Source organism: Crocodylus siamensis, chromosome 13 (genome assembly GCF_052110815.1).
Source record: "Crocodylus siamensis isolate JL-2025a chromosome 13, ASM5211081v1, whole genome shotgun sequence".
Classification (NCBI taxonomy): Eukaryota; Metazoa; Chordata; order Crocodylia; family Crocodylidae; genus Crocodylus; species Crocodylus siamensis.
Window position 1 is genome coordinate 16,369,025 of NC_143407.1, and position 144,179 is coordinate 16,513,203.

Genomic DNA, 144,179 nt, shown 5'->3' on the forward strand with positions numbered 1-144,179 from the left:
TCCAGGAGTGTCCGTTCTCCTTGTCCTCTCTGTTCTGTAGCAGATGTTCATTGTTTCCCCCACCACACCCATTCCTTTTGTCTTTGCTCAGTGTCAGATTAGCTCTCTTGAGTATTGTCTCCTCTTCTGTCTTTCCATGTAGCTGCCTGTTCATGTACACAGACACAAAGGTACACATCCATCTACACAGCTTTGTTTTTCTGTGATTTGTATGGAGCTAGGACAGGAATGATGATGCTAGTTTCAGCTGCTTTAGTGGAACAAGGTCTTTCAGATAAACTAGAAATCATTTTTATCTGGATCTCTTTATCTGGTTCTGCCCTGAGGACCAGTTCATCATGTTAAAGTTACAGAAACTAGTTCACAATAGGTCATGAAAACACCTTACCCAGGGCACCTTTTTATGTACTTTACATAATGAGCAGGGCATCTGAGACCTAACTTGGGTACTGCCACTTATTTTCCTTTCCTACTTCAACCAAAGACACGGACCAAATATACCCTAAAAATTCCCTGCCCTCCCACCTAAAGCAAGTGGAGAGGTCCTGTAAATAGCCATACTAGGAAATGGTTAATAACAACTGCAACATTAGGGTAGTTGAAAGAAACTGTCAAAACAGTAAACATGCCACTTAAGAAACTCCATGCTTTCAGTTATAACTGCAAAGCAACTTCCTCTAAAACTGAGCAGGTGGCACATCCATGTGAGTGATTATAATGCATGGAGGAAAACATGTTTCTGGAAACTTTCTAGGCAACTATAAGGAAATATTCATGAGTAGATCTGATCCTAAAGGTTTAGCTGCAGAAAAGATCCAGCCTAAGAGGAGTATTAACCTCCAGGGTTTGCTTTTTGTGTCCAAGGGGTTGGGGAAATTTACCCATTCATGTGGCCAGTTCCAGCCCATTGATGATGGTTAGCTCAGGCCGACTTGAAATATTTCAAAAATTCTTTCTTCTGAGCACCCTACAATAAAGTAACTTTCTTAAACATTTCACCGCAGCAGCTGAGTGGCTCATGATCATTACTGTAGCTAAAAGAGACACAATTTCCCTAAATATTTCCTTTCAGAGATGAGTTTCCAGACCTGGTCTCTGCCTATAGGTGAATATTTGGAAAGCCTAATCCCTGGAAAGCAGAATCCCAGTAGCCACATTTGACACAATGGGACTAGATTCAACAGGGACTATGGTGATGAATTGCCTCTGTAGGCACCTGAGTCCATCATTAAACATCACTGACATTCACAAAACCCGGCTGAACCCTGAAAACACTCCTGTTTTCATTGTGGTGCAGATGTAAAACCACCTATCAGGCTATAGGAGAGTCTGCTGTGGGTGGGTATGTCTGGGTGTTTATAGACATGCTCCAGAAGTGTGTGTGGGGGGGAGGGGGGGGGGGCTTTAATTAGAGCGGCTCTCAGAGCCCCTCTAATTAAAGGACCCGGAGCATCACGTGTATGAGCATCCCTGCACTGAAAAATAGCAGCAGGGACACTAACTCAAGCTCATGGAATAAGCTTTAGTTAAAGTATACCATTTTTCAGTGTGGGGACACTGATACATGTGACGCTGGAGTCTGCTGGCGCGCAGTAATTACCATGCTCCAGCAGACTCAGTTAATTGAGTCTGTTCTGATGCACTGTAATTACAATGCATCAGAGAAGTCTCATTGCACATCTATAGGCACATCTCAGTCTCTCTTGTGGGAGTCCATTTTGTACACAAAATTTAAATAGCAACAGGCTCAGGTTATTCACTCATGTTAGAGTCTTCCTCACTCTTTCTTTCTTGCCCAGTGAATATTTATTTAGTTTATATCAAGTGGAACAGCTCTAACAGAAGGGTTAGCAAGAGCTGACACCACCCTTACAACAAAATATCCTTGTATATGAAAGTTGGTTTTGGTCTCTTCAAGCAGAAGAGGGCGTTGAACTTAGGTCTCCCATATCTTGAAGAAGTATGGTAAGTGAGGGCTATGGAATAGAAGCCCCTGCTTGCTTTAGCTGTGTCCTTGAAGAAAAGGCTGAGATCTCTTTGGTTGTTTGGCAGGGTCCAGGATTGTGAACCCTGTACCAAAGAAATGCCACCCATTGTGTTATCATTGCTTACTGAATAGCTTGGACACTGATGGGTGGGAATTCCATATCCAGGTGCTTTGCAGATTGAGCTTCAGTAGCTAACTATAGAATCTAGATGGTAACAGTGGCCTGTTAGGTTGGCAATGCTGAGCATCATGACACTTAACTCCCTTGTGTGAATGCAACCTCTCACAAAGCAGACAAAATACATTTTTCCCCGCACACCATGAAATAATTACTCTCACTTTTATGTCTGCGTGGGATAGTGCCAAAACCATGGCAGCTACAACTTGCAGCAGCTCCTACCAAAGTAAGCAAGTGGCAAAACACCTGCTGTGTCCAAGGGTGTAGAATAACCTTGAGACACAAAATAATTGAACATTGAATTTGACAAACTGGGCTAAATTCTGCCCTTGCTGCAGCCCTTTCACCCTCTTCTTGTGGCATACAGGGCCATAAAGTACCCACAGTAATTCCAGGACAATGGCTGTCCCACCCCGATGGAGGCCTAGTGGCATCTTAGCCCCTTACAACACATTTCTAACTTAAGTTTCTCATGTTCCTCGGTGTGGGGGGCTGTCATTCTGTTCTGGGAGTGCTAGTGCTCCATGGCCTCTCATTCTGGATGGTGGGGGGGAAAAGGTAGAATCTTTAAAAATAAGCAATAGTGACTGTGTGACTTTTGTAAGGAAAAGATGTATTTTGTGAAAATAGACTTTATTATAATAAAATTTGATATTAAATAAAAACATACTGTATCACCAACACCCGTGGACATAGCCTTAGCATCATTCAAATACCAAACATAACTGTCTTTCTCAAAACAAATACCCTATTGAGACATGCAAAGAAATAAATATGGCCAAAAAAGGATAGAAACCACATAGTACAAAACTCCTTGGCTTAGAAAGGGATGCATCCTTAATGCGAGGGACAGGTTACCTCATATGAAAACAGCAGCAAACTCCCTGGCAGGGCTCTGCTCCCAGCTCTGCTCTCCAAAAACTCAGTCAGGAACACACAACCATTGGAATATGTCAGTCAAATATTTAAATAAGCAAACAAAAAAGAAAAAGAAAAAAAAATAAGGCGGTGTCCCCAGGCAGCTATGATCAACATGCACCAACCACCTTCTGGAAGCCCTGGCTCTATGCAGAACTACGAATGTACCCCTTAAAGCAAGAATAGCCTTGTGGGTATTGTCTCCTTTCTCCTTGGGGAACCCTTGCAATGAAGCTCAACTGAGACAGAATGAGATGCTCCTAGGCACAGCTGAGTATTTACACCTTTTTCAGTACAAATGTCTCATTCATCCACCCAGAGCCAACAAAGGGGATTCACAGGAAGAAAATCAAGTGCAAACAATCTTTTCAGGAAGTGGAGGGGGTGCCAATAGCCCTATCTGAACAGAAGAGAGCAGTACCTGGGCACATTATACAAAGAAATCTCAGTATTACAACTAAGGAGTAATTCCTAAAGGGCTGGGGATTTACTGGGAGCAGCCATTTAGCTAAATTACAGCCAGTATATCACCTTTAGAATTAAAATATTTACAGGGAATGGCTGGCTATGCAGAGTCAGGACACTACTATGGAGGTAGCCACATCCCTAGTGCCCAGGCTCCTGTCCACACTGCTCTTCTGCAGGAACACTGCTTGCACCCAAGGTGCTGATTTCACTGGACATGCAGCCCAGTGGCAACAGGGCTCTCTGTGAACACCATGTGAAGGAGGCCTAGGTTTATGGAGCCATTAGAAAGTTGTAAATAAGCAAAGTCAACTTTTTCCTTATGAAAATACTCTGTGGCAGGTCAGTTTATTGCAGAGGGCATGTCCTGAATTTACAGTCCATGCCTGGCTTATGGACAAGTCTAAATAGTTCAGTAACATCCATTTTCAGTTCTTCTTGCTGGACCCTAGTTTTCTGAAGAGCTGTTTTCCCTTGAAGAAGAAGCCTCTCTTTTTTTTAGTTTGAACAGGCAAAACACTGGATTCAGGAGTCTCAAACACTACTTGCTCTGGACTTGGGACACCAGTGACAGGGCAGGATGGCGGCACTTCAAAGGTGTTTGCTGACAGGTCACCAGGCCCATCTAAATTGAGCTAAACAGGAAAGAAAGACAACAAAAGAAACAGCTGAGTTCAGAGCTAAGCAGTGGCATCATCCCCACGCATACAGCTTACCCAGCAAGACCATCACCAAAGCACATCCCAGAGATGGTCCCCATTTCCAGCATAGATCAGTTATCCCATACAAATTCAGCTTTAAAATATCCCTCAGACTCTGCATGAGATCAGGTATCCCCAGCCCCCCTGTAAGTGCTGGGCTATGAAATGGAAGTGTGCCCTCTAAAACATAAGTGCTAAGTTTTGTCACTCCGCAAGTATAAAGTGAGTTCATTGATTCATAGATGCTAGGGTCGGAAAGAACCTCAACAGATCATTGGGTCTGACCCCCTGCCTAGGCAGAAAGGGAGTGCTAGGATCAGATGACCCCAGCCAAATGCCTATTGAGCCTTCTCTTAAAGACCCCCAAGATAGGGGAGAGCACCACCTCCCTTGGAAGCCCATTCCAAATTTTGGCCACCCTTACCATGAAGAAGTTTTTCCTGATCTCTAGCCTAACTCTGCTCTCTGTCAGTTTGTGGCCATTGTTTCTTGTTTCCCCAAGAGGCACCCTGGTGAACAGAGCATCTCTGATCCCTTGCTGCAACCCCCTAATGAATTTGTAGGCGGCCACAAGATCACCTCTCACCCTTCTCTTGTGGAGGCTGAAGAGGTCCAGGTCCCTCAGTCTCCCCTCACAGGGCTTGTCCTGTAAGCCCCTAACCATATTAGTGGCCCTCCTCTGGACCCTCTCAAGTCTTTCAACATCCTTCTTGAAGTACGGTGCCCAAAACTGGATGCAGTACTCCAAATGCGGTCTGACCAATACTGCAAAGAGGGGAAGTATCACCTCCTTGGATCTATTTGTCATGCATCCGCTGATACATGATAAAGTATTGTTTCCTTTGCTAATGATTTTGTCATGCTGACAACTCATGTTCATCCTGGAGTTCACTATGACTCTGAGATCCCTTTCCACTTTTGTGCTGCTGAGAGGGTCACTTCCCAGCCAGTAGGTGTGCTGGATATTTTTACACCCTAGGTACAGCACTCTACACTTGTCTTTGTTGTACTGCATCCTATTGTGTACTGCCCACTTTTCTAACCTGCCCAGGTCTGTCTGCAATCGTTCCCTACCCTTCAGAGTGTGCACTTCACCCCACAATTTAGTACTGTCTGCAAACTTGGACAGAGTACGTTTCACACAACCATCCAAGTCACTGTTGCAGATATTGAAGAGTACAGGTCCAAGGACTGAACCCTGAGGGACCCCACTATCCACATTCTTCCAGGTCAACACCGATCCATCTACTACTACTCTCTGGGTGCGACTGCTAAGCTAACTTGCCACCCACAGGGCCATGTAAACACCTATGTCACAGCCTCTTAATTTATTTATGAGAATGGGATGAGATACCGCATCGAAGGCCTTGCTAAAGTCCAAGAAAACGACATCCACCTCTATTCCTGCATCTAAGCATTTTGTGACCCTATCATAAAACAAAACCAGATTGGTCAGGCGTGATCTACCTGCTACAAATCCATCCGGGTTTCCCTACTGCATTATTTTTCCCACTGGACTCCCACAAATATGATCCCTCATAATCTTTTCAAAGATCTTTCCAAGGATGGAGGTGAGACTGACTGGCCTATAATTACTCAAATCCTCCTTCCTCCCCTTCTTGAAAATGGGGACCACATTGGCCCTTTTCCAGTGCTCTGGGACCTGACCCAAGCACCATGAGCACTCAAACAGTTGTGCCAGTGGTTCTGCTATGACACCAGCCAATTCTTTCAGTATCCTTGGATGCAGCTCATCTGGGCCTGCTGACTTGAACACATCCAGTCCAAGTGACTCTGCACCAAGTCAGTGTCGACAGTTGATGGGCTGGTGTCCCTCTGATCCCCACCTAAGAACCCACTGGGAGACTTATCTTGACCCCTGTTCAGACATACTGAGGCAAAAAAGTCATTGAATAGTTCAGCCTTGTCCCCCCTGTCTGTCACTAATGGCTCTTCCTTGTTCAGCAGAGGTCCTATGCTGCCCTGTGCCTTCCTTTTACTCCCTACATACCTGAAGAAAGACTTTTTGTTGTCTTTAATTTGTGTTGCCAGCCTCAGCTCTGTAGTTGCTTTGGCCTTTCTAACTGCCTCCCTGCAAGTAGGTATACTCCTCCTTGGTAGCTTCCCCCTGCTTCTACTGCCTATATGCCTTCTTTTTGCCCTTAGGCTCCCCTGGATTTCCATGTTTAGCCAAGGAAGTTTTTTGGCTCCTTTTCCCTCGTACTGGGATAGTCTCCCTCTGCCCCCGAAAGACCGCTTCCTTTAGAAACAACCACCCTTTCTGGACTCCCATCTTGCCAATACTCTTATCCTGCGGTCATTGACTAGATTCCTAAGCACACCAAAGTTAGCCTTCCTAAAGTCAAGTACTTCCACCCTACTAATCTTACCCACCCTATGCTGTATGGCGAGTTCAAGCGATTGGTGGTCACTGTCCGCAAGGTGACTATGAATCTGCAGCTCCCCTACCAGGTCCTCCCTCGTAGCCAACACTAAGTCCAGTAAGGCATTCCCCCTAGTGGGACCGTATACCTCCTGTGTTAGATAAAGGTCCTGCACGCAGGTTAAGAAGCTCCGCGAATGGTTGGATTTGGCTGACTGCTCCTCCCAGCAGATGTCAGGGTAGTTTAGGTCCCCCACAACAACCACATCTCTAGACTGTGCAGCCTCTGAGAGCTGCCTCAAGACAACAGGAGAAAGGAATGCAGGTGAGGTGGTGGGAAGTGGGCCTACCATGCTGTGCCCTGAAGATACCTGATTAGGAATTTTCTTGAGGTGGGTGTTGCTTGTCTCTATGCTATAGCACAATAGCAGGCCACTAGACCTTTCCCCAGCAGCTACAGTCCATCAGGGTGGGTCAAACTGAAGCTCTGAACCTTTCCAGAGTCCCCCAGCACCAGCTGCCATTTGTCTCAACACTGGCTGAAATTAAGCATGGGAGTCAGGATATAACTTGATGGCTTAGTACTGAAAACAGGGAGGAGTTAATTTTGGAGTCCTTTCCAAGAGGATTCAGCACAATGGACTAGGCCACTAGGCAAGGCAACAGAGCCCATGGTCACAATGAACACAGGAAGCAATCCTGCCTTACCTTTTAAGAAAGATGAAGACTTTCAGAGATAAGAAGAGTATCACACTCTCTCAAACCTCTCTTAAAGAGGGAACACCACAACCCTTCATGGGAGAGTAGATATGAGACAATGTCAGAAGCACTTACTTGACTTAGGAGCCCAAATCTCATGCAAGAGACACTGGCTCCTTAGTGCCTATGGTACTCCTAAAAATGGAGTCTGTCTCACCCAGATGTTCCTGAAAATGCCATCCATGGTATCTTCTGGTCCTACTAGGGCCCTGCTGCCCCTCAGGAGGGGCTCAAATAGCTCACTCTATCCCACTGCCCCTTGGGGTCAGCCACAAACAGACTTTAGGGATGGGAGCATGGATCCTGCAGGGCCTAGCTTCCTCTCAGTAGCAACCTAGCTACTGGTCAATTCCCAGCAGCTGCAGTTTATCTCCTCTTCTTTGTAATTGCTCCAGGCAGGGGTTCCAGCAGACACTTCCTGCTGCCCTACATAACATCTCTTGCCTTCCCTGTCTGGGGTCATGAAGATTTCCAGGTTGGACAGACTCTTTTCCACTCTAGCTGTTAATGCCCAATGGAGCCTTTGACCCTACTCTGTCCTTTCTACATCACCTATACTGATATTACAGATGGACCCACGTATGGCCAGATATGAATGGCATCCTTCCAGCTGCTCCCATCTAAACAAAAACACCTGAACAGCAGCCTGCCAGGCAGGAAGTGAGAGGGAATATGGATGGTGCGTGCACACTGGGAAGGCAGCAACAGAATGCTCTGCACCTTGGCCGGTCTGAAACAGTGTCTTCCATTCAAGACAGTAATAATCTATATGGTAAGGTCCCAGTGAAGTCAGTAAGAGTTAAGCACTTGGTTAAGAGTTTTCTGGAATTGAGACTTAGAAAAAATGGACAGCAAAAATTCTTCCATGGAAAAAGGATGAGTCATTGATAGACGGCGCAATGCTCTGCTTGTGGAGGGCAACATCCAAAGAGCACAGATGTTGCATCAGGAGAGGAGCAAAAGAAATATACTTATAAAGGTCATGATAGTGTCATGCTATATCTCAGTGTCATTCGTGGATATGCCTTGCTACCAGAAGCCTGTTGGAAAGGCAGGGTGAAGCTGCTACATAAAATCAACCCTAGGAGCTGACACTGACTATCTGGTGACAGTACAGCCATTCATCTGGGTTCATTTTCTGACAGTCTTGAGATCAGTGTCCTGTGCCTAACAGCAGATGTTACCACACTGCTGACCCTCTCCGTGTCACTTGCGAGCAAGTAACAGCAGGAAAGGCAGATGCCCAGAATCTCTCCTTTTCCCATTAGAATTCCATTCATCTCTGGCATGGTACAGATGCTTCATTCATTCTACTGATGAATGTATTTTAGGTAGAGGATGAGTTGAAACACTGTCTAGGGAGTCAGATCTCATAAACATCTTGTTGTGATTGTGTGGAATACATAGAAAGAGACCATTATTCTGGAAAGGGGGTAAGAAAGATGAAGTCAGCCTTCAGTATAAAGAGTTACCAAATCCTTCAGAGATTCATCTGGCTACTGATGCCAGATACATGTTAACTCTCAAGTCCACAAGGATAATAGCTAAAGGCATAATACAAAAGTTGCCTGCTATGGATAATACAACAGTTGTTTCACAATATCACAAATCACTCTGGTTTCAAAGTCAGAAGGGGCCATAATGAGCCTCTGGTCTGACCTCCTACATCGCATAGGTCAGAAAATATCACCCTGATATTCCTTCAAGCTGAGCTATCTGACACCAATGTAAAGGTATGTGATGGAGAATCCATCCCTTCCCCAGGTTCTACAGGTTAATTACTTCCACTTGACCTTCCTCCCCCAGAAAAAAAAATGGCACCTTATTTTTACTCTAAATTTGTCTAACTTCATATTCCAACGACTGGATTCTATTCTGCTTTTATCTGCTATTTAAACTTCCAAGGACTATCAGAGATAGTCTTCCATGTAGGCATTTAGAGTGCCTATACACAAGCAGTGAAGCTGCTCTGACACACCGTAATTACTCAAGTCTGCTGGAGTGTGATAATTATGGTGGTGGGGGCACTTTAAATAAAGCTTGCTCAACAAGCCAGAGGGTCTGGTGCCCCCGCAGCCATTTTTCAGCGCACCAAACCCCCACAGGGTTTTCAGCACGGGGATGCTTATATGCGAGATGCTCTGGGTGCCTGAGAGAGGCTCTTAAAACCACTCTAATACAGCCCCCTCCTAGAGCACATGTATAAACTCCCTTAGAGATTATTCATTGTAATGGCAATAGTAATATACCCATTCAAATATTACGTATCCAACAGTTAAAAGGAAATGACTAGCTGTGCCCTATGTGATGACAAGTCCTTCTGAACTCAGCTCTACTTAATGACAGACAAGCATGTACACACACACATTTACACAAACATACACAGAAGTGCATGTACACATATACAACCACACCCATGCACCCGGCCCTCTAAATGATAGGTAAAAGTGTAGAGCCAGTTCACAGACTCAATGGAAATTCAAACTCTGCCCACTTCTCCAAGAAAAGAAATGAAGGCATATTACTGTCAAGATCTTGATAAAAACTGTTAATGTTAATAAAGCATGAGTCTTTGCTTTTCTCTCAGAATTCTTACTATCACATTTTTTCTGAAATTTTAAATCAAATGTTAAAAAATAAAAGTAAAATAATTCTCCTCTTCCTGCACAGAGCACTATTGCAGACAAAAGCCCATTGTTCCCACCAGTGCTATCATGCAGAACAATTATCCACATAAGTTGATTTTAGGGACTGACCACACCAACATTCTTTATTATTTAGTAGGTTTAAGAGGGCACATTTAGACTTGTGTAAAAGGACCACAGTTAGGGAGAATGGGGTAAAATTAAGCAAGGAATATAGGGAGTTATTAACCTAGGGGATAGTGTTACAATGGCAAAGAAAAGAGCCATATTACATAGGACATTTACAGCTCTACTGGATACAGCCTTGTGAACTACTATGCAGGGAAGAGCCTTGTCCCAGCTGGAGAGAGAGGCCAAATGACAAAGAAGGCCTTTGTTCTAACTTCTAACTATCCTGCAATCATTATCACAGTCCCCAAAACCACCAGATAATTATTCCAAACAATTGCACTCTGCACTGCAAGCATATCATAGCTTCTAGGTAGCACACAACCACTTTGGAAGGAAATAGTTTGCCACTGGGCTGTTTCAAGCTGGACTTGCTAACACAACCCAGGGTAGCCAGCTCTCCTACAGCAGGAGAAGGAGCAAACTATGGCTGCAAAGCACTCTAAGGCATTGGGCTGGGTGGGGCGGGGGTGGAAATCAAGAGGATCTTCTCACATACACTTACATGGTTGTTCTCTCTATGTATCATTCATATCTATCACTGGACTCTTCTCTTCCTCATTCTCTGAAGAATATAACCGCCACAGGTGCATAATAAGGGGGCAGAAATAAATACATGAAATCAATTAGAATGGAACACTTTCTAAAGATACTTTACAAAAAAAAGTTGTGCTTTACTGATGCAAAATACACACATTATAGCAGCTGCCTTAGACCAACTATAATTAAGCATATTGTGAGATCTTCACTGGCACACCCTGTTTTCACAGGATAGTTCCCTTTTCAGGCTGAAATGGTCACTATTTACTCCAAGTCCAGAAGTGGCCTATGCTTGACAGTTCACCTCATTCAGTTACTGGAGAGTTAAAAAGATACATGTCGCCAACATTTTAAGAACTATTTATTCACCAGTAAGTCAAATAATCCATCCTTCTTCCTCTTTGTGTGTAAATTATCTTTATATGTGATCAGGTCTTTCTGTTAGTCTGTGGGGAAAAGTGTAAATCCAAAAGTTACAAGCAACTGAAAGTTCAGTAGTGAGCATGCTCAGTGAGCTTCTGCTAAGACTGAGCTAAGATTCCAGCTTTGCTGTGGAATCACAGTACCCACTGACCCTCCTCAGGCTGCAAGAGGTCTCAGGAGCTGCAGCTGGAAAATGAAACAGAAGTAGTATCTTAGCACTCCGTTTTTTGTGATTCAAATGACGCTTCTCCAGCTGTTAGTTACCCCTCTAGCGGGGTCTTCTCAGATGTTTTGTAGCTGATTTGCTAACCCAGCCCCGCAGAAGTGTCCCCTACCAAGCAACTTGGTTCTTCCTGGCACCCTACCAGGCTCATTGGCCATGTCTTGCCTAGGTAAACAGACTGTGCTTGAATGCAGCTTGAACTAATTTTAACTAACAAGCTCCTGAACATCACAGTAGGCCTACAAAAAGGTGTTCACTGATTATGGTCAACCCAAGGCTTCCCTCATGTATAGCAGCATTGATGTCAATGGAGTTTACCAAGGATTGGGCCCACAGACTATGTGCAATGTATGCAGGATATTGCTTTTAAGTCCTCATGTCTGCATTCCCTGACTTTCAATGCTTACAGATTCAAACTTGATAACTAGACAGAAGGAGCTGAGTGGGTGCTTGTATTTGGCAGCATGAGAATGCAGACCCAAGGCACAGAGAAATACATATTATTCTATTTTCTCCTGATAATTTAGGTGAGACTGTAGAGACATTCACTGCCAGGAGCCTCCCAGCAGCATCAGACAGACTATCAGTAAGTGGGAGCACTGGTGTTGCATGTCTGTGTTTAATGAAAGGCACGTACTCCACAGAAACAATGAGAAAGGAACATTAGGGTCATGAGACTAATCCACAGCAGCCCAGCAATTCACAGCCAATGCTTTTTCCCCCCACAGGAGGCAGTGAACTCTGCAGGCATTAATCCTTCAAGGCCTCCAGTCAGATTCCTGCGGAGAGTCCTCTCTCCTCACTGGTAAGCTGGCAAGCAGAGATACCTAAACCTTTGTACTCCACCTTCTCAGACAGTCTCTCCCAGGTAAAGTTACCATAACAAGCCTGAGATCTCCTTGAACAAGCCAGGAGGTTACACCCTCAGCAGCCTCAGAGCTCACATTCTTAAACTACAGAGCTCCAAACTGCTGTTATATGGGAATCAGTGGCAAATCAAAAAGGACTGAGGCACAGTCTGCTGGCTCCCTTTCTGTAATCAATGAACACCTTGTGCTTATCTACAAATCTACAAAATAGGTACCAAAAATCTAGCACTACCAAAGCATGAACTCTTCAAGTAAGAACCAGGGAATAAACAGTGGGGTATGTAGTAGTGGATGGCAACTTGACAGTAGTGACCACAAGATGATTGAGTACAAGATCCTGAAGAAAGGAAGGATGGAAAGCAGCAGAGCATGGACCCTGGGCTTCAGAAAAGCAGACTTCGACTTGCTCAGGGAACTCATGGGCAAGATCCCCTAGGAAGCCAGTCAGAGCGGGAAAAAGGAGTCCAGGAGAGCTGGATGTACTTGACAGAAGCCTTATTGAGAGTGCAGGAACAAACCATCTTGATGTGCAGAAAGACTAACAAGTATGACAGAAGACCAGCTTGGTTTAGCAGGGCACTCTTCAGTAAACTAAGTCATAAAAAAGAAGTTTATAGGAAGTGGAAACTTGGACAAATAAAGAAGGAGGAGTATAAGAGCACTGCTCAGGCACACCGGGATGAAGTTAGGAAGGCCAAAGAGCAGTCGGAGTTGCAGCTAGCAAGGGAGATAATGGGTAACAAGAAGGGTACAAGTATGTTGGTAGCAAGAGAAGGATCAGGGAAAGTGGAGATCCCTTACTGAATGGGGGAGGATCTTTGCCTCAGTCTTCACAGGCAAGGTCAGCTCCCAGTCTACTGCACTAGGCAGCACAGTTTGGGGTGGAGGTGAGCAGTGGGGTGAAAGAACAGTTTAGGGACTATTTAGAAAAGCTGGTCATGTACAAGTCAATGGGGCCGGATGGGACACACCCAAAGATGCTAAGGGACTTGGCTGATGCGACTGCAGAGCCACTGGCCATCATCTTTGAAAACTCACGGTGATCAGGAGAGGTCCTGGATGATTTGAAAAGGGTAAACATAGTGTCCATATATAGGAAATGGAAAAAGAAGGATCCAGGCACCTACAGACCAGTCAGCCTCACCTCAGTCCCTGAAAAAGTCTGAAGATCCCCAAGGAATCCATTTCTAAGCATGTGGAGAAGGAGATGGAGATGATTAGGAAGTCAGCATTGATTTACCACAGGCAAGTCATGTCCGTCCAACCTGAGTAGTAATCAATGACTCAATGTCTAGTTGGCAGCCAGTATCAAGTAGAGCACTCCAGAGGACAGTCCTGAGGCCGGTTGTGTTCAAAGTCTCCATCAACAACCTGGAAGTTGGCACAGTATGCACCCTCAGCAAGTCTACAGATGATACTAAGCTGGGGGGAGTACTAGATATGTTCAGAGACCTTAGAAAAATTGGAATACTGAGCCAATAGAAACCTCACGAGGTTCAACAAGGACAAACGCAAAGTCCTGCACTTAGGACGGAATAATCCCATGCATCAGTACAGGCTGGGTACTGACTGGCTGGGCAGCAGCTCTGCAGAAAAGAACCTGGGGTTACAGCGGACAATAAAATGAATATGAGCCAATGCTGTGCCCTTGCTGCAAAGAAGGCTAATGGCATACTGGGCTGCATAAGTAGGTGGGTTGCTAGCAGGTCAAAGAAAGTGATTATTCCTCTCTAGTTAGCACTGGGGAGGTCACATCTGCAGCACTGTATTCACTTTTGGGGACCCCACTACAGGAAGGATGTGGACAAATTGGATAGAGTCCAGTGGAGGGCAACAAAAATGGGTAGGAGGCTGGGGCACGCGACTTATGAGGAAAAACTGAAGGAACTGGGCTTATTTAGTCTAGAGAAGAGGAGAGGGGAGGATTTAATAGCAGCCTTCAGCTACCTGAAGGGGGGTTTGAAAGAGGATGAAGCTAGACTGTTTAGCGATGGCAGATGACAGAACAAGGAGCAATGGTCTTAAGTTGCATCAAAGGAAGTTTACGTTAGATATTGGGAAAAATTCTCTCACTAGTAAAACACTGGAACAGGTTACCCAGAGAGGTGGTGGAATCTCCATCCTTGGAGATTTTTAAGACACAGCTAGACAAAGCTTTGGCTGGGGTGATCTAGCTGGGGATGGTCCTGCTTTGAGCAGTGGATTGGACAAGATGACCTCTCAAGGTTTATTCCAACCCTAATTTTCTATGATTCTATGTCCTTGTACACAAGGCCTAGCAAAACAGAGCCTGAACAGGACTGCCAGGTCCTACAACATTATGAAAAGCAACATACAGCATAGGGTATTGATGTAGCTGTGCAAGCAAATGTCAAATTTAGATAACAAATGTGGAGTGATGTCACTGGGGAACAGATGCAGGTCTTAAAAGAGTGACATCGCATGCATTTGGAAAATCATACATCTACTCATCTGGATGGCAAAGGCAGCATCACAAGGGAAGTTCATTAGGGCTGTGTGAAGCTTCAGTCCCTGATTTGATTTGGTGGAGATTTGGCCGAATTCGGCAGCCGAATCTCCAAATCCAAGTCAAATCAGAAGATGCTTTAACCTCTCTGAATCGATTCAGAGAGATTTGGACATATACACAGATTTAAATATTTTTTCTACATACCTCTAGGTACCAGGAAGCTCATGAGTGCTGTGACACTGGGGTGCATGGAGTGTCCCACAGGAGTGCAAGAGGCCCCCCAGTGCACTCGGCAGCAGACCCAGGAGTGGACCAGAAGCGGACCAGAAGCAGCTTGCCAACTGGTGCCTCCTGGGTCTGGGGCAGACACCCAGGTCCCCCTGTGGCTGATCGCCAAGCCAGGGGGCCGTGGGGGGCCCCCCCCATACACACTCCCTGGCAGACCCAGAAGTGGACCGGAACTACTTCTGGTCCACTTCTGGATTCGCTGCCAAGCACATGGAGTGCCCCTCCTCCCCCGCACTCTTGTGGCATGCTCCATGAGCCAGAGCATCACAGCATTTACAAGCCACACTGGTACCTCAAGGTAGGTAGAACAAATATTTAAAGTGGTATCTATGTCCGAATTGCCTATTCTCCGAATCAGCATCCAGTCTTCAGATTCGGATTTGCCCAAATTGAATCAGGGACAGTGATCTGAATCAACTAATTGAATCACTGTCCCTGATTCTGGCTGAATCCAAATAGACTATGGCCTGCTCTGCACACCCCTAATGTCCATATATATCAGAGAAATGCTGAGTCAGGAATACATGCTATACTGGCTCAAAGAGAATTAGAGCCATGTCCATGTACTGCAGGAAGTAGAGGTGCAATGATACATTGATCTGATATCAAACCACCACCAATATAAAGCAAATTGATTGCATCACAAATCGGCCTGATGTGGCCAATAATTTGGCACAGCGCAGCACATAGGTGGTGAGAAGCACAGCCTGACAGCTTGGAGAGCTGCGTGCAGCTGGTAAGTCTGTTGTGGTGGAAGTGGGAGGGAGGAAAGGGATGTTGTGGGGGTAGATCAATGCCCCCACGGTAAGGGTGGGAGTGGGGCTGAGGCAGGAACTGCCCAGCTAGGGCAGGGCAAGCTGTGGGACAGCCACAGCCCGTCCAGGAGGCATGGGGTGGGTGGGTGGCTCCCGCTTCTTCGCACACCCCAGGTGGGCATAGGGGGGCAGGGGGCCATGGATCTTTGCAGGGGGGGCAGGAGGGGCTACAGCTGCAGGCTGGGGCCAGAGCTGTGCCAGATTCTTCACAGAGCATGGGGGCTGCACTCCCAGCACGTGAAGGCTGCATTCAGGGTGGGTGGCAGTGGCACGTGGGGTGAGGGACAATGACTATGGGGGGGCTACAGCAAAATTTGGGATGGCTGCCTGCCCCCTGTATCCCCACTCCCAGTGCGACTGCTGCCTTCCCTGAGCACAGCCCCAGCCCAAACCCACCCCCATGTGCTGGGAAGATCCTGGTGCAACCCCAACCCCAGCCCACAGCTGCAGCCCTCATCTGCCCCTCCACGCATATCTGGGGGCACATGCCCCCCCATGCCCTCCAGGAGTGCGTGCAGCAGTAGGAGCCACCCCCACTCACACCCTCTGGACAAGCCATGGCTCCTTTTTAGACTCAAGGCACCTCTTCTTCGATCCAAGGAACCCCTTGGAAAATACTACCTCTTATTTTTTACTAATTTTTTGACTTAAAAAAAAAAATAATAATAAAGCAATTCTTCTGTTGCAAAGAACTCAGAAAGACTGTAACGGGTCAGAATGGATTCCTATTTAAAATCTCTGGTTTTATCCTGTGAATCATGTTTGCACACTTAGCAGTGCTAACATTGTATGGCACTCCCCCACACCCCTGGAAGGATCTCAAGGCACCCCAAGGTGCAGTAGCACCCTGGTTGAGAAACTGATATATGGGAAAGACATACTCAGAGAGACATGAAATTCTGTTAGCCATGAAATCCTGCTACTATAAAAATCGCCCACAACTGAAGCTCTCCAAGAACACTGCGTTCACAGTTGAGGACTCTTTGCTTCACCAAACAGTCTTAGAGGTGTGTCCAGATGAGCGTGTATACATGGTATGCAGCACTGCAGACTTGTCTGCAGCAGCACACACCACACACGCAGGGATTCCCTGTGCTGCTAATTTGCTGGGAGATCCCAGGATAAAAAAACCCACGCCTAGAAAAAAGCAAGACTGTGCACATGGTGACAGCACATGCTGCCCGAAACCAGAGCCGGGCCAGCTAGAGTCGCATTCCAGTTGCTGGCCAGGCTCGTTGCTGCAGGATCACTGTGGCTGCAGCTCCCAGAGGCCCCCAGGAAAGGCTGGCCTCAGCCTCCCCTACCCCACATGGGCCAATGTAACACGCACCAGAGCACACATGCAGCAAAAATGTTATGACCAGCTAGATGGGAAGATTGGACCTGTACAAGCCAAGCGATGAATTCAACCTGCCACAGTCAGGCAGGTATAAACCTCCTTTGAGTACACTCCCATTCCAATAAGAGGGGCTCTTTGGAGTGTAGCTTGAGGGGCATGAGGAACATTTTGGAAGGAACAAAAAAAGGGCTTTTATTCCAGAAAAGGAGCCCACACAGGGAGTTAAACTGATATGACTATTATGCTTTAGCTAATGCAGGCATAACTAGTGCAACTCTTCAGTGTAGGCAAGACTTCAGAATCCAGAACAAAGGGATCCAATACCAGCAACTGTTCAGCTTTGGAGGCTCAGATTTTCGCTGGGACTGGAACACGAGACAGAAGCCAAGGCAACTACGCAACCTTAATTTGAAATGATACATAAATCAGGCTCATCAACATCCCTCTGCTTTTTTTTTTTTTTTTTTTTTTGGAGTCAAGGCAGGAGAGCAGACACTGTACTGTAGAACTTGGAGTCATCAGGAGCAAGGAGTTGTAGAAACAGCTGGAGAAGGAGATGGAGAAAGAGGGTTCTGAGAAAGACAAGGCTGTGTTTGAAGGCAGAAGCAAACGAGTTAGTTGAGAGCAGGTCGCTGAGGGTGAGAGAGAGAAGGATTAAAGGGGGTAGGGAGGCCTGGAGTTGGGAGAGAGGGTGCAGGAAAAATCAGAAGGCAGAAAAGCCAGGAAAGACCAAGTTGAGCCAATACCAGTAGTTCCAGCATCTTTCATGAGGCCTGCCATGACCTCAGCCTCAGTACCAATCCAGGACTGCTGCACAATGCTGTACATGATTCTCTTAGGATCACAGAATCCTCAGGTTGCAAGGGACCTCAAGGGTCAGACAATCCAGCCCCATGCAGAGATGGATTGACTATGCCTAATCATCCTAGACAAATGCTTATCCAGATTCTTCCTGAAAACCTCCAAGCAAGGAACTCCATGCACACTTGAAGCAGCCCATTCTATTGTCCCACTGTTCTTACAATTAGGACATGTTTTCCTGAGATTTGAGCTAAATCTGCTCTGGGGGCCTTTTAACATGTGTTTTCACATCCTGCCCTTCACAGTAAGGGAGAGCAATTTTTCTCCATCCTCTTTATGGCAGACTTTCAAATACTGAAATTTGCTATCATGTCTCCTCTTAACCTCTTTTTCTTCAAGACAAACATACCAAATTCCTTCAGCCTTTCCTCCTATGGTTTGCATTCCAGATGCTTTAGCACCTTTGTTTCTTGCTTCTGAATCCACCCCAGTTTCTCTACATCCCCTCTTATAGTGTTGTGCCCAAAACTGGACATAGTACTCCAGCTGCTGAGCAAAATGCTATCATCTCCTGCATCTTGCATACAATACTTCTGTTAATTCCAAACTGCATTTACAACTTTGCAACTCTGTAACCCTGTCAATAAGAGATATAGTAGCGATGTCCCACAGGAGAATTTAAAGAACAGAGCAGTCAATTGGAGACCTAGAGGCAAACTAGGCACTGACCTCCACTGTCTTTAGTGGTATGGCTCAGAGGACAGTCAGTACAGAATGAGGCCTCCCCAGGTAAGAGCTGGGTGGTTATTCCAGGAAGCAATAGAGGTAGCAAATGTTCTACAATTTCCCTCTAGAGTTTGTTTGACCGTTGGGTACAGGGGAGGGGAAAGGGGTGGCTGATGCTGTGAGTTTCCTTTGTTTATGGGTTGCTTTCATGGCCTTAATGCCCTTTTCATGGTGGTGGTATTTTGGAAATCCTCAGGGTTCAGATGATTGGATGTATTGCACTTATCCCAGTGCACGGCAGGAGTAAGTTGCCAAAGCATTTTCTTGCTTGATGGCCCTTCTCACCCACCAAATAAGCCTGTAAGGAGTGGTCTTCCTATTTTCCTCCAAACATTTTAGCTGGCCTCTGTGTGAAGCCCACGAAATAAGACTGCATGACACAGTGTGAGCTCTGCACCATACTCACCAGTATGGCAGGTTCACAGCTTAGCTCTTGGCCCTGGCCAAATGCCCTGTCACCTTACCTGACTCTCGACACTCACTGCACAGGCATCTTTATCCTTTGAATGAAGTCCCTCAGAAACTCCTCCATCCAGAGACACAGCTTCCAGGAAATTAGAAGGGACAAGGCCTCTCTGTCTGTTTAACTCTCCCTGAAAGGTCAACACAGCAGTTCTCAGATACATCAGTAAGAACAACTGGCTTGATAAATAAGCAAACACCTCTGGCATGGGGCTAGGCGAGTGATGGACATTGACAACCAGGGCCATACAAAAGTGGCCTGACCCACATTTGTGTTGGAAACAGTGGGCGCATCCCCACAAGCAGGAACATGTGCTTCCCCAGCGACAAGTAGCAGTGGCACACCTTGTATGCTGGTACTTATCCCTGGGGAATGCCCGTGCCACACATGGTCTGGCATCCTGGGGAGTTCCAGGAGCTGTACCCATAGTGCTCCTGCAGCAAGGAGCCTGGCTGGCAGCTAGAGCTTGGCTCCAGCTGGCTAGGCTCCAGTTTTGGGAGACACACACTGACACCACATGCTCCACCCTATTTTTTTTAGGCATAGGTTTTTTTGACCCCGGGATCTCTCAGGGTCAAAAAAATGCCCCGTATTGCAAAGCAGCAGTGCAGGGAATGCCCATATGTGCAGCATGTGCGCCACAGATGGGTCCACACTTGTCTGGACATGCCCAGTGGGAGAAAATTTGCTGATATTCATCCTGATTTGTGCCTCATAGGCCATAACTGAAAAAACCCCAGGGAGGAGGGGCTGGAATCTTCAGTTCTCTCACTTTCTAGAATAGGACTCTAACCACAAGATCCCAGTCCAGACTTTTGCTAGCCATCTTCTAGACTCTTAACTCCACAAGTCACAGGCTTTTACTAGAAACAGTTTCATCACTCACACTTGTCTGGGGCCACCACACAAAGAGATATGACCGCTGGGCGAGAGCACAACCCATTAAGCATGCTTAGGAGTAGGGGTGCACCAATTAAGATTTTCTTGGCCAATATCAATAGCCAATTATTAACAAGCTATATTGGCTGATACGGATCCAATAACCTATTTACAGGAATGCAGCTGGGCAGTGTAGAGAACAGCTTTCTGCAGGGCAAGGGGCATGAGGGAGGGAAGAGGTGTGAAGGAGGGCAGATCAAGGCCCACATGATGAGGGGGAGAGTGGGGCAGGGGCTGGGGGTGCTGCCCAGCCAAGGCAGTGAATGAGATATGGGGCCAAGGTGGAGAGGAGGCCAGAGCCATGGGCAGCTCATCCAGTGGATCAGCATTCTGGCACTTAAAAATGGTGGCAGGGGCACTTGAACTAAAGTTTGTCAAATGAGCTTTAGTTCAGAGTGGCCACCACCATTTTTACATGCAGGGACACTTTTATAACCAGAGCAGAGCCAAGTGGGGTGAGGGTGGCTGCAGGCTGCCTGCTGTAGGCTCAGGACTCTCCACTCTGCTGCCTTTCCCCTGGGGACCCTGCATCAGCCATGTGTCTCTTGCCTGCCCGGCAGCAGGAGGCACAACTCGCCACACCTACTGCTGTCAGGTGGGCAGGGGGCCCACAGCCGGTGCAGGGCCCCTGGGGCAAAGGCAACAGAGCGGAGAGCCCCAAGCCCACAACAAGCAGCCTGCATCCACCCCATGCAAAAATCTGGCGGGGAGGAGGAGTACATGCCCACTCCATACCTCCACCAGGGGCTGCACACAGGAGCAAGGAGCTGCCCCCTCCCCACCCTGATGAGCTGCCCACAGCTCCATCCTGCGTCCTGCCTCCTTAGCAAGTACTTACATAATAGAAACCGTCATCATCCATGGACCCAAACACCGTGATAATATCCCCGGCACTAAATGTCAGCTCAGCCTGGAAGGAAGCACAACATGCTGGTTAGTAGAGGAGCCCAGCATTGGGAAGGGAGTGGCTAATCATACTCTCACACTGTACCTATTGTGAACTTCTGTGTCCTCGTGCAGAATGGATAGAAAAATTCTTCAGGCTCCAGAATTTGAGTCCTGGAAAGTGAGGTTATTTTGAAAGATTTGGGCAATTCAGACTCAGAATAATGAAGTCAGCTGGGCCTTCCAGGAAAAAAGAAAACCGAGAAACAAGGCACACTCTGCTCTGAGAAGTAAGAAAGCCAAAAGTTGTACTATTAAGGAAGCACTCACATTTTTCTCATGTACGTAAGTGAAAATCCCATTTTAACAAAACATCACCTAAATCCATTGATGAAAGACACACTGCAAAGCAAGTACTTGAGCAAGTACCTAAAATGCATCATGATCATTTGCTTAAATGCAGACACTAATTTGCCCTCCCTCCATTCTGACCACAATGCCCAGGCTTCTTTTTTTTTTTTTTTTTTTTTTTTTACCAGCAGGGATGCGCAGAAGCAAGGAAGGTGCTATGTGAGGTATATGACCCCACACTCCACCTACCGCCACAGTTACCAGACACTCACCATACTGAACCTCCCTCCCCCCACAAAATTGTAGTATGTGGAGTTTGTCCTCTGGGCTGAACTGCTGGTAGAAGTAGGGCTTTTTGCTTTCAGGACCACAGTAGTCTTTCCTAACTAATAAAGAGTGGGGGATGTAGTCAGAACTGCACAGCTGTTCTAGGAGAGAAGAGCAGGAAGCACTGAACCAGGCTGTGTAAGGGGGAAAAAGAAGGAAGAGAGCAAGTTCCTACCTAGAAGTAGCTGCAATGCATGCATTTGCCCACGTTTTCCTCACATCATTTCAACACTTGCCTACCCATTCCTCTGTACTACCAAGCCTTCTTCCCAAAAGGAATGTACAAACTTTTCAATATAATTATTGCTAAAAAACAAATGTTATTAGCTTGTCAGGAACACATTAGGATATTTCAGGTCTCTTAATTGTCGATGCCCTATTTTCTCTAATGCATCTCTTGATATACCTTTAGGTTGCTTTACAAATGTTGGAGGTGTGTAAGTGTTGGAGGTGTATAAGGACATTGGGCCTGGAGCAGGTAAGGAAATATGAGAGAATATGGAGAGACAAAAGGTGGGGGCAATGAGATCTGAAGAGAAGTTAAGGCGAGATTGGAGACGGGACTAGCTGGGCAAAGCAACTGCGGGATGGGGTAAAGGAACTAGCAGGGGAGGGATAACAGATTTGGATGAGCAGCCAGAAGGCAGAAGGAGAACTGCAACCAGCTGTGCAATGAGCCTGGGTCAAAGAGCTGAAGGAGTGGACAACACACCAGCCCGGACATAGTGGGGATTACGGAAACGTGGTGGGACACAACGCATGATTGGGCGGTGAATGCCAAGGGCTGTAGGCTGTACAGGAGGGACAGGATAGGAAAGAGAGGTGGGGGCATGGCACTCTATATTAAGGAGGAATACACATCCTCGTTAATTAGCAAGGAGTCAGGGGAGGGGCACTCTGAAGTGCTTTGGGTTAGAGTACAAGACAGTCGAGGGGAAAGGGACTTAACGGTGGGAGTCTACTACAGACCTCCCAACCAGGGAGAAGAGCTTGACCAGGAATTCTTGGGTCAGCTCACAGAGGTAGCGAAGGCTAAGGATGTGGTAGTCATGGGGGACCTGAACTTCCCGGACATCTGCTGGGAAGAGCAGTCAGCCAGGTCTGAACGCTCACATAGGTTCTTGGCCAGACTGCAGGACCTCCATCTAACCCAGGAGGTGCACAGCCCCACCAGGGGGGACGCCTTGTTGGACCTAGTGCTGGACCTGGTGAGGGGGCTGCGGGTGCTCGACCACCTGGGCGACAGCGATCATCGCCTGCTGGAATTCACCATCCAGCACAAGGTGGCAAAGGCATGCAGTAAGGCAGCGGCCCTAGGTTTTAGGAAGGCAGACTTCAACGAGCTAAGGAGGATAGTTGGAGAAGTGCTGAGGTCCCGGAGGGGAGGGGAGCCAGGTGTCCAAGGAGAGTGGTCGCTCCTTAAGGAGACGATCCTCTAAGCCCAAAGGAAGGTAATCCCAACGAGGATCAAAGGGAGCAGGAGAGCACACGAGCCTCCGTGGCTCACCAAAAGCATCCGGGAATGTCTCCTTGCTAAAAAGGAGGCTTACACCCAATGGAAAGAAGGGGTCATCACCAGGGAGGACTATTCTGTAGTTGCTCGGGGATGTAGGGGGGTAGTTAGGAAGGCCAAGGCAGAGATGGAACTGGGACGAGCTTCCCAGATTAAGGACAATAAGAAGTCCTTTTTTAAATACATAGGGGGTAAAAAGAAGGTCCCAGGTAATGTGGGGCCCTTGCAGGACGCCATGGGAAACTTGGTCGTCACACCAGACAGCAAAGCTGACATGTTTAACGATTTCTTTGCCTCTGTCTTCCTAAGTAGGGACCAGAACAGCCACCTCCCTTCTGGGCCCCCCTCAGGCCCCGGGGGAGGCACACCTGGGCCACAGGTTAGCGAGGATTTAGTTAGGGAGCTTCTGGAGGAGTTGGACGTATTCACGTCAGCCGGCCCGGATGATCTCCACCCTAGAGTTCTAAAGGAACTGGCCGAGGTCATTGCAAGTCCCCTGGCACGGCTTACGAGCATTCGTGGTGCTCTGGTGAGGTACCGGAGGACTGGAAGAGGGCCAACGTGGTCCCCATCTTCAAAAAATGCAGGAAGGAGGACCCGGGAAACTATAGGCTGGTTCGTCTTACCTCGATCCTAGGCAAGCTGTTCGAAAAAATTATGCTGGCACACATCCAGGAGGGGCCAGCAGGGGACTGCATGCTTAGGGGCAACCAACATGGGCTCATCAGTGGCAGGTCCTGTCAGACCAACCTGGTGGCCTTTTACGATCAGATCACCAGATCATTAGATGCAGGGGTAGCAGTGGATATAGTCTTCCTGGACTTCTGGAAGGCTTTTGACACTGTCTCTCACCCTGTTCTCATTAACAAACTGGGGGGCTGTGGTGTAGACACCCACACAGTCAAATGGGTCGCCAACTGGCTGGAGAGCCGCACCCAGAGGGTGGTAGTGGATGGGTCCTTCTCAACCTGGAAGGATGTGGGCAGTGGGGCTCCGCAGGGCTCGGTCCTCGGGCCCGCACTGTTCAACATCTTCATCAGTGATTTGGACGAAGAGGTAAAAAGCACCCTGTTCAAATTTGCTGATGACACTAAGATGTGGGGGGATGTGGGCACACTAGAAGGAAGGAATAGGCTACAATCGGACCTAGACAGGTTACAGGGGTGGGCAGATGAGAATAGGTTGGGATTCAACACTGACAAGTGCAAGGTGATGCACCTGGGTTGGGGGAAGAACCAGCAGCATACCTACAGGCTGGGGAACTCCCTTCTCGGCAGTGCAGAGGCAGAAAAGGATCTTGGAGTCATCACTGATGCCAAGATGAACATGGGCCGGCAGTGTGGGGAGGCAGTCAGGAAGGCCAACTGCACCTTGGCATGCATCCACTGATGCATCTCGAGCAGGTCCAAGGAGGTGATCCTCCCCCTCTATGCGGCACTGGTCAGGCCGCAGCTGCAGTATTGCATCCAATTCTGGGTGCCGCACTTCAAGAGGGACGTGGACAGCATGGAGAGGGTCCAGAGGAGGCCACTCGTATGATCAGGGGACAGCAGGGCAGGCCCTATGAGGACAGGCTGCGGGACCTGAACCTGTTCAGCCTCCAAAAGAGAAGGCTGAGGGGGGATCTTGTGGCCTGTTATAAACTAGTCAGGGGGGATCAGCAGGCACTGGGGGAGTCCCTGTTCCCCCGAGCACCGCCAGGAGTGACCAGGAATAATGGTCACAAGCTGGCAGAGGGTAGGTTTAGGTTAGATATCAGGAGGCGCTACTTCACGGTCAGGGCGGCTAGGGTCTGGAACTAGCTTCCAAGAGAAGTGGTGCAGGCTCCTACCCTGGGAGTGTTTAAGAGGAGGCTAGATGAACATCTTGCTGGGGTCGTTTGACCCCAGTACTCTTTCCTGCCATGGCAGGGGGTCGGACTAGATGATCTGCTCAGGTCCCTTCCGACCCTAGAAACTATGAAACTATGAAATTGGACAATTGTTTAGAAACTGAGGCTGAGACTGGGAGACAACAGAAACAGAGAAGAGGGTGCTGTGGAAGGAACTGAAGGCCAGAGACTGGAGACAGACAGACTGGATGAGGACTAACAAGGCAGAAGCAAGACTTGCTGGACAAAACACTCAGAGAGACAGGGAATTTCTGGGCAAGAACAATAGGAGAAAGAAGACTGGGAATGAAAGCAGTTTAACAACTATGGTAGTAAGATCAGAAGTTTGAAGGGGAGAGTACAGCTGGTTGGCGAGGAGACTGGGATGATAAGCTGGAGGAGCAGACTGACAGCCTGAGTGGTAAGAATGGGACTGGGTAGAATTTTTGCCATGCTGGAACTTTTACATAATTGTTCTGGATATAAAGATAACTGTGAGCTTAGCCCAAAATGATTGTGATCCCTGCAAGGAAGCATTCTCTGGACTACATGATAGGGAGGTAAGAATGGATGACTACAGTGGACCTTTCTGACCCAAAAATACTGAGACTGTGAAATCTCCTTCACACATTTGCAACATCAATTCTCTTCTTTGTTCTCCTTTTTCATTTTGCTCCCCTTATTTCCTTCCCACAGACCTAACTGACTTTGAATGTTCTCTATTTCCAGCACAAGTTCTAGCCTTCAGATCATTGATAAAACTGTTTTGGCTTAACAACTGACAGTGCGTCTTTTACCGAGTTTTTTACCTCTTTCCTCACTTAGCAACCTGCATCTGAAACGTTCTGAGCACCTTCACTCCCCCAACTTCAGCTTTATTTAAAATTCATGGGATCCAGTTCTGTAAGATCCTGGATACTAGCACAGGACTGGATCCCTAACATGCCTTCCTGATACCAAATACACTTGTACTGAAACAAACTAACACTTCCTAATCTGACCTAGGTACTTACTACCATTATGGCAAAATTAGATCAATGCAGAGCTTGAAACCACATGTGCAAAGTAAACATAGGAGTGTCATAAAATTGAAGGGAAGTAGGGCAGGAAGGGACGTCTTCAGCAGGGTTACAGATCCAAGAGATTTATGTATTTTTTTTGTTTATTTTACTGACAACCAAACTTCTTTCTACTAACACACGCTTTTGCTGACTTACACTTTCTATAATTTAAATAAAACCATTCTGCCAGGGCTGGGATAACAGTAACAAGGACTGCATTCAAATTTAGGGGTTTAACAACAACTTTCTATGTCTGGCTTGTCAAACACCCACCAAGACCTTGGGAAAATAAATTTTAACTTGGTATTCTACTGTGAAGAAAATTTCCTTGCTTGCAAGCAACATTCAACTAAAATAGGGCTTATTACATTGGGGAAAAGGAACAAACACACAACTTTAGAGAAAAACTTAACTATTAAATATGAAATAAAACACAACCATAAAGACTCTCAGACTTACCCGACTGCAGCAATGGATTTACACCCAAGGGGTCCCCTACTCACCCACCACACCGTGCCACATCCAACCACGTCCTGTATCATGCTGTCCTCACACCAGCCCATACACTAACCTTATCTCTGCTAGGCCAACTCTCCCCATCCTGGCACAGGCTCCCACCACCACTTCTTCCCACTCCTGACCCTATCACTCCCCTCCCTGCCTCCCCTGGAGCCTCAGACTGCCTGGGGCCATGTGGCCCTGCCCACCTTTGAGCCAAGTAGCTACTATATAGGCAGGTGATGGGATGCAGCAGCAGCAGCAGCAGCACATAGCTGTAAAGGGAAGAAAACTACGGAAGCTCCCATAGGCCACAGAGCTCTGAGGGAGAGCTCCCTGCAGGGTGCTCAGCTGCACTCCTGCTCAGATACAAGGTAGCACTGCTCTATTCTGTCTGTCCATCAATACTTGTGACCAGTGTCTTTTTGATAACACATCTTCACACTGTTCACGGCTTCAATCTGCTCACAGCTTCTTAGTTTTTTACCCAGCTCCATTTTTAAAAGACTTTATGGACATTGATCTTTTTGGTTTTTGTTTGTTTTTTTCTTTACAGACAGTGGCAAAGTCCCATAGTTCAACCCTTTATTCATGCATCCCTGGCTAAACCATCCCAGCCAAGTGTCTGTTCAACCTGCTCTTGAAAATTTCCTGGCATGGAGATGCTACATCTCTAGGTAGCCTATTCCAATGCTTGGCTACTTTCGTGGCCAGCAAATTCCTCCAAATCTCTACTCTAAATCTGCTCTGCTGCAGCATGAGTCTATTGCTCCTAATCCTGTCCCCTATTGCCACAGAGAAAAGTGAGACCCATAGAAGTACACAGTCACCAAGAAGTGAGGTAATAGTAGCTCACTGGGCACAAATCCACTTAAAAGATTATGTCTAGTTTTGGACACTACATTTACCAGAAAACTGCAAAACTACTGACAAATCAGAGGCATTTAAGAATCATAAAATCAAAGGACTGGAAGGGACCTACAAGATCATCAAGTCTGGTGCCCTGCCATGGTCAGGAGGTTATTGGGCTCAAACGAGTTCAGAGAGGTGCTTATCCAGCCTCCTCTTGAACACCTCCAAGGATGGCAACTGCACCACCTCTGCTGAGAGTGTGTCCCAGACTCTAGCTACCTTATGGAAAAGAAGTTTTTCCTTATGTCCAGCCTAAATTGTCCCTCAATTAGCTTGTGCACATTGGTACTCGTCCTCCCAAGGCATGCCTTCCTGAAGAGTTGCTCCCTTAGATCTTGGTGTTCACCCCTGATGTACTTAGTTTCATACTAGCTAGGGGCAGGAGGGACCTGAACAGATCATCTAGCCTGACCCCCTGCCACAGGCAGGAATGAATGCTGGGTTCACAGGACCCCAGGCAGGTGATCATCCAACCTCCTCTTGAATTTGCCCAAGGTAGGGGCAAGGACCACTTCCCTGGGAACTTGGTTCCAGATTTTGGCCACCCTAACTGTAAAATATTGCCTTCTGATCTCTAACCTAAAGCAACTGGGAATGCCTTAGCTAGGTGCACACCCAATGGAAGGGAGGGGCCATCACCAGGGAGGACTATATTGCGGTTGCTCGGGGCCGCAGGGGGGCAGTCAGGAAGGCCAAGGCGGAGATGGGACTGGGACTAGCGACCCGGATCAAGGACAACAAGAAGTCCTTTTTTAAATACATAGGGGCAAAAAAGAAGGTACCGGGTAATGTGGGGCCTCTGCAAGACACGCTGGGAAATCTGGTCATACACACCAGATGACAAAGCTAACTTATGTAACAACTTCTTTGCCTCCATTTTCCCTCTCAGGCCCCAGGGGAGGTGCCCAGGGTCAGTGAGGATCTAGTCAGGGAACTTCTGGAGAGACTGGATGTATTTAAATCAGCTGGTCCGGATGATCTCCACCCCAGAGTGCTGAGGAAATTAGCAGAGGTCATGACAGGACCCCTGGCACAGCTTTATGAGCACTTGTGGTGCTCTGGTGTGCTGCCAGAGGACTGGAAGAGAACCAGTGTGGTTCCCATCTTCAAAAAAGGGAGGAAGGAAGACCTGGGGAACTATAGGCCAGTTAGTCTTACCTCAATCCTGGGTAAGCTTTCTGAGAAAATTATCCTGGCACATGTCCACAAAGGGCCAGCAGGGGAGGTTATGTTTAGGGGCAACCAACATGGGTACATTAGCGGCAGGTCCTGTTAGACCAACCTGGTGGCCTTCTATGACCAGATCACCAAATCATTAGACGCAGGGGTAGCAGTGGACATAGTCTTCCTGGACTTTCGGAAGGCCTTCGACACTGTCTCTCACCCCGTTCTCATTATAAAACTGGGAGACTGTGGTGTTGACACCTACACAGTTAATTGGGTTGCCAACTGGCTGGAGGGCCGCACCCAGAGAGTGGTAGTGGATGGGTCATTTTCAACCTGGAGGGATGTGGGCAGTGGGGTCCCCCAGGGCTCGGTCCTCCGGCCCGCACTGTTCAACATCTTCATTAGTGACTTGGACGAGGGGGTAAAAAGCACCCTGTTCAAATCTGCAGATGACACTAAGATGTGGGGGGATGTGGGCACGCCAGAAGGGAGGAATAGGCTGCAATCGGACCTAGACAGGTTACAGGGGTGGGTGGATGAGAATAGGATGGGATTCAACACTGACAAGTGCAAAGTGGACTTTGGATTCACCTGGGGAGGAACAACTGGCACCATACCTACAAGCTGGGGAACTCCCTTTTCGTCAGTGCAGAGGCAGAAAAGGATCTTGGAGTCACTACTGATGCCAAGATGAACATGGGCCGGCAGTGTAGGGATGCAGTCAGGAAAGCCAACCACACCCTTGTCAAGCATCCGCAGATGCATCTCAAGCAGATCCAAGGAGGTGATACTCCCCCTCTATGCAACACTGGTCAGGCCGCAGCTGGAGTACTGCGTCCAGTTCTGGGCACCGCACTTCAAGAGGGATGTGGACAACATGGAGAGGGTTCAGAGGAGGCCACTCACATGATCGGGGGCAGCAGGGCAGGCCCTATGAGGAGAGGCTACGGGACCTGAACCTGTTCAGCCTCCAAAAGAGAAGGCTGAGGGGGGATCTTGCGGCCTGTTACAAACCAGTCAAAGGGGACCAGCAGGCATTGAGGGAGTCCCTGTTACCCCGAGCACTACCAGGAGTGACTATAAATAATAGTCACAAGCTGGCAGAGGCTAGATTCAGATTAGACATCAGGAGGTGCTACTTCACTGTCAGGGTGGGTAGGATCTGGAACCAACTTCCAAGTGAAGTGGTGCTGGCTCCTACCCTGGGGGTCTTTAAGACAAAACTAGATGAACATCTTCCTGGGGTCGTTTGACCCCAATACTTTTTCCTACCAAGGCAGGGGGTCAGACTCAATGGTCTGCTCAGGTCTCTTCCGACCCTACAAACTATGAAACTATTCTCCATCAGCTTATTACCATTGTTCCTCATCACCCCAGGTGGCGCTGGGGAGAAGAGGGCTCTACCTATTTGGTGTTGATGTCCCGTGATGAGTTTGTAGGCAGCCACCAGGTCTCCCCTCAGCTTCCTCTTGCTGAGGCTGAACAGGTTCAGGTCCCTCAGTCTCTCCTCATAGAGCCTGTCCTGCTGCCCTCTCACCAAGTGGGTGGCCCTCTCCAGGCTGGCCACATCCCTCTTGAAGTGCGGTGTCCAGTACTGGACAAAGTATTCCAACTGCGGCCTGACCAAAGTCGCATAGCGGGGGAGTATCTTTGGATGCATGACAAGGTATGGCTGGCCTTGCTGGCTGCAGTCTGGCATTGGCAGCTCATGTTCATCTCGGAGTCAATAATGACTCCAAGATCCCCATCTGCCTCTGTGCTTTCAAGAGGGGAACTCCCCAGCCTGTAAGTATGCTGTGGATTCCTTCTCCCACGGTGCAGCACCCTGCATTTATCTATGTTGAACCCCATCCTATTCTCATCTGCCCACTTTTGTAGTCTGTCTAAATCTATTTGCATCCTCTCTCTCCCTTTAAGTGTGTCCACTCTGCCCCACATCTTAGTGTCATGATCAAACTTGGACAGCATGCTTTCCACCCCCTCGTCCAAGTCGCTGATGAAGATGTTAAACAGTGCAGGCCCGAGGACCGAGCCCTGGGGTACCCCACTGCTCACATCTCGCCAGGTTGAGTACAACCTGTCCACCACTACTCTCTGGGTGTGCCCCATCAGCCAATTTTTTACCCATCCAACTGTGTAGGCATCAGTGCCACAGACACTTAATTTATTGATGAGGATGCAGTGAAAGACAGTGTCAAAGGCCTTCTTAAAGTCTAGAAAGACTACATCCATGGCGACACCATCATCTAAGGATTTAGTTACTTGGTCATAAAAGGCAAATCATGTTGGACAAGCAGGACCTGCCTTTGATGAACCCGTGCTGATTGCCCCTGAGCATGATCTCCCCTGCTTGCCCCCCACAGATGTGCTCCTTGATGATTCCCTCCAAGATCTTCCTAAGCACCAAGGTGAGGCTTACAGGCCTATAGTTACCTGGGTCCTCCTTCCTCCCTTTCTTAAAAATTGGGACCATATTAGCCAGTTTCCAATCCCCCGGCACCTGGCCAGATGACCACAAATGCTCATACAGCTGGGTCAAGGGCTCCGCGATGACCCTTGCCAGCCCCCTCAACACCCTTGTGTGGAGAGCATCTGAACCTGCAGATTTAAAAATGTCTAGCCCTTCCAGAAGATCCCTAATTACATCTGCACTGACTGAAGGCCTGACAGAGCTGTCCCCAAGATTATCCCTACCTCTGGTAGGTGGGATGTCCCGGTCCCTGTTCAAGAAAACTGAGGCAAAGAAACTGTTAAAAATATCAGCTTTCTTGTCTGCGTAGCCACAAGATTACTGTTTGCGTCTTGCAGGGGCCCTACATTGCCTGGTGCCCTCTTCTTGCTCCCCATGTACTCGAAAAAGGACTTTTTGTTGTCCTTAATCCTGGACACTAGCCTGAGTTTCATCTCTGCCTTGGCCTTCCTAATAGCCCTCCTACTTGTAGGCAGCTATCAAGTCACCTCTCAGTCTTCTCTTACTCAGACTGAACAGGCCCAGTTCCTGGAGTCTCTCCTCACAGGGCATATCCTCCAGGATCCTAATCATACAGGTGATCCTTCTCTTTACCCTCTCAAGCCTATCTACAATCCTTCCTGAAGTGTGGTGCCCAGAACTGGACACAGTACTCCAGCTGTGGCAGAAGAATTCAAAGTGGGATTACGAACTGAAAGGGCTGAAACTGAAAAATCTGAAGAACAGAACAGGAACATAACTGCACTATTGTTATCTGGTGAATGCTAACACTAATAAGGGAAATGAATTACAGCAGAACCTGGATCCTACCCAGGTGGCTCACAACCTCTTTAATTTGCAGCAGGGTGCTAAATTAAGGCTGGCCAGCTCAGTTGATTCTTGTGACTTTACTCCAAAGGGTGTCACTTCTCCACTTAGCTAGAGTTTATTAATGATACTTCACAGCTGACTGGAGAAGTACCACCCTTCCACATAAAAGCCACTGTGAACAGCTTTAACTCCTCAGGAATCCTGCACTCTTCACTCAGTCTAGCTCCCACCCTTTCCCTCCCCCACAGACTAACCTGCTGGACCAGGGTATGCGCACGCATGCATGCAGGCACTCAGCCCCCCACCCCAGCCTCAGATTGACTCCAAGATCTACCGCAAGAGACTCTGAGATCTACCGGTAGATTGAGATTTTTAAAATTTTTAAAAATATCAAGTTGTTTTTGTTAGAAGGGGTGAAATCAAATGATGTTGGAAATCTGGTTGTAAGAGTAACGTAATTAGAACTTTGTACTCACACTGTATCATCCAGTAAAAAGCATAAAGATTGGTAGATGACTAGATTCCATTCCTGTGCACTTGTTCTCTGAAAAAATTCTCCTAATTATTTCTACCTTGACCTTCTCCCATTACTCCTGATGATTTTCATATATTTCAGTAAATACAATATAACCTAGATATTTTTCAGAGTTATAGTCATTATCTTCTTGTGGAGACAAGGGCTTATAAATAATTCAGGGGTAGATGATTCCTGAAATACAACACTAGGAATTGTACATGGCTTTATCAATTTGACCAAAGCCTTCAACTCTGTTAACTGTGAGACTCTATGGAAAATCTTATCAAACTCTGGCTGTCCAGGAAAATTTATCACCATCCTAAGACTCTTTCATGACCAGATGACTGCCTGCATCATATGCAGTGGCTCTGCTAAAGAGCCCTTTGCCATTTGAACTGGCTTCAAGCAGCACTGCGTGATTACACCAATTTTGTTTTCCAGCTTTCTTGTGGTTATCAAGATGCTCATCCATGACCATCTGCCACCTGGCACTGGTATCAAGTCCAGGATAGACAGGAATCTTTTTAAACTGTCCCGCCTCTGTGTCAAAAACCAAAGTTACTCCATCTCAGACTGTGGGATTTCATTACGCTGAGGATTGTGCTGTCATTGCACATACTGAGGAACACCCTTAACTGCTTCTCTCAAGCATACCAGTGCTTGGAACTGACCCTTAACATTGGAAAAACAAAACCAGCTTGCTCCAGGCCATTCAACTCCGCCAGCAACAATCCTCACTGACAGACGGGAGCTGGAGAATATTGAACACTATCTGTACCTTGGCAGCCATCTCTCAAAGAAGGCCAACATTGATGAGGAGATCCAGTATAGGATCTGATGCACCAGTTCTGCCTTGACTGAATAATTGTGTGTTCAAAGATTACAACATCAGAACTTGAACAAAACTCCTACTATACAAGGCTGTGGTAATCCCAACTCTTCTCTACAGTTGTGAAGCTTGGATGACCTACAGGGACCACCTGAATAGCCTGGAATGCCTTCACCAGTGCTACCGAAAGATTCTTGGCATAGTGGGAGAATCATCACACAAATGCCAGTGTCCTCACTAACACTAACACCACCACTATGGAAGTGCTGATTTTTCAACGCTTCCATAGTGTTGAAAAACAACAGGCATGGAAGGAAGGGAAACAAAACCGAGAAATCCATGGTCTGACCCTCCCTTTAACCATCACCTGTAGCATCAACCAGAGCGTCTGTGGCTCTAGGATAAGCCTCCTTAACCATCAATGGATTCATTAACAACCCTTTACTTGACCTGTGGGAGTGATCATCCTCAGCCATGAGGGACTGCTGACAACAACTGTGGTGACACAGGATGTCTCAATTCTTCTCCTCTCTCCTTCATCTCTCAGCAGTCATGCTCTTTCCAAGGCCCAAGGCTAAAGGGCAATCCCCTGGATGCAAGCATCTTTCAGAGGAACCTGGGTTTTGTGCAAGACAGCTCTGTTTCATCAGGCTTAATAGACAATCCTAGCTAGTTTTGTTGTCAGAGGTGTAGAAGTAATTGGCTTACTTGACGAGAAAAACAGACAAAGACCAGACATGCTGATACTGCTTAATTCAGATGTTCTGAGATAAGGAATCCGCATTCCTGCATTCCTTGGGTTATCCTGATATCTTGCCCTGTGTATTCCTGCATGCCTTTGGATAGCCCTATGCATAGATAATTGTTTCAGTAAACGTTCTAAGTTTCTGTGTAATTTACTATTGTTTTGTTTCTCCAAGGTGTATTTTTTATCTTTCTCTGTCTTTAGTATAAATACGCTTGTGAACTTAGAGAGTCTGAGAAATCCTTTGAAACAGACAAGTGGGCAATTCCCCTTGCTGTATGGAATTCTCCCTGTGATCACAGGATAGCCTTAAATAAAGAAAAGCTGGCTCTGTCAGTTCTAATTCAACCACAACGCGAAGTTTGATTTCTTCCACAGAGGCAACTCCTGGGCCATGTACAAGATAACTGTTCCGGGGCTGGGGATGCAGTAAATAGGTTGCTCAATGCTTACTCAGGCCTGGTCATTCTCTCTTCCATTTAACAGAAGAATTGCTGTTTTTTTCCCCAGGAAGCCAACCCAACCTTCAACTCAAATTGACAAAGTAACAGAGTTTAAACTCAGAAGGAGCTGTTAGATGATCTTGTCCAGTGGCTTTCAACCTGAGGTTTGTGGACCCCTGGGGGTCCACAGACTGTGTAAGGGGTCTGCAAAAGATGACCATGAGCAATCAAAAGTATGTGAATATCCACACTTACAAATTCAAAGGAATCCATTCAAAATTTCCAAAAGGGTCTGCATCTCCATTCAATTTTTTTTAAGGGTCCGCAAAAAAGGGTTGACAAAAAAAGGAAAAAAAGGTTGAAAACCACCGATTCAGTTAATCCTTCTGTACTGAGGATGTACTGTTATTTGTGCTTGGCATCTTCCAGAAAGGTGTCATTCTAGATCTGAAGACAAAGGAATGCACAACTGCCCTCACTGCTGCATAGTACCGCCAGACCATTAATCTGCCCCAGCCAATCCTGTATGACCTTACATAGCTTCAGGATGAGGTGTACGTTGAATGTAACAACTCACAAACCCTTCTGAGCCAAAATACAAAAAACATGTGAAAAGGCAGAGAAAAAAAAGCCTAAAAAATGGCCAACAACAAACTACTGAAGTTAAATATTGTTACACTAGCTGGACTGGATAATTTGCATGCAAAAGAATCCTAATAATTAACCACAGCATTCTCCAAGACCAACAAGTTGATTTTTAACAGATCCTGGAAAACAGGGGTGTAACAGAAGGTGTAACCCTACCTCTGTTAAAGAGGAGAGGGGGCGAGGGAAGTAAAGGCAGCAGGACCACTTTAAGGCCTGAACCTTTGCAGCCCAGAGGAGGGAACAATTACCTGCTGTAAAGATGGACCTAGCCAGCATGGACAAGGTGGAGAGGACCTCCGCTGTCAAGGGAAGACCCAGCTGGACAGGACAGAGCAAGCAGCTTGCACTAGAGTGTGTGGAGGGACCTCAGAGGGAAGATGCCAGGCCCTGGGCTGAATTAGCCAGCTGCCGGACCCAGCAAGGGGAGGAGAGCAAGACACTGATCACAACTGTACCCAGGGAGCAGGAAACCCAGTGAGATAACCAGGTGGGCATGGCTGTCTAAAATACAAACTCTCCCCAGGCCAGAGGAAGGAAAGTGGGTACAGTGGCAGAGCGAGACAGAGACCTGTGGGGAGGCGAGGGTGGAATCGCCTCCAGCCAGGAAGGTGCTACCTGAAAGGAGGGACTTCTGTCAACCCAAAATGAAGGAGCAAGTGCCTGGGAAGTACTGAGGATTTCCATTTTTTGTGCCTTGGAAGTCCCTGGGAAGGGAATACAAAGAACTGAGATCAGATTTATGTTCACCCTGGAGGAGCCCTGTGGTGGGAGCTGACTAAATCTATACAGATTAGGAACTGTTCACAGTGACACCAGAAGTGTCTGGGGAAGTGGAGTACCCTGAGGACTACAGACTGTTTTGAGAGCCCAGTACAGGCCTGCTCGCTGTTTTTTTCTTTTTCTGCATATGACAGTAGTAACACTCAGTGGACTGAAATGGCTGTGGGGGAGGCAAGGAGGCCAAAGAACAGAGTTAGTGGTGTACTGTGATTTTTTTCTGTGGTTTTGGTTTTTGGACCTACCTTGCAGTTTTGGGGCAAGAGACCTAGGAAGGGAACCCAGACTGGTCAGAGCCTAGACAAAAAGGAAGAACTAAGACAGACTGGAGACTGGCAGGGCTGGGCATCCATGCACTGACAGAAAGGGGGAGCAGGGGAATGAGAGAAGGAGCAAAGCCATGCACAGCCCAGTTAAACTTAGAGCTGGGGACAAGATAGGGAGACAGGGTGCCTATGGCCTAGGCTTTAGGTTCCCTAAGGCAGCCTCTCAAGAAAACATCTCAATTAACGCCATGACATGGCAGGCGAGAGAGAGAGAGAATTAGGGCAGACTAGGTAGCCAGGTACCACCACACCACAAGGGGGTGCCCCATTATTCACAAAGAATCACCCCATTACAGGGGAAAACCATGGTTGACCAGAGAAAAGTCTAATGTTATACTGAAGATGATCTAGTTTGACTGATGCCCTCTTTGGAAAAATCATGGAATGGTTAGTACAGAATGATAACCAGTATAGGAATAAAAAGGACAGCATAATTAAAATGCAAATTAGCATGGTTTAGACCAGGGGTGAGGAATTATTTGGGCTGGAGAGCCACTTAATGAGTTTTGGTGAGTTTGAGGGCCAGGGGCAAAGTAGGGAGATGCCAATTGATCCTCAAATGTCCAAAAGCCTGAGGAAGGAAGGCTGTACCCTCCACCAGGAGCCAAGCCAGGCAGCACGTAGATTCCTCTGGCCCCCACATCCATGCCCCCAACCCCTGCCCAGCTTCCAGTTAGTGGTGTAAAGTTCGGTCACCACAGCTGCCAACAATTGGGCCTGAGCAAGATGGGGCACAATGCAACACTGAGTAGCTGTCCTGCCTGCCCACCTGCCTGCTGCAACGAGCCACTGCCACCACACTGCATCAGGAAAGTTGGGAGTGGCTACCCAGGCCAAGCCCCAACCACAGCCGGCATGGACTCACCTCCTAACAGCACCACGGTAGCAGCAGCTCACTGTGGTGGGCTGGCATGTGGGATGGCTACTCAGCATACTGCACTGCAACCCATCCCATGTGGGCCCAGCAGTCAGTGGCCACAGTGCCAGGACTGCACTGCTGCAGCACTAACAAGAAGCTGGGCAGGGGGAAAGGATGCATAGGGGAATAAAGTCTGTGCGCTGCATGGCCCAGTCCAGCCCCAACCCTGGCTGCAGCAGAGCAGAGCAGCATGGGGCATAGCCCTCCCTCCTCAGGCTTTCAGTGGCACCTAACAGGCTGGACAGGATCAACTGGTGGGCCAGATACAGCTCATGGGCCATATTTTGCCCATCCCTACTTTAGACTGTTTAACAAATCTGATATAACATTTTGATTAGAGCACAAACTGACAAAGATGTTTCCTCTGCATGGAATGCAATTCAGTCTATTCATATTCTTGACATCTAAGGGTAATTCAGTTTCCTCAATGAAGATTAGTGGCATAGTGCAGTTTACAATGGATCACTGTCTAAATAAAAGCAGAGACCTGGCTGGACATATGAAAGGCAAAACAACCACTCCAGAATCCTAGAACAGCTGAGGTACTACCCCAGAGAGGATATACAGGACAGTCCTCTAGTCTATAGTGCATGCTGGGGTAGAGGATAGGCTGCTTTCGGTCTCTCCCAGGGCATTGTTGGCACTGTGTATAAAATGACTCAGAGAGAGCATGACAGTGACTCTCTAGTCCGCTGGTTAAGGCACTCACCTTGGAGGTCAGCCAACTGAGTTCCAGTCCCTGCAAACAATGATAACTTTAGTATTATAAGTAAGTGGAACGGCAACAACAGGAGAAATTGAGAGTAACCCACCCTAGAATGCCTGATAGGCTGCTGGTTATGGTGTAAGATGAAGTGCAAGATATAGGCTGAACATCCTTGGAGAGAACAGAAATATGAACTGGAGTGAGTGAGTGAGTGCTCCTGCCATTGGGCTACGGGACAAAAAGACAGCTCTTCCTTAGTTTTGTGCACAATTTCTTCATTTCCATTGCTTTGCTTCTGTTAAAGAGGGTCAATATTGAAATCAAAACAAAGGTGTTTGTTTTGGTGAGAAAAGCTTTAATTTCAGTTCAGACAACTGATTTTTGGTTCAGCTGCCAAATAAAACCTTAATTATTTGCACAGCTATAGTAAAGTATCTAGGAACAGGGTGGAGGCAGCTTGCACAGTCAATAAAAAGCATCTGCCTCCAGGGTTTTTTCCTCTGGAACCTCTCACAGAACTCAGTCACTTGGGAAAAAGATGGTGCAAGTCAGATCAAAGGTAACCAGTATCAGAAGGTAAAATGGATAGAGATGGTGAGAGAAGCAAGTCAAGAGTAGCAAGTACCTATTGCTGCTCACCTCCACATCCACATTTGGAGAGCTCTCCTTAGGATTGTAGTCAAAAACAGCCACCATACTCCTAGGCACAAGCAGTTCAGCTTCAAGGTCCTGACATTTGTGCACTGAGGGATAGAAATGAAACACATTCATGGTCTTGAAAAGCCAAGTGAAACCACAAATCAGAACTGAACAGAATCCATTCAGGCCAGCACCATCTTCTTGCTGTTCCTCAGGCCTCCACTTCCAGGCTTCATGTAGTGGGAGCCAAGCAGCCAAGCTCTGCCTAGCTCAGGGGAGGGGAATTATTTTGGGTGGAGGACCACTTACTGAATTTTGGCAAGCCATCAAGGGCTGCATGACAGGCAGTTAAGGGCAGATAAATATTAATTTTCTAAAACGTTTAGGGGCCCCGCAGGCCACATCTGGCCCACGGGTCGCATTTTGCCCACCCCTGGCCTACCTACTAGTGTGCAACTCTTGTTCCTCTACTTTGCCCCTTTTTTGGTGGGAAAACTGGGGTAGGAATGCAACATTGATATAGGGGAGGAGAAATGAGGGACTTGGAAAAAGCCAGCAGGGGACTACACAGGTGCACATCCAGCTTTCCTTTCTAAAGGCTACTGAGGCCTCCCTGTTGAAGGGCCTTTACCAATTGTTTATAACTTACGTCTCTCTCATTTTCATCTATGGTCTGATATTTTCCAGGTCTGGGCTATGTGGGGCAAACTGTTGATGTTGAAAACTGGAATGAAAGCAGTTCACTTCCTTTTGTGACTGAAGGAAGTGAGAAGGTACACCTCCTCACCACACAGTACTTTTAGAACTGCTGACTTGACAGAGGGAATTGACATGGAGCACAGCTGGTAAGGTGGAAATATCCACATCCCACTAGGTTAGCCCTTTAAGTCAGGCCACAGCAATTGAAAAACCACAACTATGGCCTACACAGAACATCTGTGATACCCAAGGACCCAGCCCCATGTCCCCACGCTGCACAAGTGCACAGGCCTAGTCTTTAAGGGGTAAGAAGAGGAGAGGGAGCCATAGAGTGGAAAGCCTACTCTAGGGTGCGCCTTCTAGGCAAAGCTCCAGGCTCTACTTACAGAGCAGATGCTAAGGCTATGTCTGCCCTGCAGATGCTACTGCAACTGCAGTGTAGCATAAGCATACACAAGCTACCCATACACCAGCTGGCAGTTCCAACTAGGATCTAACTCAACTTCTTGGGCAGGTGTTGGAGCCCATGATGAGCTCCATGTTATCCTAGCTATGCCTCCAATAGTAGCCAAGTTGGCTTGTTTAAAGTTAGCATGGACATGTGACTACAGTGTAGATATACCTGAAGTGGAGAAAAGCAAAGCTAAGGACTCTGATAGCTGCAAACTGTCCAGTCCCTAATGAACTCACCTATCTCATGCCCATCTTCTCATTGATCCAAGAGCCCTTCCCTTATTCAGTCTAGTCCCAATGCACATCCAAAGCAAGACTGGGTGCTCTGCTGGCATCCTCCTGCAAATTCCTACTGAAAGGGCAAACACAGCCTCTGTTCTTAATGCCCAAGCACACAAAAAGAACACTTCCTTTTCTCAGTTTCTGCTGCCATTCAAAGAAGAGCCATGATCCTCCTGCTGCCAGGACTGGACAGCTTGTCCCCCCACATTCTAAATTCCCAGCATCTCTCCAAACAGCAGCGAGACCTTCACTTACTGCCCATCCTGTTGGGGTTACAATGTCATGTACACCTGACTCAGCTGCATGAGATTTCTCAGGTATTAGCCTGCCTTTCTGCATTCTTGTTGCTACTTCTTGCTTTTGACAGCACCTCCCCCTTGCTCTGCCTACACAGCAGGCAACCTGAATCTCGACTCTCTTCTAGCAACCATTCTGGCAGGCTCCTGCCATTCCTTCCTCCCCACCCACAACATTTGCTCACCTTGCATGTTCTGCCTTTCTAGCATTTTCACATTGAAATTCAAGTCCCTTGAAACAATACTGCATAGGCAACTAGTTCCTTCTTTCCAGAATGCAGCTTGGCTAGGCTCTAGGTAAAACAATATATTCAGAAACCATTAGCTTGTGCCAGGACTCCTCCAGAAGCTCAAATTAAAAGGATTCTCAGTAGGGAATAAACCGTTCTCTAACAGGCAGTTATGTGGTTATTGCTTGGCTGTTAATTCCAAACTTTCTTTTACAACCTCAACAATACAGTATTTGAAGACTTGAAGGAGCAATTCTTACCTGAGAGAGGTCTGTAGTTCTCAGGTGGATGAGGCTTGTAATTTTCTTGTTTATCCAGTTCAGCTGTGGAAGAAAATACATCATAAGTTCAAACCTAACTTTTAACACTAATCAAACTAAACACTTCAAACAAGAACAAGGAAAACAAAGACCAAGACAGGGTCCAACAAACAACAGAAGCAAACAGTCCTTTCCAGTCATTGCAACTCATGCAAACATTTATGACTTTGGGACATCATGGAGAACAGAAGACAAGCCCCAAAAAAAGAAAGATTTCCCTGCCCTCAAGAACATTTAACATCCAAACAAGGTCACAGCATGGGGTGACTACAAACGGTGCTGTACAGGGAAGAAAGAGCACACTTCCTACTCCTTGCAACTCTTAAGAGGCAAACATCCTGAGATCCTGGAATCAAGAAGTAAAAAGTCAAGGCAGCTTGCAACCCAAATGCAATAATCAAACAGCAAGCACAGGTGCGACAGACCTTTCTTGGAGCGCCTGGGTTTCGGAGGAGGGACAGTGAGGCGACGTGGAGGTGGAGAAAACGTGCCATTTCCTTAATAACATCCAGAAAAAGCAAATAAACAAACAAGAGAAACAGTAAGACGGTCAATGAAAAGTGAAAAGCATCTTCAAGAGTGAACAAACAACAGAGCAACATGATGAAACTTCTTCAGGGTAGCAGATGGCTTGACTTTCATCTGCAACAGCAAGACCTCCAGTTGCCACACACAGCCACACAAGGACTCCACATATTACATAGTCTACACCTCAAATATGCACACGCAGACACATTATACTTATGGGCCATTGGAAATACAACAGACTGTGTCAGGCATGCCCCTTTCTCCAAACCTGTGACTTCGCCTTACCTTTCAAGAATTTCCTAATAGGAATAACACAAAATCCCTCGTACAACTAGCTGCCTGAATCACAATTATCTCTATCTGAACCATCCCACACAAATCCTTGTTTGTACTACTAAAACTATGCAGTCAATCCTGTTGCACAACTACAAGGCAGAGAACCCTAACTTGCCACAAGTAAAGAAGGGGGATAATGGTGGCTAGTGTTCTGCTGCTGCAGGTGTTGTTGAAATATTGTCCAGAAATCTAAGGAAGGAGGGCCACACTCCCTGCTACAGAGGAAAGCAAAACCCCCCACAGTCCATAACAATCTGATCATAGGCTCAAATTGCTTCCTGACCTAAAATATGCAGAGTTAAAGCCGCACTTTTTAAACAAGCCAGATAGAATGTGCCTCTATCAGAGTTGGTACTGCCACACTCTGGCAGTCTCATAGTACAGCTTGGCACATTCTGATACCCAATTAGACAATTTCTGGAGTGAGCTTGCTTTGGCCTTTGGATATTTGATCGAAGGAGACAAATAGCGTTGGAGGTTTTTAAAGAGCTTAATCATATGCAAACAGAAGAAAAGAGCACATTTGATATCTGTAGTGTAGCAAGGCCCTTTCCTGGAAGGTACAAGGCTTTGGAAAGAAGATTGGTAAATTTATCTGTTGCCTCAGGTAAAAATCTATAACCCTATAAATCTATAAGGGACCATGAGGCCAATGGAACGGGCCTCACCCCCCCCACCCTTGTTCCTTGGAGGTGGCGGCGTGGGGGTGGGAGTGGGGTTGGGATGCCCTGGGGGGTGCATGGCCACCAGTGCTGGCCTCGACCCATCCCTCCCCCCTTCTGTTGTCACTGTCTGCATGGCTGATGTGACAGCAGTGGGGGGAGGAGTGGGCCCTATGCGGGGGGATGGCAGGGAGGAGCAGAAGTGCCGCAGCCGCAGGTGGGGGGGGGGGGGCGGAAAGAGTGGGCTTGGGTTGACATGGTAGTGGTGGGGGAGGGGAAGGAGTGGGCCTGAGGGGCAGCAAGAAGCCAGCCCACCACGACGGGGGAGAGAAGGAGGGGCATGGAACAGCAGGCCCAGCCCGATGTGGCAGCTGCAGGGGGAGGGGAGGACCAGGCCTCTTGCCCTGATTAGGCCCAGGCCCACTCCTCCCCTACCCCCACCAGTGCAGCAGGGAAGGGGGCAGCAGGCCCAGACCCCAAGCTGCAGAAGGGAAGGGGGGACTGGGCCGGGACCAGGCGGGGGGACATGGGGTTCCATCCCTGCCCACTCCCCACCATTCTTGACCATCATCTGGCTAGTAAGATGATAACAGTTATAATGAAGGCTGGGGCAAGCATGGGTGAGGTTAGTGAGAGCACTATCAAGAAGAACAAACAGTTGCTCCGCTAGTGGTTGCCATCCACTAATCCTTCAGTTAGATAGGCCTCAACCCTCTACCATACCCAAGCCTAAAAAGAAAAGTAATGGTTCCTTTAAAAGGAAAACTGTTGGCAGAGACTTGACACACTCATTATATGTGTATAACAAAGCTGGAAAATAAAGAGAAGGGCACAGACCAAGTAGGTGTGACTAGAGAAAGCAGGAAACTGCATACAGGGTTCCCTCCCTTTATGCAGGTTCTGTATGTGCAAATTTGCTCTTATGCAATGACCCTTTTTATACCAAAAATATGTTATACGCAAGGTAAATTCAGTCTTATGCATCAGTGTGGTGGGAGCCCGCAGTCAACTGCTTTGTGCAGTACATTGTAGGAGTTATGCGCACCAAAATACAGTCTCCTGTGTGGATCTCTGCTCCTCACTTGTTGTCTACGAGACATGTTTCTGTGGTTGCCATCCCCATTACGACAGCGCCCTGTGCTTGTGTGTTCTGTCTGCTGTTGGCAAGTACCAAAACCATCTTGTAAAGTGGTAAAAATGGGTCTGAGGGTCAGTCCAATTGAGGTCTTGGAATGTATCTCTATTTTTTACATTGTAAAGTGGGTTCCCTTTATGCAAATTTGAGTTATGCACCTGTAAGCAGGTGTTCCTGGATCAATCAAAGAAACATGTTTCAGTCCCACTTGCCGTTCCTGTGCTCGTTCTTGTCTGCCACAACTTAATGGGAGTTCAGAATAAAATTTACATGTGGGAAGCTTCTGGTTTTAATAAAAGCCGCAACATGCCGCTCCCTGCACTGCTGCTATCTCCTGCAACTGAAACGTGTTCAAGCTCCCGCTGGTGTAATGTGCTTATGCAACTCAGCCACATTTCTTTATGTCTAGGAGGTGCAACCTGCAGCTCTTCCCACCCTCCACCATGAATAAGCAGTCGCTTGAAATGCCAGTGCTGTGTACTGCAACTTGTAATCCATTCATCACTTACTCCTGTCTGGGGTGAGCAGAATTCTTAAGATACAGTTACTCAGGGCACTGTATATACATCCGGTCCCCATATCACTCATTCAAAGTCTCTAATTAACATTGTGTACCTGTCCTGGAGATAGCTGGACCGGCTTCCCTCACGACGTTCCAAGGGCACCATTGTCTGCCATCCCTGAGGGAAGCTACCCCTCTCTCACGCCTGCGCCTCTGCACAGGAAACTGCACCGTCGCTCTGACTTTCTCTTAGCCAACACTCCAGCTCCCTTTCTGGAGGGGTTCCTAAGTCAGACCTGGTTCTTTTATACAAATCCTTAATTAACAATTAACAAGCTCCTGGTCAGCTCCATCCCCTGTCTGTGAGTCCTTAATTAGCAATTAACAAGTTTCCTGATTGGCCCGCTGCCACTCTATGAGTCCTTAGCTTTCTAGCTTGCTCTGTAATGGGACCACTGGCTCCCTGTTACAACATCATTTTCCAGGAATGCATGTACAGCATAAAGCGAAAGAAACCTGCATATGTTTCAACTGAACTAGTAACTAAAGAAAATAAAAGACTAAATAAATATTTCAAAGCAGAACCTGTAAGAGGTGCACTGAGTGCAGGCAAGGTGTCCTGTACATGATGAATGCACGGGTATGTGCTTTGTTAACACATCCTCATATTTCTCAAACAGGCATTCAGTTCTGTCTAAGGTTTTACAAATGTCTCAGTCATTCAATGTCTGTCTGGGGTTTTGTAAACAAACCATCACCAGTGCAGGCAATTGCAAATTTGCCCCATTGTTAAACAAATACCCAAAGACAGGTCTGGTAACCAATGCTTCTAGGTATCCTGGTTAGCCAATCAAGACTCATCACATCTGACTGACTTACAAGCTCTGCACTGGTCAGAAAACTGCAAAAAACAAAACAAAAAAAAGTTTCACACCTGGACAAATCCAAAAATAGGATCCAAGCATTTTAACAATTGTAATCTGATGGTTCCCCCTTCCTCCCTGTTTTGTTTGGACTTTAAATTGACCTATCATCAAGGAAAAATGCTTTGAAGCTATACAATTAAAAGGTATAAGAGCAAAAGAAATTTACTAGCAAGATGTATAGTCCAGGAGAAAGACAGAGGAATCATTTCTACACCCAGCCAAATAAGGCAAAGGATCCTGCTTGGTAAAGGATGCAAAAAAACTGGAATGGCTTCCTGCCTGAATTGGTAAAAAAAACACTGCTGCAGCTAAATATGTACTAGGACTTCCTGTGATAGCTCATTTTATATTGGGAAGGAGTCTTTTTCTGTCATTTAGTTTATAATAGCTTATTGGTGGTATTGTTATTAAATAAAGCCTTTCTGCTATTAAGTAGAGTGAGGTGTCATGTCAATCCTTAACTGCAGTAAGTTTAAAAACCCACTTTTAACTGCAATAGCATGCATCTGTACACCTTTCAACACTTCCTCAGTGGCTTGAAGTTGCACTGTGCCAGCTGGAATGTGGTTGCCTGGAACCTGTTTGTTGAGAATCCCTTCTGTGAAAAGTGAGGCTGGAACTTTTGTTTATATTTGTATGCAGGCAAGTAGGTCTGAGAGATCCCATAGTGTGGCTCTGGCATACACCAGACTATTGAATTCCTCCATTCTGAAGCTGAAGTTCTCCATGCCTTCAAAAAAAAAAAAAGGTTCTACCACAGCTTGTACCTCTGAGAAAGCCAGCACCATAGAGTCAGGAGCTGTGGCACAACACAGATGAAACCATCAATCTGGAAGTAGTTTTAGGTGCATACAAAGCCACGTGGAAGACTCTGTCACCCTAAATTGCAAGCTCATGGATAAATAGGTCCTCTTTCTGAAACAGTCTCTTCACTATTCTGTCTTTAAATTGTTTCGTTTTCTAACTGGTTCCTGTAACAGCTATGGAAGAGGGCACTAGATGAGAATATAAGTACTCCTCTCTCAGTACAGCACTCTATTTGCATTCTTCTCTTTCAGTGGTAAGGCTGGCAGGAAGCTGGTGTCTGCCAGAGTGTTTTTGCAAGGTCTAGTTGCAGAGAGAAAGTTTTGTTTGTTGCTGAGATATGAGAATGTGGGGTGAAGAACCCTAGAGAAAGAGTCACCTTTTGAACTTGTGACCTTCTTAGGGGGAGTGAGCATGCTCAGCTGCAATCTTAAAAATACCCAGGAAAAATCATGAAGTCAAGGCACACACAACAAACCTTGACTGACAGCAGCCAAATAACAGAACTATAATATATTGATCAGGTGGCAGCACATGATTGGATGAAAATAAGTGGGGTGATAAGCAGTGGAAAAAGGTATGAAAGAGCAAGAAAAACCCCTCAGTGTATGGCTCAGTTGAGTTGGGTCCTGGTTCAATCCAGCTGGCATCCAATAGATTAGTGCACATTCCTCAAGAGAGAAGCAATCACTTGGAGGTTGGACCGGTCCCACCCTAGGAAGGTAATAGCTCGTAGTGGTGCATGCACCTATGTTGTGAGAGTGGTTAGGTCACTCCAGAACATAGTACTCAGGAGGGTGGTGATCTCCTGCAGGGGAGAGTGGAGAAGAACTTCTGTGAAAAGAGTTGTTGCAACCTCTCTGTGGTAAGGAGAGGACAAGAATCTCCAGCCTGTCTCTCTGTCTGCTCAGCCATCCATAAAGAGTTGTGTTACAGTGCTCCTGGTAACAGACTGATTACACTTGCCTCTCTTAAGATTGACTGTTGTAATCAGTGTACTATAATAACCTGCTGCTCCTGTTCATCCCTTCCCACAGTAGAGTCCTTTGTTTTTGTAGTAATACATCTTTACTGCTTCACCTTTAAACCTTGTGATCTAATATACTAAAAAACCAGGTCAGGCCCCAAACTGGTACTGCTGAGGGAGATGCCACAGTGATGGTCAGCCTGGGCTAATCTATAACCCACTGACACCCCTTTCTGCCCAGTTGATTAATGATCTGTCTTCCATTAGAGGACAGCGACAGCGACAGCAGCAGCAGCGGGTCCTCCAGCGGAAGCTGGAGTGACAACGACAGAGAAACCAGTTGAGATGAGTACCTGACCCCGGAAGCAGGGCAAGGGTGGAAACGAAGAGAGGGGTGGTCGAAGGGATGAGGAAGGAGTGAAGTGTTTGTTTTCTGTGTGTTGCGTGCTTTTGTGGCTATTGTAACGGGTATGAGTGGCCAGCAGGCCTTTGTACAGGTACACGGGTGTGGTGTTCTGTAACAGGATAGATCTAATCCTTTTGAGATTTAACAGGTCAGAGAGTAGATCTACATAACCATATAGATATAGATATAGATATATATATAGAGAGAGAGAAATATATTTTTACAATAAATAAATAAATACATCCATCATCCATTAGAAATCGTGCCCCAACAGATTGGTGTGCCTTATAAAAGTCTGGGTATAACACGGTATGGTCTCTGTAAAAGGACCATACCATTACTCCTGTTACTCTAAGGCAGGGGTAGGCAACATTTTTTGGCCGGAGTGCCAAAAAAACCACAATGTCTACCTTGAAAGGTGCCGAAGTGCCGGCATATCAGAAAAACAAAACAAGGGCAGAAGAGTACATAGCAGGTGGAGGTACCAGTCAGGGCCAGGCCAGCCAGCAGCACATGGCTGGGCCCGCTGCCAGTGCCAGGATGGGGCCAGGGCCTGTGCAGGTCTGCGGACCCAGGCCCCAGCCTCATCCCAAGGAGCGGGAAGAGGCATGTCCAGATGGACAAGCACGTGGCTGCCCGGAAACAGCCTTGTGCTGCTGCTGACCCCTGCATTAGACAGAGACTTGCCACCACCAGACCCAACCCCAGAACACTCTGACCACACTGCCGACCCCAGCCAGGTAAGAGCCCCTGGCCCCAACCCTAGCCTGGCACCACCACCAGGCCCAGCCCCAGGCCTGTCCATCCCCTGATGGCCCCAGCTCCAACCCTGCGCTGTTGGCCACGTGCCGCCGGCAGGCCCCACTCGGCACCACCACAGGGCTCAGCCTCGTGCTGCTGGCCAACCCCTGCAGACGTGTGCAGGCCCCGGCCCCATCTCAGCGCTGCCAATAGCCCGGGCCCAGCAGCGGTGCTGGGCTGGGGCAGGTGGGGGCGGTGCCAGCTGGGGCCGGGCCCACTGGCAGCACCAGGATGGGGCCGGGGCCCAGCCTGCCAGCAGCACATGGCCAGGGTCAGGACTGTCTGCAGCGCCAAGATAGGGCCAGTGCCCATGCACATCTGCAGGCCCGGGCCCCAGCCTCATCCCGGTGCTGCTGATGGCCTCGGCCCAGCAGCGGCGCTGAGCTGAGCCGGGCAGCAGTGGTGGTGCTGGCCAGGGCCGGGTCCGCCACCAGCACGTGGCTTGGCAGCACTGGGATGGGACCGGGGCCCATGCAGGTCCCCAGCCCCATCCCCACACTGCCGATGGCCTCAGCCCTGAGCTGGGACTGGGCCAGGGCCCACGGCAGTGGTGGCGCCAGCTGGGGCCAGACCCGCCGGCAGCACATGGCCGGGCCCGGGGACAGGGCCCGTGGCAGTGATGGTGCCAGCTGGGGCCTGCCAACGGCATGTGGCCAGCAGTACAGGGTTGGGGCCGGGGCCACCGGGGCACAGATGGGCCCCTGCCCAGGGCTGGGGCCGGTGGTGGTGCACGGCTAGGGTTGGGGCCAGGGGCTCTTACCTGGCTGGGGTCAGCAGTGTGGTCAGGGTGTTCCAGGGCTGGGGTCCTGCAGTGGCAAGTCTCTGTCTAATGCAGGGGTCGGTGGCAGCACAGGGCTGTTCTAGGGCAGCCACATGCTGCTCAATCTAGGCACGCCTCTTCCAACTCCTTGGGGTGGGAAGCAGCCTGCATGCCAATAAAAACCATGCTGTGTGCCATGTTCAGCATGCGTGCTGTAGGTTGCTGACCCCTGCTCTGATTGTCAGATGTGAGCAGCTGAGTCTAAGAAGGTCAATAGTCTAAACCCAAGAAGGGCCAGAGAGGTGGACTGAGGGCCAGAGCCCAGTCTGGGAAGGGACAAATGAGCAGAGGCAGGCTGAAGCCAAGAGGGCTAAAGTCTGAATCAGAGAGAACAATAAAGAGGTAGCCTGAAGCTGAAAGGACCAGCCAGAGCTCAGGAAGGGTGAAATGAGGGCTGGGTCCCAGAAGCTGAGGTCCAAGACAGTGGGCCTGGGGTTTGGGACCCATCTGGAGAAAAGGAGTTGAGGCCAGAGATGCCAAGCAGTATGGATGGGCAAGGGACCCTACTGAAGTGATAACTTGTACCATCTGCGAGGCTTGGGCATGGCTGTAGGGAAGGAAGGAGGCCATGAATATCAATGGGTGCCCTGGGGTGCAGACAGCCCACTTTGTGCTGGGGGCAGCTGAGTCTACAAAGGACCTGCTGGCTGAAAAACAGGTGAGGGCTCATTCTGGGACCCTTGGGCAGAGTCCCTTTTTACAATTAAAAAAACTCCATCAAGACAAGGCAGATGAGAGAAAAGGGAGGATACCCAAGGAGCCAGAGCAAAGCAGAAGCTGCGTGGCTACCAGGGTTCTGTCACAGGTCTCACTGACAGGGTGAAGTCAATTTAAAAGGATCAGCCTGTTTTAAAACACCTACCGGGGAACAAGCTGGTTCACAGACCTTGGGTGAAATCTGAAGAGACTGAACCACTCAGTGCCACAGGCTCAAAAGGCTCTAGTGCAGGGGTGGGCAAAATACGGCCCGCGGGCCGGATCCGGCCTGCCAAGCACTTCCCTCCAGCCCGCGGAGCCCCTTCAAAACCCACATAATAGTGGCTGCCTCTCTAAAAGCCTCCAGTGGCACGAGACGCCGGCTGCAGCACCTCAGGCTATTTCCTTGGGTTCTGGTTGTGAGGCAACCAGCTATGACCTCAGCCTGCCCCAGCCGGCCTTGCCCTGCAAAGGGCCCTCTCAAGCTGGCTCAGGCCACATTTGCAGCTTGAGAGGGGCAGGGGGGGGTGGGGGCCAGATTCTGTGGCGCTGGTGAGGGGAACGGTGTCTGGGCCACCTTGTGCTTTGCTGCACAGGACTGGAAAGGGCCCTGCCTTGCAGGTAAGCCCAGGAAAGCGGTTTTTGGACAGGCTTTCCCCATGCCATGCTGTGCCACTTGGGCCATGCAGGGTCGGGCTGGGCCGACACTGGGGAGGGGAAGCAGCAGCTGGACCACAGCTCCAGCCCAGTCAGCACCAGGGAGGAGAGGTGGTGGCAGAGTTGTGCACCACTCGGGACAGGATGAGCCCAGCTGGAGCGGCAGGGACTCAACTGCATTTTCCACCTACCTACACTGGTCAGTCTCGAGCGGCACACGGCTCCACCACCACTTCTGCTGGCCGGTGCAGACCCAACCAGGTTCACCCCATCCCCAGCAGCATATGGAAAACTGGCTTTAGCCGCATGCTGCTCCGGATGGGACGGACCTGGCTAGGTCTGCACTGCCCAGGAAAGGTGACGTGCAACTGAAGTCAGCTCCTCACGTGGTGCTGGGGATGGGAGGAGCCTGACCATAACACCCTGCAGAGGTACTAGTAAGGCAAACAATTCCAGTCAAAGTCCCAGGGCACAAAATACACACAAATGAGAATGAGTACATGGACAATTAATCGAGAGCGAACAGGACCCCCTTCTCTCATTCCTGAGGGTTTCCCAAGCAGGAGTAGGGGAGCCCTCTAGTGATGGGATCACAAGCTGAGCCCCCTCTCTGAAGGGAAAAGGGAAAGACACCTTTAAATGACATGGGGGGCATTCATCTCCTGCAGCCCCTAGCATTCTCAGGGCTATTCCACACCGATTCAAACTTAAGACAGTGACTTCTGAACATGTACCAACACACTGGTACTGAGCACTATCTTAGAACAGGGAGAGAAGGAAATACACTTTTTCTATCATTTTTCCCTGCTGCTTGCTACCAAGTGGCAGGAAAAATTAAGGCCCAGGGGTATAAACAAGTTATCATGAGGTGAAGGATGCTAGGGCTTTACAGCACATTGGCTGCTGTACAGTAACTACCTGAATACACTTACCTACAGTAAGTGAGAACTAGCCTGTAATGTCTTATTCCTTCTTGTGAGCTAAGATCAAGTGTAGGAAGTATCTGAAGTCCCAGACTAAACAGTCTAGGCTGGAGGGTGCTTGCCTGTAGTCTCTGGGGGCATCCATATCCCAAGACCTCTGGGCTTGGGCCTGTATGTAGGATGCCTGCCAATGGATTTGGGAGTATGTGAAGTCCCAGGATGAGAGCTGTAGCGCCATACAAGGCATTTAGAATGAATGAGTTCTGGCCTGCTCAATCAATACAGTTTTTGGAACAACTGAGTTCTGCTCAACTGATATGATTGGAACTGATTTGGCTGATTTGACCTGGAACACTAAATGTATTAAAAAAAATAATTTTCTGACGGGCAAGCTACAGGACAGTTGGCTAGAAAACCATTCCCCACCTTTACCTCACAGTAACTTGCTCATGTGTCTCTGCCTTTTAGAGCTGTGATCAGCAGGTCTACTTTGAGGGTGTGAAGTACAGAGCCACTGAGTCAAGCCAGCTTATATGCAGGAAGAAAGCTTTACCTTGGCCCTTCTTCTACCCTTCCCATTTTGCCATCAGCCCATTATAAGAAATTTCTGGCATGTGGAATGTCCAGAATTCAGCTGAGTTATCAGCGCACCTACAGGGCTCCCGAAAGACTAGGTCACCACTTAGATAAGAATGAATATTCTCATGAAAGTCTGCTGTGCATGCAGCTGCCATGCCATGGCATTCCTTCTGTGTTCAAATGAGAAGATGCAGTTCACTAAAATGCCTGATGGCTGTAATAACTGAGAGGGAACTCCTTCTCCTCCACCTCCAACTCAAAGACTGCTCACTTAAGAGCAGTGTCTCCTATGCCCTAGTACCAGGCCAACTGCAGAGCTAGAAAGTGAGGCTCCTACAAGTTGAGGTCCTGCTTGTCTTTTTCAGCTGCTCCCTCCCATGTTGCTCCTTTCCTTCAGCAAGGAGCAAGCGTCACTCCCACTACTCACCGAGTCCAAACAAGGTGACCTGGGTAACAGAATTCAAGGTACAGCTGGCAGCCAAGAAGAGGAAAGAGAGGTCTCTCAAATACAGGCATCAAGAAAACCCATCCAGACACAGTATGCACCCTTGGCAACTCTGTACCACATTCAAACTCAACACAGATTGGTACACAGCCTTTAACAATGAAGCAGTTTGGAAGAGCCGCTTTCAAACTGGGGTGCTCTAGCAACTACAGCTTCTGTAAATAATGCCTGCTCACATCTGCAGGAATCTCACTGCTGACTGTAATGACAGCCAAAATTCTTGGGTTCAGCACCCATGAGATTGGGCTTAATAACTACAGGATACACCGGGTGTACAGCTACAACATAACATGACAGCGGTTCTGAGCTTCCTGTATATCAACAAAGAAATGTATTGACCATGTGTTAGCAAAAACAGAGCAGGCATGGAAAGGAGGTACAGTACCTACGCTTTCCACCGATGTGCCAGGAGGGATGTAACCTTGTTTTAACAGCTGCTTCTTCATGTCATTGTTCTCAACCTGAACTTCAGAGACCATGTTACAAGGAATATACCCTGCCTTTCCTGCACATTCGCCTCGGTAAAAACCATCAGCATCTTTGTCACCACACACCTACAAGAGAAGAGAGAGAAGCCAGATCATCATACAGGTAGGGTGATCCAGCAATCAAACCAGTCTAAAGAAGCTAACATTAGCTGCTTAAATTAAATCCTTTATCCAAACGTCCAGTCATCAGCCCACTGATATGAAAGAAGCAAGCAGTAACACAAGAGAGATCTCACCTAGAAATGCTCTCACCTTCAGAATCTGCCCCTCCTTAAATGGGAGTTCTTCTTCTGCTGCATCAGGGTTAGGTGACATAGAAACAGGATCATAGTCAAAAAGGGCCACAAATATCCTCACCGAGTCTTCTTTAACAGTAGCCTCAGAGGCTGCATTCCTTGTAGTGTCTACCATGCAAACAGGCAAAAGAAATTAGGACTGTGTCCCAGGGAACTTGTGCAAGAAAATGTTTGCGTTCTTCAGGACACAAATTATTCAGTTACAATACTTCAGAACAGATCTGCCTATCTCCACCCCTCTGTCTGTCTATCTTCCTGTACTATGCTACCTTTCAGGTACAAAAATAAATAGTCTGGAGAGTCCTTAATATAAACTCACCTGTGCTAGAGATAGGTGGTTTCGAAACTTGGCTTCTTCTCAAGTTTTTGCTTCCTTTTCTGGTAGAAGACTGCCACGACGGTAAGCCAGGCAACTCCTGTGACCTAGGCTCTCCATTACCAGAAGCCTGTAACAGGGACCACTGGAGAGTTAATAAAGGCTACTGCTTGTGTTCTGCCATATGAATTCCCATGGATCTGGTCCACCCCAGCATAGTAACTTTAAGCATTTCACAGAAAGCAATGCATTTAAATGCAATATTCCTCTTCAGGGACACTCCAGGGATGACAATTGTGTGGGACTGTAGAAAAAATGAACCAAATAAATATAGGCAGGTGCCCTTCCTGGAAACCAGTGACAATCCCATTGCTGAGTGCAAGGAGGGAGAAAAGACACTTCAAATGAAAGTGGTGACTGAACAGGTAAATCTTCCACAAAGAATATCAAGGATCAGCATTAATTCACTATAAATTTTCATTAGAATTCTAGGGCTTCTGGACACAGACAAGCACTTGGCAAAAGGAGGAGGACCCTGCTGAGAAAAGGAATACTGCACCAATGACTCAACAACCACCTGACTTAGAGCAGCAGAAGCAGAAGCAGCTAATACAAGAAAAGCCACAGAGCAGCACAGATCTATCAGCTCTCCCAGGAGTCCTTTGGGAGTCCAGCAAGAGATCCTTTCTCTGTACAACACTAAAAAAGCAGAACACAGCCACGCTTGGGTGCAGGGGAGGGGGATGAAGCTATTGCCACTACCAGCTGCTTCAAAGCAAGAAGAGGAAAAGACACCGGACCCTTGTGTGCAATGAAGCACCATGACTCCCCTTCCGAGGATGCTCTGGCTTCCTTCTCAAGCTGGGAAGCTTACACTCCAGTTCCCAACCTTGCTCCTCAGAGCTGCCCACACTCCTCGGTGTCTCCTTCTCCCTGGAGGGGAACTGTATGCAGTGGCTTGAAGACCCAGCCCATTCTGCTCCTTTATCTTCCACAGGCTCCTGCCTGTTTAGCTCTCTTCTGCTATTGGACAGGGCAGGCTCAGACTGACTGGAGCAGACACTCCGTTCTTTGCGGTGGGCCTGGGCTTCCTCCACCTTGCAATTTGGCCATAGCTGGCTGGCATGCATAGGAGAGAAGGTCAGGTCTTGCTCTTCTTCAGAGTCATATTCAATATCGATTTCCAGGCTCCTGGAGCTAATACAGTGGCTTGCCATGGAAGCAGACTCTGCTAGATGTGAGGATGCTAATTTTCGGTGGGATTTTCGGAAGCTGCCTTGTCTCATGTGACTGCCTATGTCCAGCCCATCCTTACCACCCGCACTAATTACATTCAACTTCTCCCTGAGGCTTTGAACTCTGTACAAGCTGCCTCCTGTCTGGCTGCAGTTGCCCAGCAGGCGACTGCAGTGCTCCCTAGCATCACTCTGTCTCTTCCTGGTGGCTTCAGGCCGGTCATGGGCCCTTTCTTGATAGCTGCCTTTTCTTTTGCCCCACAGTGGGCTTGCACCTGTGGTGGGCCTCATGCTGCTTTCCTGATAGCTCCAATTGCAGCTTTCCCTCTTCTGACCCCAGCTTGGCTCTGGAGAGCCAGGATTCTCATTGTCAGTATCCTCTCCTCTGTCCTGAAGGATGCTCTCGTCCTGGGGAGCCCGACTGGGAAGGTTTTGATAGATATCGCCGTCATCTGTCTTTGGAAATGGCTGCTCGGTGACAGTGGGGATGGGAACCTCTTCCTTTCCTGCATGGTAGGGGAGTCTTTCCAAGAAATAATCTTGGGGTTCTCTCTCTTCCACCTGAGCTTGTTTCTCCTCCTCCTCCTCTTCCCCTTCATCCTCTTCCTCAGTCACTTCAGGAATGCTAAACAATTTTTTGCTGCAGTTTTTCTGCAATGGAAGCTCCAGAATCCGCTCCAGAATTTCCTCATCGCTGTCGGTGTCACAAGGTTCCTGCTGTGTACCCAGCCCCCGAGACAAGCCACATGGGGGACAAGCAAAGAGAGAAAGAGAGGAAATAAATATTAACAATGGCGACAAAGCTACAGGTGCCCCCCCTCCCCCAGTGTCCAAAATGGAACCATCTGCTAGCAGAACCAGGACAGCACAGCACAATGTAGCAGGGACTGCACTCAGCAGAGAAGCAGGGTAGGAAGCAGAAGCAGATATGGCTCTTCTGGCTAAAAAGAGATCAATTAGATGAGCTTGCAATGCAATGAGAAAGCAAGAATGGCCAATGGGTGGAAATGCCTCCCCCCAAAACTGCACAAATGGCCCTTCCAGCTTCATTCATTGGGTCCCATAGAGCTCTGGGATCACTGCACTGGACCACAGCTGGGAGCGGGTGGGGGGGAGTGGGGACTGGCTGGACAAGGGGAAGGCATGCACACACTCTCTATGTTTCTGTGCATGCAGGGATGAGCCATTTGAGCTCTCCGTAAGAATAGCCTGACTGTTTCTCATAGAGTATTGGACCAGTACTGAAGGGCATGAGATTCCCATCTCCTCCCCACTCTCCCTTCTATGTCCTGAGGAAGGAATCCCTGAGCACATAGGGGCTGCTGTTCTGGGAGGTCTTTTCATAGGGTGTTTCAGTTTGTCTTCCTGCAAACCTTAGCGAATACAAATGCTTCATAGCCACAAAAGGCAATTGTTTATCTTAAACCAAGCTATAATGGTGGCACTTGATCATGCAAGGCAGTGCTTCATTAAGAAGTGTATCCAACGCTCTTTACAGCTATCTGTTTATGTACACTTTAGTTAGTTTTGAACCACTGACCAACAAAGGTTCATTATCTTTTGCTTTTTATTGTTACTGTTACGGAAATAAAATGGTCACACTTCAGATGGAATGTTCATTTACAGCTTTATAAAGAACTAATACAGGATTAACGGATATTACGAACTTGTTACAGCCAAAAGTAGTTTGACTTAGAAACAACTACAAACCCATCAGTAGATGGTACTGTAGATGACTGTAACAGACTTCATAACAACTGGTCAGGAGTTTATTAAAACATGTATTAATGATTAGACCTCCATGAAAGATTCTAAAAAGTCCTCATAATGCATGACAAATAAGACTTAGCTTAATTACTCACAAAGTCATGTCCCTTATTTAAAAAAGAAAGGAAAAATATACTTTTAAAATAATAAAATAGTCGTTAAAAAGTTCCTTGATTTTGTACAAAAGTAAATGGCATTTTACAGAAACAGAAATAAACAGACTTTATGCTCAGTATCGTGAACTGTCTTGCTCATGCTTCATCTGCAGAACCTAAAATCCCCATTACCTTGGAAAAGAAAATTCAGAGATACACAATAAGCTTCACATTAAGAAGAAAAAAAGAACAAGCAGACAATCTAATCTTCAATTTCTCTGCACACGTCCTGCTAAGCTATTTCATAATGGCTCTGCAGAGAGCAGACATTTGTAGCAAGGGAGGGCCTGACAACAGCCAGACCCGCCCGCTAGAGGTGGATGATCAGCTGACAAAGAAAGGAACCGTAAGTGTCTTACTGCGTTCTCCCCCAGCACAAGCAAAATACCATTTACTATGTATCATGCGACAGTGACTCAGTGCACTGTTCAACTGTCTGGTCTCTGTTGTTCATCTGTAAGAGGATCACATTTCTTTTGCCATTGCATGCAACTGCTGCTTTAGTTCCTCAAGTCCACAGACCCTCTCCCTGGTGTAGTACCTCTCAGTTGCTGGTAGCTGGTGCTACCTCCAGGTAGCATCATGTATTTAGAGAGTTTAAGAGCAGAAGGGACCATTACTCTATCTCCTCTATCCCCTGAAAAATACTTCATCATCCTGTTGTGATACTAGTACCCCATCTTTCTTTTTTTTTCCTAACACAAAATAACAATATGTATTGAATACTTTTACATTTTCTGTATCAGTAGTAACAACATTTGCCATGAGAAGAAGCAAGTTTGTTGGGATTGGGGCTTACATTCCATGGTGCTTTTAAATGAAAGTGTGCCAAAGGCTTTAACAACCAATTCATTCAGAGAGGCATCAGCTTGCATAAATGACAACCGTCACACCTGATAAAGTAGGCTGTCACCTACAAAAGCTCATGTTTCTCTGAATGTGTCAGTCTTTAAAGGTGCCACCCCTTCTCTGCTTCCTTCTTTTTCTATTTGGGTCCCTGAAAGCAGCAGTACAGATGAATCCTGCAATGTCTCCATGCATGTTTTCAATAAATTAGCTAACATTCTTCAACAATAAGGAGGAAATCAGGAAAGAGTATTTCATAAATTCATTTGAAAGGAAAGGGCACTGCTATGATCACCCAGAATGACCTTCTGCAAACACAGGAAAGACAACTTCTCTGAACTAATTCTTGGTTCAAGTCTTAAATGGCTAGAATTCTTTACTTGGATACAGGACCTTACATTTGGGGCTGTGCTGCAACACGTGCCAATTGTGACAAAAATCGCACTGCTCTGCATCACTAACTCTTTTCATTATCTAATGTCCCCCCTATTTTTGGGGCCTCTTAAAACTTCTTCAGCGATGATTTTACAGCCATTGGAAAAAAATGTTAAACAAGGGAGAATAAAGAAGGCATCTCTGCAACACCTGACAGGAACCAGGGATCATCATTACATCTTGAGACCTCTCTTTAATTGATTTCACTTATTTCGTAAGTGTTATGTGATTTGTATTGTCATTAGTTCAAGCTCTTCTTAAACAACTGCTTCCAAGGAAGGAATGGGGGGACATTACCAGCTACCTGTTGATTACCTCCAAAAGGCCCTAAATAGACACTGTCCTGTCTGCCTTACACAGATACCTCTCAGCATTGGCTAGCATATCACATGCTGGTTACTCTGTGTTGTGCCAGATGAAAGGGAGGTATCCTCACTATTACCGAAGAGGAGCAATTCATTGATATCTCTTCTGACACCTCTCTGAAAATCAAAGTTCCCAACAATGTATCTTCCTGAATTTTGGATTAATGTGCAAGCTGAATACAAAGAATTAAGCAAGACAGCTATGAAACTACTGATTCCCTTTGCAACATCCTACTTATGTGAATCAGGGTTTTCAGCAGTTGCCACTATAAAAACCAAATACCTATCAAAAATAAATGTGGAGCACAAAATGAGTCTGGCAGCCCCAAAAATAAAGCCCAGATTTTAAAAACTAAGCAGTACCAGGTAAGGCTTTACCTTGTTTAGGTATGTAGGCCATAGAAGAAAAACAAATGGAAGTGTGATACACCTGCTTAACACTTTGGGACAGCTGGTAACTGACACTCAGGCAAAAACTGAACTCCTGAATGCCCACTTCACTTCGCTATTTCACCAGACCATGGGGAAAGTCAAGAGAGATAAGGCTCATAGGGGACATGCCAGGACTGACAGCCTCCTCACTCTGGATGCTGAGTGGGTACAATACCAATTAGAAAAGGTAGACATTTATAAATCAGCAGGACCAAATGGACTTCATCCGAGAGCGCTGAAGGAACTGGCTGAGGTCATCATGGAACCCCTGGCAAAGCTCTTTCAGAATTCATGGTGCACAGGGGCCCTAAGAACTGAAAGAGGGCTAACACTGTGCCCATCTTCAAGAAGGGGAAGAGGGAGGACTGTAGGTCAATCAGCCTCATATCCATCCCAGGGAAAATCCTGGAAAAGCTCATTAAAGAATCTGTGTATGATATACTCGCAGAAGATAAAATTCTGAATGACAGCCAGCATGGCTTTGTTGCAGGTAGGTCTTGTCTTACCAAATCTCATCTCCTTCTATGATCATGTCTCTTGCCACCTGCACACAGGAGACGCAGTAGACATTATATACCTAGACTTCCAAAAGGCTTTTGATCTAGTATCCCACAATATCCTTGTGGAAAAGCTGGAAAATTGCGGGCTCAACTACTCAACAGTTCAGTGGGTGGGAAACTGGCTACATGGTAGGACCCAGAGAGTTCTCATGAACAGATCTGTGTAGTCCTGGCGTGAAGTGGCCAGTGGTGTCCCTCAGGGGTCTGTGCTTGAACCAGTGTTTTTCAATATCTTTATCAATGATTTGGATGGGGGAGTAAACAGCTCGCTGGCCAAGTTTGTGGACGACATCAAGTTATGGGACAGCGTGGTCACACCAGATGATAGGCTGCAAATACAGGTGGACCTAGACAGGCTCGAGAACTGGGTAGACCAGAACCGGATGAAGTTTAATGCTTCCAAGTATCAGGTGCTCCATCTAGGGGGCAAACAACCTTCAGCATACATATAGGCTTGGTGGCGACAGCCTGACTCGCACCATGGCCGAAAGGGACCTAGGGGTAATGATTAACCATCATATGAATATGACCCGTCAGTGCGAGGCGGTGGTCAGCAGGGCAAACAACAGGCTGGTATACATCAACCAATGCATCTAATGTAAAACTAAGGAAGTGATACTTCCGCTGTACTCAGCACTGGCAAGACCTCAGTTGGAGTACTGCATCCAGTTCTGGGTGCCGCATTTCAATAAGGACATGGAAAAACTTGAGAATGTCCAGAAAAGAGCCACCTGCACAACCAGGGACTTGCAAGGCAAGCCACACTACAAGGATAGGTTGAGAGCCCTGGGCCTCTTTAGCCTAAAGAAGAGAAGGTTGAGAGGAGACTTGATAGCAGCTTACTGCTATATCAGAGGAGTGCATCAGGAGCTCGGTGAACAACTGTTCACCAGGGCACCCCCAGGGAAGACCAGGACCAATGGCTATAAACTCCTGGAAGGCCACTTCAGACTTAATATCAGGAAAAACTCCTTCACAGTCAGGGTGTCCAGACTGTGGAATAAATTCCCTCCAGAGGTAGTGCAGTCATCTACCCTGGAGGTTTTCAAAAGGAAACTAGACAGTCACCTCGCTGGGGTCACCTAACCCCAGCTGTCCTCCTGCCTAAAGGGGGTGGGGGCTGGACTGGATGATTTGCAAGGTCCCTTTCAGCCCCTAACAATCTATGAATCCATGAATAAGCTCATCCTTCTCATTGAAAACTATCGACAGTAGGGGGGTTTCAGTACAACAGTTTTGAATTTGATAAACTTTATAAAGTGCTTTTTGACAAATATATTTAATTTAATATACAAAAGGTAAATGTGCTTTATTTATCTCCTACCTAATCCTAATGAAATCAATAGCTTTAATCATGGGGGGGGGTCACGTAAATGTATATATTATTTTACAGGGTCGCAGTATCACAAAGTTTGAGAACCCCTGCTCTACCCCTTTGAGGCCCAGTTCACAACTACAGACGGGCTGAATAGGACACAATGCCCTGGCGAGTGCTATCAGCTCTTCTGGCCGGTTTACCCATGGCTCTGCCCACATGGGGGTGCCAGAATGCTGTACTACAGCAAGCATTCCAGGCGTGCCAGCTGCAAAATTGCTCAGCTGGCCCTTGCCACCAGCTGCCATTCCTTCCAAAACCCCTTCACACACTGCCTCCATGACCCCTCTGGCTTGCAGTTGCACCCAAACTTCTCCATGCAGCCACATAAACCCCTCCTGAGCAGGATGCAGCAGTCATATATTTGACTTTGGCAGATTCCTCATACTGTATACGGCTGAGCTATGGCTGATCAACAGATTCATCACAGCTACAGCAGATACACCATAGCTATAACTGATCAGATTCAACACTGCAAACTACCAGTCAGATATTTAATAGTCAACTAATAGCTGCATTTTGGAACTAGGAAAAGAATTAGAATAGATCCCTACTATGCAGCCAAACACTGATTTTTATAAGTCTTTCCAACTACTTGCACACACTTTAAATCTTTCTCCTTGTGAATATTCATTATAACAGTTATTTGCTTGATCAAATACCATTTTTCAGTCATGTACAATTTTAACTGCTCCCTGCTGAGGATGGATTATTACAATATACTGTTTAATTATATGATCACATGCTGCTTCTGCAGGACTGCCATTTCTTCTCCTTTGAGAACTTAACCTTATAGCCTTACACTCAATTCTGCACACACTTATGCATGGGCATAGCTTTATAAATATGAGAAATCTGAGTGCAAGTGGATAAGGTTATCCATGTGCCTGAATGTTTGTAGGGCCAAAGTATAATTTTCATTTCATTTTTATATGAGATCTCCGTACGTGTGAACTTTATAGATTATGTTTTATTGTTTTACACAAACTTGAGTGATTTATTACCTGTAAATGTTCATTATTATTTACTTGCTGGGGTGAAATCTTGGACCCAGTAAAGCAAGTGGGAGTTTTGTTATCAACAGCCAGGACTCCACCTGAACTTGCTAAGTTTCCAATGCCTTTTGTACTGCTGCAGCTAAATAAAATCTGTCTGATCCACTCACCATTTTATAGTTACATTTCCTTGATTACCCACCTCCCCTTTCCCAGGGTGCACGTGCTCCTGCTGGCAGGAGAAGGCATAAGGCTATACAATGGAATGCTGCAAGCTTAGGGAATGACCACTGCACGTGTCTGGACTCAGAAGGGTTTTTCTCTCATTTGCAGATGGAATGTAATGATTCCACCCAAAATCCCCATTATGGGGATAGCATTATTAGATACCTTTTCCCCATTCTCTCTGCTGCAGTGTTCCTTCAGATCCCATTTTTCTTCTAGGACATCTGAACATAGCTCCTCCTCCTCCTCCTCCAAAATATCTGAAAGGTCAGAGCTGCGGCTGTGCTCAGTAAGAATATTCAGCTGCCGTCTTCCTGCTTCAGACATTTTTTCTTCTTGCTATTTAAAAGAAAGAGAGTTTCCTCACTTATGAAGAATGCTGACAGCCCAACCAACATCACCAGGTCAGCATTCCAGAAAGCTGCATTTTATCCTGCTGTCTCTAAGCACATAAACCTAAGGAACAGCAGGAGATAAGAGTGCAGGATGGGAACAGAGTGCCTTTTCATGGGCAAAAACAATATATAGCAACTTACTGTTTTCTGACAGGGGAAGAATGGCATTCTTTCACTACACAGAACTCTGCATGTTGTACCTGCAACTTGGAGGTGTCAGAAACAATGGCCCTTTGGTAACACAAACCTCTCTCTTGACTCTGGGCACCGTCACAGAAGAGTCCCCTCTGGAGATTTCTTTCATCAGTTTCTTGCCCGGGGACATTCCTAGCAGCTCTTGAACACAGCTCCCACTCACACCTAAGTCTCTGTAGCTGTCCTCCACCAGCTTAGCTGCACTGCTGGGGAGCTGAGGCTCTGGACTCGAGCACTTCTCAGTTCCCTCTCTCCCTCTTTCAGCGGTTGATTCTTTCAACCACTCCTCTGCAAAACATGCCTGGCAGGTCTCCACAGGCACCTTCATGTTGCTGGTGTTGGTCTGGCTTTCCAGCTCAAGGTTTTTTATTACAAAGAGCTCCACCTGGGGGAAAAAAAACCTCAATTATAAGGGTAAAAGACCCACTGTAGCTATGTAGGATTTCTTCCTCAGTGCAGGATCTGGGGTCCACATTCCTGTCTTCACTTATGGCACCCAAGTCCTTTATTGGATTTACCCTTAGTTGTAGGTTTCCCACACAGTTCAACTGATGCCTCTCAGTTTTGACCCACAGTCCCCATCTCTTTCCCCTCTATACCTTAGTACACTCTCAGTGCAAGCTGTAGCCCATGACTAATACTGTTGTGATTTGTGGGTATCAGATGGAACGGCATGAGATGAAAGGGCAGGAGGTCATTGTTAAACAAACTCTGATTCTGTTTTAAACTGAAAACTGGACGCTGCTGCAGATGGGCCAGAAGCCCCTTTTTATTTACTGCTGGGGCTGGAGTTATACCAAAGGTGGATCCACCCACCACTTGGTTCTTGATAGCTGTTTCCAACTCTAAGACAAAAGCTGACAGCAAAGACAAAAACCAGACTGGTCTTATGGCAGACAAGAAGCTGGGATGAATGTAATGGCATGTATTGGGATGGGCACCAGTGAGGAATCCTGAGACATGCATACCATAGCCACAGAAGAACAGCCCATACTCATGCGGATCCAGCCAACAGCTGAAGAGCTATACCTCGGTGGCAAAGCAAGGAGCTGGGGGTAATGGGAGGACAGCAAAAATTCTCCACAGCTCTGTGGTTGGCACTCATCTGACTACAGCCAGGCTACTTCACTGGACCACCCACCCTTCCTTCAAGGACCCCTATGACTGGCCTATCAGCTGTCACTCCCACCTGTCCCAGCAGGACTGCAGCCTTCAAACTACCTGAGGCCATGACCCACACTCCTTACTCACTCCTCAATGACTACCTCCTTTGTATAGGTTTTGCCAACTACCTCCTGACTTCATGCTGTCCACCCTACCTTTAGCATAACTCACAGTGATAAACTGTACAGCAAGGAAAATCCTGCACTGGTCTGATGGGCAGGATGGCAAATGCTGTAGAAACAGCATTACCATCAATGCTGCTGCCTTTTCCAAATCTCCCTGGGGCAATACTAGTGCTCTGCTAGTACACATGCATGCATGCAAGCAAATGAGTTATGAGGCTGATCTACCCTGTCCTGTTCTGTGCACACACTACAGTAGCCAACAGTTTCCCATTGTTCTGCCAGCAGTGGAAGAATAACGATGTCAAACTCTGAAGCGAATCACCTGACAAGAAACACCACACAGGGGAGTTGTCCTCTGAAACCTCTCACTTCCCCAGAGAGGACTAGCTCTCTCTCCCCCTTCCCAGAGTCTGAGAACTCCCAGTTCTTTTTCAAAAAGAAGGCCAGATACTCACCATCACCTCTGCCTGGCTGTCTTCACCAGAGCCCTTCACTGCTAGGTTCCTAGAAGCTGCGAGTTCTTCTTCACTCATTCCTGCAGGGAACATGCTGCTGGCAGACTGTGGAAGGTCAGTCAGGCATTCCTCCCCTCTTGAGGCATCTGACACGGATGACAAGGTTCCCGTCACTTGCATTGAGGAAGCAGTGGGAGAAGAAGGGTGCAAGCATGGGGACATCTTTTCTGGCAGAGAATGCATTGAGCCTTCACAGCTGGAGGTGGTGTAAATGGTGAATTTAGCATCAGTGGACACCTTCTGTTGTGGGAAGGGTGGTGCTGTCTGATATGTCACTGGGGTTTGCACAGGCAGAGAGTACCTGGGCTCCCCACAGAGGAGTGTGGAGGTAGAAGTGGTAGAAACAGCAGACTGTGGTGGTGAGCAATGACTAGAAGCTTTCAGCAGAGTTGAGGAGATTTGGGCTGGCACTGAATCCACTGATTCTCCATATACAGACATTGTTCTTACAGACACCTCCTGGCACACTTGGAACATCTGTAGCTGGGACAGGTCTACTAGGATACTCCCTGCTGTTGGAGAGGTAACTTCCATCACCTGCAAGAGAATCAGGAAGAGTCTCTTTACTGTGCACAGGTAACATCATATAGAAGTGTCATTGTCTTCCAACTCCAATGCCCTTACACAGTCTTCCAAGGCTCCCAGAAGTTAGGTGTCAGGAAGAACTGCAAGCCTCCAGCCACTGACTAGTAGAGATAGGGAAAGTCATGCTAGAGAGACAAAAGAATACAAGACCCCAGCATGGATCCAGAGGTCAAATTATCAGAGTGATCCAGGTTGCAGCCTCACAAAGGGCTCCTTGAGCTGTCCATCAGGGCAAAGATCATGAGCCACTGTGGCTTGGGTGCAGGTGGCTGTGGGAAAACCCTGCTGGCAAAACCAGAATAGAGAACATACTCTGACAAAGCTGACACTGAGAGGGAATGAGCCTGTTTTTCTGGCAGGAATGATTAAAATGCTTCCTCTCTTGCCCAGAATTTGCTACCCCAGGTCACATGAAATGCTTGGATATTTTACCAGATATGTTATCTCTTGCTCCCTCCTGTAGTCCTCAAATCAAATATCAGCTCTTTTTGCCCCTGAAACTGGCACCACTCCCAACCATGCCAAATCTCTGCTGGTTCCCTCTCACAACCTGGCACATGGGTCCAAAGTCTTTGTGGCTTGAAACAAAGAAAAAGCATCTCCAGAGCAAACTGTGCTGTAACCTGTTTTACGCTGTGTTTTTAAATGATTGTGGTGTGCATCACACTAGACATGGCTGCATATTTCTATGGCTGATCCTGTGTACATGGGAGGTCACAATTCAGTTTCGGTATACAACATTCTTGAGGATTCTTTGCAAGCAGTAGTACTAAATTTTGGAATCTCTCACACCCCTTTCCTATTTCTATTTCAGATCCTACTCCACCTCTATGGCATGCGAGTGAATTAAGAGTGATCCTGTTCCACCTGCTCAAGCCCCTGAAAGTTCCTGCCTTGTTTTGCAATATGCATCTTCTTAGCCTGAAGACTGAGTCACAAAAAGCAGCAAGGAGGAAGACCCACCCATGTTTTGCATTTACTGTTTTTCAGGGACTCAAGCAGGGTGGAATAGGATCATACTAAACTAGCTAAGTCCACTTCAGTAATAGGTGGAATAGGACTGGGCCACCGAATTCCTTTACTAAGGGTTTGAAAGCAATTAATTAAATAAATAAATAAAACCCTGAAATAAGTACTGGAGAGTACGGTCCTTCCTCTCACACCACAGAGCTGTCGGAAGGAGCTCCAGAGGTTCATACTGGCAGAGATCCTGCTCAGGGTCAAGCAGCAGCTGGTGGCAGGGTGTACTCTCTAGTTTTAGAATTCCCTCTTCTTGTTCTCTGTAACAGCCCAGAGCTGCTGACCGTCAGGGCACACTGCAAAACTAATTTTTCCCCTGGGTTTTTGAAAATGGGGCAGAATTATAATGGCGCAGAATGGGGAAGCAGAAGGAAAAAAGTAAACTCTTAATTGTTCTGTTTCGCTGGTGGGTATAATTGCCCCAGTTTAGTTATAATTGGAGGTTGTTTCTTTCCAAGAAACACCTTGCTATTATATCTGCAGTGCCTGATGTACAAAGACAGACACCTTTTGCAGAGTACATCAGTCAGGATGAACAACAGAGATAAGGCCTGATCGCCACTTCTACTTATTCTAGTATCCATCAACATCCACCCCCACTCCTTTCACACAGCCTGCCCATGCTCTTACTGAGGATGCAGATGTTGCTGCTCTCCCCCGAGCTAATCCCTTTCAGAGACCCATGCAAACCACCTCACAGCTGGACCATTCTACAAGGCAACTCTAAATCTAGTAGACAAAGACAAAAGTGAAGGACCTGCCCTCTCTACAAGGGAGTGGGATAGCTTAAAGATCTGGAGTTCATAAACCCCACTGCAGATAGACGATACACACTAACTACATTCCTGGAATATGCTATCACTTTGGTCTGAAACTTGGATTAGCTTGTCTGCAATGAGGTAACACTAGACACAATAACCCAGAAACACCTGATTTCTACCTTATGCCCAATATGATGCAGCAAGCAGAGCTGTACCATGACATCACAGGTAACTCAGCCAGTCACCACTCCTTCCCTCCAGTTCATCCACATGCTTCAGTCCTGTTGACTGAAATGAATCAGCAGATGACGCTGCCAATCAGGACTGCAGTGCTTGGGCAGAGCCAGGGCTCAGGACCAGAAGGGAAGACACTGCTCTTGATCAGGAACTAGAATGGCTGAGAAGAAGGAACAAAGCTGAAGACTGATATTGCATCCCCCTTCACATTGTGCCAGGTTAAGGCAAGATCGTTCAGCTCTGCCCAGTCAAAGTTCTGTCCATCATGCAGCACCAAATGGTCACTGCCAAGAACAGAGCTGAGTTAGGGTTACTGGAGGGAAGAAGCGTAACTGGTTGAGCTGCCTTTGTTCTCATGTTGCCGCTCTCTGTGCAGCAGCAGCTGGACCTTACCAAGGAGACTCTGCTGATACAAAATTGATAAAACAAAAACAAAAAAACCACCTTTCCCTTCCCCCTCTCCCAAAAAAAAAAAGCCAAGAAGAGAGGCTGAGACCACTGAATAGTAAAGTACTGGCTTGGTGGCAGCAGCCTGGAAAATTACTACAGCCTCCAGAAATGAATCTAGTAGCATAACTAGGCCAGGACAACCAGGGCAGCAGCCCCAGCCACTAACCTGGGGACGGAGCACGTGGGGTGTACAGAAAAATATCAAAAGCTACCACTGCCAAAAGTTTCTGTTGCCCCCAGGCATACCACTGCTCCAGGCACCCAGCTGCTTCGTTATGCTTCTGACTGAGACTGTTAGTTCCATCACCTCTCATTCACCTACAGCTCAGCTTTCCTAAGCAACAAAATCTACAACCCTCTCCATATGCCACCTTACCCCCTGATGAGCAGAATTTTTCCTCCAGTGCATGGAGATAATAACTGAAGCACAGAAAGGGAGGAGGCTTGCCCAAGGCAAAGTGCTAAGCCAGGAGGAGAACTTTGTTCCTTGGCACTGTGCTCGCACTTTCTGTCCAGGATGCCTCAAGCAGCTATTAAATTCCATTCAAAACCCTAGTCAATTTTTAAGTTTTGGAAAAGGAAACAGCATCTGCCTCAGCAAAATGTTTAATTTTTGCTTGGCTCAGATAAAATCCTATCTGCCCAGGACACTGCAGACTAATGCTGAAGCTACATTATCCACCTGCTGGCAGGAATGTGCCTGAAAAGCTAAAAAGTGTCATCAGATGCTACATTTGCCACTGATTCACCAAACACATTACAATGACATACACAAAGAAAAAATCCTTCCATAGTTAATGGCCCATCTCTATGCTCTCTGGAGCAAAGAACTCAACCTTTTTTGGGTTTACACGTCATTATACAACAGGAGCCCCCTCTGTCCTAGCTGGGGTATCTGCGTTCTATGAGGATGGCGAAAGGAAACATAATACTCCATGTGCCATCACTGAGCCACGCAGGGCCACTACCCACTCCTCATTTCTGGAGGCCATGCCCCTCCCACATTATCAAGCATTCATGCTGGTCACATGCCCACATATATATGAATTTCAGCCTATGCAGTATCGGTAGGGTACCTTCCGTCCATCAGCATACACCGCATAACCAGTAACTCGCACTCCATTTGATGACCCTTCTGCATCAATGGTAACAGGCAGCCAGCTGATAACCAGAATACCCGGTGAAGGACCAAGTTCCACCTGGACATCGAGGGGTGCATCAGGAATTCCTAGAAGAGATCAAAGGGAATTTCTTTTTTTTTTTTCCCATCAATAGGAACACTGTTGCCAGGCTAAATCCACCTAAGAATTTGACACAAGGTTCTCACACCAAAGCCTCCAAACAGAAATGCAAAGCAATGCAATGGTTTGTCGAGATACTTGGGAGGCACAAGACAAAACCAGAGCAGGAAAACATGATGCTTTTGCTCTGTGAACTTTCAAGAAGCAGAAATCAGGGTTTTGCAAATGGAGCCAAGGGTGAAGTGTAACGACCTGTGCAGCACAATGAATCACATCACCTGTCCCCTTGAGAAAGTACACTGCACACTTCAGCAAGGGTGGATGCCTGCTATTTCACTGAGAAATTTGCAATAAAAAATTTAACTGATAAAAAAATAAAATAAAAGCTAGGGAAGACTGTTAAAGTGAAGAAACAAAACATTTTACACTACGGAATCCAGTGTAATCACCTAGCAAACTGCCCATCTTGCTTCCACTCCACCCCCAATACCTGCTAATGGAGTAGTGAAGTGTACCACTGCTGACTTCTGCTCATGCTTCTCCAGGGGCAACTCCCAGAGCATCTTTGGGGGCCGGGTCTCCACCTTGGCAACATACTGAGTGTTAGGGTGCAGGTTGTGGAAGGTGTACCAGTAGACACCCGGCTTTATTGTGTCGCACTCTTCCTCATTGAGGTACACAGCATGATAGTAGTTGCTGTTGCATGGAAGCCAGGTGACCTCTGCTGATGTGGCTGTGATGTTTCTGACTTTCAGCAGAGTGGGGGCTATGCAGAAATCTTGCCCTACGAAGAAAGTGCATCGCAGCCTATCAGAGCTGCCTTGTTCCGTCACACTCTGCACAGAGATCCGGTAGGCTTTTGTCTTTAAGTCCAGCTTCTCAACAATGGCTTTGGTCTGAGGGCCACTCTTCACGTTCTGCCACAGCTCTGCATCCACATAAATATTGTAGCTTTGTATCTCTGGGTAGCCAGCTGGCAAAAGCGGTGGTTCCCAGCCTACAACAATACTTCTGGCAAGCTGTTTGATCAGAACCAACTTTCTTGGATAAGGCACTGCTGTGTGACTAACAGGCTCGTCCTGGTCTCCTTCTAGCCTACTGAGTAATGGGCTGACACTGGTTTCTTCAGCAGAATAATCACTTTTGTCTCCATTGCTGGTGCTTGTACTGACAAAACTCTTCTCATGGTATGAGCTATGAGTAAGATCATTTAGCTCTGGAGGCAGAAAGGTCACGAGGTCATCATCTGAAACTCGTTCAACAAAATTTGAGGGGACCAGCCCTCTCCTGCCATCCATCAGCTCCCCTAAACAAGAAACAGGAAACCTGTTACCACACTCACCCGTCAGACTTTAAACCTGACCATGGAATTGGGCAAAAGGCAGCAGCATCACTGCCCAAAGAACAGAAAAAGCCCTCCCAGGCCACATAAGCACAATGCTGACAGGGAGGTCTGCTCTGTCCCACAGGCCTTGGGACATTCCCTAGTGCACTCCCCTATACTGCTAAATGTCTGTAGTAATGAGGCTCCACCGCTCCCCTTGGCACTACCTAGAAAGGTTTTTAGGTATTTCCCCTAGGCTCCCTTTTCTATATTTCATCCCACTGCTCCTAGTCACACCTCTAACTCTCTCAACACTTCCTTTGCCAGCCTTTCCAATCCATGCAGTTTCTCACCGCAGCCCCTTGGGTCATCTCTTAGCTCATGTAAGCAGTTTGTACTCTTCTGATCTTTCCTCATAAAAAACTTCTCTCCAGTTCCCTGATCCTCTTTGTAGCTCTGTTCCGATGTCTCCCCAGCTTGCCTGTTGAATTCTGGCACAAAGATACCCGGAAAGAAACCCATGGAAAACACATGGCCTCCATGTTCTGTACTGAGGTGGCTACAGCACAAATCAGATGACTTGTGGGACCATGGCTGCTTGTAATTTGCTGATTCAAGTTCCAGTGACAAAAGAATCAACTGAAAATGTGAATAGCAGAAAAAGGGATAAAGAATGAGGTGAAAGCAGAAGCCAAAAAAAAAAAAAAAAAAAAAAACCCAGCAAAAGCAGAACAAAATAAAGAGCCAGGGTAGGCAAGAGGTCAGCAGGGCTATACTCACGTCTGCTTCCAAAAGGAACCTGAGTGACTTAGGAGTTCGGGTCATATGAAATAAAACTTATGCTCCTATTCATTTTGAGATAGATCCAGAAAGAGATTTTGGCGCCCAACAGCAATACAAAGGCACCACTGAGATCCCCACAACCCCTGCTCAGCTTCTGCCCAACTCTCTAGGCACCCGAGTTTTTGCCAGTAAAATCTCTTACGTGCCTAAGTTTCTGTGGATAAGTGTAGCACACAGTCACCTCAGTCCTGATGCTTCTAAGCTGCTTGATGCTTAAGTCCTGACTGACTGGTTTCTGTGTTTATTTTAGGGAATCAGACACCCATAAGCCTAGTTCAATTACTTGGGGGGTGAGATGAAATCTGGAGTACAGGAGGATTTGTAAGAGTTCATTGAGAATTAACTGGTTCCTTTACATTGAAAAACTCATTCAGTTGGCTTGCCTGAATGTGTTATAAACATAAAGCTGATGAAAAAATCATAGCCAAAGGGTAGGGATAAGGAAGAGTGTTGATACTTGTGGGACTTCAGGGGTGGTTGCACCTCTTTCAATTCCTCCTCCAATCCTGCCATCTACAGGAACTAAGGCTCTAATCCTGCAGAAACCAAGCTGCCTGGCCCTTCTTCCCAAGCCCAGCAGGCAGTCAACAGCACTGCCAAGTCAACTAAGGGCCTGTTTCTGCTGGAGCTGAGCTGCTCAGCCCTTCTTCTCAAGTGCGTGGGTAGCCACCAGGTCTGGCCATGTCCTACTAGTTCCAGAGTCAAGGACCTGATCCACACTGCACCCCTCCTTTTCAACATCCTAGATCCATAGATCCATTGTTAGAGAGCTTTAATGAGAAGTACAGGCATCAGCATTAGTGCCACCTTTATTTAGTACCCTCATTAATCATCTGGAAGAGAAGGCCATTAGAATACTGATGAAATTCACAGATGATATTATGAATTATTAAGCAGAAAGCATGAAAAATATTACAACAGATAAAATATACAAAGGAACCAAGAGAGACCAAAAATCTGGGAAGAAAAAAAAACAGCTAATCCAGATAAGGAAAAATAATCCAAAGCACAAATATGAAGGAGCTAGAGAAAGGAGAGATGCTTCGTTTCCCAGAGTGCTGTCCAAGATCTTGGGAGCCATCTGTTCAATTCCCTGCTCTTCAAATGATATTTATGTGCCTAAAAATGGAAGGTAAGTGGCTATGAGAGTCTTCAGAAGTGTCTAGGTTCATAACTCCCATAGATTTTGAAGTTTCTACTAGATGCCCTTCTGCATCTTTAGGCACTTAAGTATCTGTAAAAACAGGGATTGTTGCTACTCTCTGCCTCAGCACTGTGTCTTCTTTCCTGGCAAAGCAAGTTCGTAAGTGCTTACAGAACATGTCAAATACCAATGAGAGAAGCGCTCTAGGTCCAGGGTATGCCTAGTGTATTTGGAGATACTTGTCAAGAACTAATACAAGGCAATCCCTCAAGCCCTTGCCATTTTCTGGGAACTATCCGGTACTTATGGCTAAGGAATCAGAAATAGTTCAGGTGGTACACCACAGATGTAAAAACCTGGCTCTCCTCAAATTGATGGAAAAATAAATTCCCATCGACTTCCCCTGAATCTCAATTTCGCCTTCTGGATTGAACTGACCCTAGTACACAGGTGCATCTTTATAAAAGTTATGGGAGCAGTGCTTGCTAATTTTGGCCTTATGACCTTTTATTTCCTAGTAACTGCAAATTTGTCAAATTCCTCCCTCTATTCTTAATGATGTCAAGTTTTTACAGCTTCCTAGTTAAGTCTCATTTTATCAAACACACCTTCAAAGAAGCCATCCTCATCCATGTCCCCATAGATGTAAATATACTCTCCAGCAGTCAGAGGGAGCTCTGCCTCCGGGTTTTCATTAGGTCCATCAAAAGGATTATAGCTGAAAGAGTTGCAACCATAATGTTTATTTTGCATACCAACTTCCACATCAAAACATCCAAGCAGTCAGTCACACTAGATCTGTACATTGGGTCCACTGAGGCTGGTCTCCTGCTTCTAGACACGTTGCAGAGGAATATCAAAGTCATTGCTCATATTTAAAGCTAAATCTCTAATGTGTGTTGTTGGAGTGGAATCTGTGTTCACTTTCACTAAGGAGCAGTGAAAGTTTGAGTGAAGTGCTTGGAAACACAAACATTTACAAAACAATTTTTGAAAACCTGATGCAAGTATGTAATTATTTTTCTGAATTATAATGTAAAATACTAAAATGGGGGACTTTTAACTGAACTTTGGTCTCAATGTTATTGGGTTTTTTTCCAATTTTTTATTGAATATATTAAATCATAAAAACATTAGCCCAAGCCAAAAATTTTGCTGCAAAAATTGGAAGTTTCAAGGTTTGAACTAATAATTTTCCAATTTTCAATTTTTCAGGGGTTATTTTCAAATAAAAACTTGAAATTTTTGCAAAATGCAGGATTTTTACAATTAAAAAAAAATGAAAGAGCTGCAATCTTCTTTAAAAGTTTTTCAAAAGGAAATTTTTACTCCATGCTCCTGACACAGCAAGCCATGCTTCCAATGGTGCTTGTGTGCATCTGGAAGCATTATTTCTATCTGTGCATTTACTAAGGGCCATAGGAACCCCTAGAACAGATCAGGCCCATGATCCAACTAGCCTAGTATCTCATCTCCAACAGAGGGTGGTGTTAGATGCACAGAGAAAGATCAGAATAGACAATTTTGGAATAACCTGTCCCAAAATTGGAGACTATGCCAAACATCCTACGATCCCTCAAATTCTGCTTAAATCCTCTAGACAACATTAAGGACATTAGAATCAGAAAAACAGAGCTGGAAGGGACACCTAGAGGTCATCTAGTCCAACCCTCTGCCTGAAACAGGATCATCCCTATCCAAACCATCCTATATATAATTCTTGTTTAACCTGCTAGTAAATCTACACAGTCAACCCTGACACAAGGCATAACACCCTCACCTGCCATGGATAAAGCAGCGGGACAATGATGATCAGTCCCCTGCTCCTGCAAGGGTTAAAATGCACTCAAAAGATCCAACGAAGAGAGCCACCCCACCCCCCACACTATGGAGGAAGGCTAAAACCCCCATATTCCATACCAATCCGACCATGGAGTAAAATTCTTTCCTGATTCCAAATATGGCAATTGGTCTGCCCCTGAGCGTTGTGCGTTACCTGTATCGAGCTAAGAAGACCTGGAGTTTTGCAGGGCCTTGGTTCCCTGGCTCTGGAATTAGAGAGACGCTATCAACATCCAGTTCTTCCATTTCGCTTGCAGTATCCACCTACCAAACAGACAAGAATAAGGATCAGGGGTGGCTGTGACTGATCAAAGAAACAGAACGATCCCAACAGCAGTGCAGCAAGTGAAATCCTATTCTCAGCTGGTGCAAAGCTGCCTGATTGCATCAGATCACTATATTGTATGTGGTAACAGAAAATGGTTTATCCTATCTGTGAAAATTGTTCTATTAAGGAAAAAAGAGTGGGGACAGACATGCTTATCTCCAGGACTTCAAAATTTACCAGACACATAGGCCCAAATTCTATTCCACCTCTAAGGTGACTAAGACTTACTGGAATTCCCTTATCAGTTATCACTGACTTTGACAATGTCTTGGAAACCGGAACAACTGCTAGGGGAACCCTCCCCTGCTCCTGGTCTTTGTGAGAGTAGTCATTTCAGCTGTTAGGTGATGGATGGACTTACTACTCTACTCATTCAGCAGCCAATACATCTTACTTCTTTAGCTGATTAAGGGTCTGTAGCATTTGTTAATCCCTCAAGCAGCTCTGTAGATTTTGATTTTTGATGCCATATTACAAAAGAAAGGTAGTGCAATTTTTCCCTGTGCAAATTCAGCGGCTAAACAGAATAAGGATTTTGGGTCAGCTCTGATATTTTCACTTTACCAGTGACTTGTCAAGCCACACTGCAAAGCCTAACTTGAAACCAGTTCAGGTTGGTATTTAGAGCAGACTCTGCTTTCTCTGATGCAAATACAATTTTTAAATGTAGATCCATTGTACATAGCAGGAAATTCCATGCACCCCTTTAACTACTTCAGCTGCCTCAGGTAATCTTTGACAGAGTTCAGTGGCATCTTTTCCAGAATAGTACATTCATAGTGTTTATCTTCAAGCAATGCAAGATACCCTGCAACCTTTAGTTCTGAACTAACTGCTTGGATCACACCAGCTGTGATCTCTAGCTCTAGACAGCCATGTTTTCAACCTGTTTTCAATGCAGTGTTCCAGGTGCCTAAAATTTAGCCTGTCCTTCAGGGTGGGATCTGCCAAGTCCACACTGCCATTCGGAATCTTTCAGGTGTCCTGGATTTTCTTTTTGATTTAATTCAATAGCCTGCACTGTATTCAATGTGCAACTGATTTCTGTGCTGAAAGCTCTGAAAAAAAGCAAGGCTTGTGGGTCTAACTTTGCTGAGAAAGTACAGGTCCTCCTCCGTGAAATTAAATGCCATCTGATGCACAATGTCACTTCCTATGAAACACGCATTAATACAAGTGTACATTCACTGGGGTGTTCAGAGGTACAACTAAGACTAGTTAATTGGCAAGGGGAAAAAAAGCCCCCTCATCTTAAAATCACGCACAACAAAAACTCACTAAATACATTGTCTATCATTAAACTGCTACCAAAAGCAGCATGTGCTCAGCAATGGAAACCAACTATGAAGTTGGCTACGTGCAGCCAACACTGAGCATGACTATAAAACACATGGCCCACACTGGGAAATATGCTGATGGGAACCTACCACAAAAATAAGTTACTGCAGTCCATCTGAATAAGACACATGGTAGTGCCCATTAAGTGCAGTTCTCCCCAATGATGACTCTTTTTCCAGTTGTTCCACGACACTGCATATAGTTCCACCCAGAATCCCTGTTGGCCCATCTCTCAACCTGGCACATGTGATTAGTATAGCCCCACCCTCCATGAGGTGAAGATGAATCACGTTGTCCTGCGCCTCATCTGCATATACATTTTTGGAGCATCCCAGGACTTAGAACCAGAACCAGGTGTTCTTGTTAAGTCAAAAGTGGGGTCTAATTAAGATATGGCTCCTTTGTGGAGGGTATCTGAAGTACACACGCATACTGAGCAATGAGGTCACCATGGCTTGAAATGCTGTTGACACTGGTGTGGCCCAGCCCAATTATGTATGTGTCAAATCACGAGCCTTCGGCTTTGGATCAATATCATGCACAGTTTGTAACGTACAGCCCACCGAGCCCTGCCAGTGAGGGCCCAGAGGCATAGAGAGTCAGCTGAGGAGACCAAACTGCCATGGACAGTTGACCACCTCCTCTAGCTCTGCACCTGCGCCAAGGAGATATGGAACAGGGTGAAACAGCTCTGCAAAATGCTGATCAGTGTCAACCAGCTAACCAGAGAAACGGTGCTGTACGGACACCTCGCCAAACACCAGGGGAACCCGGCAACCCATTCTGACCAGTTTGCGTCCCGCGTCAGGAGCATCCTGTGAAAAGCCAGGAACCTCCTGTTGTACAGGCACATGGACGTAGAAGTGGTAGGCTGTATGAAAATGGCTTTGAGCACGCGCCAGACCTACTACCAGAGAATCAGTAGTGGAAGATGGAGAGGACATGGCCATGTGAGAGAGAGAAGGAGCCACTGGGCTCCAGGGTTTACAGGCTAATCAAAGGTTCAGTGGCCCCAGGTCCGCAGCCTCAAGGAGCCCGGCAGAGATTCCCCTTACCCAGGTGTGTTGGGAAGGGAGGGGCTGATAATTCCCCCGTCAGCATAAAGAAGAGCCCAGAACAGGCAGGTGGAAGCAACGCAGAACCCGAAAGAGGAGGAGGAGGAAGAGGAGGAGGTGCAGCAAGCCGGCACACTCTGCGGGGAATGCTGAAAGCTACGTTGAGTGCTGGTAGGAGCTTCTGGCAGAGAACAAAACCCCACCGGGGTTTTGGAACCCAGTTTACTGGCCCCTGTGGGGAGTAGAACTGTGTGTTTAGGGGGGGGGGGGGGGGGGGGGAAGCTGGCTGAGCCCTGGGTGATTAAGGTACCGTAATAACCCTAATAGAAGGGCACCATTGACTTTGAAGTACTGTAGTCCCTGTAATAGTAGCACAGTCCAATAGTGGACTTAAGCTGTTAAAAGGAATCTTGTCAAGCCCTACAAAGGGGCTCTCAGCAAGCCAACAAAGGGGTGCTTGACCCCTCGAAGGTCAAGTTTTGAGTTGGAGGGTGGCTGCAGACAGACGGAGCAGCTACACAGACCAGGAGAGCCGTCTCAGTTGTCCTGTTTGCTTTGATTGACCTTTCTTTTGTTGATTATCCAGGAGGAACTAAGGATACGTGGCCAGACCAGCTGGCTGGCCACCACCTGGTGGAACGGGCGAGGGTGTAGGGGTGGTGGAGCCCTCAGAAACTCGGGACCTCGCGAGACGCCAGGGAGACTCATAATTGGACTACACGTGAAGGCATCTGAACCAACTCCATTAATATCAAGTCGTGGCAGGCGAAACGTACACGTGTGAGACCCCAATTACAGCTGATGACACTCTAGACAAGTGGCAGGCGGCGTCTGTTAGGTCCACAGAGGACGGTGATCCCTGACAGGTCAAAGCCACCTGGCACAGGATCTTCCAACTTCCCCCTAGTGAGGAAGAGGAAGATACAACTGGAACCAAGGACAGCAATAGCAACAGCGCCAGCAGCAGTGGGTCCTCTAGCAGGAGCTGGAGCAACAGTGACATGAACAACAGATGAACTGAGTCTGTGACCCCGCAAGTGGGGTGGGGATGAAAGGAAGGGGTTGCCTGGTCTGGTTGGTGTGTATGTAGTACATGGGGCAGATATTGTACTGGGTCCAGGTGGCCAGCAGACCTTTGAATGGGTGCACGGGCATGGTTTTTGTAATAGGTTATGGTTTTCTTTGTGGAGTGATACTCAGAGTGTAGATATATATAACCTCATATATACAGATATATATTTTTACAAAAACAAAAAAGTAACATATAAGTAGGCATCAAAGTGCTCCTCAAAAGTGTGCTTATGGAGTATTTGTGCTAAAACGTGCAACAGTTTAAAAAAAAGGTAACATGCATTAATTCTGGATGAACTAGGTGCATGGGTAGTATATGCAAATCACTAAAGCCATGTTTAATTTCAAGTTTATTGTTTTCAGATTTGCTGCTCACTTCCATGTAGTCAGGGAGAGCAGGGTCTGAAAATCAGAAGAGTAGGAAGGGGCTGCCAGGGGAAAAAGTTGAGGGGAGGCAGAAAGCAAAGACCTACCTGGCCCCCATCCCCCAGATTTATTTTCCCTGCTGTAGCAGTGAGAAGGGAACAAATATGTACGTTTTCCATGCATAAGATTTAATTACTGGGGTGGGGGGGGGTGTCTTAGAATCAGGGTCATCATGTTTTTGAGTAAATATGGTATTATCACTTTTCATTCCTATTCTAAGGCTAGTCACTTCTCTCTTAGACTAGGAAAAAGTAAACATCCCACAAACAGGAGAAAGTAAAAGATAGGTTCTTCCCTAGAGAACTGCCCCTTAACAGGGAGAATCCTCCAAAGCTCTGGACATCAGTGCAAAGAGCTGGGCCTCTCCCTGTCTGGCACTGGCCGGAGAGAAATCCAGCTTGTGTTGTTACGTAAAGAGGGCTCAGGAGCCCACAGTTCCTCATGGGCCTTGATCTTCGGTAGGGTGCTTGGGCTAGGAAATCCATGTGTGGGTATGTGTACCTTAAATCGTCAGGGTGTTCTGCCCTGTTCCATTTGCTCACTGGCCTTAATCAGCATGGCTGCACTTCTCTGGCTCCTACCTGCTTTAGGACTTCCTGGGAATGTGACTGGTTGGAGTGGGAAAGCCCCTGGGTAACTGAATAGGCCAGTGTTGCCAATCCTAGTTTCAAAAGTCTGGAACTTTAAGACTCTTCTGTGAAAAAGATGTGATCTCTGATAGTCTGAGGAAAATCAGGTCAGCTCTTCCTCAATCTAAGGTCAGTGAAACGAGACAAGCGTATTTGATCCACTGCTCCCACCACAGAACACAAATGCTTCCAAATGTTTTGCTTTGAACAGCAAAAGAACCAAGGCTCAAAATCTGCAATTTGGCAAGAAAACACCCCTCACTAAGGAGCAATCCGAAGTTTTCCATGAACTCCTCCAGCATGAAAATTGCCAACTTAGAATCTCTTGTAAACCAGGACAGCTCTCAACCCCTGAAACATGAAGCTCCTTGTCTTCTTTTCTTTGTAATCTACTTTTTAGTGTATAAGATATGTTACACAAAAGTCACAAAACACCAAAATTAACATACAATGGATGTCTTTAAGCGCCAACCCCCTTGTGCATATACAACATTATGGCACAGTCTGTAATTATACAATCTGAGAATTTCTCCAACATTACAACCTGTCATACCAATCTCATCTGCAGGCTTAAATCTACATATACGCCATGTTTTTCTAGTGTGTGCATGTCAGAGAGTACCTAAATGTAGCTGCTAAGTCTCACAGTTCTATCACAAGGTTTACAATATTTAATGTTCTTAAAGGTCCAGCTCCTGGAGTCATAGGATGTCAAGAAAATCCAGCTTTCCTTGAAAAAAGTAACTTTCTACTCTAGAATTAAAGAGCAAAGCTTGACAATATGAAAGGAGGACAACCTAAGGTCTCCAAAAACTGCAGGCAAAAAAAGATTTCTGAGTGCTATTTATACTGCACTGATATAAAAATAGGAAAGACTTCCTTGAGTAAATTACTACAGAAGAACTATAACACAGAAGTAATAAAAACTTTATGGAGCAAAATTAGAGCAAAATTTGCCTACTATATGTCCAAGTCTCAGCCAAATCCTATTGTGACACCAAGATGTAAAAACAGTATTCAATATCACTTCCACAGAATTTACAACAGATTCCACTCTATAACACCAGGCTTGGCCAACTGTATATGCGCAAAATGGTTCCACTACAGTTACTAAGCCATCTAACTCTCAGTCTGCCTGCTACAGCATATTCAGTCTGTGTAAGCCTCCAAAACTTTATTCAGAGAAATGTTGTGATGGAAGAGAACCCATCTACCTTCCAGTTCTCTGACTGGGTCTCTTGTCCAGGAAGCACGAGGCTCAGGTTCCAACTCCCTTTCTGAGGGGGTTTGCACCTACAACTCACACTTGCTCTGCAAAGTACCCAAAGCAGCATGCCATGGGCTAGGCAAGCCTACGAAGACTATCCTCTTGAAGCCGGCTTGGTAGGCAGCCAAGAACGAAAGATATGTGGAAGCAGACAGAAAGCACATAAAGAGAAGCCAGTCTCTTTAGAAGCTGGGTTAGGCACTCGCCTGGAAAAAAGAGCACAGTATAACCTCATAGATCTAGTTTTCAAAATTCCGGAATTTTTAAAAATCTGATACTTTAAAAAAATAGACTACATCCGGGGTTTTCAACCTTTTTTGACCGGTGTACCCCCAGTGGCCCGTCATGTGGGCAGGGGGAAGGAGTAGTAGCAGCAGCATGGGGTGGTCGATGATGATAGCAGCCGCTGTGTGCAAGCTTCCCCCCCTGCATCCAGCCAGCCAAGCAGCGCCAGACTATGCACTTTTCTTATATTTCAAAAACCCAGGATTTTCAAATTTTCGGTAGGTGCTAGGTCCCAAAGATGCCGGATTTACGAGGTTATACTGTATTCCTAGATCTCTCCACAGGCACTTCAAAGCTCTTGGTCTATGATGTTCCTGAGAGCAGCTGCTAGGGATATCCCAGAGCAGCTTCACCATCACACTTCCAGAGATGGTATGTGCGAGGGGGAGAAGATGGGTAGGGAATGCTCATAGTCCCAGCAATGGTGTGGATGCAGCATATACAAACCCACTGAACCCAGCAAAGTACACAGAATACATAGTCACTGTTCATTCAAAAGCATGGCCAGGGGAGTTACTACTGTCTTCTGCATAGTAGAGTAACATTTTACACACTTGACCAGAAAATGGAAGACCTGAGTGGGAGGCACTCCTCAGCTACAGCCCAAGAGAGTGCTCCGAATACTAAGCTGCAGCAGATCCCGAAGAGAAGTGCTCTCCACAACCTCTTGCTGAAGAAGCTGGACAGCCAACACTACAAGAGTTGAGGAGCCAGAGAGGGTGAGAGCAAACAAAAAATAGTCAGGGCTCTGTCCCAGAAACAAAATAAATGCATTAAAAAAAAAAAAAACTCTCCATGGAACTCAGGAAACTTATAAGCCATTTCACAGAGCTCTTCTCCGACTGTTTTCTTTCCAGAGTGCAATGATCTGCACCAGTGGCAATCCAAGTGACCCCTTGAGAGCGCCAGTGCAGCCCGTGACTGGCCATGGTCGTCGCTTAGGCAATGGGTGGGGGGGCAGCCAGGAGCACCAGTGCCCCCCCCCCCCCCCGCCCTCCCCCTGCAAGCACCAGCCACCTCAGTCGGTGGGACTGGTTGTGGGCAAGATCGGCCATGGGGGGAACCCCCCTGCTCGTCCAGTCACTGACTGATCGCCCAGGGGGCACATGGCCCCCCTGACTAAGGCAGCACCAGTCGCCCATAATCTGCACAAAAGCCCACCCCAGAGTATAGCCAAGTGAAGAAAGTGCAAACTTCTGCAACAACTTTCTGCAAGTTTTCTTCATCGATTTCTCTAGTTCTTGGATACAGGTTTTAACAGGCAGTCATAAGTGTAGCAATGCAGTACTAGTAAATATGATACCACTGTTGTCTTACCCTCCAGTGACTAATAAATAGGGACACCAAAAGCAACAGCCAACACTGACCTCTGGAGTGGGGCAGGACTTCGGACTGTTCTGCACTGATTCTGATTTTGAAGAGCTTGATTGGGACTCCGTTTTCTTGGCCGGCTTCTGTGAGGCAGCAGCGCTTGGGAGTGGAATTTTGGTGACGCCAGGTGCGGGGTCAGAGATCTGAGGTAATGGCTCCAACTCCACAGTCCCTTCATCATTCGTTGTCTTACTGCACTGAAGAGCAGGAGATGCAGGGGCAACATCAGGATCTGAAACCAGGCATTTCACTGGTTACTTCAAGCAGAAGGAAGAGCAAACAAGAGCAGCTCTGAGCACTTTGCTGTCTTTAGCATAGTTGGGCTATCTTGAGAGGAGCTGTCCAGAGACACAGTTCACAGGACCATAGGAAAGCAGGGCTGAAAGGGGCCTCTCCAAATTACAAGTTGTGAAGGGGATCTCGGCCCTGATCCTTCTCACACTCTTGTCACTCAGGGGCAGCTCCACTGAAGTCATAGGATGAAACTGGTCTAAGGGAGGGAGAACGAAATCTTCAGTCCTACATGCTACCATAGGATAGATCCTATCTGCATAAGAGTTAGGAAAGCTCCTAGGGAGCTCATTATGGCTGCCTGGTCCTGTGGACTTTTCTGCCCCAGTCCTAAGGGTGAAATAACTTATACCCTCACAGTCCCGAGGTAATCACACACCAGTCAAAAACTGGTGAAGTATAGGTGCATGCCATCCCATACCCAATGTGTGTGTCAGGGAGGGGAAGGGACAGTTGGATCAGGAGCTGGCTATGCTGGCTTTACACCGATAGATCAGGGTCCCCTCTCCCCTCACTGGGAGAATTCTCAGCTTTCTTGTTACAGTCACATGCTCATTAATTTGTCCCACCTGAAGGAACAAATAAGCTGGCCTAGAGCCTCTATTATACTATGGAGCTCAGCTGAGCAACGCCTTCTCATGCCCTACAGGGAAGCACTCAAGTCAATGCATATTCACCCCTCACTCTCAGGTAACATATTGTTAGAACTGCTACAGACAAGTTTTCAAGTAATATGGTAGAGTATTATATAATCACTTTCTACAGCTTCATTTACACTAGTGCTTCATGATGTACCCTCTCATGGTCAAATATGTTAAGTATCTCTTAAAGACTCAGAATCTTCCATAACTTATCAGTTGGTTTTAACAACTGAAATGTTAAATATATGTAGTTCCAAAACATAACAGATCTCAGACAATTGTTCATAGGTTTTCAAGAAAGGCATCAGAAAGATTTAAAAAACTGCTGGTTTTTGTCCCAAATGTTTGTTTTCCAGGGAGATACAGGGAAATCTACAGCCAGGAAAGCCAACAGACAATGTATTCACGATCAAAACACCCATCAGCATTTCCAGTAATTACCCTTCTCCCAATGACCACCCTGTGGCTGCGGGGTGGAAGAACAGGGAGGAAGTGGAAGATCACAAGTCACCAACGTGGAGGTGAGAAGGTCAATCTTTCCTGTTTGTAGTCGGAAGTGTTTGAGTTCCTGAGACAGGAGACTAAACTGTTCTGTTTGGCTGCGGCACTGATCCTCAAGGTCTCTTACCCGGGCCTGACAAGGAAAAGCAAAGGCAGAGTAAGGCACAAGAACAGTCCTAAATTGGAAACAAACCTCCGAACCGCAGTTACCATCGTTGGGTCCTTCCACACAATGGAGCCCCAGCAGCAACCTGGGGTAGGATTTGCCAAGGGGCCTAACAGAATGAGTTGCCCAGGGATGGTCCATACAAGTCAGCAGCCCCCTGTCAGTCAGCCCTCTGAAAATCCCACCCTCACTAGCAAGCCTGGGAAACATTCAGCTCTAAAACACACTCTGATCCAATACTCAAAATCCACTTTACAGGAAATGATTGCCTGGGGACAGGGAGATGCAAGTCAAACCAAGGCTTTGATATGGGACACTTGGGGGCAGGGTATGGATTTTCACTGGTGTTTCAAACATCAATGGCTGATCTCCAAAAGGGACTTGATCTATTAACTCTCCATCCATCCAGTCACACAAAAGGGATCCAGGGAGTCCCTATGTGATCCCAGAACTCCAACAACCTCCTCAGTATCATCCTCCTGGCTTTTGTGCCTCTGACAAGAGGCTCTAGACAGCCCCAGAGCAGCAAGGACAATGAGGGACAGCATTGCATCAGGCACATGAAAGGTGGGAAGTAACTGTTAGCAAAGGAATCTCTGAGGACATCTAGGGGTTCACTTGCAGGGAAGTGAAGGGCTTGTTTACACTAGGAAATGAGTGTGAATGTTCATAACCTCAGCATTTCCACCCCCCAACTTTCCCCTCCAAAATAGAAACAACACTGCACTCCTTTGGCCTCTGAACCTAGAGTGGTCCCTTTCCCACACACCTGTCTTCTCCCGAGCTGTGGGCGCACACATTCCTAATGGGTCACTGTTTGGCTGATCTCCCCATGCTGAGTTCTCACCAAAATAGGAGAAACCAAGGCTCACAGTTCATCAGTACTCTAGGTGCTCAGGCTCTCCAACCCATTCCAATAAGCAGGGGAGACTGCCAGCCTGGCACTGCAGCATTGTAAACATTGCCAAAAAGATGCCAGCCAGCTTTATTCCAGATCAGGTTTTTCAATGTTGTTCCTCTGCTAATCATTAATGGCTCTGACTACCCTTCACTCTTCCATATCCAATGAGAGCAGGTTCTGCTCATTAGCTATGGACCTCTATCCAATCATAAATTATTCCATCTACTCCCCTTCACCTCCAGGATTCCCAATAGTTCTATAATATTAGTATCATAGGTTAATAGGCCTCAATTACATAATGGGAAAACTTGCAGTTCTCAATGTGGCAAACCCCACTGAATCAAAACCTGGAAAAGTCATGAGAATGGCTTAAAATCATGACTTTTAAATTAGAAACTGGTTGCATTTTTTATTCCACGTTCTGAGGCTTTAAGTTCATTTAAGTTATGTTTTCCAGCTTTTCTCTGCAGCCATGAGAGCTGGAAATTGCCTTTAAAAAAAAAGCTGAAAATCTTTATTTCTCTTAAGAACTAGTCTTAAGTAAGACAGCAAATATAAAGTACATGCCAAAAACCAAGAGAAAGAACAACACTTCTCATCCCTTTTTCATATTTTATATTATTTTAATCTCACACTGAAGAGAATAGCTTCAAAAACCTCAAACAAACTTTTAGACGCACATGAATCAGAGATACAGAGAGTTTGGAATAAGTCTGATAATCTCAATAAAGCTCCCAAATTCCATTTTGTTAGATTCTGTTGTTGTTGCTGCTGCTGCTGTTTTAGGAAGAGAAAAGGTTTTTAAATAAGAAGTGCCCTGCTCTGCCAAAGTAGTAGTGGTAGTATCTATAATTAATTAGTTTTGTTTTGGGGAAATGACATCATGCAAGGTATGATAGAAGTCTAGTTTAAATATATATGCATGAGGCAGTAAATTAAGGTTAAACTGCAGAAGGAGGATGCCCTGCTTGGTAAGATCATATCAGTACCTGCATGCAATCCAAAGTATTCTGTCAGCAAAGAAAAGAACAGAAAAACATTTAAAACCGTACAAGCAAAAATATCAAGAAATAGCAAAGCATAACAAATTCCTCAATTTGGGTAAAAATATTGCCTCCATTAGTCTGCAGCATGTACCAGGTTCCTTTCTGACAATTCCTAAATACGTATCAACTTCCACAGGCTAAAATATGAAAGAAGCTGCTATACAAACCCTGCCACAAAAACACACTCTCTGAATCATGAAGTGTTTTACAGCAACAGCTTCTAGTTTTATGTCTCAAATCCATTTCTCCCAGTCACAGAGTTTTGAGGCTCACTGTTGGTTTTAAATACTCTCACCTACATTTTCTCCTGAAAAAGAGCTCTGCTCTGCTGCATATGAAAACTGAAAGTTTGGACAGCATCTCGCACAAAAATGCAAGACAATGGCTGGGGCAAGACTAGGTTGTGGTAACAAGACAGCCACAAGAAAATTGAACTCCGCTAATGCTTGCAACCCATTAGGCATCAAGACAGTGGAATATGAGATACCCAATACCAGACCCATGCCATAAAATAATAGAAGTGATGGTTAAAATTGTTGTCAGAAACCTGACACTCATCATATATGAATCTCCAAGCTAAGAAAGCCAGAGAAAGAGGTTGAGCCAGTGTAACTAGAAGAAGGCAAGGAAACTACATGTACACTTTAACTGAACTAGCAACTAAAGAAGACAAAAGACTAAATATGCATCTCAAGGGAAACCTGTAGAAGGTGCAATGAATACAGGAAAAATGTCCCGTACGTGACATCCTCACATTTCTCAAAACAGGCATCCAATGTCTCAGGTGTTACAAATGTCTCAATCATTAAATGTATGTTTGGAGCTTTGTAAATAGACCATCACTGGTGCAAGCTATACAAGTTTGGGTATTTGTTTATCAGTGGGGCAAAGACAGGTCCAATAATCAATACCTCTAAGTATCCTGTTTGACTACTCCAGGCCCATCACATGTAATTGAACTTTAACTGCAGTGGCTGCGTGAAAAACACAAGTCTTCACACCTAGATAAGCCCTAAAACAGGAGCCAGGTGATTTGAAATGACAGTCATCCTTTTTCTCCCTGTTTTGTTCAAACTTTAAATTGGCCAACTATCGAGGAAAAATGTTTTGAAGCTATATAGTTAAACAGTATAAGAACTAAGCAGATTGGCCAGCAAAGTGTGTGCAGTCCAGGGAAGACCAAGAAGCCATCCTGCCACCCAGCTGATAAGTGAAAGATCCACACTGTGAGGCTGTACAAGGACTGCTTCCTGCCTGCATTGGGTAAAGATCTCTTTGCAGCTAAGATAATACAAAGACTAACAGCTCATTTTATATTGGGAAAGAGTCTTTTTCTGTAATTTAGTTTTGTAGCTTGTTGGTAGTTATTAAAGTAAGCCTTGCTGCTATTCATCAATCGAGCGTTGTGTCAATTCTTAGAGCACGAGGCTTAAAAACCTGTTTTAAGTGCAACATGCTCAGCACCAGAAAAAGCCAAACTTCCATGTTTGTTGCCTGCGCTTCTGCCGGTGGCAGTGATTGGCTGCTGGGGGACCCCCCCAGTCAGCAATTGGCCACTGGTGCCCCCGCAGTATCATGAGGCACCGGTTACCCATGCCTTCACAAATAATACCCCCACACTTAAAAAATGGCATCTCATGATTTACATTCTAAATCTCTTGAGTTTGTCTCTGCTTTTTGACACGGTAGGGTTGGCAATACTGATGCCACCACTAAGTTTAGAAGGGTATAGCACCTCTCCTAACCCTGGTTACTATATCTCAAAGTTCAGGGGTTGCTACTAAATCAGGTCTGAGAGTAGTGGTTCATTGCTATACTCAGATTCCAAGTCAAAGAGCAGACACCAAGCTATGAACGTGAAAGCCTCACAAATCTAGTAATCAAATTCTTACGCTCAGGCACCTTGAAATGTCCCAGACATCAATCACTGAAGCATCTCAGAATGAAAACTCAGGTTAGCACAAAAAAAGGAAACAAGCAACAGTGCGTGGTGTGCTACTCTCAGTATTCAAACTCAATCAGCTTTGAGATAGTGACTGGGTGAGGAAAATGGCAAAGGCCCTGAAAAGGAACTAAGCTGGTTTGAGCGCTTCGTGGACAGCCATATCCAAAGGGTAGTGAAGAGAACCTGCACCTTCACCACCTTCACTCCATGCAGATTCCCATAAGAATCAGTGCTCTCTCTGTTCCAATTCAGCATTAATACGCACCCCCTAGCACAACTGGCGAGATATCACATGGTCAAATACCAATAAGATGGAGATGAGACAGTTGTATATATGACCCTTTCAAAGACAGAGAAATGCCACTGATACTAACTAGCCCCATACTGAACCAGCTTATAGGTGAATGAGGGCTGATTAAAGCTGCTGGCTGGCTGAGGAAAACCCTGTGAAGATCTGCAGCTATGGGCCTGTCTGACTGTCAGACACATAAGCAGAGCTCTTGAACTCATGTCACAGCTCCTCCTGGACCCCTGGTTAACACCAAACTCTCACAAAACAGCAGGCACCATAAATGTATTCTGTCATTTCTAACTGCATCCCACTGTTAAAGATAATACTCAGCCTTGACAATTCACACTTCTATGGGATTTCAGCTGCCTTACACTGAAGTCGTTTACTTCAGCTTGGAAACTTCAGCTCTTAGACACAATAACTAACTGAGGGAACAAGCAGTGCCTCACTCCCTTGGTATCAAACCCTCACTGCATCAGCTTCCCCTACAGTTTCAAATAAAGTGTCAAGTGTCAATCCTTCATTATGGATCTAATGAGTTAGGACAGGATTTTGCAAAGGTTACCTCCTGGAAGCAAGACTGCTAATCACTTCTCTTTAGTGGCACAATGGAGCCATCCACAAGGGGAAAGCCTGTTTGAGCAAGCATCTGAGTATTGCTAGGAAGAGATTCACCTGACAAAGAGAGGGAAGGGCATCTTTGCAGAAAGGCCTGCGAACCTAGTGAGGAAAACTTTAAACTACGTTCACCAGGGCAATGAAGACCAAAGCCCTGACGTGAGTGAGTGACCTGGAGGAAGTGGAAGCAAGAGTGGGCAGCAGGGGAGGAATTCTTATTTGACCTGAGAAAGCAGGGCAATCAGCTCGTTACCTCGGGTGCCTGTACACGAACGCACTGAGCCTGGGGAACAAGCAAGAAGAACTGGAAGTTTTTGCACAATCACAGAACTATGATGTAATTGAATAACAGAGACTTGGTGGGAGCTCGCATGACTGGAGCAGTGTCATGGATGTGTACAAACTGTTCAGGCAGGGGAGAAGAGGAGGAGTTGCGCTTCAGATAAAAGAGCTGTTTGACTGCTCAGAGCTCCAGTATGAAACTGAGGATAGGCCTGTTGAAAGTCTCTGGGTTAGGGTCAGAGGGGAGAGCACAAGGGTGATGTCATGATAGGGGTCTACTATAGACCACCAGACCAGGAGGAAGTGGTGGATGAGACTTTCTTCAAACAGCTAGTGGAAGTTTCCCAATCACAGACCCTGGTTCCCATGGGGGACTTCGATCACCATAACTTCTGCTGGGAGGGCAATATAGTAGTGTGCAGGCAATCCAGGAAGTTTTTGAAGCGTGAGGGGGACAACTTCCTAGTGCAAGTGCTAGAGCAGTCAACGAGGGTCTGTGCTCTTCTTGACCTGCTGCTCACGAAGAGGGAAGAATTGGTGGGGTATGTAGTCATGGATGGCAATGTGGGCAGCAGTGATGATGAAATGATTGAGCTCAGGATCCTGAAGAAAGGAAGGAAGGAAGGAGAGCAGCAGAGTAAGAACTCTGGAATTCAGAAAAACAGACTACAACTTACTCAAGGAACTGATAAGCAGGCCTCCCAAGGTCCTTTCTAATCATAACTTTCCATGATGTCACACATTCATTTTCTGCTCCACTATAGTCCAGTGGCAGGGGAGCACTAGCATATGTCCAGTGTCATTTCCACTTTGTTTTCTTCTCTTAAAAAGAGATCCTGGCCCCACTGAGGTTAATTGAAGTTTTACCATTGGTTTCAATAAGATCCAGATTTCAGCCCTTGTGACTTGCACTCTGCTGAGTGCACTATCAGAACTTACCATATTATACTAAATATAATAGTAATAGCAGTGCCAAAATGCTTGGTTCTGTTCTTGGAACAGTGCTGCAGCCCATAAGCCTGCAAGGCTGTTTATCAAAATACATGCAACTCCTGCAATCAGCCCTGAATTGAGCTTTTCTCTGCAGTCATGTCTAACCAACCAGATTATCTTCTATGATGAGATGACTAGCTTTATGGATGCAGGAAAAGCACTGAATGTGACAGATCTAGACTTCAGCAAGGCTTTTGATACAGTCTACCACAATATTACTGCAAGCAAGCTAAGGGGGTATGGGTTGAATGGACTGTAAGGTGGCTAGAAAACTAGCTCAAACATTGGGCTCAAAGGGTAGTAATTAATGGCTTGCTATCTAGTTGCCAGCCAGTTTCAAGTGGAGTGCCCCAGGGATTAGTCCTGGGGCTGGTTTTGTTCCATAGCTTCATCAGTGACTTGGAAGATGGGATAGAGCGTACCCTCAGTAAGTTTGCAAACAACACCAAGCTGGGGGGAGTAGTAGATACACTGGAGGTCAGGGCTAGGATTCAGAGGGACTGTGACAATTTGGCATATTGGCCGAAGTCTCAGGAGGTTCAATAAGGAGAAGTGCAAAGTCCTGCACTTATGCAACATGGAGAAGTGCAAAGTCATACTGAACCACTGGCCATTGTACAGGCAGGGGAATGACTGGCAAAGCAGCAGTTCCACAAGAAAGGACTTAGAGGTTACAGTAAGCCAACAGGGTTCCTTTGTTGTGAAGAAAGCTAATGACACACTGGGCTGCATTAGTAGGAACATCGCCACCAGATCATGGGAAGTGATTCTTTCCCTCTATTGAGCACTAGTCACATCTGGAGTACTGTGTGCAGATTTGGGCCCCCAGTACAAAAAGGATGTGGACACATTGGACAGAGTCTAGCGGAGAGCAATGAAAATGGTGAGGGGGCTGGTGTACATGACTTCTGAGGAGAAGCTGAGGGAACTGGGCCTATTAGTCTAGAGATTAAAAGACAGAGGGGATTTAATAGCAGCCTTCAACAACCTGAAGGGGGACATTGAAAAAAGATGAAGATAGACTGCTCTCAGTGGTGGTGCATGACAGAACAAGGAGCAATGGTCTCAAGTTGCTGCAAGGGAAGTTTATATTAGCTATTAGGAAAAACTCTCTCACTGGGTGGGTAGTAAAGCAGTGGAACAGGTTACCCGAAGAGGTTGTAGAATCACTCTTGGAGGCTTTTAAGACCTGGCTGGACAAAACCTTTGTGTGATGGTCTAGTTGAGGATGGTCCTGCTTTGATCAGGGGTTGGACTAGATGACCTCGTGAGGTCCCTTCCAACCCTAATTTTCTATGATTCTACAATTTCTGAGAGCTGGTCTGGGGACTGGAGATCTAACTCCTGTTGGTTCCAAGAGCTACTTCATACCTTACCCCTCCCTGTTTCACATAAAAGCTGTTTGTCCAATGCACCTTACCCAATAAAAGCACAGAGCATGTAATATAAAAGAAAAACAATTAAAACAAACATGCAGAGATTTCCTCCTAGAGGAGATTCACAGAAGAGTAGCAGGCATGACTGATGTTAGTTGTTTATTGCAGAACTGAAAGACACTCAGGTGATGAATATTCCATACCGTATCCAGTCTAAGAGCTGGGCTGGACTTAACAGCTGCTCTGCCTTTCTGACAGAAATCTGTGCACCACTGTTGTGAGAGTGTTCAGCCACTGGTGCTGTTTTGCTCATGCTGATGAAGTTGCATGCAAAATGCAGAGCAAGACAATATTAAAGGATGTGAGATGCTAAGCCTGCATATGTCACCCTGGCTCTGTCTTTCTGTCTTACCTCTAATAGCTGTACTGCTCCTTCATGCTCCCTTTTTGCCTCAGCCTGGGCCTGGGGTCAAACAAGAGACAAAGAGCATGTCACAAAGCATCCTTCAAAATCTCACTTCTGCTACCATTGTCTTAATAAGCATCTTATAGATTTAAAAACCTAAACAGAGAAACTTGACTGGAAACATCCTTGATCTAAACCTTGTTAAGTTAGAAGTTTCATGCATGAAAACAACTTGCACTGACCAGGTATCAGGGCTGCTCTGCACACCGACACTTTCCTGAATAGTGTATCTGGTGAACTTGCACATACCTCCTCCCTGCAGTCTGTCCCTTCAAGGAAACACAATTCAGAAGTCCCATCTGTTTGTAGGGAATCAGAGTTAGTGTTCATTTTCTCACTCTCTCTCACATACTACATACCTGCTGCAGCCGCCTGACTTCCTCTTGTTTCTCCCGCAGTACTAGCAGTGCTTCTTCATGTTCAACCTCCAGCTTCTGCCTTCGCTCTGCCACTTCTCTCATGTGCTGGAAAACAAGTCACACACAGTTTAGGAGAGGTGTTATTAAACCATTGCCTTCTGGATCTCTCCCAAGGGGCCCTATCCTCCAACAACAATCTGATAGGCAACAAGTTATTTTTCACACAGTAACTAAACAATTGGGAAAGGAAACTTCTTAATGGGAGTGGAGTTCCAAGAATACATTAGGCAGGTCCTCCGCCTACCATAGTTTGCTCTGAGTTGCACCAGCAATACAAAGAGTCAGAGTTGCCTCAGACAGCTTCACACTGCCAAATTCCTCTCCCCGCTTGCTCCTCCTCACCTCACAAAGAGAGGACATCAAGCAGCAACTCAGGTCAAGAGGCTTGGGGCCAGAACGCATAGTGCACTGGCCAACCCTCATCTGCAAAACCAACTCCATGATACCAAGATAACTCAGACAGCCTTGCTGGACAAGGCACTTGTCCCGGTGCAGAGATATGAAATGAGATGCTCCCAGCAGGGGCTAAAAAGGCTTCTTCTAAAAGATTTTCTAGATAACAAAGGCCACAAAAAGCAAAACTGTATATAAATGACCCAAACAAATCAGAAAAACAGACTTTTTGCTATCATTATCCCCTTCTCTGTAAGGCCATTCAGAACAGTACTCAGCATCTTCTCAGCTCCTCCAGAAGCTTGGGTCCTACTGACCTTCAGCACCTGCTCTAAATTCTCCAGCTTGGTTTGGAGTCCTTGGCTCGTCTGAATCGCAGAATCCCGTTCCTTAGTGACTAAAACTACCCGCAGCTTCAGGTCGGCATTCTCGGATTCAACCTGTAAAGGAAAGGCTACTGATTCATACAAATAGTCTCAGGCACTCTTTGAAACAACAGCAGAGGTCCATCACTTTACACAGCTACACTGTGGTCTTCCATCAGCCCATCTTCTCTCCCCTCCAACTGGTAGTCAAACGTAACCAAATATTCATATATTTGTACGGGGCTTTAATCTGTTCAACAGATTCACCTACTGAATTTTTACTATAGTTGTCTCCCCCACAACATGTGGAGTTTTCTGAAGGGGATTGTCCCTTGCGAAACCTTGGAAGCTGTGTCTGTGATCTGGAAAGGGTGGGACTAGAGGCAGAGAAGCATGCAAAACCCCACTATTACTTGATGCAACTCCATTCACTACAGATTGCGCAAGAGGCCAGTCCTTCATCTCTAATGGGAATGTGCCATCACTAAGTTATTATTAGCAGTTCAAATCACAAACACCTCCTTGCTGTACAACAGCCTGATTAATATGCAGAAAGAGCTAATCAGCAGGAAATGACCAGACTTTGAAAACAGGTTTGGTTTTCTGGCTCATCTATATTTCGTATGCCAAAAGAAAGAGCCAAATTAAAGGAAAAAAGACATCTTTGAAATGCATCTTCCCCTTCCCTCCAATCCCAGTACTAATTCTTCCTCAGTTCCCACCCACTTGTGCACATTTACAGTATTTTTATACGCTTCAAGGTGCATTTTATTATTACCGTACTGTTCTGCACAGCAAATAGCTGCAGTCCATATGGCCAAGTCTTTCCTGTCTGTTTTCCATGTTACTCTGTGAATCTGGGACTACTGGTCTTGTGACTATAATGCAGCTGATTACTGGGATGTAATACCTTAATGGGTGCTCTACAAACATGGAATGATAGCCACCTGCACCCATCAGGGTGAATCCTCCCTAAAGTTCCCACTGAGACAGCTATCTTTATTATGCAAGGCAGGTTTAACTAGCACTTGGGCCACTGCCTTGCTTTCTTGGCTATGCTCTCCTGGGCCCAGCACTCTCTTTCAGGGGTAACAGTAAACCCATCTCACATTTCCCCATTGAGAAGCATCTTATGGCCACCTCCCTTCACCGTAACCTCCTCACAGTGGACTCTGTCCTGTCATGGAGGTGGTGAAGGCCCTGACAAGTAAAACCCGTGGACATTCCCCAACGTGGGGAATCCAGGCCATAGTTTTATCCTAGTCTAGTAATAACCTCTGCTTAATACAAATGCTTTGCAAGTTCAACACAAAGGAAAAGTTAATACTCCATTTAGAGGAAAAAATCTTCACTGACTACCTGTCCTGCCCATTCAGCCTTCTCATTAAGTCGAGAGTTCTGCTCAGCCAGTCGTACATTTTCACTTTGCACCTCCTCCAACTGGAGTTCCTGTCCAGAGAGAACAAGTATTACTACAGTCAGGTTCTCTGATTAACTGGAAGCAGCTCCCTGATTTTCGCAGACTGGAGAGAAAAGGTCAGCTCAGGGCTGACTAAAGGAACTGTATGCATCTGGACAGACATGCTTTCAGGCTTATTCGATGCAGCACCATTCAAAGAATAGGACCACACATTTTGGTCCTGCTATTACTATTATATTATAATATGCTAAGTTCTGACAGTGCACTCAGCAAAGGACAAGACACACAGGCTGAAATCTGGATCCTATTGAAGCCAGTGGCAACACTTCAGTTAATCCCAATGGGACCAGGACCTCCTTCAAGGAAAAGAAACCAAAGGGGAAATGACACTGGACATTTGCTACTGGCCCCACTTGCCTGCCCCCAGACTAGAGTGGAGCAGAGAATGAACACCTCTGACATCAAGGAATCATAGAAAATTATGGTTGGAAGGGACCTCACAAGGTCATCTAGTCCAAACTCCTGCTCAAAGCAGAACCATCCCCAGCGAGATCATCCTGCAAAGGCTTTGTCCAGCTGGGTCTTAAAAACCTCCAAGGATGGTGATTCCACAACCTTTCTGGGTAACCTGTTCCACTGCTTTACTACCCTCCTAGTGAGAAAGTTTTTCTTAATATCAAAACTAAACTTCCTGTGGTTCAACTTGAGACCATTTCTCCTTGTTCTGTCATCTGCCACTATTGAGAACAGTCCAGCTCCACCTTCTTTGGAACCACTCTTCAGGTAACTGAAGGCTCCTATTAAATCTCCTCTAGACTAAATAAGCCCAGATCCCTCAGCCTCTCCTCAGAAGTCATGTGCCCCAGCCCCTTATCTATTTTCATTGCCCTCTGCTGGACTTTGTCCAGTATATCCACCTCCATTCTGTACTGGGGGTCTCAAATCAGCACACAGTACTCCAGATGTGACCTCACTAGTGCCAAACCGAGGGAAAGAATCACTTCCCACAATCTGCTACTGATACTCCTACTAATGTAGCCCAGTGTGTCTTTAGCTTTCTTCACAACAAGGGAACACTGTTGGCTCATATTCAGCTTACTGCCTACTGTAACCCTCAGGTCCTTTCCTGCAGAACTGCTGCTTAGCCAGTCATCCCCCTGCCTGTACAATGGCCAGTGGTTCTGCAGGACTTTGCACTTCTCCTTATTGAACCTCCTGAGATTTCTTTTTGCCCAGTATGCCAAATTGTCAAGAACTCTCTGAATCCTACCCCTAACCTCCAGCATATCATTACTCTCCCCCAACTTAGTGCTACTTGCAAACTTGCTGAGGATGTACTCCATCCCATCTTCCAGGTCACTGATGAAGCTATGAAACAAAACCAGCCCCAGGACTGACCCCATGCGCACTCCACTTGATACTGGCTTCCAGCGAGTCAGCAAGCCATTAATTACTACCCTGTGAGACCAATGTTTGAGCTACTTTTCTATCCGCATTCCAGTCCATTCAACCCATACTCCCTTAGCTTGCTTACAAGAATGTTGGAGGAGACTGTATCAAAAGCCTTGCTGAAGTCAAGGCATATCACGTTCACTGCTCTTCCCATATCCACAGAGCCAGTCATCTCATCACAGAAGGCAGTCAGGTTGGTCAGGCATGACTTCCCCTTGGTGAATCCATGCTGACTGTTCCTAATCACCCCCTTCTCCTCCAGGTGCTTAGAAATGGCTGTCTGGAAAGATGCTCTTCCATCTCTTTTTCAGCTGATTCCCGTCTCTTCCTAGCAGTCCTTCTTGGAACAACATCCTGTGGTCAACAAAGCCTGGCTGGCAACACCACCTGCACAGTCATGCATTGATCTGCAGGATGCATCTGGGCCCTTCTTGCGAAGAGGAATCAAGACCACCACCTGAGCCCGTCTCCTTCACTCTAGCTCCCAAAGCCCTGTAGTGACTTTTGATCTGCTCAGGGTCACCCCTGGCAGTATCATTGGTGCCCACAGGGATGCACAGCATGGGGTAATACTCTGAGGAATGAATGAGTTTCAGTAATCCTCCTGTGACATCTCAGATCTAGGTTTGGGCAAGCAGCAGGCCTCCCAAAACAAAACAAAACAAATCAGGGTGGCAGGTGAATGCCTCTGCCCCTGACACTTAAGAGTCTCCAAACACCACCACCTATTGCTTCCTCTTGGTGGGAATGGCCTCCATCCTCCCCATCCTGGGGATGACAGACCTGGTCTGTTTCACCAACAGAACACGCTTCTCCTCCTCTGTTGCTAGAGCTCCATATCTGTTCTCCAGACAAACCACTGCAGGTGGAGATAAAGATTTCTGCTTGCTGCCAGAGGTCATAAGCTTCCAATTTTCTGGGCATCTACATACACTTTTTTCACTAGCACTGCCTGTGGCAGTCCTTCCTCGACAGTCCTAGAGGTTTCCTCCAAGATCCAATAAATGAAGTCCTCATTGTTGAGGATGCTTTGAGGCCTTGTCACCTCGTCCTGCAGCACTCCTGCCAGCTCCCTGAGGGACACCACCAGGAAGCACCACTCGCATCACAGGCACTCGCTCACCTGGCTCTCACTGGAATGAACCTGCAAGCCACGGTCTCCAGAGCACCAAACCAGGACCTTGGTGGAAGCCTCAATGACGAGTGATCTTGCCTGGACAGACACCTCACAGTTCCAAGCAGAGGAAAAGCTGGCAGTGGCAGTGGCTCTGGCATTGCGACGTCCTCCAATCATTTATCTGCGTCTCTTAATCTGTGGCCTCTCTCTTCCTGCCCCCCTTTCCAAGCAGAACTTCCCTAGCAAACTTCACTATAAGCTGACCTGCTTGAGGCTCCATGGTCCTGAAAGGTTCCCTTTTCCCTGATAAAGCTTGCAATGAACGAAGGTTAGAGAGAGTTTCCAGGCAAAGCCCCTAACTAACTCCCTCTCACTCTAGACTCTAGTTAAACAAAGGACTGAGACCAAGACTTAACAGGTGAATTTGAGCTACTTACACTAAATACACATAGGTTAGCTACTCTTAAATGAAGAAACAGCTTACCTTAAAGGTTCCCTTTCAAAGAGGAAGGCGGTGAAGTAACCTGTGAACTGCTTGCAAACTCCCCTGTTTGTTGCCCCTGTTCTGCAGGCAGCAAGCACACTTACCAGTTCTTTGCATCTTTTGTGCTTTTTCCTCACTTCATGCTCAAGGTTTTCACATTTTTTACGCTTTTTCCTGAGTTCAAATTCCTGCATGAGAAAAACAAAGGAGGCCACATAGAAATACTAGGTCAAATACAAACCAGCAACCTAGATTTTCTCAGGGGGCCTATGAAATTCAAAACCAGGTTCCCTAATCACACAAGATATTTCTCTTTTCTCTGAGAAAAATCCCTCTGTGAAAAGTACTTGGAAAAGAGTGAAGGAGCATTTTAAGAAGGGAACACGAAATACCCAAGCCATATAAATCTTTTATGGGTCCCTTTCTTCTTCCCACCTTTTCAATCTGGACACAGCTCACTGGTTTCACACTTGCACTGTACCGTCTAACTCAGTGGTTCTCAATCCCAATCACCACACAACTGAAGCCCACATGACATCCTGTTAAAACATTTTTTAAATGGATACACAGGAAGTAAATTGTGCGGGGGCAACCCACATAACACATTGAGAGCTGCAAGTATGGCCCACTATGGCAAACACTGGCCTAACTTCCGTCATGCTCAAGGAGGGCAGGGCATAATACAGCATTCAGCACCACTATGGTGTTTTGAGTGCTCTATTGTTGAAAAAAGGTCTGTACAAATTATTTTACTTTAACTAAAAAAACCCACTAACTCAGTGAGGCGTCAAATCCAGATAGTTACCTAGCAGTCAGGAGAGAGATGCTGTCTCTAGCTGCTTGCTACCTATTTTAGTTCTCCTGCTACATTTTATCAGACTGTAAACTTGGATAATACTTTAAGCAACCCTAGTTTACTGAGATAGTTCAAAAGGGGCAAGCGAGATGATTGTTGAAATAAGTTCATGACAGGACATACGTATCTCAGGTTGACAAGAGGATAAGCTCTGTCCAGGAGACAGCAGGTTCACTTGGATTCCCTTTTAGTTTTTGCCAAGGTGTTGAGCTGCCAGTGGTGCGTCTAGTACATGTCATTCAAGCAAGCAGTGGGCAAAACACCTTAGGGCACTTTAACATGCATAGGGAATCATTTCAAAGGGGGAACCACCAGGTGCTATACCTCAGCTGTTCTTTTCTCAACTGGTTTTTTTTTTTTTTTTTTTTTTTACATAAGCCAGTTCTCCAGCCCCTCCCATCTCTGCAGACCAGCTGAACCTAGAAACACATCACCCCAAAGGTCATGGATGCAATGAGAGATAAAAGAGGAATGCTCTACCCAGTTACCCTAAAACAAGCTTCTTTGAAGTCCCAGCGGAAAATCCCAGATAGGCACATCAACTCACCAACTGCTCTCGTTGCTGGCTATCCTCTTGGTCTGCTAATGCATTTTTCAAAGGAAAGTTTTCAAGTTCTTCACAGGTGTGGCCCAAAGGTAGCACTCCTGGCTCCACCTGGACAGGGAGAGAAGTCCCAGCAGATTGTGAGAAAGAATCAGGACAGTACAGCACAGGAGGGAGAGCTCTGCTGTCCACAGAGCCTAGAGCAGCAGAAGCCCATTAACATTTCTTCTCTGAGAGTATTTGTGTGCTCTCCTGGATGGAATTTCACCCAGAAGAGCACACAAATACAAGTAGACTCTCCCTATGTCTGAATAATAGTGTTTCCACCCGAATGCTTACAAAGAACAGTTTTTTTAACCATTTAGTTGGTCTAATAAATGATAACACATTCACACGATGAACCTCGTCTGTCTAAGCACCTATGGAATTTTACCAAGAATGTGAATTACATTCTACAGATTTTTTAAACCACCTGTGACAAAATAAAGACAAAGCATCCTTTAAAAAAATAACAACTCTCTAGGTCACTTAGCTATTCAGAGTTTCAAAAGATGGGGACTCTGCATCTAAGCAACTAGCAAAACATTTTCTCCCTTTTTGATTACCTGGAGCATGGGAAGCCCTAAACAACTATTGCCAAGTGCTTTATGAGTCAATTTTCTTTTTGTGTTTCCAATTGTCTTGGGGATAATAAACTAGCCCTGAGGAAAGAAAGAATTCAGGGTTAGCATTCTCTGTCTAGTTCCTGTGGGGTGAAACCATCCACCAGCTAAACCTGCCCTGTTAAATATGATAGATAATTATGAACAATTAGCCTTTCTACAGTTAGAGTTTTCGTCATAGAAGGGGCAAAAATTCCTAGTTCTCTGCTAAATTATGTGGGCTGTTACCGTAAAATTTCACACTGAATTTAGGCACCACTTGAATTTTCTGGGCAGTTTTTATTTCCGTTTTTTCCCAGAGGCCCAGGGAACATGGGGAAGACAACAGATTACATGAAATCAGTCCTGAACAAGTGAGGGATCTCCTACAACACCTGGACACTTTCAAATCTACTAGCCCAGATGACCTGCACACGAGAGTCCTGAAAGAACTGGCTGAGTGTATAGCAGCAACACTGGCCAAGCTGTTTGAAGAATCGTGGAACTCAGGAATGGTTCCAAATGACTGGAAGAGGGCCATTGTGCCTTTAAGAAAGGGAAGAGGGATAACATGGCAAACTACTGACCGATCAGCCTGACTTCAGTCCTGGATAAAATGTCTTTGAAAAATCTGTTAAATGAGGCCATCAATCACAAGCTGGTAACCGAAGGGGTGTTAAGAAGCAACCAGCATGGTTTTGTCGAGGGTAGATCACGCATGACTAACCTAATGTCCTCCTACGACCGGGTAACTAGCCATCTGGACAAGGGACATAAGGCTGATGAATTTACTTAGATTTCATTAAAGCCTTTGATTCTGTTTCCCATGAGATTCTCTCAGTCAAGCAGAAGGGTACTGGGCTGGACCAGTCTTCAGCTCCGTGGGTGGACAACTGGCTTAGGAGGCCACTGGCAGAGTTGTAATCAATGGGATAGCCTCATCCTGGAGGCCCATCTCCAGTGGTGTCCTCCAGGGACCAGTGCTTGGACCCATGCTCTTTAATATATTTATTAATAACTTGGATGAGCGGGTAGAAAGTAGGGCTGTGCGAAGCTTCAGTCACTGATTCAATTCAATTCAAATCCGAATCAAATCAGGAGACCCTTTAATCTCTCCGAATGAATCAGAACCCTCTGAATCAATTAGGAAAGATTCAATGATTCAGACATAAACACAGCTTTAAATGTTTGTCTACATACCTCTAGGTACCAGGTGCAGCGCATGAACTCTGAGATCGTGGGGCAGATGGAGCATCCCACAGTAGTGGGGGTGGGGCATGTGCTCGGCACCAAACCCAGAAGTGGACTGGAAGTACTTCAAGTCCACTTCTGCGTCTGCCACCGAGCGCACAAGGGACCCCCACAACTAGAGCTTCCTGGGTCTGGGTGGGCACCCAGGGACCCCCCCCCCCCCCAGGGCCAATCACTGAGCTGGGGAGGAATGGGGGGGGGGGGGTCCCCTGTGCGATCAATGGCAAACCTAGAAATGGACCAGAAGTACTTCTGGTCTACTTCCAGGTCCGCTGCTGAGCACATGGAGGCCCCCCCCCCACGCTCCTGTGGGACGCTCCAACCACCCCACCATTGCAGAGCTCATAAGCTGCGCCTGGTACCTCAAGGTATGTGGACAAAACATTTAAAGCTGATTCTCCAAATTGGCATCAATTCAATTGAGCAGAGTCTGGATCTGAAGAATCAGGACAGTGATCCAAATCAATTAATCGAATCACTGTCCCTGATTAAGACTGAATCCAAATCCAAATCTGAACCAGCCATAGTGGAAAGCTCAATAATTAAAATTTGCAGAGGATACCAAGCTGTGAGGAAATGTGGGCACACCAGAGGATAGGGCATAGATTCAAGATGACCTTGACAGACTGGACTCATGGGTGGAATGAAATCAGATGTGGTTGAACAAGGAGAAGTGCAAGGTCCTTCACCTGGGTAGGAAGAACTACATGATAGGTGGCAGTCCACTGGCTGGCACAGCATTTGAACTTGACCTGGGGGTCACGACTGACCAGAAGATGAATACAAGCCAGCAGAAGGGCAAAAAGAACTCTGGCGTGCACCAGCCGATGTGTGGCCAACAGATCCAGGGAGGAGCTTCTCCCTCTCTACTTGGCAGTGGTGAGGCCTCAGCTGGAGTACTGTGTCCAGTTCTGGGCACCGCATTTCAAGAAGGATGTGAATAAGCTCAAGAGGGTACAAACAAAGGCTACCCGCATGGTTAAGGGCATGGAGTGCAGGGCCTATGAGGAGAGACTCTGGGAACTGGGTCTGTTCAGTCTGAGTAAGAGAAGGCCGAGAGGTGACTTGATAGCTGCCTACAAGTGATAGGTTCCTGTCTTAGGGCCTTGGAGGGGCAGGTGAGGGAGCTCGAGGAGGATGTTAGCAGGCTGAAGGGGATCAGAGAAGCAGAGGATGAAACTGACGGGTATTTCCTTTCCCTGCAGGGCCAAGCACCAAGGGGAGAAAAACCCCAGGAGGTGCCTTCCACAGCTGAATGGCAGAAGGTTCCCTCCAGAGCCAGGGCTGCTTATGGCGGTGCAGTATCACCTCCCCCAGTCCAGCTGGGGAACAGGTATGAGGCCCTGGTGACACTGGAGGAGGAGGAAGGAGACAAGGAAACCTCTGGAGAGAGGAGGCCACTCTACACACAGAACAGGCTGCAGGAGGCAAGTTGACCCAGAAGAAGAGATGCCAGATGCTCGTCATAAACAACTCCATCCTGAGAGGAACAGAGGGTCCTATCTGTCACCAGGATCCCATGACACGTGAGGTCTCCTGTATGCCCCAAGCATGGATTCAGGACGTGACAGAGATGATCCCAGCCATTATCCAGCTCACTGATTACTAACCCCATGGTCCTAATCCATGTGGACATGAATGATGCAGCCAGGAGCAGTCCAGATGGCCTGATGAAGGACTACCAAGCTCCGGAGTGGGGGGAAGCTGAAGGAGACAGGGGCACAGGTGGTCTTCTCATCTGGCCTTCCAGTGAGCAAACATGGATGACAACATGAGACCTACATAAGGGAGGTCAACTTGCAGCTTCGGAAATGGTGTCTCGAGGCAGGCTTTGGCTTTTTGGACCACAACCCTTACTTCAGAACAAGAGACATGCTCGGGTGGGATGGGCTTCACCTTTCCCCCAAAAGTAAGCATGTGTTCTCTTTCAGGTTGGCTGATCTCCTCCGGCGGGCTTTAAACTAGGTTCGTTGGGGGAAAGGGAGGATGAGGATGGAGGGAGCCACAGAACACCGAACCAAGTGACACCCACAAGAACAGCCCGGCTAAGACAGGCAACGAACACAAGAAGTACCCAGGTAAGAGACTGGGGTCCAGACAGTCCTGGGATTAGGGGGGCAGTGCATACACCCTCAGGAGGCCTCAAATGCCTCTACACTAATGCTCATAGTATGGAGAACAAGTAGGAGGAACTTGCCCTCCTGCTAGCTAACACAAACGCAGACATAGTGGGGCTCACTGAAACTTGGTGGGATTCAGCGCAAGAGTGGGCAGTAAACATTGAGGGCTATAGGCTGTACAGGAGGGAAAGAACAAGGAGGAAAGGTGGGGCGTGTGGCACTCTGCGTCAAAGAGCAATACACCTCAGCAAACAGCACTGGGTCAGAGGAGGGGCAGGCTGAAGTGCTCTGGGTCAGAATACAAGGGAGCAGGGGGAAAGGGACTTACTGGTGGGAGTCTACTACAGGCCACCCAACCAGGGGGAAGAGTGAGACCGGGAATTCTCAGGTCAGCTCGCGGAGGCAGTTAAGTCAAGGGACGTGGTCATGAGTGACCTAAACAATCTGGACATCTGCTGGGATGGAGCAGTCAGCCAGGTCCGCCCACGTAGCCGAGTTACAGGACCTCCATCTAACCCAGGAGGTACAGTCCCACCAATGGAAATACCTTGTTGGATCTGGTCCTGGCCCTGGGCATCGACCTGGCAAGGGGACTACAGGTTGTCGACCACCAGGGCGATAGCAATCATCGCCTACTGGAACTCACCATCCAGCACAGGGTGTCAAAGGCCTGCAGCAAGGCAGCAGCCCTGGACTTCAGGAGGGCGGATTTCAATCAGGTAAGGAAACTAGTTGGGGAGGCACTGAGGTCCCGCAGGGAAGGGAGTTGGGAGTCCAGGAAGAATGGTCATTCCTTAAGGAGACGATCCTCCAAGCCCAAAGGGTGACAATCCCAATGCAGATCAAAAGGGGGCAAGAGTGCTCAAAAGCCCCCGTGGCTCACAAAAAGCATCCAGGAACGTCTCAAAGCTAAAAAGGAAGCGTACACCCAATGGAAAGGAGGGGCCATCACCAAGGAGGATTACACCTCCATTGCCCAAGATTGTGGGGGGGCAGTCAGGAAGGCTAAGGCAGAGATGGAACTGGGACCAGCAACTCAGATCAAAGATAACAAGAAGTCCTTTTTTAAATACGTAGGGGGGAAAAAGAAGGTACTGGGTAATGTGGGGCTTCTGCAGGACATGCTTGGAAATCTGGTGGTTGCACCAGACGACAAAGCTAACCTCTTTAACAATTTCTTTGCCTCCATTTTTCTGAGCAGGGACTGGGGCATCCCCCCCACTGGGATCCTGGACGGACTCAGGGGAGGTGCAGCCAGTCCCAGGGTCAATGAGGACCTAGTCAGGGAACTTCTGGTGGGATTAGACATGTTCAAATCAGCAGGTCCCGATGATCTCCAGGAACCTATAGGCCCGTTAGTCTTACCTTGGTCCTGGAGAAGCTCTTTGCGAAAATTTTCCAGGATCACATCTGCAAGGGACCAGCAGGGGAGATTATGCTTAGGGGCAACCAACATGGGTTCATTAGAGGCAGATCCTGTCAGACCAACCTGGTGGCCTTCTACAACCAGGTCACAAAATCCTTGGACACAGGTGTCACAGTAGATGTAGTCTTTCTGGACTTTAGGAAGGCCTTCGACACTGTCTCTCACCCCATTCTCATTAAAAAATTAGGCGACTGTAGTGTCAATGCCTACACGGTCAGATGGGTCGCAAATTCACTGGAGGGCCACAACCAGAGAGTGGTGGCAGATGGGTCATTTTTGACCTAGAGGAATGTGGGCAGTGGGGTTCCCCAGGGCTCAGTCCTCGAGCCAGCACTGTTCAATACCTTAATCGGTGATTTGGATGAGGGGGTAAAAAGCACCTTGGAATCAATGACGACAGCAAAATCCTTCTCTGCCTCTGTGCTGACAAGAAGGGAGTTCCCCAGCCTGTAAGTATGCTGCTGGTTTTCCTCCCCAGGTGCAGTACCTTGCACTTGTCAGTATTGAAACCCATCCTATTCTCATCTGCCCACCCCTGTAACCTGTCCAGATCTAGTTGTAGCCTGTCCCTCCCTTCTAGCGTGCCCACTTCTCCCCACATCTTAGTGTCATCCGCAAATTTGAACAAGATAAACCTGGGCCGCCAATACAGGGACGTGGTCAGGAAGGCTAACTGCACCTTGTCATGCATCCACAGATGCATCTCAAGCAGGTCCAAGGAGGTGATCCTCCCACTCTATGCGACACTGGTCAGGCCGCAGCTGGAGTACTGCATCCAGTTCTGGGCGCCGCACTTCAGGAGGGATGTGGACAACATGGAGAGGGTCCAGAGGAGGGCCACTCGCACAACCAAGGGGCAGTATGGCAGGCCCTACAAGGAGAGGCTACAGGACTTGAACCTGTTCAGACTCCACAAGAGAAACCTGAGGGGGGAATCCAGTGGCCACCTATAAAGTGGCCAAGGGGGACCAGCAGGCAACAGGAGAGTCCCTGTTCCCCTGAGCACAACCGGGGTTAACAAGGAACAACGGCTATAAGTTGACTGAGAGTAGGTTCAAGCTAGAGATTAGGAATCATTGCTTCACAGTCAGGGTGGCTAGGACCTGGAACCAACTTCCTAGGGAAGTGGTGCTCACTCCTAGCGTAGGCGTCTTCAAAAGGAGGCTAGATAGTCACCTAGCTGGGGTCATCTGACCCCAGCATCCTCTCCTGCCCATGGCAGGGGGTTGGACTTCATGATCTGCTCAGGTCCCTTCCAACCCTATCAACTATGAAACTATGAAGTACATCAGAGGTGAGCATCAAGAACTAAGGGAGCAACTCTTCAGGAAGGCACCTCAAGGAAGGACAAGAACCAACGGGCATGAACTAATAGAGGGTAGTAGATTAAGGCTAAACAAAAAAACCCAAAAAACTTGTTCTCCGTAAGGGTCACCAGAATCTGGAAAGCACTCCCAGCAGAGGTGGTACAGTCACTATCCTTGGAGGTGTTCAAGATGAGGCTGGACAGGCACCTTGTTAAGCTTGTCTGAGCCTAATAACTTCCTGCCCATGGCATGGGGACCAGACATGATGATCTTACAGGTCCCTTCCGGTTCTATGATTCTATATACATTTTTTTTAAAAAGCCTTTTAATTTGGGCTGTCAGTCTAGACAGCCCTTCACATTAGGGGAATCCTGAGTTAAACAGGGGAGACGACAGCGTTTTTTAATAGGAACATAAGACTAGGAAGGACCTCTAGCCTAGCATCTACATTCAAAAGCAATTACATTGCAACTAAGGGGAAAGAATTGGATAATAAAGCTTAGGACAGCTTAGAAGAAGGGTTGTGCCCCACACTGAAGAAGGCACCCCCCACCCCCAACATATACCCCTACCTCTTTCCCACAGGCTCTGTCAGTATGGGGGGATATTCCTTCCTAATCCTATGTGAAAAGCCAGACTTTATATTCAGGACAACATGTGGGGGAGTATGATGGTACGCCCAGTGAAACTAATGCTGACCTGGGACAGAAGGAGAAGCCTCTGCTTCCAGCCTGCCTTTCCAATGCTGTTCCTCCATTTTGCATGAAAGAGGCATTAAATAAAATGTGGAAATGACCTTGGGGGCAAAAACCAGAACTCACATCTCCCTTCCTCCATGCCTCAGCAGGACTACCTCACTAGGCCAAAGTCACATTCCTGCTTCCTTGCTCTCCTTCTGACTCTTTCCCTCTTGGCTACCTAATAGACCAACATTAACAAGAAGAGAGCATGCTCTTGGCCCTGACACATCTGGCAGCCAGGGCACCTTGCTAGGAAGTATAGTCAAAAACCCTCCGACTGAGTGGGGCGAGAATCTGGGTCTCCCACACTCCAGATGAGTACCCTAACCAGTAACCTAATGAATTAAAAGGTAGATGAGCAGGTCCTCCTCTGCCATTATCTGGCATTTCAGAGGTCATTTAAATGTTTCCCTGAGCATATGCCAGATCCCTACATGATTTAGGCATATAAAGGACCCCAACAAAAGAAGAAAATAGACCTAGGTACTTCCCTGGTTACACAAGGATCAGCAAAGTTGCCCATTACCAGAACAGGAGACCTATGTGTCCATGCATGCTAGGTTAGGACTAGGTTCTTGGGATGTATACGGCTGCCCACTGAGAGAACAGGAAAGCTGAGTCTACCTGAGTGGATCTGAATCGCACGCACCGAGGCAAAGTATGTCAGCTTTGCACTAGACCTGGGACAGATTTACATTTCAACTTTATTAGACTTGACGCACCATATCATTTTGGTTTTCTTTACAGAAAAATGCAAACATTTTGACAAATGCAACATCTGCCCATGTAGAGTCTCTATTCTTGTGAAAACTGAACTTTTTATTAACAACATTTCAACAGAAAAGGTCCAACCTGCTGGAAAGACATTAAGACAGTTTCCCACCAAAAGCAATTATTTAAATACCAGTCCTTCACCGAGCGCTAGACACTGATTCTACATGACAAACGCACCCTCTGCTCCTGCTCCCTTCCACTTGGTTCCAGCAGCACCCTCCTTCCTGCCCTCAAGCAAACACTTGCCCAGGCAGGAGACAGAGTCCTATGCCCTCATGGCTCTGGCACCACCGAGACTCCACAGTTCTCTTTCGTTCTTCTCAACAGGACCCTTCTCTCCAGGGACTAATGTGAGGAAAGCAAAGTGAGCCTGGCAGTCTCACCGTCATCTCACCCATACCTTCCCATAGGTGCTTAGATCCAAGATGTCATGCACAAGATTCACTAAATATGGCAGTGTCAGCAACAGCTCCTGCCAGGATTCTGTAGACTCGGTCTCCTCAGGAGCACGGCTACTTCCCTGCAGGTCACCTGGAGAGTGATCCCACAAAAAGGAGCCCCACTTCAATGAGCATGGCTATAGAACGAGTCACACAACTCAGTAGAAATGGACTGGTTTGTTCTGTTAAGACTGGGAAGCAGCAATTGATATTTGACACTAGAGATTCCTCATACGGATTTGCAGCACTGTCCTTAAAAATGTAATGACCAAAAGGAAAAGAAAGAGACCGTACCTCCTCACCATGGAATGACACCATGGATACAAGAACAGAGGAAACTGCCCCACATTCCTCACCCAATATTCCCTCTGTTGTTCCCAGGGTAATTAAAGGGGAGCACTGAATTGGGAGGCCATGTTTCCTACCAGAAAAAAGTCTGGGCTGGGAGTCAGCAGCAGTGGCACAGATAGCAGCATTCCTTCACCTATCATACCAGCATAATATCACCTCCCTCACCAAGTTGTTGCCATTGTGCTGTTCTAAAAACACAAGCCTGCACTTCCACAGCTGAAAGTGCCACCTCTGCTACTGCCTTGGCTGACATGAACCTCTATCTGAGGCCCAGCTACCTCCAGAGGGAAAAAGAAAGACACCAGGCAGTTGTGGTTTACACCTACCCTATATCTGTGCACGTTCTAGTGGAGAAGACATGAACCAGCCACTGTCCTACCTTGCCTTTCACACCCCACTTATTGCTGGGGCAGATCCAGAGCGGGTGTAGCAATGCAGTCACAGCCCCCCTTTGGCAGTGTACCACAATGAGACTAAAGTTGGTTGGAAATCATCTAATGAAACTGAAGTTTAAAAGTCTGACTGGGTTTTGAAAAAGTCAGAAAGTCTGTGATAGTGAGGATGGGATCCCTAGCAAGGGATCCTTTGAAACAGAGAAATAACTAGTAGCAATGACAACACAGAATGAGGAAAAAAATAGAAGAAGGAGGAAAAATGATCATGCATGAAAATAATTCTGTATTCTCACACAAACACTGCTGCAGTGTGCATGTGTGAAGGACAGTAATGACCCATTTTCCTAGCTCTTTTTGGAAAAGAATCACTTGCTCAGCTGCAAGAGTCATTTTTCCTTGAATAATCTCATGAACTACTGTATTATAACATGACTGAAGTGTTTAAATACAGTTCACATTCTCCAATGCACTCCTTAACCAAAGCTGTTTGGCTTAGATGCTGTCAACTGCTACTAAGATTAGAGGTGAAATAGCTGGAGGAAAGATAGAAAAACATGCAGAAACCCAAGAGAAGGATCTAAATATCCTGCAGAAGTGAGTTGTCAGTCAGGTAAGAAAACCGTGCATGCTCATAACGAACCTCCTGAACAATCTTGTTCCTCCTTTATCAGGTTTTTACAGCTTCTTTCCTATCTATTGGGTACCTAATAATTTCCCTTATATTCTGTTTGTGTTAATATATGGGGTTTCACACAAGCTTTTTTCCATCAGCTACTTCACTCTGCTGTTTGCTTCACTCCCAGAAACCTGAAGGGTACCGTGATACCCAAGCTTGCCTATGTCTACCCCAACCAGGCATCTGGTCCAATAAGAGATAACACCCACAAGAAGTCTTGCCACAATCATGGGAACATTCTCAATGTATAAGGGGCAGAGGCCCCCAGAAAGCACATAAAAGATAGAAAAGTTGGACCCTAGAAATGTTTCTAAACTAAGATCTTCAGAGATAATTAAAGTTATGAATTGTTAATCTATTAATAAAATTTAGGTGCAAGAGGATGAAATTATTAGTTCTAAAATCTTGAAAGACCTACTGACCAGAAAAAAATCACTTCAGTTCAGTGATTATAAATAAGGCTTTCTATGTTTAATAAACCAGTTATTATATTTCAATATGGAAAGTATCTGAATATTTCTCACTTGTCCAGTATATTTTAGCTAATTAAAAAGTTTAAAATTATGGTTTTCCAAATTTCTAATTTAGTTTGAATTTTCATCCAAAAAGCAGTTTAACGCATGTAAAATAAGCAACCACCTAATAAATGAGAAATAATATTCATTATTTTCTACCATACCAATATAATTAAAAAGTAAAATCTTAATAAATGTATGCTTACCTACATAGTTACTTGTCATCTTTTTTTCTACAATGACAAGGGCTAGAGATTGAAAGATGCTGACAACAGTTTTTAATGAACAGAGATTCTCACATAATAGCAAGACTCTAGGATCTAGGTCTTGGGGAAAACACCAGATAATGACACCCACACTAAAAATTGCAAGATTCAAAACAGCACCCCAAAGATCCCTTTCAGGATTAACCACTGGATACCATACAAGGGCCACATCTATGCATGACACTAACTGCTCAGTCATTATTGTGCAGTCATTTAGTACTTGTATAAACAAATACTAAAGGACTGCACGGTAACTGGAGATACTGTGGAGTGGCATCACCAAACAGCTTTTTTGTGATGCTGACTGTGCAGTAGCCTAAAACTACTGCACAGCAGTGTTGTGTCACACTTCCTTCTATGCGACGCTACTGCACAGTAGTCATTGGCTATTGTGCAGGTAGCATCTCATGTAGATGCAGTCAAGAAGAATACAAGTAGCACTTCCTTACAGTTCTTGCAACTAAACAGCACATGGTTATATTTTATCCTATAAAGTGTTTTCCTTCCTTTTTGTTCAAACGTTTCACTCTGGGTTTTCTTTCTTTGGGCACTTCTGTCTGAGAAACGTCTGCAACCTGTCCCCAATGTCTTCCTCTATCCATCACAACAACTGGAAGTACAAAGACCCAGCCCTGCCTGCAAATGTGCCCTCAAGGCTTCCACAGGAGTTGCACAGGGAGTATTAGGACCAGTCTTTTGCCATGTCAAACTGCTACAATTCAGATTGGGGAAAGCAGTTATTTTGGCTGGAGGGCTCCTTAATGAGTTTTGATGAGCTGCTGAGGGCTGCATGGGTAGCCCTGCTCCCTGGTTGCCACATTGGGACCAGAAGTCTCACCTCCCTAATCCTTGGCCTTTGCCACCAGAAGTCCCTCCCCTTGCCCCCCAGAAAAACTCATTTGTGGGGGAGGGAGTTGCCATCTTGGAACCAGAAAAAAAAATCGTACACTAAAAGTCAAACACCTACTATAACATATTTTAATTTTATTACAAAAAATATTTGGCATGATTGCATAGTGTATATAGAGGCGATTGTGTAATAACTCAAAAATAAAGTCTTACTCATATATTGTGTGTGGGGAGTGTGGGGGTTGCCAACCCCACCATGTGAAAAATCGACAAACTCTTAAAAATCAAGAGATTTAGTATGTAAATCATGAGATGCTATTTTTCCTGTGTGGGGGAGGGGAAGAAGTGAAGGTGTGGGGAGCTGTGGGGGTGTGTGTGGAGTTGGATCTGGGAGAGAGGGGGCTCCACACACCCTGGCACACTGTGGGTCAAGAGTGAGGCAGCAGCAGGGTTGAGGGGGCTGTGGCTTGGGAGTGAGAGGCAGGCATACGGACACAGGCACAGAGCACCCTCCAAGTAAATCTGTGGAAAGATGGGGTAGGGGGAGAGGAAAGGGGCAGTGGGGGCAGACTGAGGCCCCCATGGTGAGGGAGGAGTGGGGCAGGGGCTGGGGTGAATGGGGCACTGGGGCCAAAGCAGGTTGTGCGACAAAGCCGTGGGTGGCTCATCCAGGGGATTGGGAGGGGGGGGGCACATTTCCCCCAGATTTTTGTGTGTGGCAGAGGTGGGGTTGCCTGCTGAGAGCTGGGGCTGTGCTGCCCGTGTCCCGGGAGCCACGCTATGCCATGTGTGCCTCCTGCCACCCGCTGGGCAGGCAGGGGATACATGTGGTGAGGCGCGGCCAGCACTTGGCTTCTGGAGCAAACTTTGCCCCAGGAGCCACTGACTGGCTGTGTCACGCATCCCCTGCCCGCGCGATGGTCAGCAGGAGGCATATATGGCATCATACAGCTCTCAGGTCAAAGGCAGCAGGGGGCAGAGCTCCAGTCTACCTCTCCCGCATGCATAAAACCAGGAGGCACATGATGCCTCCCACACCTCCCCCAAGAGTGTGTGCAGTGCGGGTAGCCATGCCCCCACACCTCTGGACCAGCCACCCACAGCTCTGTCATATGACCTGACCTGGCCCCATGGCCCCATTCACTCTAGCCCCTACCCCACTCCCTCAATCACCTTGGGGACCTCAATCTGTCCCCTTCCCCTCCACAGACTTACCAGCTGAGCATTCATGAGAGTTGGCATTACTGGGTTGGGGGGGAGTGTTTGTGAGGTGGGGGCGGATTTCATAGATTTCATAGACATTAGGGCTGGAAGGGACCTCGGGAGATCATCGAGTCCAGCCCCCTGCCCAAAGGGCAGGAAGTCAGCTGGGGTCATAGGATCCCAGCAAGATAAGCATCCAATTTACTCTTGAAGGTGTTCAATGTAGGTGCTTGAACCACCTCCGCTGGCAGACTGTTCCAGACCTTGGGGGCTCGGACAGTAAAGAAATTCTTCCTTATGTCCAGCCTGAAACAGTCTTGCAGGAGTTTGCGACCGTTCGACCTCGTTATCCCTAGGGGCGCTCTGGTGAACAAACGTTCCCCCAGATCTTGGTGGTCACCCCTGATAAACTTATAGGTGGCCACCAGATCACCCCTGAGCCTACGCTTTTCCAGGCTAAAGAGTCCCATGGCTCTCAGCCTGTCGTCGTAAGGTCTGTTTTCCTGACCTCTGATCATGCGTGTGGCTCTCCTCTGGACTCTCTCAAGCTTCTCCACATCCTTTTTGAATTGTGGAGCCCAAAACTGGACGCAGTACTCCAGCTGCGGCCTCACCAAGGCCGAGTACAAGGGGAGAATGACGTCCCGGGATTTGCTTGAGAAGCATCTATGGATGCAAGCCAGCGTTTTGGTCGCTTTACTAGCCGCAGCATCGCATTGCAGGCTCATGTTCATCTTGTGGTCAATGATGATCCCCAAGTCTCTTTCTTCTGTAGTGCTATCCAACGTAGCACTGCCGAGCCTATAAGAATGCTGCAGGTTTTTCCTCCCAAGGTGGAGAACCTTGCATTTTTCAGTATTAAACACCATCAGGTTCTCGTCTGCCCATTTGCTGAGCTTGTCCAGGTCAGCCTGGATCACCCGCCTATCTTCTGGCGTGGATGCTTTGCCCCAAAGTTTGGTGTCATCGGCGAACTTGGCCAGTCCACTCCTGACTCTAATGTCCACATCATTAATGAAGATGTTGAACAGTATGGGTCCCAGGACAGAGCCTTGAGGGACCCCACTGGTCACAGGGCACCACGATGAGTGACTGCCATCAATTACAACCCTCTGGGTCCGACCACGGAGCCAGTTTTCCAGCCAGCGGATCGTGGTGGAGCCAAGGCCACAACTGGGCAGTTTGGCCAAGAGGCGATCATGGGATACCAGATCAAAGGCTTTTTTGAAGTCAAGATATATGACATCAATCTCTTCTCCCTTGTCCAGGTGATAGGTCACCTGGTCATAGAAGGAAATGAGATTGGTCAAACAAGACCTACCCGCAACAAACCCGTGCTGGCTGTCCCTTAGGATGTTAGCCTGGGCCAGTCCATCAAGGATGGCCTCCTTAATAAACTTTTCTAAGATCTTCCCCAGGATAGAAGTCAGGCTAATGGGCCTGTAGTTAGCCAGATCCACTCTCCTCCCTTTCTTGAAGATCGGCACCACACTGGCCTTCTTCCAGTCTTCCAGAGCACCAGGGGCTGGGCTATGACGCTCGCCAGCTCCTTGAGTACCGTGGGGTGCAGATTGTCAGGGCCTGCTGACTTGAAGGTATCCAGCTTCTCAAGGTGTTCCTTCACGAGGTCAGCACTGATGGAGGGTAGGGGATCCCCATCACCCGGATCTCCCTGTCCCATAGCAGGCATGGGCGTCCCATGGGACTGATGAAAGACTGATGCAAAGTACCTATTTAATAGGTTGGCTTTTTCCTGGGCGTCAGTTGTCAGTTGCCCCATCTGGTTTAGCAGGGGTCCAACGTTGCCCTTGCTTTTCCTCCGGCTCCCCACATATCTGAAAAAGGACTTTTTGTTGTCCTTGATGCTTGAAGCTAGTTGGAGTTCAGTTGCAGCCTTGGCTTTCCTGGTTTGCTCCCTGCAGGACCGGACCAGTGCAGAATAATTCTCCTTGGAGGTGAATCCCGTCCTCCATCCTTCGTAGGCTTTCCTTTTTAGCTGCAGGAGGTCCACTAGGTCCCTAGAGAGCCAGGAGGGCTGCTGTGCCTTCTTGCTGCCTTTCCTCCGTGTTGGAATAGATTTAGCTTGTGCATTGAGGATCGCTTCCTTGAGAAGCAACCACTCTTCTTGAACTCCCATCTCCCTGGGGTCACGGTCCCCGAGAGCCTGACCGACAAGCCTCTTGAGCTTGTCAAAGTCGGCTTTTCTGAAGTCAAGGACTTCTGTGTTGCTGACTGACTTGCCAGCTTTACGGTGGATGGTGAAGGTGATCAGCTCGTGGTCGCTGTCACCCAGCTTCCCATCGATCACTAGGTCGCCGATCAGGTCGTCCCCCGTAGCCAGTACCAGGTCGAGCAGCGCTTTGCCTCTCGTTGGCCCATAGACTTCTTGAGTCAGGTAGAGGTCATCCACACACGAGAGAAAGCTTTGCGACCGCTCGGATTTTGCTGAGCGATCTTCCCAGGAGATGTCCGGGTAATTGAAGTCACCCATGACAACCAAGGTCCTGGAGCAAGCAGCCTCAGTCAGTTCCCGGGCGAACTCCTGGTCAAGCTCAGGACTTTGAGTGGGAGGTCTGTAGTAGACTCCCACCATTGTGTCCCCTGTGCCGTATTCCCCACGAATTTTTACCCAGAGGGTCTCTAGCTGTCCATGCTGGTCGCCAACATCAGCTTGCAGGGACATGTAGCTTTCCTTCACATAGAGAGCTACACCCCCGCCCCTTTTGTCAACACGATGCCTCCTATACAGGGTATAGCCCTCTATACCCATGGTCCAGTCATGGGTGGAGTCCCACCAGGTCTCCGTTATCCCAATGACATCATAATTCTTTGCACTGAGCAGGAGGACAAGCTCCTCCTGCTTGTTACCCAGGCTCCTGGCATTAGTGTTGGGATGTTGGGGTGTGTTTATGTGGGGGGTTGTGGAGGCAGGGTGTGGATGTGAGAGAGGGTAGGAGGATGTGGGGCCCCTCCACACACTCCCCCACATGGTGCAGTCAGCAGCAGCAGGCAGGGGTACGAGGGGTGAACATGCTCTATGCAGGTGCTGGCACCCAGCTGCAGCCAGCGCTGCGCATGGGGGCCAGAAGTGCAGCCTGCCCAGCCTGCCTCTATTGTGGGGGCTCTGTACAGTGCAGCTCCCACACTCGCGCAGCACCAGGGAAAAGCCTGCACTGGAGTGGCTGCCTTCCCCAGCCCCTGCCATGCAAGTCTCAGGACTCTGCCAGGCGTGTAGGGAGGCCTGCCCCCTGGACAAGGGGCGGGGAAGGCAGCTGATTCCAGTGCGGGACTTCCCCCAGTGCCACACCAGTATGGGCGCTGCATGCAGGACTCCTGCAATAGAAGTGGGCTGGGCAGGCTGTGCTCCTCATCCCCACATGAAGCACTGGCTGGAGCTGTGCACCATGTGGGGCGGAGTGGGTGGTCCCCACACTCCCACCCACCCTCCCTCACATCCACACCCTACCCAGTGGAGCTCCACTGTCCCACTGGCCCCCTGGGTGTGGGCCCTGCACTGCTGCCAGCCACTGCCCCGTGTTCCCACCCCTTCACCACCTGCTGCCCGGTGTGAGCAGGATGCCAGGGAAGCCAAGCAGGTCCCCCCGGGGTGACTGCAGCAGCGGCAGCAACAGCCCCGGGCCCTTCTGCCCACATGGGTGGGAGCAAGGCACAACAAGGTATGTTGAGGGGAGGGGGGTGTATATGTGGGTGCCTCACTCCCATCCCTGTGGGTGGAAGGGCTGGGTGTGGTACAACTCAGTGATGGGTGCCCACAGGCCATATGCTGCCCGTACCCAATTCAGATGCTGCTTATCACAAGCTTCCTGCTGAAAGTGACCTACAAATATTTAGTTGAAAAAAACACTAACTGAAAGGTTAGGAGACTCTGCCCTGAAGACCAACAGCAGCAGCAGGTAAGAACAGCATACATTCCCAAATACAGTCCTAGTTGGTACATCTTCCCAGTTTTGTTCCAGGTCCTCCTAATTTGCTGCCCACAGCTTCTGCTCTGCTGAAATGCCCCAAAATTCACATGCCCAAAGTGTCACAGTGGGTAGGTCCACAGAGAAGTCCAAGGGGTGCCAGCTGTGCTGCATCATTTCTGGATGTAATTTTGCACCATAACCTTAATAGGCAATCGCCTCCTCAGCTCCCTGCTTTACCAGAAGACCTGTGAAAGGTCCTATTCTATTATGTTGGAGCCACCTGCCCGACTCTGGAATAGGTTAGAATCTGAAATGTGTCAAATTTCTCCTCTCTCTGCCCCCAGCTCTTCCTTAGTTTCCAGCCGACTGTCACTTCTTTGTTTGTCAATTTTAAGCTAGCTATTCGCAAGTTCCACTCCGCTCTCATAAGCATCCATCAGAATCTTAAACAATCCAACTTAATTTCTTTCACAGACCGTCTGCTGCCTGAAATTGTTGCATACAATGCAAGAGAGGCTCCGAATAAAACAAAACACTAAAAAAGTAAAGCTGCAATATCATACAGGGACCAACTGTGCCTGATCTAACATGTACTCAGACAAAACCGCTTCAAGACAATTCTGCTGCAGTCCCTTCCCCTGCTAGCTTCACATTTCATCTGCCTCCCCCTTTGTTCCACTCAGAAGCAGGCACCCAGGCCAGATTCAGATGTGCATGTGCAGTTTGTAGCGCTGCAAACCTCTTTGCAGCACCATAAACCACACAAGTTGCATGTTAAACTGTGTGCAGTAGTGCCAATTAGCAGCGCTGGGGCAAAATTTGCTACTGGGATTTCCCAATAGCAAAAAACAAAATCCCTGAAAAAAAAGCAAGACAAACACTGCAAAAGTGCTTCATGCCAGCACAAACATGGAGACAGGGGAGCAGGCATCCCTGGGCTGGCAGCTCCCCTGTCTGCATGTCTCAGCACAGGGGCTTTGCTGCAGAGCCCTTGTGCTGATACATGTGGAGACCACCTCGAGGAACACTGTGCTCCAGCCCAGCCACAAAGCCCCTGGGTTGGCTGCTCCCCCAGTTCCACATGCCTCAGCATGGAGGCCACTCCCTGTCTCTGCAAGCAGCTGGCCTCCCCGTGAGACCCCCCCCACAGTATATGGAGACAGGAAAGCAGGCAGCCCTGGGTTGCCTGCTCCCCTGTCTCCATGTGCCGCTCCCCAGCTGGGTTGGACACAGGGTGCCTCCATGTGGGAGCTACTTGTCCCCTAGCCCCAAGCTGAGGTACTGTGTAGCCCAGCCAGCCCCCTCCCTGCAGCCCGTGGAGCAGCAGGACAGTGTGTCTTGCTGCAAACTGCATGAATGAGGGCATGCACTGCAGCACAAAGCAGCAGCACAAATTTGTGGTGCTGCAAACGCACCCCTCTGCTCACATGGATGTAGCCCCAGGGAGCTGGGAATGTGCCACAGGTTATCAATACCATTCACCTACAGCTGAATTAGGGCTGAACCTTGGAGTGAACAAAAAACAGCACCATCACTTGCATCTAATGAGCTCTGGACGTTGGCTGTAATCACCAATACCAAAGCCAGGTACGGGTTTCTCTCGCTTTATGCTGTACACGTGTTCCTGGAAAATGGTGCATAACTCAAATTTCCATAAAGGGGACCCACTTTACAGTGCAACAAACTGGGGCATGTTCCGAGACCTCGACTGTACTGACCCCCAGGTCCATTTCTACCACTTTCACAAGACAGTTTTGGTACTCGCCAAGAGCACAGTCCACACAAGTACAGGGCGCTATCACAACGGGGATGGCAACTACAGAAATGTGTGGCAGACAACGAGCGAGGAACACAGATCCACACAGGAGGCTATTTTGGTGCACGTCACTCCCACAATGCACTGCACAAAGCAGCTGACTGTGGGTTTCTGCCACACAATCGCATAAGAGTGAATTTACCTTGCACACAACAAATTTTTGGTATAAAAAGGGTCATCGCGTAAGAACAAATTTGCACATACAGAACCTGTATAAAGCAAGAGAAACCTGTAATCAATCACCAACACCAAAGCCAGCCCCAGAACATGCTACACTGACTGTGTTTGAGGGCTCATCTCCTTTTTATTTCTGGCAACTTGCTGTTATCTCTAGACGCTACAAAAAAGACCTTTGAGCAAAAATACCTGCTTCTAAGTAGAGGCGCATCTATACAAGACATTTACTGTGCAGCTGACTGACTGCACAGTAAACTTCTCAGCAGCTACATAGGTGCACAAAACTAACAACTCCGCAGCAGGGTAGGACTTGAAGTGCAAGGCCTGCCTGAGCACTTGCACTGAAGCACCATTGTGCCCCAGCCCCTCTGCCAGCTAGGGCCGCTGCAAGCAGTCCGGCGGTAAGTCATGAGCCCAGGAGCAACAAACTGTGGAGCAATTAAGCTCCCCCGTTTACTGCTGCACAATAATGGCACATGGAGACCACCCCTCCCTCTCACCCCTAAGGCAAGCTGGGCAACCACATCCACCCTGACAAGAAATGATTGTTTTTCAGCCCAACAACAGCTTGTGGAAGGCTCCTGGCCTCGGCCTTACCTGATGGCGTCCACGTTACAGCGGAAAGGATAAGTGATGCTGATCTTCAGCACGGACAGAGCAGGACCGACCCTGCTCAGCCCGCGGTTTGGCGTCCTGCCCGGGGGAAGTGTCGAGGTGCCGGCCCGCAGCCCCGCGGCAGAAGCAGAGGGAGGGACCGGAGCCGGGCCACGGGCCTGCGCCCGCCCGAGCCCCGCCGGCGGGAGAGGAGCCAGGAGCGCCGCGAGCACAAGCTGCGGCCGTCGGCAGCGGCTGAGCCCCGCGCCCCGCAGGCAGAGCCTGGCCTGGCCCGGGCCGAGCAGCGCGCGCCGCCGGGGCCCAAAGCGGCTCAGCGCTGCCCCAGCAGCCCGCGGCTTTGGGCCGTACCACCGCGCGGCCGCGGCAGGGGAGCGCGGCCGCCACGCGCTGCCCCTGCCCCTGCCCCACGCGGGGGGAGTCCCGCGGGACGGGCTGGCGCCGCCGAGGACACCTCTGGGCCGTGGCAGGGGTGCTGGCGCAGGGGCGGGCTGGCCGAGCGGGGAGAAAAGAGCGGCCTGCGGGCAGCAAACCCACTTGCTGGGCAAGCGCTACTCGCCTCCCCCTCCAGCCCCAACCCCTGGTTTCAGTGCCTCCGCCCCCTGTGCTTCAAGTCACTGCCCCACGCCCACAAGGGGAAGGGGGCACTGAGCGCTCGTCAAGAAGCATGGGCGGGGGGACTGGAAATGGTCCTTTTGGAAAAACGTTTGATGGAGGAGCCTGTTCACAGCACTTCGGGGCTGGCTGTGATCAAAGGGAACAGGAAAGGCTCTTGAAAACATGGAAGGTCAAGACCTGGTAGGGAGGTCCAGAGGCTGCCCAGGAGGCCTTATGGGGCAGGGAGGCAACCGGAGAGGAGAACTGGAGGAGATGGGTACCTCCACTGTCTACCGTGTGAGTAAACACGTGCGAGTCAACACTCAAGGTGGTGGCCCCAGCCTGCCCTATCCCACCCGGAGCAAGGTGCCACACACTGGAGCGCACGTGCGCAGGGGTTCCCTGGGGACAAGTAGCAGCAGCACACATTGTCCACTGTTCTTCGTGCCCGGGGAAACGCACATTCTGCTCATGGGGACATACCCAGTTAGGGGCCAAATTTTCTCAGAGGGGACAAAACAACATCCTTCTCTTTAGCATTTCCTATTGGCTCATGTTGATAGAAACCTATTTGAGGGTATCTCACTCTTCCCATGTGTTGGGAGTCTGGGCATCTCACTTGAGGTGGTGAATTCCATCAGGTAACACAGTGCCTAAAAGGTGGGCACTCCTACAAATCTAGCCCAAAGAATGCAGCCCAGAGTTACAGGATGCAGGAAGCAGTAGTTTTGAAGCATACCAGAGAGTGCAGTTCATAATGGAGAACATGAACTCTCAGTGCAGCACTATGGCTAAATAGTAAGTGCAAGCTTTGGATGCACAAATGAACATGTGCAGAAAGAGCAGGGGGTTATGTTACCTCTGTATTTGTCTCTGGAAAGACTGTTCCTGGCATACTGTGTCCAGTTCTGGTGTCCACAGTTCACTAAAGGTACTGACACACTGCAGATAATTTAAAGAGTCACAAGAACAAGCAATGGATTGGAAAATAGGACTTGAAGTAAGAGACTCATGGAATGCCATCTATTTGACTTATCAAAGAGGAGGTTACAGGGTGATGGATCACAGTCTATCAACATCTATACAGGTACAGAAATTAAAAAATAAGAGGACACCTATCCTGGAGCAAAGGGATAACAAGAAGCAGTGACTGGAAGTTAAAAGATGGATGAATTCATATTTTAAGGCAATAGGAAATAAAGCAAATATTTTTAACAATAAAGGGAATTTATTGTGGAAAAACCTAGGGTTGTAATGGATTCTCTATCACTTGACATTTTTAAATCAAGGTTGGGTGTTTTTTGCCTTGAGAAACAGGCTCTAGTCCAACACTGATTCAGAAGAAAATTATGGCTTCTGTTATGCAGAAGTCAGGCTAGTTGATCACAACCGTTCCTTCTAGCCTTGGTATCTGTGCACTTCTGAGTTAGGAAGCTTGGATCGGAAACTGAAGACCATCAGTAAAGTGTGAAATTTGGGCATTTTAATCTTACATGTGGAATGTAAATGATAGAATTAGTCATGATGCTTCCTTTAAAAAGTTAAGTAGGATGCTGAGGTGACAGCTAGTTTAAACAGGAACTAAAATACTTTTAAAATGAGAAGCAAATGTATTAAACAGATGAGCATCCATATGACCTGCATCTCCCCCAAACTTCACTGTATTCATGTCTAGCTAATTGGTGACAACTCACCCTCCTACAAATACGTTAAGCATATTAATCTTCATCATGGTGCATAACAGAAGGTTGCTCCTGAGACTGGGGAGTTCATGAACATTCAAGTATGGAAAACATAACCAGTGTACATGAGTAAGTGTGTCCCAGATGTATTTCTGCAGATGAAGGTGAAATGTGTCCCATGTAAGTATTTCTAGTTCTTATGAGGTCACACCAGTCTGAGAGGAGAGTCAGGGCCTTCATACCCACTTATCTGTATGTACCACTTACTTGCCTATGCAGCCTACTGCAACTCTCATTTTGCAGATCTGCAAGATATCCAGGATGCAAGGCCTATTCAGGAGATAACATGAATTAGACAGCTCCACTCATGAACTCAGAAGCAGGGATATAAATACCTCCTCAGCAGACATAGACCTACCCCAACCCTCTGTTCTCAGACCTGTACTCTTTAAGATCTTTATAAATGATTTGGACTTGGGTGTCAGAAGCAGAATGGCTAAGTTTGCTGACAACACCAAACAATGGGGAAGAGTGTCCACACTTGAGGAAAGGCTAATGATCCAGGCCAACCTTGATAGGCTTGCAAGGTGGGCGGATGAAAACCTGATGGCATTCAATATAAAGAAATACAAAGTACTGCACCAGCGGGGGTGGGGGACACCCACATCACACTTACAGGCTTGGCAATATTACACTCGCTAGAACCACAACCGAAAGAGACTTGGGGGTCATGACTGACCACAAGAAGAACATGAGCTGCCAGTGCAATACCACAGCTGGCAAATTGAACAAAATTCTGACTTGCATCTACCAATGCATCTCAGGCAAGACCCAGAAAGTCATCCTCCCAATGTACTCAGTCTTGCTGAGGCCACAGCTGGAGTACTGCATCCAATTCTGGGCTCCACAATTCAGAAAGGATATGGAAAAGCTTGAAAAAGTCCAGAGCAGAGCCGTGCGCATGATCAGAGGGCAAGAGAGCAGGCCTTATGAAGAGAGGGTGTGAGCCATGTGACTCTTCAGCCTAGAAAAGGCTCAGGGGTGACTTGGTGGCAGTCTATAAGTACATAAGGGGTGTGCATCAGGATCTGGGGGAATGCCTGTTCACCAAAGCACCCCAAGGGAAAACAACGTCCAGTGGTCACAAACTCCTAGAAAATTGTTTCAGGCTGGACATAAGGAAAAACATTTTTACTCCAAGGCCCCAGGGCCTGGAATAGACTCCCCACAAAGATGGTGCAAGCACCTACTCTGGGCCCTTTCAAGAAACATTTGGATGCCCGTCTTGCTGGGATCCTTTGACCCTAGCTGACTTTCTGCCCCTTGGGCAGAGGGCTGGACCCAATGATCTTCCGAGGTCCCTTCTAGCCCTAATGTCTATGAAATCTATTACAGCGTTTCCCAACCGGTGTGCAGTGGCATTTTGGGCTGGAGCCATGCTGCTGCGGACACAGACAGATGAGAGGCCTGACTCCAGCCAGGCAGGGGACATGGCTCCAGCCCAAAAGGCTGTCCGGCTGGCTGCGCACCACACCTTCCCATCAGCATCTGGCTGGCCGTGTGCCACCCCTCAACCCCTGCCCCTGCTCTGTGTCTGGTGTGCCACAGTGCTTTTTTATTTCAGTAAGTGTGCTGTGGGGCAGAAAAGGTTGGGAAATGCTGACCTTTAAATCAGCCTCTGAGCAGAAACCAAGGCTTAGGTCCTCAAAGATACTGAGGTACCCAGCCACCTACACTGGAATCCTCATGCCTGAGCCAGGTGCACTGACTGGGATGTCAGGACCTTGTTACACATTGCACTCTGAGCTGCTCAAATTTTGATTAGTGTCAGTGCTACCTCAAGTTTGGAGCAGTCACACCTTAAGACTAAAAACCTTCTCTGGGGACATTTATACACATACTTTTTTGAGGTACAGCTGTGAGTTGCCACTACAGGGCAGGTGAGCCAGGATAAGCTTCTATCCCTGCTCTAGGTGGGAGTATGTTGAAGATATAAGGGGGGGAGGGGGTGTGCAGGGGGACATGAAGCTGGAAGGCAGAGTTAATGGGATGGGGGTGTTGGTGACACTGGGCATAACCCTGGGTAACTCAGAGGGATGGAAGACCACGAGTGTTGAAGAAGTCTTTCTGCTCCAGGCTCAGAAAAGCCAAAACCCCCCCCTTGCCCAACCTCTGTAACCCTTTCTTTGGCGCCTGCAATCTCCTGTCCTTCTGGAAAGCAGGCGAGCTAAAACTGTTATCTGTGGAATGCAAGGGCACTGCTCGGAGAGAGAAAGGAGGAGGGAAAGGGGAGAAAGAGGGGGGCCAGCTGGTGGAAAATCATTGACAGTGAAACTGACCGGGGTATAAAGATCTCGCTGTTGCAGGGTTAGGTGTGCAGGATTTGAGACAATACAGTCTCCCTGTGCCTTTTACTTGAGCTCAAATAAACTCTGTCTTCTTCTCCCCCAGTGTGTTTATTTGGCGTGACGCACACCGGGCAACGAACCCAATTGTTGCCTCCCTCGGGCACCTTGTGCCGGCAACAGTTTTGGCGCCCAACGTGGGGCTCAAGGCTAACATTTTGCCTTGCCCGGATTCCTCCTGGGGTCGACAACTTGCAGCAACAACCGACGCCCAGCACGCACCAGTGGTTTCATCGGGGGCCTCGGCAGAGACGTGGTTTGATCGACCCCAGAGGGCACAACGGTGCAACGCGCTGTAATAGTGGAGAAGCGATCGTGGGCGACGGTGTGAAACCAGTCCCTCGGATAAGGTAGGATAAGCTCAGAGCATTGTCTGTTAAGACCTGGGGACGCCCAGTGTCTCCCTGTAGGACCTGGGGACACCCAGTGTCTCCCTAGAGTATGGGCAGGGACAGAATATGGTTGGCAGGGTACGGTGTACACCCTTAGAATGCATTCTGACTAATTGGAAACTGTTTAAGTCAGATCTAATGACTAAAAATGATCTTAAAAGGTTCTGTACAGTGAAATGGCCTCAACATCAACTGGAGGATCAGGAAAGGTGGCCTCCAGAAGGGTCAATTAACTACAATACAATTCTCCAATTACTCCTGTTTTGTCAGCGGACGGGTAAGTGGAATGAACATTTATATGCACAATTGTTTATGGCTTTATGGAACAAGACAGATATTTTGCAGAAGTGTAATTTGACTCCGATAGGATCAGTAGTTGTTAGTGTTGAGTCTCAGCATTCCCCCCCCCCCATTACTGTAATGCCAGAGTCGGTGTCCCCTTCGGCTTTAACACCTCCACCATATAAAGGTCAGATGCCCCCAGTCCCAGAGATCCCTCCCTCAGTGGGATTTTATCCTTTACTTACTGAAACTGTAATAGCCCGGCCTGGGGCAGATGGGCGTGCAGCCCAGACCATGCAAGTATACACCCATGTACCTTTTAACCCGGTGGACCTGGCAGCTTTTAAAGCACAGGCTGGAGAATTTTCAACTAGCCCGAGTAAGTTTATCTCTGTCTTTGAGGGATGTTTAGCTAGTCACAAGCCTGATTGGGACGATTGTAATATCCTTATGCGAACCTTATTATCTGAAGTAGAGCGGAATCAAGTTATTTCCAAAGCCAGGGAGGAAGCACAGCGGAGGCATGAAAGGGATCCTGTCAATGTTCCTGTTCCGGCAGATGTGGTTCCCCTAGCAGACCCTAGATGGGACCCTAACAATCCTGTGTATCATACCCGTCTTACCTCTTACAAAGAACTACTTATGCATGGGCTCAGGCACTCGGCTGTCCGACATAATAACTGGGCAAAGCCATATGAAATAGTACAGAAGCCGAAGGAAAGTCCCATGGCATTCCTACAGCGCATCCGGGACGCCATTCGGCAAAATACCAGTGCAGACCCTGATGATCAGGCGATGGAGGCAATTATAAAGGGTATTTTTACCAGCCGTGCAGCCCCTGATATAAAGAGGAAGTTACAAAAGAAGGAAGACTTAATGGGTATGTCTGTAGCACAAATCCTGGAAACTGCAAACAGGGCGTATACTCTCAGAGAAGGAGAAAAGGACAGGAGACAAGTGAGAATGCTAGTAGCAGCAGTACAGGCTGGAGTCAGAGAAAGACCACAAGAAGGTGGGAGAGGCAGAGGTATAAGGGGTCATGGGTGCAGGCGCCCTGGCCCACAAGAAAGACGCCTGGGACGGAACCAGTGTGCCTTATGCCGGCGAGAGGGACACTGGAAGAATGAATTCCCAGAGAAAGAGAGAGACTGTACTCCTGTAATGACAGCTGAAGGACAGGAGTAGGGGTGTCAGGGGAAACGGACCACCCCACCCCCGGAACCCCGAGTAAAAATGCGGGTGGGGAATTCAGAAATTGATTTTTTTTGATAGACTCCGGGGCAGCACGGACCGCTGTAAATCAACCTCCTCAACTTCCCGTAGCGGACTCTCTCACTGTGGTGAGTGCCACGGGAAAAAAGACTCAGTGCCCAGCGTATGCTCCTGCAGAATGTGCTCTGGGAGACCGGGCTCTCTCTCACAAATTGGTCTACCTTCCAGATTGCCCAACACCCCTGCTAGGACGAGACCTGCTTTGTCGATTAGGTGCATCACTGCATTTTACCCAGGATGAAATAACCCTCACATTGCCCCCTGAAAATGCATGGATAATGACCCTCACGGTTGAATTCTCGGCCATGAATGCTCCCCAGGAGTGGAACCAGTGGGAAGACCAGGTATACCCTTTGGTGTGGGCAGAGGGGGTCCCTGGAAAGGCTACACATCAAACCCCCATTAATATCCAACTACTGCCAGGAAAAGGTCCAGTACGAATCAAGCAGTACCCAATCAAAAGGGAAGCCAGAGAGGGACTGCAAGAGACTATAGACTGTTTCCTAAAGTACAGCATACTGCGAGAGTGTCAGTCGGCCTGGAACGCTCCTATCTTGCCAGTACTGAAGCCTGATGGCACATATCAACTGGTGCAGGACCTAAGGGTGGTTAACGAACGGGTTAAAACTATTCATCACCTCGTCCCAAACCCGTATACCTTGCTGGCCTCCGTAGGGGGGCAGTATACTCATTTCTCAGTTCTTGATTTGAAAGACGCTTTCTTTACGATTCCAGTTGACCCCCCCTCTCAGGAGATATTCTCTTTTGAATGGGAGGACAGAAAAAGGGTTAAGAAACAACTTTGTTGGACAGTATTAGCCCAGGGATTTAAGAACTCTCCCACCCTTTTCGGCCAGTCCTTAGCTAAAGACTTGGAGGAGTGGAATAATGAGCATGAAGTTCTCTTGTTACAATATGTGGATGATTTATTAATTGCTGCCATAGATTTAAACTCTTGCCTTAACGCCACGGTAAGCCTCCTAAACTTTATTGGACTTCGAGGATATCGAGTGGCTCGAAATAAAGCTCAAATTGCTCTCCCCGAAGTACGATACCTGGGATTTCACATAAGACAGGGAGAACACCAGCTTTCAAGCGAGCGAAAGGAGGCTATATGCCAGGTTCCCATCCCAAGCAACCGTAAGCGGCTCAGGGCGTTTCTTGGCATGGGAGGTTTTTGCAGAATATGGATCCCTGAATTTGGACTATGGGCAAAACCACTATATGACTGTGTGAAAGGGGCAGACCATGACCCCTTTTATTGGACTCCAGAAGCCGACAAGGCATTTAAGATACTAAAAAGGAAACTAATGGAAGCCCCCGCCCTGGGGTTACTGGACCTTTCTAAACCTTTCCAGTTGTATGTGCATGAACGAAAAGGGATGGCTCTGGGAATGCTTACTCAATTGTTGGGGGCATGGAAACGTCCCATTGCTTATTTCTCCAAACAGCTTGATCCAGTTGCCAAGGGATGGCCAGCGTGTTTACGAGCAGTTGCGGCAACTGCCCTAATACTTGAGGAAGCTGAAAAGTTAACGCTGGGAGGAGTCGTGCAGGTGTATACCCCACATATGGTCCAGGCTCTGCTAGACGCGAAGGGGGGTCTCTGGCTCACCCAGGCTCGAGTGGCTCGGTACCAAGCGAAGCTGTTGGAGAACCCTGAAGTGACTCTGCAGCCCTGCCCCTCCCTCAACCCGGCTACTCTCTTACCTGAAACGGGAGAACAAGAGCACGATTGTCTAGACATCACAGATGCACAGTACTCCAGCCGTGCAGACCTACAGGATCAGCCACTTCTGAATGCTGATTGTGAGTGGTACACGGATGGCAGTAGCATTGTTGTAGAAGGGCAAAGGAGGGCAGGTTATGCTGTTGTGACCCTCTGTGATGTTGTTGAGGCCAAGGGTTTGCCCACCGGAACATCTGCTCAACTTGCTGAACTGGTGGCCCTGACCCGGGCGCTAAAACTGTCAAAAGGGAAACGAGTCAACATCTATACCGACTCTAGGTATGGTTTTGGAGTACTGCATGCCCATGCTGGCCTATGGAAACAAAGGGGACTGCTGACAGCCCAAGGCTCCCCAGTGAAGTATGGACCCCAAATTCTCCGACTCCTGGAAGCTGTTCAACTTCCCTCGGAAGTGGCAGTAATGCACTGTAAGGCACATCAGAAAGAGGATCAAGACGTAGCCAGGGGTAATGCCCGGGCAGACAGAGAAGCTAAAATTGCTGCCACCCTGAGGATGCCGAGACCTGCTGACATCCCTATGCATGCTCTCATTCCATCAGTGGGGGAGCTCCCGGATCCCCAGTACTCATATGAAGAAAAGGAAAGGAACTAGCCGACAAGCTTGGTCTCCAAGAAAAGAAGGGATGGCTCTGCTCCACGGACGGGAGGATCCTCCTACCAAAGAGCCTGACCCAGCCGATGTTGCAATGGCTACATCAAACTACACACGCTGGAAAAGAAGCTCTCACTCAGTTGGTGAACAAATATTTTCTAACCTCTGGACTTCGACCTCTGGCCTCCCAAATACAGGCCAGCTGTTCGATTTGTCAAAAGAATAACCCTCGACCCAGTCTCTCAGCACCTCCAGCCACTTTGGAACCTACTCCAGGCCCCGGACTGGTTTGGCAAATAGACTTTACTGAGTTCCCCCGAACTCAAGGATTTAAGTATCTCCTTGTTATAATAGATCGATTCAGCGGATGGCCTGAAGCCTTTCCATGTTGCAATTGCACAGCCAAGACTGTAGCTCTAAAATTCGTCCGGGAAGTTATTCCCCGCTTCGGACTTCCCCAGTGGATGGAATCTGACAACGGAACACATTTCACTTCAAAGATCATCCAAAACATCTCAGATGCCTTACAGGTCCCCTGGAAACTCCATACTGCATGGCGACCACAAGCTAGTGGTGTAGTAGAACGTACAAATCAGACCCTCAAGCGTCATCTATCAAAGATCTGCCAGGAGGCCTCTCTGCGATGGCCCGATGCTTTGCCCCTTGCTTTGCTTCGTATCCGTGCCCTCCCCAAGGGAAGATTAGGGCTTAGCCCCTTTGAGATTGTTTGGAAGGGCATGGCTTATGAACGGGACGCCGGTTCTAGCAGGGGAGTGGGAAATAGGATGTAATATTTTGTCATGGTATATGTGCTCTCTGTCTGCTGTTCTTTCTTCTCTCCATAGGTACACTAAAGACTTGCAGCCTTTTCCGCTGGATGCTCCAGTCCACTCGTTACAGCCGGAGATTCCATGCTCATTCGGACCTGGAAGGATGAGCCCCTCCAAGAGAAGCGGAAAGGACCTCACCCTGTCCTACTAGTTTCCCACACAGCGGCAAAGGTCGATGGACACAAGAACTGGATTCATCATGAGACAGACTTGGCATGATCTTTCTCCTGGCGTACGGAGTGGGCCGGTTAGCCAAGCTGTATCGTCAACTTTCTACGTTCCTTACAAAATTTGCTAATGACACTTTAGCTATTGAAAAGAGCCTTAACTCCGAGATTTATCAACTTCGTTTATTATCTCTTCAAAACCGTCAGGCCCTAGATTATGTTTTAGCTTCTCAGGGCGGGGTATGTGCTTTAATTGGGAACGAATGTTGTACTTATGTCCCAGAAAATTCCCAAGGTATAAACAAACACATTTCAGCTGAACAGGCTTTTGAGCTGTGGAAAAGTCAGGAACGTGAACCCACTGTCTTTGATTCTCTCTGGAGCTGGTTGCCCAACCTCGGAGGCCTGGGAGCGGGCATCCTTAACCTCCTGATCACCAGTGTTGTGTTGTGTTTAATTACTCTCCTCTTATTTGCGTGCTGTAACGCCCTCCTGCACAAAGTCTGCGCATCCCCCTCCCCGAGCGCCTCATTATACCCTTGCATTGAAGATTCCAATCCTCAAACACTCAATCACTTTTTGTCTTCAGAATATGAGAAAACTCAGCCAAAACTTTGTTGAGTATTCTCAAAGGGGGGAGCTGTTGGTGACACTGGGCATAACCCTGGGTAACTCAGAGGGATGGAAGACCACGAGTGTCGAGGAAGTCCTTCTGCTCTAGGCTCAGAAGAGCCAAAACCCCCCCTTGCCCAACCTTTGTAACCCTTTCTTTGGTGCCTGCAATCTCCTGTCCTTCTGGAAAGCAGGCGAGCTAAAACTGTTATCTGTGGAATGCAAGGGCACTGCTCGGAGAGAGAAAGGAGGAGGGAAAGGGGAGAAAGAGGGGGGCCAGCTGGCGGAAAATCACTGACAGTGAAACTGACCGAGGTATAAAGATCTCGCTGTTGCAGGGTTAGGTGTGCAGGATTTGAGACAATACAGTCTCCCTGTGCCTTTTACTTGAGCTCAAATAAACTCTGTCTGCTTCTCCCCCAGTGTGTTTATTTGGCGCGATGCATACCGGGCAACGAACCCAATTGTTGCCTCCCTCAGGCACCTTGTGCCGGCAACAGGGGTGGGTAACGAAATGGGAGGTAGGAAGGAAATGGGGATGCAGGAAGGGTGGTAATGAAGGAAGCCAGCCACTGAAGGATAAAATAAAAAGTAGTAAAACAGAAGTAAAAAGAATTAAAGGGGAATTAAATTAAACAGATCTCATGTTTTAATAAAGTGGGGTTTTGGATTGGGGTGTGGAGGTGCTGGTTATGCTTGCTGTGTTGGCAAGGTGGTGGGAGTGGTGAGGAAAGATGCTTTTGGGGAAGCTATTGCCCCTGCCCTAGGATAGAAGCCCCAGTTCATGAGGACCCAGTCCAGACACCTACCTTTTTCTACTCCCCACCCCCCTAAATTCCACTCCTGGACCTGTCTATGTCCTGTGAACTGGCTAGCTGGCATGTGCTCTGCAGGCTTTTTGCACAGGATTGCACCCACAGGAGTGGGAAAAAAATCACACCCCCAGGGACAGAAGGGGGAGTCGGCTTGATGCCAGAACCACCCCTGGGCAGCAGAATTCAAAAGGTAAAAAGTCTGTCCATAAAGAACAGGAGGGTGGGGGAGGGGACACTGCATCCTGGGATACTGAAAGACCTCAACTTGAGCAGCTCATCTGTGGGGAAGGGCACACATTAATGCAACATGAGCTGGGTAACGTGGATCAGAGGGTGCAGACAGAAGTGCAGCTCCCAGCTGTAACTCAGAACAATTTCTGCAAAGCATTCTGAGTTACAGTGTTACCCCAGACCAAACTGAAGTTCACTGTTGGTTCCAGGGGGGAGGGGAATCGAGCTGGCTGGGAGCCTGCAGCCAGGTTCCCATACCAACAGCCAGGGCTCTCTGCCAGTGCCTGCTGTTTTCAGAATGGGAGTGGGGAAAGGCAGCAGAGGATGCTCCCCAGCTAGCACTGAAGGGTCAGGTGGGTCAATTGGAGTCTCTGCACCTCAAACGACTCCAGTACACCTGCCCCACCCTCGGGGGCAGCCAAAAAAACCCCAAACTGAACTCCCTCTGCTCCCTTTGCCCCCTCCCATTCTGAAAACAGCAACAGGCTGGGTGCTCCCCAGACACAAGTTACAACAGACAGCACATTTTGAAACATCTTTATCATGCAACAAGGGGTCAAATTTTCACCAGAACAAACATTTTTTAAGCTGTTTACAGCCATGCATTTGTGTTTGGTCACGGCTATAAATTGCCTTCTGTAGCCAGATTGAGTGAAAATTGTCACTTCTGTCCGCACCCAAAGATAAACCTGGAGTGGCATAACTTTAAGCCACCTAAAATTTACTTAAAACTAATTTCAGATGTTAATGTGTGGACAATCCAGGGGTTAAGAGCTACAGAAGCCAGCTAACATGTAACAAAAGCCCTCAGACACCTAAGGGAGAGAGATTAAAAAAATAATTAAGTGTATTGCCACCTAAGCTAACCAGCAGGGAAAGACAGAGGAAACAGGTTAACCTGTTCAGCCTCCACAAGAGAAGGCTGAGGGGGGATCTAGCGGCCTGTTACAAACTAGTCAGGGGGGACCAGCAGGCATTGGGGAAGTCCCTGTTCCCCCGAGCGCTCCCAGGAGTGACCAGGAATAACGGCCACAAGCTGGCAGTGAGGGTAGATTTAGACTAGACATCAGGAGGCGCTACTTCACGGTCAAGGCGGCTAGGATCTGGAACCAACTTCCAAGCAAAGTGGTGCTGGCTCCTACCCTGGGGGTCTTTAAGAGGAGTCTAGATGTACACCTTGCTGGGGTCGTTTGACCCCAGTACTCTTTCCTGCCATGGCAGGGGGTCGGACTTGATGATCTGCTCAGGTCCCTTCCGACTCTAGAAACTATGAAACTATTAAATAACTATGAAACTATGAAACAAAAGATTCAAACACCTAGGGCTCCTACAGACATGCAGAGAGTAGGGGTGTGTGAAGCAGACTGTATTCGATTCTGATATGGCCTGATTTGGGGGGCAGTGATTCGATTCGCTGATTCAGATCACTGTCCTGATTCGATGTGGCCGAATCCGAATCTTCAGTTCTGATTTGGAGAATCAGTAATTCGGCCATAGACACAGCTTTATATGTTTTTTATACATACCTCAAGATAGCAGGCGCAGTTCATAAACGCGGAGATTGTGGGGCGGATGGAGCATATCATAAGGGCCCCCTGCATGCTCGGTGACAAACCCGGAAGTGGACCGGACGTACTTTCAGTCCACTTCTGGGTCTGCTGCCGAGCATGCGGGAGGGTTCCCTGTGCCTCCCCCCCCCGATCAGCGATCGACCACAGGGGGACCCTGGGTACCCCCCCAGACCCAGGAGGCACCAGTTACCGAGCTGGGGGGCAGGGGGGTCCCCCACACACCCCGTGGCAGACCCCAAAGTGGACTGACTGTGCTTCTGGTCCACTTCCGGGTCCACCGCCGAGCATGCTGGGGACCCCCCCTGCTCCCGTGGGAAACTCCATCCCCCTGACCATTCTCAGCATTCACAAGCCACCTAGCACCTTGAGGTATATAAGAAAAAAACATGTAAAACTGTTTATATGTTATATGTTATATAAAACACATGAAACTGTTTCAAACTATGTCCAAATCTTTGAATCTCTCCAAGAGTTCCGATTCAATTTGGAGAAATTAATGGGTTTCCTGATTCGATTCAGATTTGGAGATTCAGCTGTTGAATTGGGCCAAATCTCCTCCAAATCAAATCAGCGACTGAAGCTTTGCACAGCCCTAGCGGAGAGCCTGCATTGAGTCTCCTGGAGCGTGTAAATTGACGTGATCCTGCAGCCTTGCGTATCGCATGTATCAGCATCTCAGTGCATCCCCGCACTGAAAAAATGGTGACAGGGCACTTTGAAATAAAACACATTTGATCAGTTTTAGTTCAAAACGCCCTGCTGTCATTTTTTCAGCATGGGGACACATGGAGATGCAGATACATGTGATGCATGGGCGCTTTAATTAGTGTGGCTCTCTAACTAAAGCACCCAGCATCACGTCCCAGAGCATGTGTAAAAATACCCCTAAATACAGGTGTTTAGATTCAGTCATGAATTGTGATCTGACACCTGGACTCATCTGTAAAAAAGAAAAAACAGGAAAAACAGGCATAAGCCATGTCACAGGGGCACTCTGGTCCCGTGTCCATGATGAGAACAGGTGTTGGTCGCCACGGCAACTGCAGTGGGTCAGCTGACCAGAAGGGGGCCGGGCTTGGCCTTTATAAACAGCCCAGGCTGAAGCCTGGCTGGCTGTTCCTTTCTGGCAGCCTGAGGAGCCAGAGCCCTGCAGCTGAGTCGAGCAGAGCAGCCCGAGCACCTGAGTGGCTGCACCATGGTACGGGGCGAGAGAACCCTGACTGGAAGGTTTGGCAGGAAAGCCGGGTGGGCCTAGATTGTATGTTATAGCCAGGAGACTTATTGTTGTGTTACAGCCAATTGGCTTATGGTTCTGTTTAGTTATGGTTACACCGGAGGACCGGGTGAGGCTGTAGGAGGCCTCATTAGGAGCTCCCCAGTAAAGTGGGGTGCTCCCAGCACTGCAGAGGGTGCTGCACTTTGGGGGTGTCCCGACCCAGAGAGATAGTATTGGGAAAGCTCAGTAGGGCTCCACAGTGGTGGAGGCCCCCATGCCAGCAGGGCACCATAGTTAAAGGGCGCACTGTCCCAACCCTGAGAAAGGGAACAGACAATTTTGGAGGGGCCAGGCATGGCTAAGGCCACCTGAGCCCCAATTGCTAGGAGCACTAGTGTGGGCACCAGCCAGACGCCTGGAGGGGGTTCATGTTAAGACCCAGGGGGCATATGTGAAGTGAAACCCAGGGTGAGGTGCTGTTATAAAGACGAGCCCAGTGAGGGCGAGAGCGCGGTCAGAAAGCCCGGGGAGGGCAAGTGCACAGAGAGACAGGACCCAGGGAGGCACCGTCTGTATGCGGAGGAGCCCCAAGAAGGGGCGAGCATATTGAGCGGGCCTGAGAGGGGCAGACATATTGAGCAGGCCCGAGAGGGCTAACAAGCCTGGGGTGCCAGTCAGGGCGCCGGTTGCGTGACAAGCCCAGGGCGCCGGTTGCGTGACAAGCCTAGGGACACCCGTCAGGGCGCTGGTTGCGTGACAAGCCCAGGGCGCCGGTCAGGGCGCAGAAAGCAGAGGGGCGCCAGTTGCGTGACAAGCCCAGGGGTGCCAGTCAGGGCACCGGTTGTGTGACAAGCCCAGGAGCGCCAGTTAGGGCACAGGAAGGAAATTGACCAGACAACGTCCGGTACATCAGCGAGGCTTGGGGCATGCTACAAGGGAGGTCGGAGGCATGCATAGCCCATAAGGCTGGGGTGCACCCATCACTCCATATAGAACAGGGGACAGGATTAACATAGCACCGTGTCCAAGGGGACAAAGGGCAGCCTTCTTTATAAAATTTAGACAACATCAAAGACGTGGCGGGCGAGAAAAAGGGTGCTGAATCACCTACTTAGCATGGTAGGGGACGTTAGGGAGATCAAGGCCGCTCCTAGGTCCCCATGCCATGACAAGCCACTGTTTAGCACCCTCATCTGGGACTTACCCTATTTGAGTTAAAATTGAAAACTGAAACTCAGTTTCCCTTTACCATATAATAAGGTTTTCCAGAGTGGGTCTGTCTCCTCTCTTGGAGCTGTTCAACTTTCTACAAAAAATTAAATATTTTGAGGCCAGAGAGAGACTGCAAGCCAACTAACAAAGCCAAGAGGTGCCTCAGGACTTTGTGGACCAAGTTCCAGCCATTGTTGTCATTTGTAGTCACAGCAAATGTCAGTCTTAGCAGCTGTTCATATGTAGGTTATATTAGGACTGAAAATAATGCAGACACATCTTGCTTAAAGGCTTACTAAGTTGGACATCAAGGCTGGCAGGTTGGATTTGCTTTCTGTTAGCTTCAAGGTGATACATTTATTAATTTTATGCTAGGTTTTGGCTTGCCCCTGTTACAAGCACATACAAACTCCCACTCTGGCTTACCCAGCTTCATTCAAGTTTTCAAAAATGTCTAGACAGTAAGGAAACCCAATTACATCAACTACTGAAGGGGAAAATGTTTAATGAAATACTATGCTATCTTTTAATGGAAGCCTTGCAAAGCTAAGGAAGCACAAATAGAACAGTCCCACACCATACACTCACCTAGCTGTATCTGCATCAATGCCATTTCACTATACTTACACATGCCACAGAGTTTACTCCATGACTTACATACTGGGTTTACAACAGCAACCAGGCCTCTCTCCCTCTTCATTACATGACACCCAACACTCTCTCACACTTAAGAATACCATCGAATAACGAAAAAGTCATTTTAAAAACCTACAATATCCACTGGCAGCAGGGAATAGGATGACCTCAATACTCTTAGTATTTATATAACAGAAAAAGTTCTATAAGAACATTTGTTAATTGCCTAATTAATTAGCAAAATCTTCCGATCATTGACCCAGATCTCTCACCTTCCTATGCGCTTCCGTTGCCAGTGTCAGCTTTCCTAATTGAACCCCCTTTGAAGAATCTTTTATGCAGGCATTTGGCATTGGCACAGATGGTCCCAAGCGCATAGCAGCAGTTGAGAAGGAGCCTTCTGAACTGGATTTAGAGGAATGTAGAGACTCTTTGAAATTCTTCAGTGCAATCTGTCTCTGTAACCGTAACACTTCCTTCTGAGATTCCCGCAATAGATGATCAAAGTCAATGAGGTTCAGGCAATGATGACCCTCCTAAGGGAAAATCAAACACAACAACATGAAGTAGCCCTGGAACCAAAAGGATGGAAAATGTCAGAGGACAATGGTTTCATTCATGAATTGAGTGAGTGTTATTCAAGAGACACTAGCACAAATGCACCTGCACTCTGTCACAGCTTAGCATGCAGAGTTTTCTGTTTGCATGGCCCCCAAAGCAAAGCACTGTGACTAGCACATACTCCCAAAACACTAAAGGACTTGACTGTGCCTCTGACACTCACTTGTGTCAATAGATGACTACAGCACCCAGAGGGGGAACAAGCTAACAGATAAAGCCACAGCAACCACCTCAGTGCTGAGGGGCACTTGAGAGCACTTACATATATATGCATGTATGGTAACTACCAGCAGGGAGCGTGCCAGGTCAACTTTCTCTGTTTCTCCAACAAAATGGAGCTAGCCTGACTACTGGCTGATGGATTCAGTCTGTATATTAGAAAGCTGCCATGATTCTAGCCAGCTTTGGGCATCAGAAAGGGTTAGCATTTTTTAAGTACTGAGACAGTAGAAAGATGATCTCAAAGAAGATGTCCTAAATTATCTCTATAAAGTGGCTTGTTTTGCAAAAGTTAAGAAACCTGGTGGGTGGAGAAGAGTGTTTGGACCACAGACTTGGGAAGGCTGGCTTCCCCTGTCCTTGCCCCCCAGCAGCCAGTGAAGGGAAACTAGGAAAATTTATTTGTACAAAGTCATGCGAGTCTTTCCACCAATTTGTTTGCATTCCTCAAAGTGCAGTAAAAACAATTATTTTTACAGGCCAAAAAACATGAAAGACTAGTTCTCTAGCAGTGTTTGTTAGAATTGCTCAAGGATAAGGCCCCTTTCTCCAGGAAACTGATAGTCATGGGGATCACCTCAAAAGTGGAGAATCTGTGAAATCTTTAGTCTGTCCTCACCTCGGTCTGACTGGCTCTGACAACACTCTGCACCTTATCAGCATAACTGAACGAGAGTGAGGTAAAGATCATTATCACCGTTCGATGGGGGGAACTGAGGCACACTGCTGTAGGCACTGCCCCTACATCACAGAGTGAGTTAGGATTAGAAACTATATTCTGTTCATTGTTACACCTAGGCCTGGTAGGGTGCACAATGAATGGTTTCAGCATTGTGCAATATCTCTCTCCTTTCTGCTAGAAAAAGCAGTCTGCTCAGGAGGTGGCTGCCAGGTATCAGATCAGGAAGCAGAAGCTCAGTCCTTCTACTGCTGCTGCCACTGTAACAAAACCCCAGGGCAGTTACCCTCCCATGCCCTCCACCTCGCATAGCTCCCTTGGACATGCCCTAGTCCACACTGCCTGTCCTGCCTAGTGCTCAACTAGCAAGTGGCACAGAGGGGAAGCCCAAGCCCTCACACCAACAATGACACAGCTGTGAAATTCATCAGTAGTATATATAACTCCTTTGCTGCAGGAGATTGAATTTTCTCTAAAGGAGTTTTCAAGTCTATGAAATATTTAGCATTAATGCTATTCCAGATAGTTTTCAATTGGTTAGAATCTACTGTAGTCATTTCTGGAATCATTTATCCTTAGTGGGCCCCTGTCCCTTTCTTAGGGTTGCCTACCGCTTTGCTTTGCGCACTGCTGCTATGCATTGACCAGAAGTTTCTATTTTGCAGGTCAGAGTGATAACTCTACCTTCTTCTCCTGAGTGGTTGGGATCAGTTTAGAGGTCATCAATGTGTCTGATCAGTTCAAATTGCTCCTATTCATGTACATTACCTTGTGCAGTATCCTCAGCAAACATGAAATTGAATCCTATTTATGTAGGTTTTTTTAGGGTCCTCTTCAATTTCTCACAGTCCTTCAACCTCATATTTAGGTGGCTTGGCATTTCATATTATGAAAAATCTTCTCTTTCACTGAGGAAGTCTAGTGCCCCTATGGTTTACAGAAATTAACTTGACTTTACTAAGGGGTTAGCACTGAGGTCAGTGAATTGCCTGTTGCTGGCACCATGAAAATATATTCAGATGTGGATGAATAATTCATAGATTTTGACACTAGAAAGAATTGGCAGATCATCCAGTCTGACCTACTTAAAAACCAGATACCTAGTGATTCCACACAATGCCATCATTCACACTAGAGCTATCTTTTAGAAAACTAATTACTACATAAAGACTTCAAGTGACAGAATTCAAGACACCTAAAGGAGGTATTTGAATGGATGATTCCCTTCACTATGAAAATGGTAGTCTGAATTTGTCTGGCTTCAACTCCCAGCCACTAGATCTTGTTCTGTGTTTGTGTGCTAGGTTAAATTCCATGGAAAGAAGTGGAAGGAATGAAGTGAACCACTCAGGGACTACTTGTTTTATATGCAGTACACACCAATCAGGAAGAAAAGCCAGGACTATTATTTTGGATGGTTCCAGGTGAGGACAACCTAAACTCTACATATCCTAACTTTTCAGTTTTGGGCTTGGAAAACTTACATATGTTCCTTGCACAGAGATTTTTTTTAAATAATAAATATACTGCAGTACCTCAGTCCTAGTCATTATATTATCAGAGCTCAATCTTGCAGGTGTTCAGCATTCAGGCCCTGCTCCACTTGAGTAAGTGGAGGATGAAGTTAAGGTTAAGTCTGCACATAGTGCAGAGATATCCAAGCTAACTTTAAATTAGACAGATCTGGTACCAGTCATGCCACAAATTCATGGAAATCATACTGAATTGGCAGCTGTGAATGTTCAGGCTGGACCCAAGCAACCACTCCCCTCTAGTCCCAGAACACAAACTATGCAATCTAGATAAGCAAGCAAAAGAGCTTGTTTTCTGAAGGGAAAAGATTCCCAACAAACTTCTTCCTAATTGCAGAATTGGAAGGTTTCAAAGGAAAGCAGCAAGAAATATCAAAGATGAAGGGTCTGGCAAAAACACAGTGAAAAGAGAAAGGACTGATGCTCAGGGAGGCAATAAGAAGGACCATAATAAAAGTGTCTAACATTGTGAAGGTCTAGAGAAGGGATATCAGGAACTTATAATCTCCCTGTCTCAGGCTCCTGAAAGATATTACTATAATAGTATGACTGGGATCTGAGAACTGTTATGCACAATCCCAAAAATCGCATGTCCTGGATGTGTATGGCAAGATGTACAATTTTTGGAATGGGGCATAAAATTCCTCAGATCCCAACTGTGCTACTGCCAGGCCTGAACTAGCCAAACCAAGACTTGTGGCTGCCACTTGCCTGATCCCAGGACTCTGAGGCTGCCAATTGGGATTAAGTACCTGATCCTAGTTCAAGACCTAGGGCTGCCCCTAGCCTGATTGTGGCGATTAGACAGGGAAGACTGTGTCCCAGGTTCCAGCAGTTTCCCTCTGCCGGATCCTATCAACTGACTATCAAGATTGGGCAGGGGCCAGCTTCAGGTGTAGGGCACATGTACTATGTTCAATTTAAAGCATGATACAAACCAGTCACAAAGATGTTCCATATTAAATATAGAACATCTTTGTGACTGGTTTGCCATTTTATACCATGCCATAAATTTGCATAATTTAACATTCCATTGAATAAATTTGCAATTTATTGCACAATTAACACATTAATCACAAAATACAGCTGACAGGACCCTCATAAAACAAGAACAGGAAGAAATTAAAAGGCAGGAAATTTTTAAAAATACAAGGAATACTGCCTCACTTTATTATGTAATAAGTCTGTTAAACTGATAGTTATGGGTTCTTGCCAAGCCAAGAATTTAGCAGTATTTAAAGAGGGCTTGCACCTTTACAGGCAGGACAAAAAATGATTGAGTTATAATGGTTAATTATGGTGACAAGCATTTTGGAAGTGAAGTAAACCCTCCTGTTTCTGGGCCGAAGCCATCCTCTGCCTATTAGAGGTCAGGATGAATCCTTCATGGAAGTTATCCCAGATCAGCTTACTAGAGGGTTTTCACACCCTCCTTCAGAGCATCTGGATCTGGCCATGATCAAAGACAAGGCCTGAACTGGATCAACCTTGTGTCTGGCAGTCTCAGTGTTCATCTCTAATCAGATGCAAACCAAGGTTTATGGTACCAAGTACACTAACAAAATGCTTGTTCATTAATTTAGTGACAAAAAAAAGCAAAATTTATAAACTAAAGTATATGTTATAAACTATTCACTTAGCTTCTCTGTGCATGAAATGGCAGGGTTTAGCACTCCGGGAGGTACATCTACGCATACATTAACGCACATGGTTACCGCACATTAAATTTAGTACTTGTATAATCAAGTATTAAATAAATATGCAGTAACTGCAGTTACTCCACAGTAGCTCTGGCAAACTTCTTTTTAGTGATGCTACTGCACAGTAGCTTAATAATGCTGCACAGTAGCGTATTATCACCGTTTGTGCTGTGATGCACTACTGCGCAGTATTATTAGGCTACTGTACAGTTAGTGTCTTGTGTAGATGCACCTAGGTAGATCTCTTTTAGGGAGAATTCTCTGGATGTTCTCAAACTAGCAAGCTGCTTAGGATATTTTATTACCATATAATGTCATGTGATTATGTAACAAGAGACCACATTGCAATACACATCAAATATGCCAGTGGAAGGGTTAAGTTAAGGTTGTTATGGCCACCTTATCTCAGCATCACTAGATTTGTGTGCATCTCAGCCTTAATGTTGCAGGAATGTTGCTCATGTTTTCAGTTATCAATATACTGGTACTTTTCATGGCTATATTCTATCACGGCTGTGACCTGCATCTCAAGAAGTAGAGAAGAGAGGGGAATAGACAGAGGGTAACATATCAATGGTTGGTACATTCCTTTAAAGAGGGATGGGGATTAGCACTAAATACAGTATCTCAGGCCTATCCGGTCACCAAAATCACAGCCAAGTCTCTCTTGCACAAACTCCATCTTCAGTGGATCCAGGACACTCCCACCTTCTTTGCTCTGGCCCCCACATCAAAAGCTGTCAGGCCTCATGGTTTCAGTGTCTAGGTGGGATTCCCTGCCTCACACTGGGCTCCCAGAGCCCCGTTTTCTGTTACTGGCCAATTGCACCACTTAAAACACTTTGTTCCTAAACAAGGAATGAAACTCCAGAAAAACTCTCACCTTCCCTGATGTAAGCTTTGCCTGCAGCTCCCAACACTCCTGCTGCAAAGCTCCAATCTGTTTATCTTTTGCCAAGAGGGCACTGGCTTGTTCCGTCAGGTCCTTGGTACGTTGGCGAGCAAATGCTTTTTTACACAGCTCAAGGCTAGAGCCCTTCACAGCCACTGGAGCATTTACCTACGCCAGGGAGAGAACAGCAACACATGTGGTGTCATTATTAATCATCACAGAGGTAGTCAGAGGGCACACAGTGCCTGACTGGTTAGCCAGGGGTGAATTTCCTCCTGGAGAAGTCACGGGCTGCACCATCATATAAAGAAAACCATTCAGACTTTTGCTTTTGTATGGTGTATCTTGTCCAATAGCAGGATCACTATGCTCTGAAGCCCTGCCCTATCCCATGGGCCCAGTGTACTGTAGCATTCTCAGGACACTGGAACCAGCTGCTAGCAAAATAACACCAACTCCTGGATGCCCTTCACTATATTCCTGCCTTGGAAACCAGGCACAGACGCCTCTTATTCAATCCTCTGTTGCACAAGGGTGGTCTATTAAAACCCAACCAGCTGGGAACCACAACGTCCATTCTACATGTTTCTCTAAGGTAATAAAACACCCATTCATATGTCAACATTGAAACTTGTTTGATGATCATACAGTTAGGGTGATCATCTCATTGAGGCTTTTTGTGCCGCCTCAGAAGAGAAAGATACCACTCCTAGCTTTACATGCAACATGTAATTTCTACATTTCAGACTTCCCAGCAGTGCCTGTGAGACATTGTTGCTCTCTGTACAGTTATACCCCCCAAGAAGGGTGCCGTGCACTGCACAGAGAACTTGCCAAAGCAAGGCCTCCCCCACAGGGAGCATACAGTGGGCATTTCCAAAGAGACACAGACTCAAAGGGGGTGGGGGAATTTAAGTGAGCAGGACACAGCTCCTATAATGTGATTATACACACACACACAAACACACACACAGAGTGTGTGTGTGCGCGCACATATGTGTGTATAGGTATATTTATGTATGTATAGAAATAGCAGTGATTATTGCCTTGCTTCTCCTAGGAATGGCAGGAGGAACGTCAGCACAAAACCCAGGAAGTACCAAAGTTTGGTGTCCAGGAAGTACCTATTTAATTTTATTCCCCCAAGCCTGCACCCGGGTTCCTTGATACATAGGAGACTGACACAAGGGGTAAAGAAACAGGGTAACTGAACATCACAAATGGATAGAGATGTTCTGACCAGTTCTGTTAGCAGTACTCCCCCAGGCTGTTCTGCCTACTGCTTGCCACCTGCCTTTTCCCAAAAAGAAGTTATATCTGGTAGGGGCAGGTGTAGGGTTAAGGGCAAGGTTCTCACTAAGCTTGCCAATAAGACACATTACTTAGTCAAAGTCCAGTACTATTTGGAAAGCAAAGTATAATGGCTCCATTGCCTTAGGTGGGAATTCTAAGGCCCAGGAAGAGCAGAGCAACAACACCCCAATATAGCACTTGGATTTCCTGATCCAGGTGCAAACCTTTCCCTTTGATATGGGTTAGTGGCTCCTGTGACAGCAAGACTTCTACCTGCAACTTTTGCCATTTGCAACTTTGTGGCAAAGGCAGGTAGGAAGACGACAGGTAGAAACACCTGCAGCCCACACTTTTTGGGTGCATGTATCATGGTGGAAATTCAACACACTAATGTTGTGTGCCCACACACTGATTGGGAGCTCCCCCACCCACACTCTGACACTCCTAACTTGTGTGTGACTTACATGCCCTTTGTGACCCCTAAACCCAATTGCTCTCTCCAGACCCACACATGCTCCCACTCCCCTAGAAAACCACAGACACCACCTTCCTCAAGCAGGGCTCCAGTTCCAATTCCCCAGGCCCATTTCCCCAACTCCTCTTCTCCTTCCCCAAGCTAGTCTACAGCTCTTCCCCATCAGTCCTCTCCCTCTACCTGTCAGCTCTGTGTTCTTGGGGAACCGTGGTGCGGTGCGCGGCCTGTCTGACTCATGAAGGACTGACCTTCCCTCCGTGCCGCCTGAACCAGAACCGATCAGAGGAAAGACTTACAAAAGGCAATGAAGATGCAGTGGGAGACGCTTCTAAACCCCTCCAGACAAGGGTGATAGGGCAACTCCCCTAATCTCATTTACACTGAGGATGGGACAAGGAGGCCCCTCCATTAGAATTCAGGATGGAGACCAGAGATTCCAAGGCAAGGACTGCACTGAACTCTGGGACCAGACAAGCAGGGGAGCACTGCATGATAGGGGATCTCTGCTCCAAATGCTAATCAGCCCACATCTGCAGACACCCAGCTCAGCATTTATCAGACTAATTCTAGTGATGATTCCTTTATTGGTACCCGAAACACTGAATCTCCCTGTTTGCATTGTGAGCCCCCTCAGAGTAACAGTTACCCACAGCCAGGGGTGGTCAGCTTCTATTGTCCAGCATAACAAAACAACTCTGGTATACTCCCTTGAGCCATCATTTACCCATAAACAAACCTTGTATAAGTGTTCTCCCTTGAACCATTGTTGTTTCCCTACAAAAAACCCTACCCAAGCTCAAGTTTCTGTTCTGGTGCTTGGATCCAAATGTTGCACCAGTTCTACTGGGACTTCATCTTCTCCTTTTTCTGCCTGGACTACCTCCACTGACTGTGCTGGGGGCTCTGCCCATCTCAAGCACTGTGGACTTGAAACTGAGCAGCTTGTCTGCAAACTCCAACAAACACCTATAACCCCGACCAGTTCAAGCTTCATGGAGTGGTGAGACCCCAACACGCTCTCACACTCCCTCTCTCTCTCTCTCCAGGCATTACTTTATAAACCTGACTTTTGTTGATCAGACTTGAGCTAGATTTCCCCAAAATACCCAATTGAAGTCATGTAATACTGTAACTGTTTTGTTTGTTTTTCCTTGTATGGCTATTACTACTAGGATCATAAGTTTCATATAGCTGGTAATAAAATAACTTTTATGGTCAAGCTGGTTGCCATACTCTCTCTCTCCTGGATTCCACCCTCCCCCCATCCCATGTGCTCTATAGCAATTCTTCTTTTACCTAAGCCAAAGATTCCTGCAAAGCCCAAAAATCCTGTGGGGTCTACTCATCAAGGGAGTTACTATTAGGATAAGTGGGACAAGAGATTGGGAATTGCTGAGCCATGGCATACAAGGGTTTCAGCCTGTATATCCTGAGTAACCCTGCCCACTCAGACGTGCTCTGTTAACCTGCGTGCATGTGTTTGACTGCATTTTATTGCTGCCCTAAGCACAGTTCTGTAACCTAAGTTCTGTGCTGAGTTCATGGCATATGAGGGTACCAGCCTGTAAATGCTGATTGACCCAGCTGGCTCAGATGTGCTCTGTTTCTGTGCTGAGTCTGGGGCACATGAGGGTATCAGTCTGGAAATGCTGAGTAACCCTGCCCACTCAGACATGCTCTGTTAATCTATGTGTGTGTTTATGTGTTTGACTGATTCGGTAGCTGGAGGAACCCAGCCCCACTGAAACTAAGCCCTGCAAGGTAGTTTCACTGGGGGTGAGGGATTGCAGAAGGGAGAGACAGAGCTCAGTATAGAAACACAAGTTACACAAGCAGTACATTGATAGACTTTCCAGGCAGATTCCAATTTGAGGGCTTGTCTATATTACAGAGAGTAGCCAACCTTTGGCATGTGTGCCACAGGCGGTAAAGGCAGGCTCTGTGTGTCATGTAGCAGACTGGGGAGGGGGCAGACAGCACAGTGGCAGATATGGCAGGGAACAGAAAGCAGAGCAGCAAATTGGGCAAGAGAAGGGGATCAGAGTGGAACTTGAGGGTGTGGACCTAATTTATGACATACCTGCCAAAACAGTTGGCCCCCATTTCTCTATAGCTAGGCCAGCAGAGCTCTGTCAGCAGAAGAGGTTTTTTCACTCATCACTTTTACCACTTCCCCGGACAACATGGCCAAGCTGGCAGAAGCTTTCTTCTGTCAACTGAGCTGCATAAAGACTAGGGGGGATTGCCAGAAGAGTTTCATGAGCTAGAGGTTTTGATCTTTTCCTAGGTGACATCTCACAAGCTGGCAAACCTGGGTAGTCTGAGCCAGACACTGTGTCTGATGGCAGGGTTCACTGGAGCTGGTGGGTGAACTGGTACGTAAACCAGCGTGCTTTGATCAAGTGTACTTTGTTCATGTTGATTGGAGGCTGGGAGCTGGGAGATAGGTGTGCTCTTCTCTAGGGTGAGTGTGGCCATCATTTATTAGCAAGGTTTGGGCCGAAAGCCTTATAAAAGGCCACTTGCGAGCAGAGCAAGCATACAGAGAACAGCTCGTAGGGAGTTCCCCTGCAGAGGGAGCCATGTGGGGCTCACTTGCTCCCTCTACTAGGAATGGTGGAGCACAGTTCTCAGGTGTGCTGGACCACTTAACTGGAGGTGTGCTGCAGTAGAGACTGGTGACCAGAGCCAAGACAGACTAGAAACTGTGATCCAAGCAGAACGTGCTATGTTTGTTTTCATTCCTGGAAACAGGAGACTTCATCTGGCAAACCTGGTAAGGATAATTTTAAAGTAGGTCCTGTGGAGGGGATGGCAAAAAAACCCACGGCCTAGTTTAAAAGTAAGAATAAGGGATGAGAAAGCTGAGAAGGATCTGAATTTTGGAGAAGAGCTAAGAAACCTTAGTAGGACTGAAGAAACAGTACTGCAAAAAATTAGGCAGGCTATCTATCAGTTATCTTCAATGTCTATATATAAATGCAAGGAGTACAGGCCACAAAACATCACAGCATGTAAGGAAAACTGTGACCTAATAATCTGCAGTACAGAGATTTGATAATCTTGGTAATCTCCATTACTGGAATATCTTTACTAAAGGGTTTAGCTTGTTCCAGAAGGCTAAGTAAGAGAAGGAGAAAGGGGCATTGCACCATAGGTCAAGCACATACACACTTGCCCCTTGGTCCAAGTTGTATGGTAAGTTGAGAGTATCTTGATGGAGATAAAGGGAGTAAAAAATTGCAGACATGT

The 144,179-nt window shown here is 47.3% G+C and overlaps 1 protein-coding gene and 1 long non-coding RNA gene across 2 annotated transcripts in view; both read right to left on the minus strand.

The window, feature by feature from the left end:
• Positions 1 to 2,765: 2,765 nt before the first annotated feature.
• On the minus strand, positions 2,766 to 106,417 carry TSPOAP1 (TSPO associated protein 1). Its single transcript, XM_090026351.1, has 27 exons — positions 106,412 to 106,417; positions 97,773 to 97,880; positions 96,474 to 96,557; positions 93,256 to 93,345; positions 91,849 to 91,971; positions 91,079 to 91,183; positions 90,666 to 90,716; positions 82,575 to 82,767; positions 81,198 to 81,433; positions 73,586 to 73,695; positions 72,198 to 72,307; positions 68,769 to 69,584; positions 68,114 to 68,265; positions 63,925 to 64,521; positions 62,233 to 62,565; positions 61,756 to 61,929; positions 54,001 to 55,152; positions 53,204 to 53,330; positions 52,841 to 52,992; positions 52,486 to 52,654; positions 41,279 to 41,350; positions 40,794 to 40,856; positions 38,574 to 38,677; positions 37,938 to 37,967; positions 20,999 to 21,070; positions 19,223 to 19,351; positions 2,766 to 4,183 (listed from the first exon to the last, which is right to left on the minus strand). Exons 1-27 carry the CDS (start codon positions 106,415 to 106,417, stop codon positions 3,977 to 3,979), a joined length of 5,565 nt encoding a protein of 1,854 aa, XP_089882477.1. The 3' UTR covers positions 2,766 to 3,976.
• Positions 106,418 to 133,805: 27,388 nt separating this feature from the next.
• LOC149854011 (uncharacterized) overlaps positions 133,806 to 144,179 on the minus strand; it is a 15,507-nt gene continuing 5,133 nt past the window's right edge. Inside the window, exons 2-3 of the long non-coding RNA XR_016438998.1 lie at positions 139,151 to 139,327; positions 133,806 to 134,052 (exon numbers count right to left, since the gene is read on the minus strand). This is a non-coding gene — a long non-coding RNA (uncharacterized LOC149854011). The remainder of the gene's footprint in view (positions 134,053 to 139,150; positions 139,328 to 144,179) is intronic.

Bases quoted from the DNA above. Each gene is read 5' to 3' on its own strand.
- TSPOAP1 (XM_090026351.1), bottom strand. The intron at 91,972-93,255 runs GTAGTCAGTGAA...TTTCCTTTACAG, and splicing joins AGGCTGAATGGGCAGGACAG to GTTGAATCCGAGAATGCCGA. The intron at 52,655-52,840 runs GTGAGAGCATTT...CTTCTCTTGTAG, and splicing joins AGGAGGGGCAGATTCTGAAG to GTGTGTGGTGACAAAGATGC.